The sequence below is a fragment of the Phycodurus eques genome, chromosome 14 (genome assembly GCF_024500275.1).
Source record: "Phycodurus eques isolate BA_2022a chromosome 14, UOR_Pequ_1.1, whole genome shotgun sequence".
Classification (NCBI taxonomy): Eukaryota; Metazoa; Chordata; class Actinopteri; order Syngnathiformes; family Syngnathidae; genus Phycodurus; species Phycodurus eques.
The window spans coordinates 23737757-23881935 of record NC_084538.1 but is presented as its reverse complement, the minus strand read 5'-3'; the positions used below and the strand labels follow the sequence as shown (position 1 = coordinate 23881935).

At 46.9% G+C, this 144179-nt stretch overlaps 1 protein-coding gene across 1 annotated transcript; it reads right to left on the bottom strand.

Moving 5' to 3' along the window:
* Nucleotides 1-23107: 23107 nt before the first annotated feature.
* On the bottom strand, nucleotides 23108-98726 carry LOC133413057 (P2X purinoceptor 3-like). The gene is made up of 12 exons (XM_061696944.1): nucleotides 98605-98726; nucleotides 80861-80996; nucleotides 80718-80789; nucleotides 70770-70839; nucleotides 70552-70645; nucleotides 61057-61134; nucleotides 60791-60932; nucleotides 51753-51889; nucleotides 51385-51478; nucleotides 51247-51312; nucleotides 44011-44088; nucleotides 23108-23239 (listed from the first exon to the last, which is right to left on the bottom strand). The coding sequence occupies exons 1-12, from the start codon at nucleotides 98724-98726 to the stop codon at nucleotides 23108-23110; spliced, it is 1221 nt and encodes a 406-aa protein (XP_061552928.1).
* Nucleotides 98727-144179: the final 45453 nt, after the last annotated feature.

Below are 144179 nucleotides of genomic sequence, written 5' to 3'. Positions count from 1 at the left end.
ATGACCATTGTGCAAAGGGTGCCGAGACTTCAAGGAGTGTATGCAGTTTAAAGTGACGAGTAGTGTGTTAATCTGGGACAATGTTGACTGTGCAAATGTTGCAGATACTCCTCAGTCAGTGTGCAAATGGAGCAGATGCTACTCCGGCATGAGTGGCCAGTATTGGTCAACAACATGTGAATGGATTGTAGATGCTTGGGCTAAGGAGTCTGATTGCACTGTTGTTCCAGCTTTCGTAAAAGCCGGCATCATTTCTGAGGAGCCGCACGGCAACGGGACTGACTCGAACCTGGCGTGTTTGATGGAGAACTTGCTCTGCTGTTCATTTCGGATACAGAACATAACGACTTTGATGGATTTGTGGATGAGGAATGATTAAAAAATAACATGAGTACATTGTTAAATACTTCAATAAAGTACAACCGAACTCAAGTTTTGCTCCCACTGCCTTTTTAAAAACATTGTTTTAGCGTGCGTGTATGCATGCTAGCGTATGTTTTAAGCTAGAGTATGTTTTACCATGCCTGCGCCCGATAATACGGTGCACCTTATGTATGTGTTAAATACACAAATAGACCCCGTAACTGAGACTGCGCCTTTTAATACGGTGTGCCCGTTGGTCGTGAAAATACGGTTATGTAAGCGCTACTGGTCTAAAGTCACTCAGCACCCTGGACTTTTTGATTTGGAAATTGGTATAATAATGGATGTTTTCCAAATTATGGATATTTGTCCACAAACCAAACACATTTGAAATAAATGTGTGAAAACGCCGCTAAGATGATCAGCACAGCGTCGCAGTGTGTGACCACAAATGGCATCAGGACCTACAGATTTCCTTATATTGACCTGTTTGAGCCACAAGGTATTACAAGATTGTGATAGTGTAATGTCTTTTAAAGGTACAAGTGTATTTTTTAAGTTTGCCACATCATCAAGAAAATCATCCTTCTCAAATCGAATTTTTTTTATTATTAAAAGTGATGTTAATGTTGTCTACTCCTGATCTTCATTAGTTGCTTCCCCTCATTTATGTTTTTGATTTATGGATGCCATCATTTTGATTCCCTGCCATGCAGCATGGAGATTCTCACTGCTGTACTGCAACTGTATTTTTTCTTTATACTTTAATTGAGCTTTCCTAATTTAATTTCTGTCTTCCTTAGCCATAGTTTTTTTTCTCATAAGGATCTCCTACAAAATATGGATGTTTATTTTTGTTGAGTACTGCTTTCAGTTCTTTTGTTACCCACGGCTTGTTATTTGGGTAAACAAATGACACACAATGTGATATAGGCAGAAATAGTCTCATTGATATCTTCTGTTGAATCATAAAAACAACCTCAGTCTGTGCACTCATGATTGGAGAGCTGAGATACTACACTCAGACCAACACTTTACAATTTCTCCCCAGGCTGTATGCGCCTGAACACGGGTTTGTACCCAAACGTGAGAAACACACTATTGTGATAGGACGTACCAAAGGAGGGTGCAGGCACGGATTTATACGTGCCACTCACTGATCCATAACACAAATCAAGCATGGAATTATTTGCTGTGGTGGCACAGGACACACATTGTTTATATGTTCTTAAGGTTTTGTTTAAATTACATTGGTTGAAGTCTTCAAGGATGAATCTCGAGGCATCAGGACAGATGGAGTCAAGACGGTGCGTGACGTCACCAATCAGCGGTGCCGCTGTGGAAGCACAAGCTCGCGGATGAATGTATACGACCGTGAAGAAAAGTTGCTGAAACTCTCGAGGTAAGTAAAAGGGTCTAAGGGAGATAGTCAGCAGTTTGATGTCCGCAGTACATATTGGTTCCCGTACGATGACAGTGTTGCAGTAATCTTTGATTCACATTGAAACACAAGCCACCTCCGCGACGCTTGTTGGTGATCTCAGGTGACCTGTCAAGCCAAAATGGGCTTCCAAATCCACTTAATGACAGCACTTCATCTCAATCCAAATCACCTAGCCATGTTTCGGTGAAAGCGGGGAGACAGGTTTGCGCTCCTTCTGTCGTAAATTTAGCCCAGGACTCCAGCTCATCTGGCTTGTTGCAGATAGACTGCAAGGTGGAAAGAAGGACCGTAGACAGTGTGGGAAGCTTGCGACGGTTGCTCAGGTCCATATGTTTGAGCCTTCTCTGTTTACCTCCTCGTCTTCCCCGTTTCCTTCGTTTTGTCCTCTTAATAATAATCGGGCAAAGTTCACTTGGTATATTTGGCTTCATGCCATGTGATGATTGTCGCAGAGAAAGCAAAAAACTCCCGACTGAAGGAAATTCTACCGGACCTGCTGCAAGGCTACTCCGGGTTTCCTGGCAGCATTCACATCCGGGGAAACTATACCAAAAAATATGACATAGAGCACAGTAAACTCCCACAAAGTTCCCATAATTGTTTACTACTGTCCTCAGCACAAAATACAAGGAAACAAATCAATCACTCACTCCTCATACACATTCAAACAACCTGGGAAGCTACACGAGTCGCACAAGCTGCGGAGCGTCCTCGTGGTGGAAATTGATGCATTAAAATTATCTTGAAGATGGGAATTCGAGGTCAGGCCTTCAAGCGAGCCATCAGGTCGCTGTCGGAAGCAGCGGAGTGGAGCAGACGGTGGATTTGAAACAAAAGGAAGGATTCCAACTCAATGAAACACTGAAGAAGGAGGGTGTCCACCTGATGACCCTGAAGAAGCCAAAATAATCTTTATTTGTCAAGTATGTCCAAAAAACACACAAGGAATTTGTCTCTGAGTACGAGTACGACAGCAGACAGTCAATTGACAGAGAACACTTTTGAGACATAAAGACATTGAGAAAAACAGTCACTGAGCAATAAAGGGTTGCTAGTTATCCGGTAATGCCGGTACAATTTTTTTTTTTTTTTTTTTGACAATTGTGCAAAAAGATGCAAAGTCCTCTAGCACTAAGAGCAGTTCGAATGACGAATCTTGCAATAGTCCGGTGCAATGACCATTGTGCAAAGGGCGCTGAGACTTCAAGGAGTGCATGCAGTTTAAAGTGACGAGTAGTGCGATAATCTGGGACAATGTTGATTGTGCAAATGCTGCAGATACTCCTCAGTCAGTGTGCAAATGGAGCAGATGCTACTCTGGCATGAGTGGCCAGTCTTGGTCAACAACAGATATGCAAATCGTGCAGCATGGCGAGACTCCTACACTGAGTGCACAAGTAGTATATAATTGGCCCGACAGAAATGTGACAACAAACTCAGACAAAAGAAATTGGCAGCATGTTGCAATGGAATTGGAATTTAGCTGTTTAAGAAGTTGATCGCAAGAGGGAAGAAGCTGTTGGAATGTCTGCTAGTCCTAGTTTTCATTGATCGGTAGCGCCTACCTGAGAGAAGGACTAGCCGGTGACTGGGATGTGGAGGGTTCGAGAGGATTTTGCACGCTCTTGTCTTAGTTCTGGCAGCATGCAAGTCCTCAAGTGTGGGTAGGGGGGTACTGAAAATCCTTTCAGCAGTTTTGATTGTCCGTTGCAGTCGGAGTTTGTCCTTTTTTGTAGCAGCACCAAACCAGACTGTGATGGAAGAACACAGGTCTGATTCGATGACCGCTGGGTAGAACTGCCTCAGCAGCTCCCGTGGCAGGCCGTGCTTTCTCAGAAGCCGCAGGAAGTACATCCTCTGCTGGGCCTTTTTGAGGACGGAGTTGATGTGGATTGCCCATTTCAGGTCCTGAGAGACTGTAATTCCCAGGAGCTTGAAGGTCTCGACGGTTGACACAAGGCAGCTGGACAACGTGAGGGGCAGCTGTGGCGAAGGATGGATCCCAACACCCTTAAACCTCTGATCCTAAAATCGCCTCTCCGCATTAATGAATAATATACAGTAATACTAGACTTGTTAGATGATACACAGGTGATGTGTGTTATCACACATCACCTGTGTATCCAGTTGCCGGTTGACACAAGGCAGCTGGACAACATGAGGGGCAGCTGTGGCGAAGGATGCCTCCTGAAGTCCACGATTATCTCTACAGTCCTGAGCGTGTTCAGCTCCAGGTTATGTCGGCCGCACCACAGCTTCAGCTACTCCACTTCCTGTCGATATGCAGACTTGTCACCTTCCTTGAGGAGGCCGATGACAGTGGTGTCATCTGCAAACTTCAGGAGTTTGACAGACGGGTGCGTTGAGGTGCAGTCGTTCGTGTAGAGAGAGAAGAGCAGCACAGAGAGGACACAACCTTGGGGTGCCCCAGTGCTGATGTTGCGTGTGGATGAGGTGGTCTCTCCCAGCCTTACCTGCTGTGTCCTGCCCGTCAGGAAGCTGTAAATCCACTGGCAAATGGCAGAGGTGTGATTGTGGTCGGTGGTGCGGCTGGGTGGGTGTGGGGTGTGAAAGTGTCCTTTTCAAATCTGCAGTAGAAGGTATTCAAGTCGTTGGCTAGTGTGCTATTGTTCTCATCTTGGGGGGGATCGTCGATTGTAATGCATGGCAGATTGATTTAGTCGTCAGCGCCAAATTGTTTTTCCAACTTTGCTGCATAGTTCCTCTTTGCAATGTTAATTTCTCTAGTCAGCAGGTTTCTAGCTCGATTATACAGGGCCCTCTTCCCGCTTTGATATGTGTCCTCCTTAGCTTGGCGAAGTTGCTTAAGTTTGGCTTGTTATTGAATGTGCGAAATGACTTTGTTGGGACACAAACCTCTTCACAGAAACTGATATAGGATGTGACAGTGTGCGTTATTTAGCGTAGTAAAGCTGTGGTCTAAAATGTTATTTTCCCTGGTGGGACAGTCAATGTGCTGCTTGTATTTAGGGAGTTCGTGGTCGAGCTTAGCTTTGTTAAAGTCCCCGAGAATAATGAGGGGTGAGTCCGGTTGGTTTTTTTTTTTCATTTACTTGTTCGGCGAGCATTAGCAGTGTTAGCTTGAGGCGGAATGTAGACACCAGTCAGAACGAATGATGCGAACTCGCAAAGCGAGTAAAATGGCTTACAGTTCAAAAACAGCGACTTCAAATGCAGGCTGCAGTGTGTGCTGAGCTCCGTGACGTCCGTACACCATTTTTTTTGTTGAAATAGAAGCATATCCCGCCGCCCTTGTTTTCCCTGATGATTCCATGTCGCGTTCTGCCCTGTGAAGATGGAAGCCGGGAAGCATGACGGCGCCATCAAGTACTGCGTCACAAAGCCAAGTCGCTGTAAAACCGACGCCTTTACTGGTCTTTATCAGAAGATGAAGCTCGTCAATTTTGTTGGGTAGGGAGCGTAGATTCGCGAGTTGGATGGACGCCAGTCTGTATCCTCTCTTGCATAGTTTCACCTGGATGCCGGCTCACTTCCCTCTGTGGCGTCGCCTCCACCTCCATGCGCCTAAGACCGCGGTCGCTGCTCTGGTGAGTAACTCAGGGAAAAAACTGAGCGGATGTCCAAAAGTTGGTGAAAGAATGTCAGGAGTAGCCTCCTTGATTCTTAGCAAGATGCAGGTGCAGATTGTAATGGACATGTTGGTGAAGGAAATAGGGGTGATGAAGAAGTATGGCATCCAGGAAAGGAACTTGGAGGGACAGATGGTGGTAGACTTTGCAAAAAGGATGCAAATGGCTGGAGTGGACACTTTTTTCCAGAAGAGGCAGGAACATAGGGTGACTGACAAGAGCGGAGGTAGAAGCACAAAGGTGGATTACATCTTGTGCAGACGATGTAATCTGAAGGAGGTTACCGACTGTAACGTAGTGGTAGGGGAGAGTGTGGCTAGACAGCATAGGATGGTGGTGTGTAAGATGACTCTGGTGGTGGGGAGGAAGATTAGGAAGCCAAAGGCAGAGCAGAGAACCATGTGGTGGAAGCTTAGTCAGGACAAGTGTTGTGCCGCCTTTCGGGAAAAGGTGATACAGGCTCTCGGTGGACCGGATGAGCTTCCAGAAGATGGGACCACTGCAGCCAAGATGATCAGAGAGGCAGGCAGGAGAGTACTTTGTGAGAAAGGAGAGAAGGAGACTTGGTGGTGGAGCCTCACAGTACAGGAAATCATACAAGGAAAAAGGCTCAGAAGAAGTGGGACACTGAGAGGACTGAGGTGAGGCGAAAGCAACACACTGAGATGCGACATACGGCAAAAGTAGAGGTGGCAAAGGCCAAACGAGGCATTTGATTACAAGTATGCCAGGTTGGATACTAAAGAAGGAGAAAAGGATCTATACAGGCTGTCCAGACAGAGGGATAGAGATGGGAAGGATGTGCAGTAGGTTTGGGTGATTAAGGATAGAGATGGAAATATTTTGACTGGTGCCAGTAGTGTGATGGAAGGAATACTTCGAGGAGTTGATGAATAAGGAAAATGAGAGTGAAGGAGGAGGAGAAGAGGCAAGTGTGGTGGACCAGGAAATGGCAATGATTAGTAAGGGGGAAGTTAGAAAGGCATTAAAGAGGATGAAAAATGGAAAGGCAGTTGGTCCTGATGACATTCCTGTGGAGGTATGGAAGCATCTAGAAGAGGTGGCTGTAGAGTTTTTGACAAGCTTGTTAAATAGAATTCTAGCCCGTGAGAAGATGCCTGAGGGATGGAGGAAAAGTGTGCTGGTGCCCAACAAAGGTGATGTGCAGAGCTGTGGGAACTATAGAGGACTAAAGCTGATGAGCCACACAATGAAGTTATGGGAAGGAGGGGTAGTGGAGGCTAGACTCAGGACAGAAGTGAGTATTTGCGAGCAACAGTATGGTTTAATGCCTAGAAAGAGTACCACAGATGCATTATTTGCTTTGAGGATGTTGATGGAAAAGTACAGAGAAGGTCAGAAGGAGCTTTGTGGATCGAGAGAAAGCCGATGACAGAGTACCCAGAGTGGAACTGTGGTACAGCATGCGGAGGTCTAGAGTGGCAGAGGAGTATGTTAGAATAATACAGGACATGTACGAGGGCAGCCGAACAGTGGTGAGGTGTGCTGTAGGTGTGACAGACGAATTTAAGGTGGAGGTGGGACTGCATCAGGGATCAGCCCTGAGCCCCTTCCTTTTTGCAGTGGTGATGGATAGGCTGACAGATGAGGTTAGACTGGAATCCCCATGGACCATGATGGTTGCAGATGAAAACCCTGAAACCAGGGAGCAGGTGGAGGAACAGTTAGAAAGATGGAGGCATGCATTGTAAAGCAGAGGAATGAAGATTAGCAGAAGTCAGACACAATATATGTGCATGAATGAGAGGGGTGGTGGGGGAAGCGTGAGGCTACAAGGAGAAGAGATAGCAAGGGTCGAGGACTTTAAATACTTGGGGTCAATCGTCCAGAGCAATGGTGAGTGTGGTCAGGAAGTGAAGAAACGGGTCCAAGCAGGTTGGAACGGGTGGAGGAAGGTGTCAGGTGAGTTATGTGACAGAAAAGTCTTTGCTAGGATGAAGGGCAAAGTTTATAAAACAGTGGTGAAGCCTGCCATGATGTACAGATTAGAGACAGTGGCACTGAAGAGACAACAGGAAGCAGAGCGAGAGGTGGCGGAAATGAAGATGTTGAGGTTCGCTCTCGCAGTGACCAGGTTGGATAAAATTAGCTGCTTATTTCAGCAAAGCAATGCCAAGCCACATTCTGCATGTGTTACAACAGCATGGCTTTGTCGTAAAAGTGTGAGTACTCGACTGGTCTTCCAGGAGTCCAGACCTGTCTCCCGATGAAAATGTGTGGCACATGATGAAGCGCAAAATATGAAAATAGAGACCCCAGACTGTTGACGAACTGATGTTGTACATCTAGCAAGAATGGGAAAGAATTCCACCTACAAAGTTTCAACAATTATTGTCGTCAGTTCTTCTTAAAAGCGGTAAATATGGCCCTTGTCCCAAGTTTTTTGAAAGGTATTGCAAGCATCAAATTCAAGATGAGGGAATATTTGCAAATAAACAACAAATTTGATCAGTTTGAACATTACACTGTTGTTCAGGAGAGATCGTTCAGTTATTTTGAAGTCTTAGTTGGTGTGAGTCATTTTTTGTTCTGTTTTATTTCTAAATCATTACTGTTTTGTTTCCTGTGTTGTCTTAGTTTTGTTTCAGGGCGGGGTGTGGTCTGTTGTGCTCAGCTCCTCACGCAGCTGTCTCCCATTACTCTTCACCCTCTGCGGTCTGACTTTGACTTATAGGGTATATTTCCATGCTACTGCATATATGTTGCCATTCCCCAACAAGCAGTTGGGATGAAAATGAGCACCTCCAAATCAAAGACCATAGTCCTCAGTTGGACAAGGGTGGATTGCCCTCTCCAGGTCAGGGACGAGATCCTGCCCCAAGTGGAGGAGTTCAGGTATTTTGGGTTCTTGTTCACGAGTGATTCAAGAATGGAACGGGAGTGCGATAGTTGGATCGGTGCAGCTTCTGCAGTGATGCGGACTTCGTATCGGTCCATAGTGGTGAAGAAGGAGCTAAGCTGAAAGGGGAAGCTCTCCATTTACCAGTCGATCTAGATTCCTACCATCACCTATAGTCACAAGCTGTGGGCCGTGACCGAAAGAACAGCATCCCAGATAGAAGGGGCCGAAATGAGTTTTCTCCGTAGGGTGTCCGGGCTCTCACTTAGAGATAGGGTGAGAAGCTTGGTCATCCGGGAGAGGCTCAGAGTAGAGCTGCTGGTCCTCCACACTGAGAAGAACCAGATGAGATGGCTCAGGCAGCTGATTAGGATGCCTCCTGCACGCCTCCCTGGTGAGCTGTTCCAGGCATGTCCCACCGGAAGAAGACCCCGGGCACAACCCAGGACACACTGGAGAGACTATGTCTCCTTGGTGGCCTGGGAAGACCTCAGGGTCCCCGGAGGGGGCTGAAGTCTGGGCTTCCCTGCTAAAGCTACTGCCCCCGCAACCTGACATCGGATACGCAGAAGGAAATGGATGGATATTGCTGACAGGCTATTACCCTATATACTAGCATTTCATTTTTCCATTGTTGCCACCAATTCAGTCCACGAGTTACTAGCTGCAGCTTTCCCCCAACAATCTCAAAATCATGAGCATTCATGTGTTCCTTGAATGGTGTTTTTTTAACATGAGGAATTAAAACAAAAACAGGACTTTTGTCCTTAATATGCAAACAAAAACACGCAACACAGTATGACAGGAACAATGGTGAAAAGACATTGATAACTTTGCATTCCAAGCAGCTCTGACTGACTATTTTACAAAAATAGCTAATCTATTCCTAAATTACAAAACAAAATAAATTCCATATAATCACAGCGTGATCGTACAGTGTTTTAACCAAAGCATTTTTATACAAATAATTTTCCTGATAATCTTCTTTTCCTCTCGGCTTGTCCCGTTAGGGGTCACCACAGCATGTCATCCTTTTCCACGTAAGCCTATCCCCTGCATCATCCTCTCTAACACCAACTGCCCTCATCCCTCACAACATCCATCAATCTTATCTTTGGTCTTCCTCTAGCTCTCTTGGCTGGCAGCTCCATCCTCATCACCCTTCTACTAATATAGTCACTGTCTCTCCTCTGGACGTGTCCAAACCATCGAAGTCTGCTCTCTCTAACTTTGTCTCCAAAACATCTAACCTTGGCCATCCCTCTGATGAGCACATTTCTAATTTTAGGGGTCTCTGTTGTTGTATTTTACGCTTCATAATGCGCCACACGTTTTCAATGGGAGACAGGCAGGCCAGTCTAGTACCCGCACTCTTTTACTACGAAGCTGTTGTAACACATGCAGAATGTGGTTTGGCATTGTCTTGCTGAAATAAGCAGGGGCAAAAAAGACCTTGCTTGGTTGGCAGCATATGTTTCTCCAAAACCTGCATGTACCTTTCAGCATTAATGGTGCCTTCAGAGATGTGTAAGTTACCCATGCCATTGACACTAACACAGCCCCATACCATCACAGATGCTGGCTTTTGAACTTTGCGTCCATAACAGTCCGACAGGTTCTTTTCCTCCTTGGCCCGGAGGACACGACGCCCACAATTTCCAAAAACAATTTGAAATGTGGACTCATCGGACAACAGAACACTTTTACATTTTGCATCAGTCCATGTTTGATGAGCAAGGGGCCCAGAGAAGCTGGCACCGTTTCTGCGTGTTGTTGATAAATGGCTTTTGTTTTGCATAGTAGAGTTTCAAGTTGCAGGTACGGCTTTAGCGCTGAACTCTATTTACTGACATTGGTTTTCTGAAGTGTTCCTGAGCCCATGTGGTGATATCCTTCACACATTGATGTCGGTTTTTGATGCAGTGCCGTCTGAGGGATCGAAGGTCACGTGCATTCAATGTTGGTTTTCGGCCTTGCCGCTTACATGCAGTGATTTCTCCAGATTCTATTAACCTTTTGATGATATTATGGACTGTAGATGATGAAATCCCTTGCAATTGTACGCTGAGGAACAATGTCCTTAAACTGTTCGACTATTTTCTCACGCACTTGTTCACAAAGAGGTGAACCTCGCCCCATCTTTGCTTGTGAATGACTGAGCAATTCAGGGAAGCTCCTTTTATGCCCAATCATGGCACCCACCTGTTCGTAATTAGCCTGTTCACCTGTGGGATGTTCCAAACAGGTGTTTGATGATCATTCCCCAACTTTCTCAGTCTTTTTTGCCACCTGTCCCAGCTTTTTTGGAATGTGTTGCAGCCATAAAATTCAAAGTTAATGATTATTTGCTAAAAACTAAAAAGTTTATCAGTTTGAACATTACATATATTGTCTTTGTAGTGTATTAAATTAAATAAAGGTTGAACATGATTTGAAAATCATTGTATTCTGTTTTTATTTATGTCTAACACAACGTCCCAACTTCATTGGAATTGGGCTTGTATAAAATAACCTCAACTTGGTACTCTCTTTACTCACAAGTCAAGCACATGGAATGTTTATACTTTAGTTTTGGCAACTCAACTGCTTATGATTCAAATCACATTTCATGCTGCTGGGAGTCAAATCAAGACAAACAATTCTCAAAATCTCACGATTGCGTCTGTAAAGTTGACACACTGACACAGACTTCAAGGCATGTGGAAAATTTCTGCAGTTCGTGAAATGTCAAAACAGACCTTTAACCTTGGTTAAACATCAAATGGGCGGCACGGTGGTCAACTGGTTAGAGCGTCTGCCTCATAGTTCAGAGGACCGGGGTTCAATCCCTGGCCCCGCCTGTGTGGAGTTTGCATGTTCTCCCCGTGACTGCGTGGGTTTTCTCCAGGCACTCCGGTTTCCTTCCACATCCCAAAAACATACATGGTAGGTTGATTGACTCTAAATTGCCCTTCAGTGTGAATGTGAGTGTGAATGGTTGCTTGTTTATATGTGCCCTGCGATTGGCTGGCACCCAGTTCAGGGTGTACCCCGCCTCCTTCCTGATGATAGCTGGGATAGGCTCCAGCACTCCCGTGACCCTTGTGAGGATAAGCGGCTCAGAAAATGGATGGATGGATAAACATCAAATGAGAGTCCGCCCGGTTCGCCTGTAGTTCCTCTCGTCACCAGCAGGTGTCGTATTGTCCAAACAATTGTTCCTTTTCACAGACGGTGGAAACATCTGGGCACCTTTGATGTTAATGTAGATGTTAATTAGTCTCGAGCCCACGAGGCGTCTTCCTTGGAGGCAGTCTCACAGCAGGGCAGCTTGGAAGGCTGCAGTTTATCAAACCGCGTGGAGCCACTGTGTCAACTCCGTTTGCGGGGAGCATGGTCAACTCCACGTCATTATTTTAATTTTTTTTTTTTAAACTGAAAAAAAAAAAACATTCAACCAGGTAAGGCAATTGATAATAGTCCCTACAGGATGCTGCACTGTACTTTACTACTGTACACTAATAAGTGTTATTAATTTTAATATAATGCATATTTTCACCAGTTTGCATAATTTCACAACATTGTTTATAAGTTTAAGTCTTGCACGTCATATAATGAATACCCTATCAACTCATTCAGCCAATTAGGGCGTCGCTATTTTTTCCACTGCCCCTGATTGGCTGGACTGTGCACTGTACAGTAGAAGCATATCACCCCGTCTTCTGTACAAGTACTTACTATATATATGTATATGTATATATATATATATATATATATATATATATATATATATATATATATATATATATATAATTACATTATACCTTACAGAATATTGGCTGGTTGGTGGAGGTGTGGTGTAGGTGTGTGTTCTCAGCTACCTTTTACGGTCATTCTATCTATGTATTGTAAGGACCCTGTCAAAAATTAAATGATGCTTCTCAATGGGTAAGCAATATAACTTAAAATTATGAAAGAAGAATTTCAAAATCGACTCACTATTTGATGACTAAAGCTAACCTTACAAAACCTTCATCTCCTAAAACCTGTTTTTCAATTAAATGTTACAAACGTGTAGATTGCTTTTCTCACTAAAATCATACAGTTGGTGTCCAGCACCACATACCTGTACATCCAGATGAAATTGCTCAAATAAAGACCAGCTTAGCAATAACAATTTGCCAGAAAGGGAGCAAACACATCCACATGCAGACAATCATAGATCGCCTCAGCATTCCCTTGTGTATTTTAAAAAACAGCGAAGTGAGTGTCCACTGGGCCAGATGGGGGAAAAACCAGCATCATTATTCAGACCATTACCTTAGCTAATTGAGACACTAAACCCACACACATACACAACTTTCATATTTCATATTACAAACTAATAGACAACACATCTGTGAATTAACACATTTCATGGTTGTATATGTATTTGTATGATAAATTTGATAATATACGTTTAAAGAGTTGGGCCAACAAACTGTTGGTGGGTCATTGCTCAAAAGCACCTCGGCATAGCTTGTAAGGAGATCAGGCGACCAGTGCAACTTCTGTAATCCTTCTTTTGAAAGTGCTGAGTGCAGCAATTGCCTCTCTAGGAGTCAATCCAGGAGTGATCGCAACTGCAATGTCATGGGTGTGTTCTGGTTGTTTTCTTCCCCCTGTCTCGTACACACCTCCTCCTGTGAGCATCTTCCCCACCTGTGCCTCGTTTACCCTAATTACCCCATGCATTTAACCTTGTGTCACATTCTTTCTGGTCGCCAGTTCGTTGTAACTTGTTGTCACATTCCACCATTCCTTGTCTCCACGTCACCGACTCACAATACGACTAGAGCCTGTTCCGATTATTGACCTTGCCTCTTTGCCTCACGTTTTTGGATAATGTTGCCTTTTCGGATTGCCTGCCTGTGTACCGACCTCTGCTCGTTTATTAAACCTCTCTTTTGTGAATCTGTCCATTTGTATTGGAGTCGTGCATTTTGGGTCCTGTCCTCTGTTACGTTCATGACAGAACGAACTCGCCATAACATGGACCCAGCAGACTCAGACCCAGTGCGCAAATCCCTTCAAGCGCAGGGTCAACGCCTCTCGAAGCAGGATGAGCAGCTTGCTGCCCTCCACCTTCATGTTAAGGGACTGTCAGAGCATCAGGACACTATGATGAGACAGGTGGCCTCACAGTTTTGAAGTTCGAAAGAATATGGTTCAGAAGAAGGAACCAGCTGGCACAACCACCCGATGCCGCCACTATACCGTTTCCTTGTTAAGCAGTCACCATGCAGCCACCTGCCACCTCCGCTGGTGTCTGCCCATAGCTCTCTCCACCGGAGAGGTTCTCTGGAGATTCAGGGAATATTATGCCGTTCATCACTCAGTGCAAACTCCACTTTGAGCTGCAGGCAGGCTGCCTTCCCCACCGAGAGGGGCAAAGATCGCTTTTGTCTGGTCATGCAGAGGTGTGGGCTACTGCTGAATGGAGCCGCAATTCTGCCATGTGTCATTCTTGGGCTTCTTTCGTAAGGACTCTGGAGCAAGTTTTTCATTATTCCACACCAGATCGTGAGGCAGCTCGCTCCCTTGTCACCTTACAACAAGGCAAGCGCAGGGTGTCAGATTACACGATTGAGTTTCTCATTCTAGCAGCTGAGAGTCAGTGGAACAACAGGGCACTACCCGATGCATTTTTTCAAGGACTATCCCCCGCCGTCAAGGATCGTTTGGTCCCACTAGACCTGCCGACCGACTTGAACACTCTCATCGCTCTCGCCATAAAGATCGACAAAAGGCTTTTGGATCGCGAGCTGGACGGAGATCGATGGAGGGATGCGTCACCACGCACTTGGAGGATGAGCCTCAATGACCAGCCAAATCAAGGCAGCTCCCCTGTTGCCAGTCTCAATCCACTGGCTAGCGTCACCACGGAGGGAACCCATGCAACTGGGCAGGTTCCATCTCTCCCCTGAGGAACGTCAACGCCGCTGAGGGAAGGGCGGTGCTTCTATTGTGGGCAGTTGGGGCATTCCGTGAGCAACTGTCACGTCAAGGTTGCCGGTGCCGGTAACAAGGGTACGAGAGCGGTGATTCTAAATTTCATTGTTCTTCCTAAAGTGACACTATGCTCTCCTGACCAAGAGATTCATACATGTTTATTGATTGACTCTGGTTCTGACGCAAATTTACTCAACTTCCTCCCCGGCAGACATATGCACCTTAGAACCTTTCAAGTAAGACGCCACTGCAACACTTATGCTGCAGACGACAGTTTTATGGGCAAGATCACTCACCGCACCCAAACACTCACATTGACATTTCCTGATTCTCACTCGGTACGCATTAGTCTTCATGTTTTTGACGCCATGAATTATGACCTTAAGGGGAAGAGTCATCCACTGGGCTCACACTAACCGTACCGTATGTCACCCAGGAATTGCCAAAATGCAATCTGTGGTTGAACAGCGCTTTGGGTGGCCTCATGTTAGGAGGGATGTTATCGATTTCGCCAATGCTTGCCAGGTATGTGCTGCTAACAAGCCCTCTCGTCAACGTCTTTCTGGGGAGTTGCGACTTCTGCCAATACCACAACGTCCTTGGTCAGACATTTCCGTAGACTTTGTGACAGGATTACCGGCCTCTAAAGGTAATACCACAATTCTCACAGTTGTTGACAGGTTCTCTAAGATGGCACACTTCATTGCACTTCCGAAACTCCCGTCAGCTAAAGACACTGCTGAGTTGATGATTAACCAGGTATTCAAGTTTCATGGTTTTCCCAAGAATGTGGCATCTGATAGGGGCTCCCAATTAATTTCACGATTTTGGAAGGAGATTTGCAGTCTCATAGGTGCTACCGAAAGTCTGTCAACTGGGTTTCATCCTGAAACTAACGGACAAACAGAGAGGCTGAACCAGGACCCGGAGACTGGGCTCCGATATCTCGCTTCACAGGAGCCACAATCCTGATCTCAGAAGCTGGTTTGGGTCGAGTTCTCTCACAATTCCCTCCCCTCTGCATCCACTGGTCTATTGCCTTTTCACGTTGTGCATGGTTACCAACCATCTCTGTTTCCTGCCATAGCCCCTGAGTCCACAGTTCCAGCAGTATTGACCTTGGTGATACGCTGCAGGAGGACCTGGGAGCAAGCCCGCCAGATGATGCTGTACCAGGGACGGTCCTACAAGACCGCAGCTGACCATAGGAGGACACCGGCCCCAAACTCCAAAGTGGGTCAGCGAGTTTGGCTCTCCACCAAGCATATTCCACTCCGGGTGGAGTCCCGGAAGCTCACTCCGAGGTTCGTTGGGCCCTTCCCCATCACAAAGATCATCAACCCTGTCACCGTGAAGCTTAGGCTCCCAAGGTCGATGCGGGTCCACCCTGCTTTTCACGCCAGCCTGCTCAAGCCCGCCCGGGAATCCCCTCTGGTCCCACCTTCCAGGCCCCCTCCTCCCCCCCGGTTCGTGGATGGGGGCCCTGTCTTCTCTGTGAGGCGGCTGTTGTCATCTCGTCGGAGAGGGAGGGGGTTTCAATATCTGGTGGACTGGGAGGGCTACGGCCTGAGGAACGTTCGTGGGTGCCGTCTGCGTTTATTGTGGATGACTCGCTCATTCGGGACTTCCACGTTGCGCATCCAGGGGCTCCGGGGCCGTCTGGGGCAGGCCGTTAAGGGGGGTACTGTCATGGGTGTGTGTTCGGGTTTTTGTCTTTCCCCTGTTTCACACACACCTGCTCCAGAGAGCATCTTCACCACCTGTGCCTCGTTCACCTTGCATTTAACCTCGTGTCTCATTCTTTGTCATCGCCAGTTCGTTGTACCTTGTCGTCACGTTCCAGCATTTCTTGTTTACACGTCAAAGACTCACAGTAAGACAAGACCCTGTTCGGATTATTGACCTTGCCTTTTTGCCTCATGTTTTTGGATATTGTTGCATTTTTTGGATTGCCTGCCTGTATACCGACCTCTGCCCGTATATTAAACCTCTCTTTTTTTAATCTGTCCCTTTGTTTTAGAGTCGTGCATTTTTGGTCCTATCCTTTGTTCCGTTCATGACAGTTCACTTTATTTCCCGTTTTGGCAAGGTGTTGCAACCGAGCCAATGTGTCTTTTTCGCAGTCCTGTTCATTTTGTGATGCCACAAGAATGTCACCCACGTAAGTCAAAATCTGACTTCCACCTGGAGGATCAAATGTCCCCAACCAAGTGTTGATTGCTTGGGAGGATATTGTGGGACTTTCACAATATCCTTGAGGTAATCGTGTATGTGTGTATATTTTGACTTCAGGATCCAAATTATTTAGCGTGTGGATCTGGCACTCTTGGTACTCTAGCAATCACTGCTGCATTTACTGTTTGCAATCATGAGCCATCCTCCATCCTACAGATGGGGGTGCTTTCTTGACTGGAAATATTGGTGTATTGCATGGTAATCTGAACATTCAGTTAACACTCCTGCTTTTAGCAAGCCATAAATTACTGGTCTTATACCTTGTTTAGCATCTTGCTTTAATGGATATTATTATTGTTATTTATTCATTTTTCTCAAGGACGATATTCGCCTTTGCCTCGAATTTCAACTGGCTCACAAGTTGTCATTAAGACAACATCAGAGCTGCTTTTTGTCCATCTGAAGATGGTATAGCTGCTTGCTAATTAGATTGCTGTCATTACTCTTCTATTTGTATGTCTGCAATGTGGTGTGCTGGCATCATTCTTATATGCCATCCTAGGTACATTCTCCACATCTGCAATGTTTTGCTCAAGTATGTTCTTTTCCCAGACCTTGGCTTCCAATCTGTAGCTCTTTGCCCTCGAGCTACCATAAGACTTAAATCTATCCATGTCTCATGTTTGCTTTTCATTAAAGGCACGTGTGAAATTGTAAAATTAGAAAACAGTCTGTTCTGCCTCATCACTGAAAGCGACTGCTACTACTGCACTAGTCTCATTCCAGTACAAATATAGCAATTGCACTGTTTGTGGCCCTAATTTTATTACTTCATGTTCGTATTTGTTGTCAGGACCAGGAGTCTCCTTGTATCTAAATGTGATATGCAAATTGTCTTTTGTCATTTCATCTTCAGGGTTCTTAACCTTATTCTCAGCACATCTAAGCAATTCATCCGCTGCCCACACAGGGGACGCATTCACCAAATCCAAAGTCCAATAAAAACGTGGAGTCACATGGCCCTCACTCACATATATATTGTTTTCTTTGCCCAATCTTTTTGCCATCATTCCATCTTTGAATGGGACAACTGCAATGTTTAACACTATCATTAAATCTCTGCCCAGTAAATTTACTGTGAACTGTGGGGCCACTACGAGGGGTGCTCTAACATGGTTTCCTGTTTCTGGATCATAGATAACTAGTGGTTTTGTCAAGGTGTCTATATTTATTGCTCCACTAGCAACTCTAACAATGCTGTTCTCTTTAGACATTGTGGTTTGTTTTGTTTTTGTTTTCTTTTTCTTTCTTTCTTATCACTATTCTACATGCTCCTGAATCACAAAAACATGTAACTTTGTCCAGCTACTTTTTCTAATTAGTTTATATCATTTTCTATTCGTATATTACTAACACAGTCATCTTTTACTATTAGTCTGTGTACAGAGTTATCTAGTCAAGACAATCTCTTGCCCAATGTCCTTCTTTGCCACAATTCCAGCAACCTTCTGCATTCAGTTTTGACTGATTCCAATTCTCTCTTGCACTATTTCAACTTTCTCTTCCTTTCTCACGACCACGGCCTTTGCCGCGTGCTCTACCTTTTCCCCTATTTCCAACATAATTTACTTCCTCGTCTCCTTCAGTACACCAGAATGTGTCTGTCTTCTTCACTCCATTCTTTTTCTTTTTATTTCGTACAACACTTTGAGCATGCCTAGCATGATTCATGAACTCATCCAAGCTTTGAGTGGCCAGGTTTACATCATGTTTTTTAAATCCACTCTTTTACTTCTTGTCTCATTCCATTTCAGTGATATGTGCTAACCAGTTGTTACAAATCATGGCACCACTCTTCTACATCTCTTTTGTAAGGTGTTAAGCTTTCTACTGCTTTCACACACTCTTCATTTAACCAAGGTCTGTAAACAAGAATGGTTCTGCCTTCTCTGCCTCCTTCACCTTCATATGCAGAATTTGTTACTTCGATCATGGGATACAGGTCCCCTTCAGTTAAATTTTGCAATTTGGGAGAGGAGTCTGGACTTAATCCTCCACCCATCATTCTGCTCCAATTGCCCACACCACCAATTTTACTTCATGTTTGTGTTAGAGGGGCTGGAAGAGGCGGATACAGGCTTATCACATTCTTGTTTACAGAAGCCAACATATGGTTCTCCTCCCCCACTGGGCCAGATAAGAGAGGACCAGAGGCCTCAGGTGCCCCTCCCTTGAGTCTGTGTCCCTGCTGCTTCTCATTGTCTTCATTCCTTATAAACAATTTTTGTTTAGCGTCTAACTGACCTTTTTTTCCCCGTTTTTGCGCTTCTACTGTCCAGCTAATAGCTGCTGCTATTTCTATAGCTAACTCCTCTTCAAAGTATTTATGTATTATTATTATTTTTTATTGTTTTCAATTCAATGGTTTTTGGTATTGTCAATTTTCCATTAAAATTATATTTCTTTTTCCACCCGAGCACATACTCAGTTGAGCTTTCACATTTTTGTTTCATATACTTTTCATCTCCTGTGATCTCATCGTCACTCTGATTCTTACAACAACAATTTCCCATTTTCTGGTAACTATGGCAATACTTGCAGCAAACAGAGTGAAAATCTCTCAACGGAGCAAGCTCAACCTTATCACGGGTTTCAATTGTTTTAGATTCACCTTTTGACTGCCAAAATATCAACGATTTGTCACCATTCACTTACTTCAACTCATCAGACAGCTTTAAATTAACACCGTTCAGTTTCCAGCTGTCCCGCTGCTTCAGCGTTTCGTGACTCGTTGCAGGCACTCACACAATCACTCAAACTCACATACAATATTGTATGAACCTAACACTGGACTTTAACCCTGTTTTTGTATTGAGTGCGAGACTAAAACTCCACTTTTCTAGGCAGGGACTTGAACCCTCCTTTAAGTTCCACACGCCCGAACAATACTTAACACGGGACTTTAACCCTGTTTTTGTATTGCATGCGAGCCTAAAGCTCCACTCTTCTGGGCAGGGACTTGAAACCCTCCTTTAAGTTCCAGGCACCCGAACAATACAACTGCAATCACGGCTTGCGTTGTCTCCCTGTCTTGATGGGCACTGTTAGTTCTGGATGCCGTCAATCCACGACCCTGGGGAGGAAGCTGGTGCAACCGGCCACGGAAAGTGGACTTCTTTTGCAGTTTTTGTCTGACTGTGCAGTCTTCAGTAGTCAACAACACCCGCACGATCGCAGATATATTGGCATCCGGCTCAAAGGACCAAGTTATATGTCAGAGTTAATCTGTAAATCTACAGATATTCTCAATATAGCATGGACCTCAAAGAGACGATAGAGACAAACATACAACCTGAGCCAGGACTTTTCTCTTGCGCAAGAGGAGAAAGCAGGCACTCTCTCAGCGAGCAGGACCCTTTCTGCCATCTGCTTCCCCTCTTGCCCTTTTATTAAACTTGGGTGGGTGGTTTCACATTTTATGACCTTTTCAGGATATGGTCTTTGAATGGTGGTGTGGGGGTTTATTGCCTTGTGGAATCTGCATTGTAGTACTTTTCCAAACTGCTCTTGTTCCCAGTGAGCAAGGGTGCTATCATCTTAATGCAGTTACATCAACAGTGTATTTTTTTGCAATAATATATAACATTTTTCCATCAGTATGATGCATTAAAACTACTCTGACAAGTACAATTTATCCAAAATGCTACTAATTATACCATGTGACACAATTTGTCCCTGTCTGACCTCACGAAGGAGCCATAGTTTCTGCTAAAACCTGACGGATTACTCTCACTGACCTTTAAGTCAACCCCATCTGTGTTTCCTGACCAGACATGTCAGAACATGTTTGTGCGTGACCCCTACCCCTCTCCTCCCAACCTCCCCTCTGCCTGACATTTGCCTGGGCATGTTCTTGGGGTGACCTCATACGACCCTTGCCCTAATTACACCACATGACACATGTCCCTGTCTGACCCCACGTGATCATTTGAAGCGCCAGATTTTATACCAAGTGAAACTTTTATAACCCTATTAAGTACTTGGTTTTATTGTTTTATAACCCTTTGAAGTGACGGGTGACTGCACATTATCGTTTGAAGTACCCGTTTTATTGTTTTATAACCCTTTAAAGTATCTGTTTTATTGTTTTATGACCACTGGGGAAAGCTGTAATGACATCACATGATCAAAACAAACCTCAACGTAAAAGCCATAAAACCTGTCAAAACATTACCTCTCAAGAGTTTGACGAAAGGTGTATTATATTGTTTTTTTGTTTTTTGTTTTTTGCATCAACCTGTTATTCTGGTAAATGCAAGTTGAACTTACACTTGGATGGATTGATGCATTTTCTTCCGTCATGGAATGCAAGGAGAAGGCGAATGTCAGCATATGGATGCTCTGAACGTGATTCTCTCAGGGGATTTCAGGTATGCAAATGTTCTTTTTACCTGCTCAGGCACTTTTTACATAAAAGCGCTTCCCACTTGAGCTTCTTGAGCTGTCTAGAGGGTTGGGCTATTCTGCAATAGCCAGATCCCAAGACTGGGCCTCCAAACAGCCTGTTCGTACCAGATTCTGCACGCTCTGACGTTCTTCAGTGGACTCATACCTCAAAACTCACCTGTCATCCTGGCATCACCCGCACCATTCAGTTAATCCGGCAGCATTTCTGGTGGCCCAGCCTTATTCAAGACAAGGCGAGTTCGTCCAAGCCTGCTCCGTCTGTGCCAGAGGGAAGTCTTCACACCTGCTCCCAGCTGGGCTGCTGCGTCCATTGCCTATCCGTAGTCGCCCTTGGTCCCATATTGCTCTGGACTTCGTTACTGGTCTACCTCCTTCTGAAGGTAACTGTCATTCTCATCATTGTCAATCGTTTTTCCAAATCTGTCCATTACATACCTCTCCCCAAGCTACCATCCGCCTTCGAAACTACTGACCTCCTTGTCCAGCATTTCTTTAGACTCCACGGTATTCCCATCGATATTGTCTCTGACAGAGGTCCTCTGGGATCCAGCCACTCTATATTCGTGTCACTAACCCTCCTAATGGGAAGTTACTGTATGCTCCCGAGATATAACAAATGGAAATTCCCCACACATTGTGGGCAAAGTGACAAAGATAAAAGACGACAAATTCCAGAAAAGGGCAATCCTGGTTAGGTTTTTGTTGAATGATGCACTGTAAATTTCTGACTCTTTCCACGAATTTATCGACAAAAGAACCGGGGAAAAAAACATACAACCATTCACACTCACATTCACACATTTTAGATTCTTGAATTATCTTACCATGAATGTTTTTAAAATATGGGAGGAAGCCCAAGTACCCAGAAAAAAAGTCATGCAAGCATAGGGAGAACATGCAAACAGAGTCACGATTCGACCCCAAGAACCTTTGACTGTGAGGCAGATATTCTAGCCACACACTTTATCGTGCGCAGAAAATGTACAATGGCATTCCAATTTTGTTCATTTTTAAATATTTGAACAATACATTGCTGTCTTAATTATTATTTGGTAACTTAGTTATTTTGAATGCACTGTGGTGAAGTAGCACATGCAGCTGCCTAATGCAGATGGTGCGACTTCGATTCCGGGCCAGTGCCCTTATGCCTCAAGCCTGGAAATAAAAGGGATGAGTGATATCAGGAAGGGCATCCGGGATAAACTGTTATCGCCTTGTCTTGTTATTACATGTACATAACAAATTGATGGATAACTAGCTTTGAAAGTAGAAGTCAAGAAAAAAGTTTGTAATTGTCCATCCATCCATTTTCTTCCGCTCAGCTGAGGCCGGGTTGCGGGGGCAGTAGCTTTAGCAGGGAAGCCCAGACTTCCCTCTCCCCAGTTCAATATCTCTCAAAAAGGTTTTTTAAATGTCGTGACAACTTTATTCAAAGTGAAGAAAGGTTGCAATTTTAGTACAGATTTTTACAAGAAGCATGAAGTAGAAGCATATGATTTGCTTTTGCAGCTGGATCTGACACCTGGGCATTGAGTTTGACAGGGAACATTACAGTACTACAGTAATAAGTAAAAGTACCGGTAAATTAAAAGTCAAAGTAAGATGCCCCACCCAAGCAACTGTCCCATTACAAATTATCCCACAATCCACCTTTTTGAATGATAGTTTGATTCTGAGCTGCTAATATATGTCAATATGAATGTTTTTACACTGTATATAAATGAAACGTGGTTTCCTTTGGAAAAGTAAATCTGTCAACACCAGCAATAGTTCAATTGAAAGCAGATCACCATTACCATTGAAACTGAATTCCCTTGCATTTGTTTCAATGTGCTTGCTCATTTAGCATTCAGTTGTTTTTCGTTAATCTGTGCTGCACGTAATCCAAGACCTAATCCATATGAAAAATCTCTTGAGATAACTGAATTGACACAATATAATTATTATATAATGACACAAAGGTCACAATGTATCTGTTGTTTAATACTGGAGTAACAATAATCATCATAACATATATATTCTATTACATGATAATACAGTAACTGTAAAGGATAAACATGTAATTCCATTATCAAAATCTAAAATAAGATTTGTTTTACCACCAATAATTCATATTCATGAAAATCAGACTAACTTTCACCATGCAAACATTTTTATATATTTTTAAAATACATTCTTAATTTTCATTTTAAAAACACACCACTGATTTGGGCCCTCTCACTGGTAGCTGTAATATTCAGTGGAATAAGATCCCAAATCACTGGACTTCATAAAGGCTTCATTGTTTTGATGTGACAGCTGGCTGCGATAAAGCCTGCTGTTTTGAGAATCCAGTGAGTTGTCCGACACCTGTAATATATGAGACACAGGTGAGTATGCAAAGTTAAGCAATTACAAAACTCAATATATCCATCCATCCATTCATCCATCCATCAATCTTTGAGATTTTTGGGTTTTATGAAAGGAACATGTAAAAAAATCCATCCATTTTCTTCGTCTTATCCGAGGTTGGGTTGCGGGGACAGTAATTTTAACACGGACGCCCAGACTTCCCTTTTCCCAGCCACTTTATCCAGCTCTCAAAGCATTCCGAGGCCAGCCAGGAGGCATAGTCTCTTCAGCGTGTCCTGGGTTGTCCCCGGGGTCTCCTCCCGGTGGAACGTGCCTGGAAAACACCTCACCAGGGAGGTGCTCAGGAGGCATCCTAATCAGATGCCCAAGCCACCTCATCTGCCTCCTATCAATGCGGAGGAGCATCGGCTCTACTCTGAGCCCCTCTCGGATGACCGAGGCTCTCACCCTATCTCTAAGGGAGAGCCTGGATACCCTACGGAGGAGAGCCCGCCCCAGACTCTGCTTCCTCATGGGAAGGTGTGTCGGTGGAATTGAAGAGGTCTTGGAAGTATTCTCCCCACCGATTCGGAATGTTCTGAGTCGAGGTCAGCAGCGCCCCATCCCCACTATTCACAGTGCTTATGGTGCACTGCTTCCCCCTCCTGAGACGCTGGATGGTGGACCAGAATTTACTCGAAGCCATCCGGAAGTCTTTCTTCATGGCCTCACCGAACCTTTTGCTTCAGCGACCATCAAAGCTGCATACCGCTTGGCCAGCCGGTACCCATCAGCTGCATCATGAGTCTCATGCCAAAAACGCCCCATAGGACTCCTACTAAAACTTGACGGCAATCCCTCACCATTGGTGTCCATCAACGGGTTCGGGGATTGCTGCCACGACAGGCACAAGACCACCTTACGGCCTCAGTTCCAGTCAGCCGCCTCAGCAATGGAGGCGCGGAACACGGTCCATTTGGACTCAATGTCCCCCGCATCCAACGGAACATGAGCAAAGTTCTGTCGGAGGTGGGAGTTGAAACTCCTTCTGACAAGGGATTCTGCAAGACGTTCCCAGGAGACCCTCACAATACGTTTGGGCCTGCCACGTCGGACCGGCATCTTCCCCCACCATCGGAGCCAACTCAGCACTAGGTGGTGATCAGTTGACAGCTCCGCCCTTCTCATCACCCGAGTGTCCAAGAGATGCAGCCGCAAGTCCGATGACACAACCATAAAGTCGATCATCGAAGTGCGACCTCGTGTGTCCTGGTGCCAAGTGCACGTGTGGACACCCTTATGCTTGAACATGGTGTTCGTTATGGACAATCTGTGATGAGCACAGGTGGGCCATTCCTCCCAATCATGCCCTTCCAGGTCTCACTGTCATTGCCAATGTGAGCATTGAAGTCCCCCAGCAGAACGCAACACCCCCTCCAAGGACTCCAAATAGGGTGGGCAGAGGGAGGCTACCCTTTTGTCCAATGGGGTGAACCCCAATGTACAGGCACCGAGCCGGGGGTCAATAAGTATACCCACACCTGCTCAGTGCCTTTCACCGTGGGCAACTCCAGAGTGGAAGAGAGTCCAACCCCTCTCAAGAGGACTGGTACCAGAGCCCAAGTCATGTGTGGAGGCGAACCCGACAAGTCGGAACTTTCCCACCTCACACACACCAGCTCAGGCTCCTTCCCTGCCAGAGAGGTGACATTCCACGTCCCTAGAAGCCAGCTTCTGTCGCCGGGGATCGGATCGCCAAGGTCCCTGCCTTTAACACGTCTACTATGTAGACTACTATGTGTACTATGTCTACTATGTCTACATAGTAGTCTACATACTCTACTATGTAGACGTGTTAAATGGTATTCTGACATTGAAAGTCAAAGAATTACCACGGAATCTATTTGGTTATTATTATTGAATGCATCTGTCATGTCGTAGGATCTCCGACACAGATTATTCTTACAATGCCTTTGAGGTTTTCTCTAACGTGTCACTAATTCTGGACATGCAGAGAAATCCTCCACCACCACGTCACGCTTCGGATTAGCTACCCGAATGAGTGACAAACTGATTCCGGTTCGGGGAATCAATCTTGAACACCTATCGCGTGACAAAACAATTTGGGAAGTCCCTGGGCACAAGTAAGTGTTTCAAACTGAGAATCCTTGTTGATCGCATTGAGCCGGGCTTCAAGATCTGAGCTGAAGTGATAGCTCTTTGTGTGTGTGGACACACGGGATCCGTGAGGTCACCATTTTGCTTTGTGTGTGTAAAAACACGCACCATCCATGAGGTCACCATTTTGCTTTGGGTGTGTGGAAACATGCTGCTTCCATAGGTCACCATTTTGTCATGTGTTTAAAACCATGAGGCGTCTGTCGGAGCCATCTTTGTTGGGGAAGATTCCACATAGTGACATTGCAAAATCGCCATTTTGGTTTTCTTCTTCGTGGCTTTGAACCGTGGTGCGTGTTTCAGTGCCGTCCGTGGGCGCCACCCGGTGGACGTTTGTGTCATTACGTGACATCCACAGGCCCACTCGAAGCCCGTTAGCCACCTAACTGTTACCTAACCGCTAGTAAGCTGCTAACGAACACATGCTAAGGCATCGTGTTCAATTGATAATTGTTACTGCTGAATTACTAAACGTGTTTACACTGCTGAGTGCTTTTCTGGTGGTTTAAGCTTCCTGTGTGCGCCTGGTTCCCATGGTTGCTCTGTTCCAGCCGCCTTTGTAACTGAGCGTCATGCGTTACCTAGCAACTGGCCCCCTCCCGCTAGCTCAGAGCTAGCTAGCATAATCGCAAAACTATTGCATTTACACACCACTGCAACCAATTGCTATTTATCGGCTTTAAAGCGTTCCAATTTTGCTCGTTTTATTTAAACGCCACCGCTACAGTTTTACGATTGAAGCTTTGTAACTTTTGATGTTCCGTCCGTTTGAGATTTATAACATAACGACAACAGCTTCTTCCCTCTTGCAATCAACTTCTTCAACACCTAACCTACAATTCCATTACAACATGCTGGCAATTTTTTGACTTGTGTTCGTTGTCACATTTCTGTGGGGTCAATGATACATTACTCGTGCACTCACTGTAGTAGTCTCGCCACGCTGCACTATTTGCAGATCTGTTGTTGACCAATACTGGCCACTCATGCCAGAGTAGCATCTGCTCCATTTGCACATTGATTGAGGAGTATCTGCAACATTTGAACGATCAACATTGTCCCAGATTAAGCGCACTACTCGTCACTTTAAACCGCATACACTCCTTGAAGTCTCGGCGCCCTTTGCACAATGGTCATTGCACCGGACTATTGCAATATTAGTCATTCGAACTGCTCTAGGTGCTAGATGACTCTGCATCTTTTTGCACAATTGTCAAAAAGAAAATATGTACCGGCATTACCAGATAACTAGCAACCCTTTACTGCTCAGTGACTGTTTATTTTATTTTTTTTATTTTTTTTAATGTCTTTATGTCTCAAAAGTGTTCTCTGTCTGTTGTCATACTAGACCAACTACCGGAGACAAATTCCTTGTGTGTTTTTGGACATACTTGACAAATTAAGATGATTCTGATTCTGATTACAAGTTACACCAGCGACGGACGTTATATTTTTAAGCTAACAGCACCATCTTCTGGTTACTTATGGTCCCTACACAGTTTAAATACAATTACTTAACAGATTCACACACGAGTGGAGTTATTGCTTAATTGCTTGTTTATTTTTAATCACTTCGGGGTTTTATTTTAATTTTTTTTTTGTATTTCTTTAATTTATATTTTCTAAAAATAAAAATGTTTTTTTCATTTTTTCTCCTCTGCCAAAGTCATCATTGTAAGTTGTACAAGCAATTAATTAATTCACATGCCTAACTTTATGTATCTTTAAATTCTTTACCAAAATTAAACAAATAAAATTTCTTTGACTTAACTGAAGTTCCAAATCTCAACTTTTAGTCCCCCAATAAGGCTTTACAAAACCTCTCCAGCATTTGGTCATTAACCCCACAGGGAGATGTCAAAGGTTCCTGCCACTTTGCCTGGCCCAGCTCCGGATTTGACAGCGCCAACTCGAGAGCCGGCCACGCCAGTTGCAGTTGACCTCTTGGACTCCCCCGTGTCTCTCCTTTGTCCTGGTGCCCCAACAGGTATGACCTTGAAAGGCTTAGACAAAGTTACGGCAATATTCAGAGATTCAAACCTAAACCTGACGGCTCCCATGATACGACAGCATACCTTAAAGACATAAAATTTGACCTTAAACGGTTCCCATTCGCTACCACTGATGATAAACTTTACCTTATCAACGTCACGTCTAGTCAAGAAGTGCGTACCCTAATTGAACAACAACCTGCACATGTATTGTCAGACTATCAGGCCATCTGCTAGGCTTTGTCCTGTGAATTTGAAGACCCGGAAGCCGTTACCGGCTTACCGGCCGCTCTTACTGTTAAACAAGGGAGCCTCGAAACGCCACAGGCATACTCCTGTCGCTTGTGTAAAGCTTATTTTGGGTTTCTAAATGAACCGAACATGGAAGAAGACATACATTTCGAAACACTGTTTGTTGAAAACCTGTACCCAAATGTTAAAGACCATTTGGGGGTGGCAGCATGCCCCTGCACACTGTCCAGCTCACAACTATGCGACTTGGCCGCTAAAGGCTTTGCTTTGCAGAAAAAGACCAACATGAAGCCATCGGATCACAATATTTTTGGTATGAGCTATCACAATAATGACTTGCGCCGAAACTTTGAGAGCTCGCCGGTGAAAATGGACTCCTGATCCTGTTCGCCCGAATGTGACAAACCCAAATCGTACAAACAAAAATCCATCTTGACAAACAGTCACCCACCATATCATGTGACTCACCAAATGACTCCGGCAACTTGCCAAGCAAAAGAGAAAAACCGCCATTTCTGCGTCTTCTGGGTAATCTCACCGTTAATGGCACGTCGGAGAAGTTTGACTTAACAACCACACTTGAACTTGCACGCCAAGATGACGCACTCGTCGACACCCCGGCCGACTTCACGATTATGTCCGAGGAAGTGTTCGACCAACTTCATGACAAGTTACAGCATGAGAATCGGACCCTCAACTTCCGACACTGCGTGGTGACGATACGGCCCTCCGCATTAAAAACACCCAACTGAACTGCGTGGTATCGTTACATTGGACAATTGGGCCGTATATGGTGGTCCACCCTGTCTTGGGGTCACGAAGTCAGTATCTCTGCTCATTGTACAACACCAACTAAGTCGTTTCATGCCATTGATTGACTATATGCGGCGCGGACATTCAGAAAAAAGTGTGACGGCCCTTGCCAGTGTCACCAAACACGAGAGAAATGCCCAGGGCTCCGCACTGAGCCTCCTTGGAGCACCGCCTCTACGCCAACCGCAGCCAAATGACAAGCTTACGAAAGGGGGGACTGCACCGGTGGTGCCGGAAATGTTCACCAGAAAGCGCTCCCGTGACACTGAACTTTCCCTAGTCCTTTTGAGACCACAGAAGCAGAATCAAAACAGAACAGACAAAGTAAAGTCAATGTATCAGTGTACCGACTGCGCTACCTGGTGGAACCACAGGGCATTACAGCGCAATCTGGTGGACCCACTGGGCATTACAGCACAATCTGGTGGAACCACTGGGCATTACAGCACAACATGGTGGAATCACTCGGCATTACAGGACAAGGTGAATGTAGTCATGATTTTGATATGATTTGGACGATTCTGTACCAATCTTTGGCGGGCTGGATTGAAATGCTCAATGGCCAGGATGTGGCCTGCGGGCCGTAGTTTGCCCACCACTGATTTAGGGTGAAATTCAATATCAGAGGTGTGGTCCCACGCTGGTCTTTTGGCAACTCCCTCAAAGTACAAAAGACCGTCTCCTCTTGTTTTCCTGCTTCGCCTAAGACCTTGCGCTCCGGGCCAAAGCCCCCTCCTCTCCTCACCACGCCACGAGGGGGTGAGCCACCCAGGCTCGGCCCGGTAAAACCCTTCCCAGCCGCCTCAATACTCGCTGGGTTACAGATACATTCTGCCCATCTCCCCTACTACGCTTTGGTGTGAGGGTTGAGTCACCAGCAAGTTTAACCAGGCAGGAAGACTCGCCTGCCGAATTTGATCTTTCCAACGTGAGTATAACTGATTACCAAGCTGATTACCAAGCAGAAATTAGTGCATAATAATTTTGGATAAAACCCCCATCTTTATCATCGCTCAATCCACATCCACTCATTTCACGCTCACATCCCGAGTTCAACCTTAATGCAGCCCTATGGGGGGCACAAGCCAGTGCAAACTGTAGGCCGGTCCCAAGCCCGGATAAATGCGTCAATGGTTGCGTCAGGAAGGCCACTGGCTTAAAACCTTGCCAAACAAATATGAGCTTTCATCCAAAGTATTCCATACCGGATCGGTCGTGGCCCAGGTTAACAACGACCGGCGCCGTTAACCTGCAGGGCACCGGTGGAAATTCCGCTACTGTGGGTCGAAGACGAAGAAGAGGTGGAAAGCGGGTTCTTTGGCAGAAAGAGAAGAGGAAAGCGCAGAGCCTAGAAATGAATGTGAGGAATCTCGGGAGTTGGTTCACATGATGATTAGGAGAAAGGTTGATATATTGTGTGTCCAGGTGGAAAGGCAGTGAGGCTAGAAGTTTAGGGGCAGAGTTAAAATTATTTTACCATGGTGTAGATGGGAAGAGAAATGGAGTCAGGTTATTTTAAAAGAAGAGTTGGCTATGAATGTCTTGGAGGTGAAAAGAGTATCAGATCGAGTGATGAGGCTGAAACTTGAAATTTAGGGTGTTATGTATAATGTGATTAGTGGCTATGCCCCACAGGTAGGATGTGACCTAGAGGTGAAAGAGAAAGTCTGGAAGGAGCTAGATGAAGTAGTTCTGAGCATCCCAGACAGAGAGAGAGTCATGATTGGTGCAGATTGTAATGGACATGTTGGTGTAGGAAAACAGGGGTGATGGTTAAGTACGGCATTCAGGAAAGGAACTTGGAGGGACAGATGGTGGTAGACTTTGCAAAAAGGATGCAAATGGCTGTCGTGAACACTTTTTTACAGAAGAGGCAGGAACATAGGGTGACCTACAAGAGCGGAGGTAGAAGCACGAAGGTGGATTACATCTTGTGCAGATGATGTAATCTGAAGGAGGTTACTGACTGTAACGTAGTGGTAGGGGAGAGTGTGGCTAGACAGCATAGGATGGTGGTGTGTAAGATGACTCTGGTGGTGGGGAGGAGGTTTAGGAAGACAAAGGCAGAGGAGAGAACCATATGATGGAAGTGGAGACAGGATGAGTGTTGTGCAGCTTTTCTGGAAGAGGTGAGACAGGCTCTCGGTGGACAGGAGGGGCTTCCAGAAGACTGGACCACTGCAGCCAAGGTGATCAGAGAGGCAGGCAGGAGAGGACTTGGTGAATCTTCTGGCAGGAAAGGAGAGAAGGAGACTTGGTGGTGGAACCACACAGTACAGGAAATCATACAAGGAAAAAGGTTAGCAAAGAAGAAGTGGGACACTAAGAGGACCGAGGAGAGGCGAAAGGAATACATTGAGATACGACACAGGGCAAAGGTAGAGGTGGCAAAGGCCAAACAAGAGGCACATGATGACATGTATGGCAGGTTGGACACTAAAGAAAGAAAAGGATCGATACAGGTTGGCCAGACAGAAGGATAGAGATGGGAAGGATGTGCAGCAGGTTAGGGTGATTAAGGATAGAGAGGGAACTATGTTGACTGGTGCCAGTAATGTGCTAGATAGATCGAAAGAATATTTCAAGGAGTTGATGAATGAGGAAAATGAGAGTGAAGGAGGAGGAGAAGAGGCAAGTGTGGTGGACCAGGAAATGGCAATGATTAGTAAGGGGGAAGTTAGAAAGGCATTAAAGAGGATGAAAAATGGAAAGGCTGTTGGTCGTGATGACATTCCTGTGGAGGTATGGAAGCATCTAGGAGAGGTGGCTGTGGAGTTTCTGACCTTCTTGTTCAATAGAATTCTAGCGCGTAAGAAGATGCCTGAGGAATGGAGGAAAAGTGTGCTGGTGCTCATTTTTAAGAACAAGGGTGATGTCCAGAGCTGTGGGAACTATAGAGGAATAAAGTTGATGAGCCACACAATGAAGTTATGGGAAGGAGGAGTAGTGGAGGCTGGACTCAGGACAGAAATCTGGAATCCCCGTGGACCATGATGTTTGCAGAAGGCATTGTGATCTGCAGTGAAAGCAGGGAGCAGGTGGAGGAACAGTTAGAAAAATGGAGGCATGCAGTGGAAATCAGAGGAATGAAGATTAGCCAAAGTAAAACAGAATATATGTGCATGAATGACAGGGGTGGTGGGGGAAGAGTGAAGGTACAGGGAGAAGAGATAACAAGGGTGGAGGACTTTAAATACTTTGGGCAGAGCAATGGTGAGTGTGGTCAGGAAGTGAAGGAACAGGTCCAAGCAGGTTGGGACGGGTGGAGGAAGGTGTCAGGTGTGTTATGTGACAGAAGAGTCACTGCGAGGATGAAGGGCAAAGTTTATAAAACAGTGGTGAGGCCAGCCATGATGTACGGATTAGAGACGGTGGCACTGAAGAGAAAACAGGAAGCAGAGCTGGAGGTGGCGGAAATGAAGATGTTGAGGTTCGCTCTCGGAGTGACCAGGTTGGATAAAATTAGAAATGAGATCATCAGAGGGACAGCCAAGGTTCGATGTTCTGGAGACAAAGTTAGAGAGAGCAGACTTCGATGGTTTGGACACGTTCAGAGGAGAAATAGTGAGTATATTGGTAGGGTCGTTGATGTTGAGGGGCGGACGGCTGAGCCTGACCCCGTTGGAGTGGGCCCTATGAGTGTGAATGCCGCCTTGACGGCGGAGGTACCCCTTGCTGAAATTCGTGGATCGGTGGTGGCGAAGGTAGAGGGAAAACGTACTATTATTGACAATGATGAAAGTAAGAATGACATGCAAATTATAGAACAGAATAGTATTATTGCCCCTCCTTGAGCCGTCACCTTGTCGTGGTGAAGGGGTTTGTGTGTCCCAGTGATCCTAGGAGCTAAGTTGTCTGGGGCTTTATGCCCCTGGCAGGGTCACCCATGACAAACAGGTCCTAGGTGAGGGACCAGACAAAGCACGGCTCAAAGACCCCTAATGATGACGACAAACAATGGACTTTGTTTTCCCTTGCCCGGACGCGGGTCACCGGGGCCCCCCACTGGAGCCAGGCCTGGTGGTGGGGCTCGAAAGCGAGCGCCTGGTGGCCGGGCCTGCACCCATGGGGCCCGGCTGGGCACAGCCCGAAAGGATAACGTGGGTCCCCCTTCCCATGGGCTCACCACCTGTGGGAGGGGCCATAGGGGTCAGGTGCAGTGTGAGCTGGGCGGTGGCCGAAGGCGGGGACCTTGGCGATCCGATCCCCGGCTACAGAAGCTGGCTCTAGGGACGTGGAATGTCACCTCTCTGGCAGGGAAGGAGCCCGAGCTGGTGTGTGAGGTCGAGAAATTCCGACTAGATATAGTCGGACTCGCCTCCACACACAGCTTGGGCTCTGGTACCAGTCCTCTTGAGAGGGGTTGGACTCTCTTCCACTCTGGAGTTGCCCACGGTGAGAGGCGCCGAGCAGGTGTGGGTATACCTATTGCACCCTGGCTCGGCACCTGTACGTTGGGGTTCACCCCGGTGGATTAGAGGGTAGCCTCCCTCCGCCTTCGGGTGGGGGGACGGGTCCTGACTGTTGTTTGTGCCTATGCACCAAACAGCAGTTCAGAGTACCCACCCTTTTTGGAGTCCTTGGAGGAGGTGCTGGAGAGCGCTCCCGCTGGGGACTCCATTGTTCTGTTGGGGGACTTCAATGATTACGTGGGCAATGACAGTGAGACCTGGAAGGGCGTGATTGGGAGGAACGGCCCCCCCCCCCCGATCAGAACCCGAGCGATGTTCTGTTATTGGACTTCTGTGCTCGTCATGGATTGTCCATAACGAACACCATGTTCAAGCATAAGGGTGTCCGCACGTGCACTTGGCACCAGGACACCCTAGGTCGATGATCGACTTTGTGGTCGTGTCATCGAACTTGCGGCCGCATGTCTTGGACACTCGGGTGAAGAGAGGGGCGGAGCTGTCAACTGATCACCACCTGGCTCTGATGGTGGGGGAAGATGCCGGTCCGACGTGGCAGGCCCAAACGTATTGTGAGGGTCTGCTGGGAACGTCTGGCAGAATCCCCTGTCAGAAGGAGTTTCAACTCCCACCTCCGACAGAACTTTGCTCATGTTCCGGGGGAGGCTGGGGACATCGAGTCCGAGTGGACCATGTTCCACGCCTCCATTGCTGAGGCGGGCAACCGGAGCTGTGGCCGTAAGGTGGTCGGTGCCTGTCGTGGCGGCAATCCCCGAACCCGTTGGTGCACACCAACGGTGAGGGATGCTGTCAAGCTGAAGAAGGAGTCCTATTGGGCCTTTTTGGCCTGTGGGACTCCTGAGGCAGCTGATGGGTACCGGCTGGCCAAGCGGAATGCAGCTCTGGTGGTCGCTGAAGCAAAAACTCGGGTATGGGAGGAGGTAGTTAAAAAGCTCCTCGGTGGCAGGGCCCCGGGGGTGGATGAGATTCGCCTGGAGTTCCTAAAGGCTCTGGATGTTGTGGGGCTGTCCTGGTTGACACGCCTCTGCAACATCGCATGGACATCGGGGATAGTGCCTCTGGATTGGCAGACTGGGGTGGTGGTCACCCTTTTTAAGAAGGGGGACCGGAGGGTGTGTTCCAACTACAGGGGGATCACACTGCTCAGCCTCCCTGGTAAGGTCTATTCAGGGGTGCTGGAGAGGAGGGTCCGTCGGGAAGTCGAATCTCAGATTCAGGAGGAGCAGTGTGGTTTTCGTCCTGGCCGTGGAACAGTGGACCAGCTCTACACCCTTGGCAGGGTCCTCGAGGGTGCATGGGAGTTCGCCCAACCAGTCTACATGTGTTTTGTGGACTTGGAGAAGACGTTCGACCGTGTCCCTCGGGGAGTCCTGTGGAGGGACAGGACTCCCCGAGGGACAAGGGCGTATGGGGTATCGAACCCCCTGATACGGGCTGTTCGGTCCCTGTACGACCGGAGTCAGAGTTTGGTCCGCATATCCGGCAGTAAGTCAGACTCGTTCCCGGTGAGGGTTGGACTCCGCCAAGGCTGCCCTTTGTCACCGATTCTGTTCATAATTTTTATGGACAGAATTTCTAGGCGCAGCCAAGGCATAGAGGGGGTCCGGTTTGGTGGCCTCATTATTGCTTCTCTGCTTTTTGCTCATGATGTGGTTCTGTTGGCTTCATCAAGCCGTGAGCTCCAACTCTCACTGGAGCAGTTCGCAGCCGAGTGTGAAGCGGCTGGGATGAGAATCAGCATCTCCAAATCTGAGACCATGGTCCTCAGTCGGAAAAGGGTGGCATGCCCTCTCCAGGTCGGGGATGAGATCCTGCCCCAAGTGGAGGAGTTCAAGTATCTTGGGGTCTTGTTCACGAGTGAGGGAAGAATGGAACGGGAGATCGACAGGCGGATCGGTGCAGCGTCTGCAGTGATGCGGACTTTGTATCGGTCCGTTGTGGTAAAGAAGGAGCTAAGCCGAAAGGCGAAGCTCTCAATTTACCGGTCGATCTTCGTTCCTACCCTCACCTATGGTCATAAGCTGTGGGTCGTGACCGAAAGAACAAGATCCCGGATACAAGCGGCCGAAATGAGTTTCCTCCGCAGGGTGTCCGGGCTCTCCCTTAGAGATAGGGTGAGAAGCTTGGTCATCCGGGAGGATCTCAGAGTAGAGCCGCTGCTCCTCCGCATTGAGAGGAGCCAGATGAGGTGGCTGGGGCATCTGATTCGGATGCCTCCCGGACACCTCCCTGATGAGGTGTTCCGGGTACGTCCCACCGGGAGGAGACCCCGGGGACGACCCAGGACACACTGGAGAGACTACGTCCTTCGGCTGGCCTGGGAACGCCTCGGGATCCCTCCGGAAGAGCTGGATGAAATGGCTGGGGAGAGGGAAGTCTGGGCGTCCCTGCTAAAGCTACTGCCCCCACGACCCGACCCGGATAGGCGGTAGAAAATGGATGGATGGATGGATGGAATAGTGTTATTGATCAGATGAAAATGGCACAGGCTTGTGATGTGAGACAGCAGCTGAAGGCTGCTGACAGGGTAAGCACTGATGATCTTAAGATAATAGAGCAGGTTTGGGATGGTGATGGTAGCCAGGCTATGGGGCTGGAGACTGATGTTGACTCAGATGGTGCTTCGATTGCTGACAGCGTTTCCCAGAGTAAGGATTTATACCCTTTGAAAGAATTAGATGAGTTTTTGGAGGATACATTCGGTAAAACGGTTGATGTTCAAGAATATTTTCCAGATGTTAGAAAGTTTGTGAAGACTGTGAGTACCCTACAGAAGGTGATAGGAACAGACTTGCTTGATGACAAGAAGAGATATCGCCTGAGGAAGCATGTGACTGCTGCTAGGAACATTTTAAGTGGTAAAAGACAGAAAGAATTTAGTTGATTATTAAATTAGAAATTGAACTACAACACTTGGGGTTTTCTCTGTTGTTGTCTTTGGCTGGTTGTTTTTTTCTCTCTTTTTATGAATATGGATTATTTACGGGTTTCATCTTTAAATATTAACATGGGTAGAAATGCACAGAAGAGGGCGCTAGTGTTAGAAGTCCTAAAACAAAAAAGAATCGATATCGCTGTGTTGCAAGAAACAGACAGTGATAATTTAAAAGAAACGGACTGGGAGCGATGTTGGGGCGGTCAGTACGTTCTCAGCCATGGCTCTAATCTTAGTGCAGGGGTCGCTATTTTATTTAGTCCCACTCTTCGTGTTAATGTTCTATCGATCACAGAAATAGTTGCAGTGGCATTGTAATGGTTGAGGCAGAAATCCAAGACATTATGTTTAAATTTGTGAATGTATCTGCACCAAATTGCGGGCGGGACCGTTTGAGTTTATTTCAAGTATTAAAGGAAATTTTGGACAGCTGTGATAAAGGAGAATGTGTTTTAGTTGGGGGGGACTGGAACTGTTGTGCCAATCCCACTTTAGATAGAATAGGACAAGGAGCTCCATACCCAGTCACCCTGTTTCTTGTCAAAGATGACCAAGGAGTTGGATTTAGCAGATGTGTGGAGGACAAAGTATCCGATCGACAGGAAATATACCCGAATGAAAGTTTTTGATGGCGTGGTTACTGCAACCAGATTAGACAGATTTTATATGTCTGTGGTTTTTAACACCAGGGCAATTGTCAAATTTCCCCCAGTTGGTTTTACAGATCATCATTTGGTATTATTGGAACTAATTTTGTCACACATGGACAAGCCGAAATCATGCTGTGGGGAAATGGAGGGAGCAGAGCGGAATCGTACTGTCCCTAAAAACTCCACAATTTAGGAACTTTAGCTCCTGTAGTGGAAAGCGGCTGTATGAGAGTTGTGTAAACGTGCTGAACAATGGATCGCTCACTGGAGTCAGTGAGTCGAGGTGGACAGAGGTGTTTGGTTTGGAATTTTCCCCAAAAGGAAGCTGGTGGGTCCTGTATGAAACTCATGTTGAAAACCGGATGGGTGACATCCAATGGAGGATTATACATGGAATAATAGCTACGAACAGATACAGAGCTCACTTTGACCCGCTGATCCGCTTTACTGTTTGAGAGGGTTGGTGGCAGCCAGTTTAAGGGTGGAGCACACCTTTTATACGGTTACCAATAATCTGAATGATTTTGTGGATAGGTGGGCTATTGGAAATATTTTTGCTCAGTAGGTGAATATGGATCACTGGTGTTGAATTTTTAATTTTCTTTTTATTTATTTGTGTACATTTTCATTTTTTTGTTGTTGTTTTAATTATGTTTCTGGTAATATCTTTTCATGGTTTTTAAAGTAAAAAGGTGTGCTAAATAAAGTTTCTTGAAAGTAAAAAAAAAAAAAAGAAAGTCGTCTTCTTCTTCTAAAATATTCCAAGCTGATGATTTGAGATGAACATAAATTCAAGGAAACAGTTGGTTTCATTCAAAGTCTCATTAGATGGTAACTGAAAACAGTTATAAGTGTAAAAATCCAAAACATGATAACAATGAAATTTTATTCCAAAAGAAAAAAGGAATGTTTGAGTGATCAGGTTGAGCATTCCTCTGATGATCATCTTCTTCTTCAAAATTTGTATTGAGATTAGGTGTGGGTTGAGAAGAGAGAGGTCAAGGGCTCTGTCCCTGAGGTCATGGCAAAACTCTTCTATTTTGGCCTATTCTCTGTCAAAGACTTTCCAAGCTGTCGTTTTAGAAGCAGCCTCTCTAATCATCCTGCGTCTTACACAAAGATAGAATCAGAGCATCTGCTGAACCTCAGTTGCTGACCGATGGGTGAACAAGAGCGCTAAAATCCAAAGTTTTCGGTTTATATAGGACAGCCGTACCAGGTGCTTTGGGACAAACCTCTTGGCTTCACTTTGGCCAATAAGAGCAGGGAAAATAATTCTTTAGACCACTGCTACACTACGGTAAAAAACGCATACCGTGCTATACCTCGTGCAGCCCTGGGCTCGTCTGATCACTGCTTAATTCACTTAATACCGACGTACAGGCAAGAACTTAAATGTGCGAAGCCTACAGTGAAAACAGTCAAAAAGTGGAACAATGAAGCCAAGATGGAACTTCAAAGGTGTTTAGACTGCACAGACTGGAGTGTCTTTGAAAATTCAGCTGGCAGCCTGGATGAATATACGGACACTGTCACATCCTATATCAGTTTCTGGGAAGAGGTTTGTGTACCAACAAAATCAACAACAACAAGCCGTGGTTCACTGCTAAACTTAAGCAGCTTCGCCAAGCTAAGGAGGACGCATATCAGAGCGGGGACAGGGCCCTGTATAACCGAGCTAGAAACCAGCTTACTAAAGAAATTAACATTGCAAAGAGGAACTATGCAGCAAAGTTGGAAAAACAGTTTAGCGCAAACGACTCTGAATCAGTCTGGCATGCATTCCAATCGCTGACTAATTACAAGCGACGATCCCCCCAAGCTGAGAACAATAGCACACTAGCCAACGACTTGAATACCTTCTACTGCAGATTTGAAAAGGACAGTTTCACACCACACACGCACCCGCGACCACAACCACACCTCTGACTTCTGCGTTAACCATCCATGAAGAGGATGTGAGACGCATCTTCAAACAACAAAAGATTAACAAAGCGGCAGGCCCGGACCATGTGTCCCCATCCTGCCTCAAATTCTGCGCGGACCAGCTCGCTCCAGTCTTCACTCAGATCTTCAACAGATCTTTGGAAATGTGCGAAGTTTCATCCTGTTTCAAACACTCCACCATCATTCCAGTCCCCAAGAAACCTGCAATCTCTGGTCTGAATGACTACAGGCCTGTCGCTTTGACATCTGTGGTCATGAAGTCCTTTGAACGTCTCGTGCTGGACCACCTCAGGAGTGTCACAGGTCACCTGCTGGACCCCCTGCAGTTTGCCTACCAAGCGAACAGGTCTGCGGATGATGCAGTCAACATGGGACTGCACTTCATCCTAGAACACCTCGACAGTGCAGGGACCTACGCGAGGATCCTGTTCGTGGACTTCAGCTCAGCGTTCAACACCATCATCCCTGAACTCCTTTCAACCAAGCTTCTCCAGCTCAGCGTCTCACCTGCCATCTGCCAGTGGATTTACAGCTTTCTGTCGGGCAGGACACAGCAGGTCAGGCTGGGGGAGGCCACCTCATCCACACGCAGCATCAGCACTGGGGCGCCCCAAGGATGTGTCCTCTCTCCGCTGCTCTTCTCTCTCTACACGAACGACTGCACCTCAGCGAACCCGACTGTCAAGCTCCTGAAGTTTGCAGATGACACCAAATTCGGCCTCATCGGCCTCATCAAGGACGGTGACGAGTCTGCATATCGACAGGAAGCGGAGCGGCTGGAGCTGTGGTGCGGCCGACACAACCTGGAGCTGAACACGCTCAAGACTGTAGAGATGATCGTGGACTTCAGGAGGCATCCTTCGCCACAGCTGCCCCTCACGTTGTCCAGCTGCCTTGTGTCAACCGTCGAGACCTTCAAGTTCCTGGGAATTACAATCTCTCAGGACCTGAAGTGGGCGACCAACATCAACTCCGTCCTCAAAAAGGCCCAGAAGAGGGTGTACTTCCTGCGGCTTCTGAGAAAGCACGGCCTTCCACCGGAGCTGCTGAGACAGTTCTACACAGCGGTCATCGAATCAGTCCTGTGTTCTTCCATCACACTCTGGTTTGGTGCTGCTACAAAAAAGGACAAACTCCGACTTCAATGGACAATCAAAACTGCTGAAAGGATTGTCGGTACCCCCCTACCCACCATTGAGGACTTGTACGCTGCCAGAACTAAGACAAGGGCGTGCAAAATCCTCTCGGACCCTCCGCACCCCGGTCACCAGCTCTTCCAGCTCCTTCCCTCAGGTAGGCGCTACCGATCAATGCAAACTAGAACTAGTAGACATTCCAACAGCTTCTTCCCTCTTGCGATCAACTTCTTAAACACCTAACCTATAATTCCATTACAATAAACTGGCAATTTTTTGACTTGAGTTCGTTGTCACATTTCTGTGGGGCCAATTATGTATTACTCGTGCACTCACTGTAGTTGTCTCGCCATGCTGCGCTATTTGCATATACTGGCCACTCATGCCAGAGTAGCATCTGCTCCATTTGCACACTGATTGAGGAGTATCTGTAACATTTGCACAACCAACATTGTCCCAGATGATCGCACTACTCGTCACTTTAAACCGCATACACTCATTGAAGTCTCAGCGCCCTTTGTACAATGGTCATTGCACCGGACTATTGCAATATTAGTCATTCAAACTGCTCTATGTGCTAGAGGACTCTGCATCTTTCTGCACAATTGTTTTTTGTCAATGTTTTTATGTCTCTAAAGTGTTCTGTAAATTGACTGTCTGTTGTACTAGAGCGGCTCCAACTACCGGAGACAAATTCCTTGTGTGTTTTGGACATACTTGGCAAATAAAGATGATTCTGATTCTGAAGAGCATTACAGAGCCAACCTGGGGTGGCCCACTCTAATTTCCCCAAAAGGTATTATTTAACAACGCTTAAAAACAATTGGTTCATCCCCGTTTTATGTCTTTAAAAAGTAATAACAGCAATGCCCAGAGACAAGGGTTACTGTGAAGGCTACACCTCTCATGCAAGTGGGAATAGAAGTTACACAACAGTTATTTCCCCAAGTGGGCTGAGATTTCCCACCATCGACACTTCACTTCCCTGTGCCCTTACTACATTTTATTCATCAAAGAGCCTTTTTTTGACTATATAAAAGTGTCCCTCCTTTTAGTTTAAGAATGATAGGCACAGTGTTCACCATGCGAGGAGGTTTAAAGTTGCGAGAACAAAACTGAACAGTCGAAGAAGAAAAGGTTGAAAGCGGGTTCTTCGGCAGAAAGAGAAGAGTAAATCACAGAGCCTAGAACTGAATGTCGGGACTTTGAATGTTGGGACTATGACAGGAAAATCTCGGGAGTTGGTTGACATGATGATTCGGAGAAAGGTTAATATATTGTGTTTCTAGGAGACCAGGTGGAAAGGTAGTAAAGCTAGAGGTTTAGGAGCAGGGTTGAAATTGTTTTACCATGGTGTAGATGGGAAGAGAAATGGAGTTGGGGTTATTTTAAAAGATGAGTTGGCTAAAAATGTCTTGGAGGTGAAAAGAGTATCAGATCGACCGATGAGGCTGAAACTTGAAATTGAGGGTGTTATGTATAATTTGATTAGTGGCTATGCCACACAGGTAGGATGTGACCTAGAGGTGAGAGACAAATTCTGGAAGGAACTTGACGAAGTAGTTCTGAGCATCTCAGACAGAGAGAGAGTCGTGATTGGTGCAAATTGTAATGGACATGTTGGTGAAGGAAATAGGGGTGATGAAGAAGTGTTGGGTAAGTACGCCATCCAGGAAAGAAACCTGGAAGGACAGATGGTGGTAGACTTTGCAAAAAGGATGCAAATGGATGTAGTGAACACTTTTTTCCAGAAGAGGCAGGAACATAGGGTGACCTACAAGAGCATGCAGGTGGATTGCATCTCGTGCAGACGATGTAATCTGAAGGAGGTTACCGACTGTAAGGTTGTGGTAGGGGAGAGTGTGGCAAGGCAGCATAGGATGGTGGTGTGTAAAATGACTCTGGTGGTGGGGAGGAAGATTAGGAAGACAAAGGCTGAGCAGAGAACCATGTTGTGAAAGCTGAGGCAGGACGAGTGTTGTGCAGCTTTTCGGGAAGAAGTGAGACAGGCTCTCGGTGGACAGGAGGAGCTTCCAGAAGACTGGACCACTGCAGCCAAGGTGATCAGAGAGGCAGGAAGGAGAGTACTTGGTGTATCTTCTGGCAGGAAAGGAGAGAAGGAGACTTGGTGGTGGAACCTCACAGTACAGGAAATCATACAAGGAAAAAGGTTAGCTAAGAAGAAGTGGGACACTGAGAGGACCTAGGAGAGGCGAAAGGAATACATTGAGATACGACACAGGGCAAAGGTAGAGGTGGCAAAGGCCAAACAAGAGGCATATGATGACATGTATGGCAGGTTGGACAATAAAGAAAGAAAAGGATCTATACAGGTTGGCCAGAGAGCGGGATAGAGATGGGAAGGATGTGCAGCAGGTTAGGGTGATTAAGGATAGAGATGGAAATATGTTGACTGGTGCCAGTAGTGTGCTAGATAGATGGAAAGAATACTTCGAGGAGTTGATGAATGAGGAAAATGAGAGAGAAGGAGAGCAGTAAGACGGAATACATGCGCATTAATGAGAAGGGTGGAGGGAAAAGAGTGAGGCTCAAGGAAGAAGAGATAGAGAGGGTGGAGGACTTTAAATACTTGAGGTCAACAGTCCAGAGCAATGCTGAGTGTGGTCAGGAAGTGAAGAAATGAGTCCAAGCAGGTTGAAACGGGTGGAGGAAGGTGTCTGGTGGGTTATGTGACAGAAGAGTCTCTGCTAGGATCAAGGGCAAAGTTTATAAAACAGTGGCGATGTCAGTACGTAATAGAGACAGTGGCACGGAAAAGACAAAAGGAAGCATAGCTGGAGGTGGCGGAAATTAAGATGTTGAGGTTTGCTCTCGGAGTGACCAGGTTGGATGAAATTAGAAATGAGCTCATCAGAGGGACAGCCAAGGTTTGATGTTTTGGAGACAAAGTTAGAGAGAGCAGACTTCGATGGTTTGGACAGGTCCAGAGGAGAAATATTTAGTATATTAGTTGAAGGATGATGAGGATGGAGCTGCCAGGCAAGAGAGCGAGACCAAAGAGAAGTTTGATGGATGTCGTGAGGGAAGACATGAGGGCAGTTGGTGTTCGAGAGGAGGATGCAGGAGATAGGCTTACATGGAAAAGGATGGCGTGCTGTGGCGACCCCTAAAGGGACAAGCCGAAAGGAAAAGAAGAAGAAGGCACAGTGTTCACCATGTTGGCAGACATAACAAGTTACCAACATAGAATATGACTCTTTTACTCCTATTCTTGAAAGGTTGTTTCGGCTATTACCCAAATAATAACAGGTCTTGACGGTCATACAAAGACAGTCAAACTTCCCTCGGTCAGTACCAAGTGCAAAAGATCATTAGAGAGGGAGCAGCCTCAACGAAGCGTGGTTAGAGTTTCACCCGGCATCTGCTCAGATTACTCAGTCGAGGTGCGGCCTAACGTGAGCGGGGCCAACGCTTCATAAGCAGCTGTAAGAACCTAGGCGAATCTCTCTCGACACTGGCTTAATCAAGCTCCCGTCGCCTTTTACGTGGCACTGTGTAGTATGGAGGGACAACGGGGCGCTTTACCCCTTTAAAGGGAGAGCCAGTCAGGACTCCCTTAGTGCCTAAGGTGTAGGGGAGCCTGGGTTAAGTGAGATCTGACAGTTTTGGGGACATCTCTCGCAACTTTAAACCTCCTCACATCCGCTTAGATGCATCAAACAGATGCACGTTTATAGGGAAATAGGGTGCAATTTATGCAGATTGGAGCTCATGGGCACAAGTTCATCATTTAGAATGAATTCTGATTCACCGACATATGCACGGTGGTGAGAAGAAAATTGGCCAGTGCACACATCAAGCATCCGATGGTTATTTTGCGTAAATGCTGAACTTGTGAGCAGAATAAAAATATTTCTATTAATCTTTTAGGGAATAGGTCTGTTGTCATGTCATTTGTTGCCTGTCATTGACATAAATGTGAGTCTATTCCCTGTGCTCCAAGTGTCTTGGTTTTTGTTTTGGATTTATAATAATCAATTTGACCCTAGCTGTCAGCACCCTTGTTTGCTTATTTAATGAACATCGAGTCTTGCCTGCTTCTGTGCGCTTGTGTCTACCTGCCTTTACCTCCCCTCCACCACAACAAACACTTGACAGCTGTATGAAAGGTCAAATGTCCAAGAGTTCCAGATCCCTTTTGACTCAACTACAGGTTGAATTAGGTTTAAAATAAATATTGATAAAGTGAGGAAAAAAACAGAAGCTTGAGGATTTTATCTTTATGTGAGCTAAGGTGCGCTTGTGTGTGTGGGCTTGGTGATTGTAACTCGAACCCTGTACTGTATATTGGTGATTGTTGGTGATTGTAACTCGAACCCTGTCCTGTATATAACCAATTTTAAAAGATAACTGACCATAATACACAAATTTCATATACTGGCGTCTCAAGCTCCCGGACCAGCATCTACAACAATCCAAAAAGTGATTAATTTTACCTCTTCAAATTTCTTGGCCTTGTACAGCTCTGCTCCCTTCAGAAAGTTCAGCAGTATGATGTCACAAAGCACAGTACCCTAAATGATAGTAAAAATACAAAATTAGGAAACAATTACAACTTGAGCAAGACATTTGAGCAGATGCCACTAATTGGGGAACCGAAGTCCCCAAGTCGTTGCTTCAATTTGGTGAATCTTTGATGAATTCATAAACACACGAGATAAAAGACCTGGCATAAAATTAACTGTGTGACAGTATTTTAATTATGACAAATTCTGAGTTACTGAATCGTTTAATTGTTGGCATTGAATTGTCTCCCTGATGTTACGTCACATTCGTGCAGAAACTAGTCCGATTGAATTGTACTAATTAACTGATATCATTCAACACTACAGGTGTCAAACTCATGGCCTGGGGGCTAGATCGGACCCACCGCATAATTTTATGTTGCCCACGAAAGATAATCATGGAAAACAACTTCCATGATTTTTGGTAAAATCTGTACCAAAATTTCTAATGATCATATACAATAAATGATAACTTTGAGATATTGCAAGCATTTTGTCTTTATACCAAACACCTTTAAACAGTAACTTGAACAATAGGATCAAACTACGAACCATGATTTCTGATTTCAAAACCAGTTATCCATCAATTTGTTTGTTGTGTATATTTGATAATTTGATCAGACGATGAAACATTTATCTTAGTGATGCACTGAAATTTCAGCCACCGAAATGTTTCGGCCGAAAATAGCCCAAAAGCAAGTGCATCTTCAGTTTCAGACCGAACGACTTTTGTCACAGAAAACAAAACGGCCGAAACAGGATGTTGTTATGACGCAAGCCAAAACAGCGGCTAGTGTACGGCCATGTACAGTGTATTTAAAAAAATAATAATAAAATAAAAATTAATACAACGGTGTGTCCACATTGAACAGTTGCCCAATGCACCCCTATGGGGGGCACAAGCCAGTGCAAACCTAGGCCAGTTCCAAGCCCAGATAAATGCAGAGGGGTTGCGTCAGGAAGGGCATCCGGCTTAAAAATTTGCTAAACAAATATGAGTGTTCATCCAAAGAATTTCATACCGGATCAGCCGTGGCCCGGGTTAACAATGTCCGCACCGGCGCCATTAACCTACAGGGCGCCGGTAGAGATTTCGCGACTGTGGCTCGAAGACGAAGGATAGGTGGAAAGCTGGTTCTTCGGCAGAAAGAGAAGAGGAATGCACAGAGTCTTGAACTGAATGTGGGGACTTTGAATGTTGGTACTATGACTGGAAAATATCGGGAGTTGGTTGACATGATGATCAGGAGAAAGGTTGATATATTGTGTGTCCAGGAGACCAGGTGGAAAGTCAGTAAGGCTAGAAGTTTAGGGGCAGGATTTAAATTATTTTACCATGGTGTAGATGGGAAGAGAAATTGAGTCGGGATTATTTTAAAAGAATAGTTCGCTAAGAATGTCTTGGAGGTGAAAAGAGTATCAGATCGAGGGATGAGGCTGAAACTTGAAATTGAGGGTGTTATGTATATTGTGATTAGTGGCTATGCCCCACAGGTAGGATGTGACCTAGAGGAGAAAGAGAAAGTCTGGAAGGAGCTAGACCAGACATGCCCAAAGTCCGGCCCCCGGGCCAAATCTGGCCCGTGTTCATATTTCCACTGGCCCGAAGCCTCTGTCACAAAACCAATAATATGTGGCCCGGCAGTGCAAAATATACGCGCAATTTTATATTTCACCACAGGATGGCAGTAAACTTGTGGCTGAACTCTCGCGGGGCCGTTTTGCGCATGATCTGTTTTTTGCCCATTTCTAAAATGGCAACCGGAAGTAAGAAAAGGAAAGTTGATAGCGAGGGCCGACGTTTCCAGGGCAAATGGAAGTCTGAATATTTTTTCACTGAGTTTCGAAACAACTGCGTCTCCCTAATTTGCCAAAAGACTGTGGCTGTGTTCAATCTCTGCAAGAAATAATGACCCGTTTTCCAGCGCACAATACCAGTGTGTAAATGAGCAGGTATGCCGCAAACATCTCATCTCTGACTGAGGAGTTTCAACAGCGTTTCAGGGATTTTTCAACTATTGAAAAGGAGATCACGCTTTTTTCTTCTCCCGTTTCCGTGGATCTCAGTGACGTTCCAGCCCACCTGCAGCTGGAGCTCATTGAGCTGCAGTGTGACACAGAGTGTCGCAGCCGGTACCAATGACTCCCTCTTGTCAACTTTTACCAGCAGCTGGATAAAGACAGGTTCCAAGAGATTCGTACATTTGACAAGAAAATGTTGAGCTTGTTTGGCTCGACATAATTGTGCGAGAAGACATTCTCAGTCATGAACATGAATAAGAACCGCGTGAGGACAAGACGAAGTGACTCCCACCTGCGTGACATCTTGCGCATTAAAACCACCGTTTTTGAGCCAGACCTGACCCATTGACTGCAGTCGAGATCTCAGTATAACCCTTCACATGAATGCAAACGTGTTGTTTGTTGGTTCTGATGAATAAAGTTTGAGTTTGAGTCAAATTTCATAAAAATACTTTAGTTTGCATTTCATTCATTTTTATTTTAACCTTCATTTACCCATGTCAGGCAGTTATAAGATCTACCTAGCAGCAGACAGCATAGTAAAACAAAGTAAAATAAAAATACAAAAACGCATTCCCCTCGTCGGTAGCATGTAAAATTAATGCTGGCCCGCATGACAATTTTTTTACGGCAATGTGGCCCCTGAGCCAAAAAGTTTGGGCACCCCTGAGCTAGACGAAGTAGTTCTGAGCATCCCAGACAGCGAGAGAGTCGTGATTGGTGCAGATTTTAATGGAAATGTTGGCGAAGGAAACAGGAGGGATGAAGAAGTAATGCGTAAGTATGGCATCCAGTAAAGAAACTTGGAGGGACAGATGGTGGTAGACTTTGTAAAAAGGATGCAAATGGCTGTAGTGAACACTTTTTTCCAGAAGAAGCAGGAACATAAAGTGACCTACAAGAGTGGAGGTAGAAGCACATCTTTTACATCTTGTGCAGACGATGTAATCTGAAGGAAGTTACTGACTGTAGTGGTCGGGGAGAGTGTGACTCGACAGTATAAGATGGTGGTGTGTAAGATGACTCTGGTGGTGGGGAGGAAGATTAAGAAGACAAAGGCAGAGCAGAGAACCATGTGGTGGAAGCTGAGAAAGGAAGAGCTTTTTGGGGAGAGGTGAGACAGGCTCCTGGTGGACAGGAGGAGCTTCCAGACGGAAACAGGGGTGATGAAGAACTGAGGAGAGAAACACGCAGGAGAGTACTTGGTGTATCTTCTGGAAGAAGCTACCTATGAGCCACAGCTAACGCGACTAAATATAATGCCGAGCTGCGGAGCTGAATGTTCGTTTCACGACCAGTGTAAACACAGCAGGAGGAATACTTGTTTCACGCTATCCCTACAAGCTACAGCTAAAGCTGGTAAATATGATGCTAAGCCGGTTCATTTCAATGCATCACTAATTTATGTGGTTTGAGAGTCACAACAGCCTTCTGTGAAAAAGCGCAACAAAAATTAGTTCGACACCCTGAGCCCTGGCTTAGCACATAGTTATTATGATGTCACATAGCTACAATATGTTGTGAAATAGCATTTCACTAAATGCAGAGGAATGTCAAAAATGAACCACAATATAGTGGGGGTGAAAGGACTGGCCTTACGACAAACAGTAACGTTAGAGTCTGTGGCTGTAGATCAAGAGGAAGGACATCAACTAGTCTGTGAGTTAACTGGTGAGGGATAAAAACCAAGGGGGTCACACCTGGGATGCCACTGTGTCGCTGATGAGCCCTCGGGATGTGTTATGGGCATAAATCAACAGATGGATCAATGGATTCGCCCACCTGATGTCTCCAAGAGGTGGGACCAAGTCATTGCTTTGCAAGTCACAAGGAAGTTTCAAGTCTTTGCCCTCAAGTCCCATTTCAAGTCCCAAGTCGAGACAGCCAAGTCCCAAGTCAAGTCTCAAGTCGAGACATGCGGGTCCTGAGTCAAGTTGCAAGTCCTTTTGAACAACAAACAACAAAATATATTTTAATATATATATTTTTATATTTAATTAATTTGTAAAGCGGCTGAAATAAGTATTTAACATCACCATTTTCCTCATTAAATATATTTCCAAAGGTGCTATTGACATGAAAATGTCACCAGATGTTGGTATTAACCCAAGCAATCCATATATACAAAGAAAGGAGAACAAATAAACTCAGAAATTAAGTTGTGTGTAATATTGTGAAATGACACAGGGAAAAAGTATTGAACACGCCAACTGGTATTTATTTCTTTGTAAAAAAAAAAAAAAAAAAAAAAAAAAAAAGACTTTGGAATGACAGCTTCAAGACGCCTCCTGTATGGAGAAACTAGTTGCATGCATTGCTCTGGTGTCATTTTGGCCCATTCCTCCACACAAAGCAGTCTTCAAATCTTGAAGGTTCCGTGGGGCTTCTTTTATGGACCTTGAGTTTCAGCTCTTTCCATAGACTTTTGATTGGATTCAAGTCAGGTGATTGGCTGAGCCATTCTAGCAGCTTTTCTTTTTTTCTTTGAAACCAACTGAGAGTTTCCTTGGCAGTATGTTTTGGATCCTTATCCTGCTGAAATGTCCACCCTCGTTTCATTTTAATCATCCTCGTAGATGGCAGCAGATTTTTGTCAAGAATGTCTTTTTGCCTATTCATCCTTCCTTTAATAATGTGTAGTTAACCAGTACCATTTGCTGAAAGCAGGCCCACACCATTGTAGCGTATACTGGTTTTGGATAAAAACATAATTCATTTTGGACAAAGAATACGCCGGAAGTGAACGCCTGTGTTACTTCCGGTTTAGTTTGATTTACGTTTTAACGTTATAATCAAAGACCCCTTATGATGATGACAAACGATGGGGTTGATTTTCCCTTGCCCGGACGCGGGTCACCGGGGCCCCCCTCTGGAGCCAGGCCTGGTGGTGGGGCTCGAAGGCGAGCGCCTGGTGGCTGGGCCTGCATCGATGGGGCCCGGCCGGGCACAGCCCGAAAGGATAACGTGGGTCCCCTTTCCCATGGGCTCACTACCTGTGGGAGGGGCCATTGGGGTCGGGTGCAGTGTGAGCTGGGCGGTGGCCGAAGGTGGGGACCTTGGCGATCCGATCCCCGGCTGCAGACGCTGGCTCTAGGGACATGGAATGTCACCTCTCTGGCAGGGAAGGAGCCCGAGCTGGTGTGTGAGGTCGAGAAGTTCCGACTAGATATAGTCGGACTCGCCTCCACACACAGCTTGGGCTCTGGTACCAGTCCTCTCAAGAGGGGTTGGACTCTCTTCCACTCTGGAGTTGCCCACGGTGAGAGGTGCCGAACAGGTGTGGGTATACTTATTGCCCCCCGGCTCGGCGCCTGTACGTTGGGGTTCACCCCGTTGGACGAGAGGGTAGCCTCCCTCCGCCTTTGGGTGGGGGGACGGGTCCTGACTGTTGTTTGGTGCATAGGCACAAACAACAGTTCAGAGTACCCACCCTTTTTGGAGTCCTTGGAGGGGGTGCTGGAGAGCGCTCCCGCTGGGGATTCCATCGTTCTGCTGGGGGACTTCAATGCTCACCTGGGCAATGACAGTGAGACATGGAAGGGCGTGATTGGGAGGAATGGCCCCCCTGATCAGAGCTCGAGCGGTGTTCTGTTATTGGACTTTTGTGCTCATCACGGATTGTCGGGTGAAGAGAGGGGCGGAGCTGTCAACTGATAGTGTGGGAAGATCCCGGTCCGACGTGACAGGCCCAAACATATTGTGAGGGTCTGCTGGGGACGTCTGGCAGAATCCCCTGTCAGAAGTAGTTTAAACTCCCACCTCCGACAGAACATTCCGGGGGAGGCGGGGGACATCGGGTCCGAGTGGACCATGTTCCACGCCTCCATTGCTGAGGCGGCCGACCGGAGCCTGACCATATTCCATTGTTCAGCAGTCATCAGCAGCCCCCCCCCACCGCCGCCCTCACCCATGCTGTGCCAGTCATTGAGGAGACTTGTTAGGTTAGGTTTCCTATCTTTTGTGAAAGCAAACTGGCTGGTTGAGGTTAAGGAGGCAGGAATGCAACAGTTTATCAGTTCTTGTGGTTGTCATGACAACCGGGACATCAGGTGTCGTCACTACATATCGTTCTTTTCTCCAGCTGGAGCAGCTCGGTGGTGATACGGATGGCGACTTCATGAAAGATGGCACACGTTGGCAGGTGAACACAACAATGCAGTTACAAGAGTACAACATTAGTGCATACCATCCCCCTTTATGGCTATAACAGTTGTCCATGACAGCTTCTTACTCAAGGTGTGTGTCTATATTTGAATATAGACATCAATGTACTGTAGGTGTATCTATGTTGTGAGATCAAATTTCAAATTTGAAAGGAAAAAGCTAACACTCACATTAACAAAGAATATTTGTACCGTTCTCCAAAACAGGAAAAAAGTAGCAAGAGAAAAGAAGAAAAGAAAAAAGGTATCAAAAAAACTAAGTCAGCCCAACTCCTTCCAAGCAAAACAGAGGGAGTCTAAAAAAAAGAGAAAAATAAACTATTTGGGGTGACTTACTCAAATAGTCAACAAAATGAAGAGGTGAAATGCAGGGGATCTAGTCTAGACAGAGGAGAGAAACTTTAGCCTAGGTATAAGAGGAAGTGAGGAGGTCCGGGACACAGGTCAGGCGGAGCGTGGAGTGTGGCAGTGGTGTACCTCCTCCACTGTTTGAGCTGGATCATTTTCGGGTTCAGCCATTTCTTTCCTATGGAAGAGCTTGGGGCGAGCATTGGAGTGCTGTTCTAAGCAGTGCCACAGCTTCTGGGTCTTTTGGTAGAGCAGGTAGGCTATGCCGAAAATCATGCAGTGGCCAAGGATGGTTAGGGGCACTAAGTTAAGGTCTGGAGCGTATAGCATTATAGCGTATAATATTGTGGTACAGTTTGACCTCATAAATAATCAGTAAATCCCCCAGCATTATGTTGTCTATTTATTTTCCTGTAGTACAACAGTAAATGACATAAATAGTCATAGAAAGAGAAGCTATGATTTTGGTTTCAAAGTGTTTTGGTCTTTTCAAGTCAATGGGTTGAAGTCCAAGTGAAGTCATGAGTCATTGCTGTTCAAGTCAAGTTGCAAGTCTTGTAACATATTGTCGAGTCTAAAGTCATCCAATTCATGATTCGAGTCTGACTTGAGTCATGTGACACGCAACACTCACCACACCAATTGAAGTGAAGGCTGCTACCATGTTGATAAGTGTGGGAATCATGTTGAACTTTCCTGCCTAAAATGGAAAACACAATTCTAAATTTGATAATGAAAAAACTTTTAACAACAAAGTGTATATAGTACTCACATTTCCATTGACGAGCACATCAAACCTTATTGCATAGGCTTTCACCAATGTACGGTAGTCGGTCCCATTTTCCATCTTATAATATTTGGCAAATCTCCAACAAAGAAAACCAAACATTGTAGTTATGTAAAGCAAAGTAGACCTCATTAATTTGTGTGTGACTAGCTGATGCTTTGAACATTTATTTTTTTCATTTTTACTCATTTTATTCAATATAACATTCCATGCTAGCTATATGAAGGAAGAGTTCTAAGGATATTTTAACTTGTGATGTATAAACGCTTTTGACAAAGCTTAGTGGATATGTTTCATTCGGTCAATAAACTTTGACTAAAATAAAACATTTACCCGACCTTGGATCTAAATACCTGAAATTGTAACCAGGTGAGACAGTGTTCTTCTGTGACATCGCATCCAGTCGAGTGAATGAGTATGAAGGGTTGCACTGGTCGTCTGATTTGTCCAAATCACACATCCAGCCAATCTTTATTCCTATCACACCCCCCTAACAAGGAGGCACATTGAGAGGTGATTCATATACTGTATGTTCCACCGGATGCTAATCCATACAGAATGGCTAGCCAGATCAGCGACTGTGTAGTGTGAACACCAACATCTACAAAACAAACCTAATGTTCCCATGCTGGTTCTGGGATATCAGTGGACTGGATAGGGACCTGCCAGGCTTCCAACAGTATGTTACGTGTGGTACGAAGAAGAGTAACACACTGGACAAATAATATGGCAACATACACTGTAGAAAGCACATACAGCCCAAAGAACACCACTCGGTACCTCTCACTTTAAGTCAGTCCACATTCTTCTCATGTACAAGAGTTTTTTTTGTTTTGTTTTTTGGGTTAGTTGAGCAGGGCACGGTGGACGACTGGTTAGAGCGTCTGCCTCACGGTTCTGAGGACCGGGGTTCAATCCGCGGCCCCGTCTGTGTGGAGTTTGCATGTTCTCCCCATGCCGGCGTGGGTTTTCTCCGGGCACTCCAGTTTCCTCCCACATCCCAAAAACATGTGTGGTAGGTTAATTGACAACTCTAAATTGCCCGTAGGTGTGACTGTGAGTGCGAATGGTTGTTTGTTTGTATGTGCCCTGCGATTGGCTGGCAACCACTTCAGGGTGTACCCCGCCTCCTGCCCGATAATAGCTGGGATAGGCTCCAGCACGCCCGCGACCCTAGTGAGGAGAAGCGACTTGGAAAATAGATGGATGGGTTAGTTGACCAAATAAGTAAAAAAGGCTACACCTATGCTCTCCAGGGATGCAACAGATGAGTTAAAAAGACATTTTGCAGACATCGACACAGTCACAGAATCATAAACAGCTTGCACTGTATTTCATTCTGGGGGATGTAATTATACCACAAAAAGCTAAAAAAATATCCAAACAATAAGCGGAGCGGGAGCAAAGGTCATCGGGAGTGGGCGGGAGCGGTAACTATGATAACAAAGTCACTGGGAATGGACGGGAGTGAAACCATGATGCAGTTATATTTTATTTTTAATCAGATCGTTTTTTTTTTCATTTTATTTTATTTTAACATTTCCCATCAGCATTGAGCTCAACATTGCTAAACTAAGGGATTAATAAGGCTTTTATTAATAAACTGTTTTGTTTTTTGATCTTTACGGTAATTCAATGTGTGACTAAGGCAGAGGTGTACTACATACATTATACAGAGGAAGAAAAACTAAGCAAGATTGACTGGGACTAAAGCGAGGGGGATCCTGTAAATGTTTTGCTCAGGATTGGAATCAATCTCTATGGGAATGGGAGGAAGCGGGATTTTTTTTCCCCAACAACTGTGGGAGGGGCCATAGGGGTTGGGTGCAGTGCGAGCTAAGCGGTGGTCGAAGGCAGGGACTTTGGCGATCCGATCCCCGGCTACAGAAACTGGCTCTAGGGATGTGGAATGTCACCTCTCTGGCAGGGAAGGAGCCCGAGCTGGTGTGTGAGGTTGAGAAGTTCCGACGAGATATAGTCGGACTCTCCTCCACACACAGCTTGGGATCTGGTACCAGTCCTATTGAGAGGGGTTGGACTCTCTTCCACTCCCCGGCTACAGAAACTGGCTCTAGGGATGTGGAATGTCACCTCTCTGGCAGGGAAGGAGCCCGAGCTGGTGTGTGAGGTCGAGAAGTTCCGACGAGATATAGTCGGACTCGCCTCCACACACTGCTAGGGATCTGGTACCAGTCCTCTTGAGAGGGGTTGGACTCTCTTCCACTCTGGAGTTGCCCACGATGGGAGGCGCCGAGCAGGTGTGGGTATACTTATTGCACCCCGGCTCAGCGCCTGTACGTTGGGGTTCACCCCGGTGGACGAGAGGGTAGCCTCCCTCCGCCTTCGGGTGGGGGAACTGGTCCTGACTGTTGTTTGTGCCTATACACCAAAAAGCAGTTCAGACTACCCACCCTTTTTGGAGTCCTTGGAGGGGGTGCTGGAGAGCACTCCCGCTGGAGATTCCATCGTTCTGCTGGGGGACTACAATGCTCATGTCGTCAATGACAGTGAGACCTGGAAGGGCATGATTGGAAGGAACGGCACCCCCGATCAGAACCCGAGTGGTGTTCTGTTATTAGACTTCTGTGCTCACCATGGATTGTCCATAACGAACACCATGTTCAAGCATGAGGGTGTCCACACGTGCACTAGGCACCAGGACACCCTAGGTCGCAGTTCGATGATCGACTTTGTGGTCGGTTGGACACTCGGGTGAAGAGAGGGGCGGAGCTGTCAACTGATCACCACCTTGTGCTGAGTTGGCTCTGATGGTGGGGGAAGATGCCGGTCCAACGTGGTAGGCCCAAACGTATTGTGAGGGCCTGCTGGGAACGTCTTGCAGAATACCCTGTCAGAAGGAGTTTCAACTCCCACCTCCGACAGAACTTTGCTCATGTTCCGGGGGAGGCGGGGGACATCGAGTTCAAGTGGACCATGTCCCGTACCTCCATTGCCGAGGCGGCCGACCGGAGCTGTGGCCGTAAGGTGCTCGGTGCCTGTCGTGGCGGCAATCCCCGAATCCGTTGGTGGACACCAACGGTGAGGGATGCCGTCAAGGTGAAGAAGGAGTCCTATCGGGCCTTTTGGGGCTGTGGGACTCCTGAGGCAGCTGATGGGTACTGGCTGGCCAAGCGGAATACAGCTTTGGTGGTCGCTGAAGCAAAACCTCGGGTATGGGAGGAGTTCGGTGAGACCATGGCGAAAGACTTCCGGAAGGCTTCGAGGAAATTCTGGTCCACCATCCGGCGTCTCAGGAGGGGGAAGCAGTGCACCATCAACACTGTATAGTAGGGATGGGGCGCTGCTGACCTCGACTCGGGACGTTGTGAGTCGGTGGGGAGAATACTTCGAAGATCTCCTCTATTCCACCGACACGCCTTCCCATGAGGAAGCAGAGTCTGGGGTCTTGAGCTGGGCTCTCCTATCTCAAGGGTTGAGGTCACAGAGGTGGTTAAACAGCTCCTCGGTGGCAAGGCCCTGGGGGTGGATGAGATTGGCCCGGAGTTCCTAAAGGCTCTGGATGTTTTGGGGCTGTCCTGGTTGACATCCCTCTGCAACATCGCGTGGATATCGGGGACAGTGCCTCTGGATTGGCAGACTGGCATGGTGGGCCCCCTTTTTAAAAAGGGGGACCATAGGGTGTGTTCCAACTACAGGGGGGTCACACTCCTCAGCCTCCCTGGTAAGGTCTATTCAGGGGTACTGGAGAGGAGGGTCCGTCGGGAAGCCGAATCTCAGATCCAGGAGGAGCAGTGTGATTTTTGTCCTGGCCGTGGAACATTGGACCAGCTCAACACCCTCGGCAGGGTCCTCGAGGGTGCATGAGACTTCGCCCAACCAGTCTACATGTATTTTGTGGAATTGGGGAAGGCGTTCGACCGTGTCCCTCGGGGAGTCTTGTGCGGGGTGCTTCGGGAGTATGTGGTACCAAACCCCTTGATGCGGGCTGTTCGGTCCCTGTACGACCGGAGTCATAGTTTGGTCCGCATATCCGGCAGTAAGTCGGACTCGTTCCTGGTGAGGGTTAGAGGCTGCCCTTTGTCATCAATTCTGTTCATAACTTTTATGGACAGAATTTCAAGGCACAGCCGAGGCATAGAGGGGGTCTGGTATGGTAACCTCAGTATTGCATCTCTGCTTTTTGCAGATGATATGGTTCTGTTGGCTTCATCAAGCCGTGATCGCCAACTCTCACTGGAGCAGTTTGCAGCCGAGTGTGAAGCGACTGGGATGAGAATCAGCACCTCCAAATCTGAGACCCCAGGGTCCTCAATCGGAAAAGGGTGGTGTGCCCTCTCCAGGTCAGGGATGAGATCCTGCCCCAAGTGGAGGAGTTCAAGTATCTTGGGGTCTTGTTCACAAGTGAGGGAAGAATGGAACTGGAGATCAACAGGGGGATCGGTGCAGCGTCTGCAGTGATGCAGACTTTGTATCGGTCCATTGTGGTAAAGAGGGAGCTAAGCCAAAAGGCCAAGCTCTCAATTTACCAGTCTATCTATGTTCCTACACTCACCTATGGTCATGAGCTGTGGGTTGTGACTGAAAGAACAAGATCACGGGTACAAGTGGCCGAAATGAGTTTCCTCCGCAGTTGTGTCCGGGCTCTCCTTTAGAGATAGGGTGAGAAGCTCAGTCATCTGGGAGGATCTCAGAGTAGAGCTGCTGCTCCTCCACATCGAGAGGAGCCAGATGAGGTGGTTGGGGAATCTGATTCGGATGCCTCCCGGACATCTCCCTGATGAGATGTTCCGGGAACGTCCCACCGGGAGGAGACGACCCAGGACACGCTGGAGAGACTACATATTTTGAGACTACTGCCCCCGCGACGCGACCTTGGATAAGCGGTAGAAAACAGATGGATGGATGGCATATTTTTGAGTCCAGAAAAATGTGGTTGAATAAGTCTCATTCATTGAATAACGTTTCTGTTTTAACTAATTTTGGTGGTCATAATGGCCCTCTGAGGGAAACCCTACCAACAAAGTGGCCCGTGACAAAAATTAGTTTGATACCCCTGCCTTTGCGTATCTGCACTAGGTAACACATTATTTCTTTATCCATCCATCCATTTTCTGAGCCCCTTCTCCTCGCTAGGGTCGCGGGCGTGCTGGAGCCTATCCCAGCTGTCATCAGGCAGGAGGCGGGGTACACCCTCAACTGGTTGCCAGTAAATCGAAGGGCACATAGAAACAAACAACCATTCGCACTCACATCCACACCTACGGGCAATTTAGAATCTCCAATTAATGCATGTTTTTGGGATGTGGGAGGAAACCGGAGTGCCCGGAGAAAACCCACGCATGCACGGGGAGAACATGCAAACTCCACACAGGCAACCCGGGTCCTCAGAACTGTGAGGCTGACGCTCTAACCAGTCAGCCACCGTGCCGCTATTTCTTTATCATTGTGGGAGTTTTATTTTTCAAAAATATAAGATTTTGCATTCTGTAGGTCAGGTTTTAAGTATTGTTGATATCCAATTTTACATTTAAAGACAGGAAAATAATTACACGAATACACACATTCAATTGTTTAGTATAATAACTACACACATTACACAACCATTTGGGTGCTTTATCCTATAATTTATTGGTTTAGATTGGTTGCACCACCTGAGGAATATTGGTTGTACCACTTGGCAACAATTAGTTATTACATGAAATATAAAAAGAAAATGCATTTTCATTTCAAACTGTAACATGATGGTGTTTTATGCATCAGTCTCTATTTATCCATCCATCCATTTTCTGTACCGCTTATCGTCACTAGTGTCACAGGCGTGCTGGCGCCTATCTCAGCTGACTACGGGTTAGAGGCAGGGTACGCCCTGCACTGGTCACCAGCCAATCGCAAGGCCCACATTGACAAACAACCATTCACTCTCACATTCACACCTATGGGTAATTTAGTGTCATGGGGCTGTGTTAGGGTTGTTGTCTTCCCCCTGTCTCGTCCACACCTGCTCCTGAGAGCATCTTCCCCACCTGTGCCTCATTTACCGTAATTACCGAGTGCATTTAACCTCCTGTCTCATTCTTTCTGGGCGCCAGTTCGTTGTACCTTGTTGTCACGTTCCAGCATTCCTTGTTTCCACGTCACCAACTCATAGTAAGACTAGACCCTGTTCGGATGATTGACCTTGCCTCTTTGCCTCACGTTTTTTGGATAAGGTTGCCTTTCCGGATTGCCTGCCTGTGTACTGACCTCTGCTCTTTTATTAAACCTCTCTTTTTTGAAACTGTCCATTTGTATAGGAGTCGTGCATTTTGGGTCATGTCCTCTGTTCCGTTCATGACAGAACGAACTGGCCATAACATGGACCCAGCAGACTCAGACCCGGTGCGCAAAGCCCTTCCAGCGCAGGGTCAATGCATATCAAAGCAGGATGAGCAGCTTGCTGCCCTCCACCTTCATCTAAAGGGACTGTCAGAGCATCAGGACACTATAATGAGACAGGTGGCCTCACAGTTTGAAGTTCAAATGAATATGGTTCAGAAGAAGGAACCAGCTGGCACACCACCCAATGCTGCCACTGTACCATCGTTTCCATGTGAAGCAGTCACCATGCCGCCACCTCCCACATCTGCTGCTGTCTGACCACAGCTCTCTCGACTGGAGAGTCTGGGAATATTAAGCCGTTTATCACTCAGTACGAACTCCACTTGGAGCCGCCGGCAGCTGTCTTCCCCACCGAGCGGGCAAAGATTGCTTTTGTCATTTCCCACCTGACTGGTCGTGCGGAGGCGTGGGCTACTGCTGAATGGAGCCGCAATGCCGCTGCGTGTCTTCTTTCGTAAAGACTATGGAGCATGTTTTTCAGTATTCCACACCAGATCGTGAGGCAGCTCGCTCTCTTGTCACCTTACAACAAGGCAAGCGCAGGGTGTCAGATTACGCGATTGAGTTTCACATTCTAGTAGCTGAGAGTCAGTGGAACAACAGGGCACTACTCGATGCATTTTTTCAAGGACTATCCCCCGCCGTCAAAGATCGTTTGGTCCCACTAGACCTGCCGACTGACTTGGACACTCTCATCACTCTCGCCGTAAAGATCGACAAAAGGCTTTTGGATCGCGAGCTGGATGGAGATCGGCTGAGGGATGCGTCACCGCGCACCTGGAGGACGAGCCTCGGTGACCAGCCAAACCAAGGCAGATCCCATGTTGCTGGTCTCAATCCACTGGCTAGCGTCACCACGGATGAACCCATGCAACTGGGCAGGTTCCGTCTCTCCCCTGAGGAATGTCAACGCTGGCTGAGGGTAGGCCGGTGCTTCTACTGCGGTCAGTTGGGTCATTCCGTGAGCAACTGTCACGTCAAGGTTGCCGGTACCGGTAACAAGCTTACGACAGCGGTGAGTCTAAATTTTATTAAGGAAGACCCTACCAGGGTTGTTCCTAAAGTGACATTATGCTCTCCAGATCAAGAGATTCATACATCTGTATTGATTGACTCTGGTTCTGACGCAAATTTACTCAACTCCATCCTCGTTAGACATATGCACCTTAGAACCTTTCAAGTAAAACGCCACCGCAAGACCTATGCTGCAGACGGCAGTTTTATGGGCAAGATCACTCACCGCACCCGAACACTCACATTGACATTTCCTGATTCTCTTTTGGAACGCATTAGTTTTCATGTTTTTGACGCTATGAATTATGACCTTATTTTAGGGAACCCTTGGTTGAAATTACACACCCCCATGTTGACTGGTCCTCTGGGCATGTTATGTCATGGGGCAGCAATTGCGCCCAGAACTGTTTCAAGCCTCCATGTAATGTTCAGGGATATGTTTCTCATGAAATTCCAAAGACCCCATCTGGGGATCCTGACTTATTTCAAGTGCCCACCTGTTACCATCACATTAAAGACGTTTTTTCCAGAGCCAAATCCCTTCCACCTCACAGACCTTGTGACTGTGCAGTTGACTTGCTGCCTGGAACCATACCTCCACAGGGGAGGTTGTTCTCTCTTTCAGGGCCGGAACACAAGGCGATGAAGGAATATGTGGAAGAATCACTGGCAGCTGCGATCATTCGCCCATCTTCATCCCCTGCGGGACAGGATTTTTCTTTATGGACAAAAAGGACAAGACTCTGCGAGCCTGTATCGATTACCGGGTCTCAACGAGATAACTGTGAAAAACAGGTACCTTCTTCCTCTCATCTCCACTGCCTTTGAGTTCCTGGAGGGAGCCAAGGTTTTCACCAAACTGGACTTCAGAAATGCGTATCATCTCATCAGGATGACAGAGGGGGATGAATGGAAAACAGCATTCAACATACCAACAGGACATTATGGGTATTTGGTAATGCCTTTTGGACTCACTAATGCTCCAGCTGTTTTCCAAAACCTTGTCAATGATGTCTTGCATGACATGTTGAATGTGTATTTTTTTGTCTATTTGGACGTTATTTTGATATTCTCCTCGGATGAGGAGACTCACATTATTCATGTCCGCTCTGTGATGCAGCACTTACTGCAGAATGAACTTTGTGTCAAGGTGAGAAATGTGAGTTCTACAAGGCGTCCGTTTCTTTTCAGGGTTTCGTGCTGGCTCAAGGTGAAGTCAAAATGGACCCTTGCAAAGTCGATGCAGTGATTAATTGGCCCACTCCCACGTCACGCAAGGATGAAGAAAGGTTCTTAGGGTTCGCAAATTTCTACAGAAAATTCATTAGAAATTTCAGTTCTATAGCCTCGCCTTTGCATGCTTACCTCGCTACACAGACCCTTTGTGTGGAACCCAGTTTGTCAGTCAGCTTTACAGAAACTAAAATCGAGCTTTACCTCCACTCCCATCCTCACTTTGCCAGATCCCAAACAGCGGTTTGTGGTCGAAGTTGATGCGTCTGATGCCGGAATAGGAGTAGTGCTCTCCTAGAAAAGTTTTAATTATGAACTATGAACTGAACTAGGTAATTTTTGCAACGGTGAACTGCATTTTGAAGTAGTTGGTTAGGGTTAGGGTTACGATGTGGAGGAGCAGCAGCTCTACTCTGAACTTTCCCAACACTGCAGTTAGGTTCATCTACAACTTCTTAATAAGGCACTTTAAATATTTAAGCATGAGTAGTTATGTTAAAAAATATGACATTCAGATGTTTTCAAAGGTTATTTTTGAACAATACATGTACAGGTAACTTTATTGGTCCGAACTTCTGTAAAAGTGGGTCGCAAGACTCGCGACTTAGCAACAACAGAAAAATTCAGGTCCCAGGGTGACAACAGTTGAGAACCACTGGTTTAAGAGGAAACTGTTAATGGTATATTGACAGTCATCATCCACACATACTGTATGGCTTAGCTGTAATACAAATTGTGTGAACAATTTTAACACCTAACTTTAAAAGGCAGAGTCATTGGGAAAAGCATTGGATCTGCACTTTACCTTGTCTGCAAGTTTGGTGAAGTTCTGCTGTGCATAGCGGACTACATCTCCCACTTTGAAGATGGGGCAATAAGTATTGTTGACCATGTCAAAGTTACATTTATTGATGTACTCGTCGGTGATGTTGGGGAGGAAGTTGCCTCTGTAGACAAAGAGAAATCCCCATATATTGTATCACATCATACACCATATACAGTATCATAATAAATACAAAATATAATTCAGATAATAATTTAAGCATTTCTTGTTGAATCTCATCAACTTACTTTGTGTAATTGAAGGTTGGAAATCGAATGCTGTTTTTGATGAAAATCGTGAAATTTTCCACTTCGATCATTGGTGTGCTGACAGAAAGGGAGGAAAATAAAATTAGTAAAAAGTGATTTGAAGAATGTTTAGAAACTCACAGTTTGACTCCCACTGAGGGAACAATAAATTGACACTAGTTGTTAGAGAGAAGTTAGTCTGCTTCTTGACACTGTCGCACCTTGACAGCAACAATTTCTTCCATGTTAAAAGGGGAATATAATTAGTCATTCTTTCTAATTGCATGTCTGTGTATTGGTTTGTATAAACAATGCAATTCAGCTGGAGGGACAACTAATTGTTCCTGACTATCTTCCTTACTGATGATGATGCACATCTGTAAGACCCTGCCGATATGTACAGTTTTGCTTCGAGATACGAGTGACAGGAATTATGAGATTTTAAAGATACGAGCGGTCGATTGACCGAGTTTTTGCTTTAGTGTGGGAGCCCAAACTTGAGAAACGAGTGCTGTATGGTGGCCGAAGGCTCCATTTACTTGACAACAAGTTGCTTTAAGTCGTAAATATTCTTCAAAAAAGAGGATTCAAGCTATACATTACCACTACCAGTTGGGTTTACTAAAACAAAGATAATGACACGTGTTTTTGAAACAACCACAGCCTCCATCAAGCATATGATGACAAACACCACAGCCTCAAGGGTTAACAATTAACAACTCAAAAATGAAATACAATAATGCCAGCCGGATGTTTAAAACAATTTGAAGGTGTGGACAAGAGATTACCGGAGATGATACGGAGCTACGTCTGCAGAAGACGCGAAACATTGATGTGGCGGATTCACTTGAAAGTAGATTGATCGGCACGCAGAACCTTATTAAGGAAGAACGGAATGTCATGGGAGATGCAAATGTAACTGTGTGAGTACACCGTGCTGTAGTATTGAGTGCAAGGTTTTTTTTCTTCAAAGATATGGAAAACAAACGTTTTGGGCACGTTTCTGCTCGCTGACGAGAGCTTTCCTGCTCATGATAGGGTGGGGGTCGGGGGTCACACAAGTGTGGGAGAAAGAGAGAGAGAGAGAGAGAGAGCACTTAAAGGGACAGGCATGCAAACTTCCTTGTGTGTGTGCGTGTTTGCATGTGTGAGACTTGGCCTGATCACACTTCATGAAACCAGTTAATATCTTTAAATTATCATCTAATATATTATTGATGACTATCTACGTTTTCTTTCGGCTTGTCCAGTTAGGGGTCGCCAAAGCGTGTCATCCTTTTCCATGTAAGCCTATCTCCTGCATCCTCCTCTCGAACACCAACTGCCCACAGATCTTCCTTGACGAGATCCATCGAAATTCTCTTTGGTCTTCGCTCTCTTGCCTGGCAGCTTCATCCTCATCATCCTTTTACAAATATCTCTCCTGTGGATGTGACCAAACCATCGAAACCTGCTCTCTCTAACTTTGTATCCAAAACATCGAACCTTGGCTGTCCTTCTGATGAGCTCATTTCTAATCCTATCCAGCCTGGTCACGCCGAGAGAGAACCTCAACATCTTCATTTCCGCCACCTCCAGCTCTGCTGCCTGTTGTCTCTTCAGTGCCACAGTCTCTAATCCATACATCATGGCTGGCCTCACCACTGTCTTATGAAACTTGCCCTTCATCCTAGCAGAGACTCTTCTGTCACAAAACACAACTGACACATACCTCCACTTGTTCCAACCTGCTGGGACCCTTTTCATCACTTCCTTACCACACTCACCGTTGCTCTGGACTGTTGACCCCAAGTATTTGAAGTCGTCCACCCTTGCTATCTCTTCTCCCTGGAGCCCCACGCTTCCCTCTCCACCCCTCTCATTCATGCACATATGAATGACTTTCTTATGGAAGTCATATCCAGACTTCCGCATGCAGTACCACAGTTACTCTCTGGGTACTATGTCATTGGCTTTCTCTAGATCTACAAAGACACAATGTAGCTCCTTCTGACCTTCTCTGTACTTTTACATCAACATCCTCAAGCCAAATAAATGCATCTGTGGTACTCTTTCTAGGCATGAAACCACAATGTTCCTCGCAAATACTCACATCTGTCCTGAGTCTAGCCTCCACTACTCTTTACCATAACTTCATTGTGTGGCTCATCAACTTGATTCCTCTATAGTTCCCACAAAAAAAACAGGTCATATTCATCGTCACGTCCCTTGCGGCCAAAAAAAAATCCAGGCTCCCCATGAGCCGGGAGCGCTGTGGTGAGCCACACCACTATTTCCTACAACTCTCCCTCCTGTATGACCATCCATGTTTGCATCCTAGGTTCCACTCACCACACATCCATAGTAGCCCTAATAGATTCCAGTGCAGACGATAATTTTATTCACGAAGGTATACCACATCAGATCCAACTCCCTCTCCAACCACTCTAGTCTCCCAAAAAGGTCAGAGCCAAACATCCCACCAAACATCGCCTCTCACCTTGCTTATTTCTAGCAATCAGTACGAAAATATTTCTCTTTTCATTATCCCTTCCCCTGAGACCCCATTAGTCCTTGGAATTTCTTGGCTTAAACAACATAACCCTCACTGCCATTCATTTTGCCTGCTCGCTGCTATACTGCCCTCTGGAAACCCACTACCATCTGCCACGCCCGTTGACCTCTCCCGAGGCCCCGAAGAGTATCATGATCTCTCTCCGGTGTTCAGTAAAAAGACCTGGCCAATCTCCTCCCGGGAGCCCCTCTTCCCTCCAGCCGTCTCTTCAATCTCTCCCGCCTGGAAAAAAAAGGCGATGGATGACTACATCCGTGATTCCCTGTCTTCTGGAGTCATTCTATGCCACAATCCGCACTACTCAGCCACTATATTAATCAAAACAGTTTTGGGCAGTCTGAGTGCCAAGCATCAAACAGAGTTGATAGGAGAGCAAATAATCCGCGACATTGCATATCGGTGGTCCCCAGAAAGGTGCAGTGGGAAATAGGCAAATTTGGGCATCTGGAAAGAGAAGGCAACGCCGAGGAGCTAAGATTTAATTATCGGATAAACAAAAGAGTAAAACCAGGTGTGACGGCTGGAAAAATACTTATGTACATAAAAGCTAGGGCGGATAAAGAACCCAAATTTCCTGTCTCTCTCACAAACAAATCTAAACAAGCAGTTATTTTACATCTTGGCGAATTACTCTACGAATTACTTGTTCGAGGCCGAAACATTGAGTGATCAGCTCAAGCTTTTTGTCTTTTGGTTTTATTGAAGTCTTAGTCCAAGTTTACTTCTTAAAACTTTGAGTGTTAAATACAAATTTAAGTCCATCATCTGACCACCATCTTCTGAGGGGAGTGGCCCAAGGTCCAGGAGCACAGACGGAGGTCGAGACTGCGACTCACCAGAAGGCGTCACCCAATTCCGGAGGGGATAATTTGAGACACAAAAATAGAGTAGCAACTGATTTGGTTTCATATATACCAAATATTACTTCTATTAGTTTATACAATCTTCACATGCTTTATTGTTGCATGTTGTGACTACTAGCTGTTTTCCAGCCATGCTGTGCATCCTAGTTGTTCCCAGCCATGTGTCATGAGCCACCCTGCAGTACCATAGTTGGAGCCTTGGTGGCGCCTTGCGCCAGCTTGCCCTCTCTCTCTCTTTCCCTCTCTCTCTTTCCAGCACCTTCCTCAGCCGCGCACCTGTCACCAATCAGCCCTTGTTACCACCTGCATAAAAACCTGCCAGATCCCGGAAACTCTTGCATGAGTATTACAGCTTCTCCAGCGGTACAACGGCTTCCCTGTCTCCACATAAGTGACACAATTCCTCGTCTCTTTTCTGACTTCCGTGTCTCTCCTTGTCCTCAATGTTTCCTCCGTGTTCATCGCCAAGTGAATTCCTCCCGCCACGCCGTCAAGCCATCCGCCGGCCCTCGTCACCACCTGCCATGCATTCCCTGCTTCAACTACCCGCCAGCGCACCTCAAGGGCCATCTACATTTCCCCTTTTCAATAAACTGTTCATCAAAACCTCTCAGCCTCCGCCTGCTCTTGGGTCCAGTCTCCATTCCGACGTGACAGAATACTCTGCCCATAAATGGACCCAGAAACACCACAGGCCCTGAAACGTGCACTCACCCTCCAAGGCGCCCACATAGAGTGACAAGACAAAGCTCTTCAGGAAATCATTGAATCCTCACACTCCCTGACGCAACAAGTCTCCCTCGTTTCTTCAAAAATGCAAACTGACAACCCACCCATAAGTACTCCTTCCGAGCCTGCAGGCTCCGAGCCACTCCGCCTCCCGTACAGAGAACCTCATGTCCCTCCGCCCGAGCCCTACCCCGGGGACCTAGGTGCATGTAGCCAGTTTTTACTTAATTGCTCACTAGTTTTCAACCTCCAACCGTACAGTTATCCCACCGAACAATCTAAGGTCGCATTTGTCACTAACCTCCTCCGCAGTAAAGCAGCTAAATGGTCCACCTCGTTATGGCACAACGGCTCCCCAGTCATTTGATTCCTTTTCCCCCGAACTGAAAAAAGTCTTTGATCACCCCGTTAGGGCAGAGAAGCCACTTGCCGCCTCCTGAGGTTCACTCAGGGATCTAGTTCCGTAGCATCTTATTCTATCGAATTCAGGATACTTCCGGGTGAATGCGGGTGGGATGACGTTGCTCTTAGGGGCTGTCAGAGCAGTTAAAGGACGAGCTCGCTGCCCGGGATGAATCCTTCTCTCTCTCGATCTTATAGAACTCGCCATTCGCCTTGACAACAGACTGCGGGAAATAGCTCGAGAGAGAGAGGGGGGTTAGAGTGCGTAAGGTCACTTCCCCCGTGAGCACCATGATGTTAGCATCTCACCCGCCTTCTGCACCTCTTATTGCCCCTTTGTCACCACCTACTGCACCAGATGAGCCCATGCAAATTGGTAATACATGACTAGATCCCCAGGAATGTCAACGTCACGTCAACCAGTGGCTGTGCATTTATTGCGGTCAATCAGGTCACTTCCTTTCCACGTGCCCTCTGCAACCAAAAGACCAGGCTCACCACGATCCGAGAGCACCGTGGTGAGCCACACCAGCATTTACTCTAGCGCTCCCTCCCGTCTGACCGTTCCTGCTTGCATTCTATGTTCCACTCACAACACACCCATTGTAGCCCTTATAGACTCCTGTGCAGATGATAACTTTGTTCACGAAGGTATAGCACATCAGCTCCAACTCTCTCACCAACCACTCCCATCTCCCAAGAAAGTCACAGCCCTGAATAACCGACTTAGCTCACCTGTCACAACCAAACAGTGCTGTTCACCTTGCTGATTTCTGGAAATCACCATGAGAACAGCTCTCTTTTTGTCATCCCTTCCCCAGAAACCCCATTAATTAGTCCTCGGAATTCCCTGGCTCAAAAAACATAACCCCGCCATAGACTGGACGTACTTATCCATCACTGGGTGGAGCCTTCACTGCCATTGTCCGCTGATTCTCTGACTCATCCAATCGCTCCGGCCCCTGCTACAGACAGCCGGGGGCCCTCCCTCGCCAGAAGTGTCACAGGGCCCGACAAAACTCCAACCTTTGGGCCAGAACCCACCTTCAGGTGGCGCCGTGCGACCTCCTCATGGGTGGCGGCCCCACAAGTCACAGCTTACCTTTTTGACTCACACCTGACTCTTCCTCTACCGAGCGCCGCTCCAGGTATAACTCTAATATAAGATTTAGACAAAGTTGCGCGCAACCTTCCGAGGTTTGCACCTAAGCCAAACAGGTCACACGACACAACCGCATACCTTAGAGACCTCGAATTTCACTTAAATGATTCCCTTCCGCTACTACTGACGACAGATTGTACCTTATTAAAGTTACGTCTAGCCGAGAAGTAAGTAGCATAATTGAACGACAACCAGCTCATGTGCCGGCCGATTACCCGGGCCTCTGCCAAGCATTGTCTCAAGACTTTGATGATCCAGAGGCCGCAACCGGCTTATCTGCAGCCCTCACAGTTAAACGGGAGACTTGAGACACCCCAAGCTTATTACTGCCGGTTGCGTAAAGCGTACTTTGGAAATTTAAATGGACCGAATATGTAAGAGGACAAAAATTTCAAAAAACTCTTTGTCGAAAACCTAAATCCGAACACCAGCTGGGAGTAGCAGCGTGCCTGCACACACTGTCCAGTGCCCAACTGCGTGAACTGGCCACCAAGGGTTTCACAAAACAAAAACACCCTCCCTCTAAAACACAAGACTCTGGAGTCTTCTTCACAAACGAACCACCGCAGATGGAATTAGAGGGAGCTACGTGCAGCACGCATGCGACTGACACACAACATTCTGGCGATGTTAAACCTGACAATCAAAAGAAGTCGTTTAATCCAAAAACCAATCTCGGCCCACGTACAACAATGATCCGCGTAACCACGCCAATCCAATGATAAATCAAAATAATGGAATGACCGCAACTCTATTTTGCGCCACACTTACATGTCGAAACAGGTTACACGCAACAACCAGCCTAAATCTGACTCGTCTAACCGAGACCCGAAAACAACTAGTGACAACCGTGAAAAAGGCTCCCAAACTAACAGCTCCCAAAGGGAACGTAGTGCCGTGGCAGAAGAATTACTTGAGGTGCAGCCTGTCCACAAACAAAAAGCGGGACCCACCAGTAGGACCAGACCTGACCAGAGCCACAGAGGACACGATAGGTCAACCAGGCAACCTCCGTTGTTCCCCTAATGACCTGCCAAGTGCCTCTGTAACCCCGGTCAACTCCACAACAACCTCACCTCGCCATAACTTTAGCGGACCACTTGGTGACGACCAATCCCTAGACCCCTCTCGTGCTGTCCTAATCGTCCGACTCGACCCAGGCGAGGCTCCTGACTCGCATGACATTACGCTACTGAATAACTTTCTGCCATTTCGACAGCTTTTGGGTGAACTAACCGCTAAAGGTACTTCTCGGAAGTTCTATTTAACCATTACGCTCGAGCATGAACTTGTCTGTGAAGCTCTGATTGACCCCGAGGCAGACAACACTGTTATGTCCCACGCTGTGTTTAATCAACTTCTGACATTGCTACAAGCCAGTGGCCGTGACCTTCAGCTGCAATGCTGCGCACTATCTGTGCATTTTCAGTGACTAACGCTGAGCTAAACACCTTAACTATGCTCCACTGGACAATTAGCCCCATGACGTTAGTCCATCCGGTCAACATGTTTCCAATTGAATCTGTCCCCTTGCTCACCGGCCAAGACCTGCTCTACCGCTTCGAGCCAGTAATTGATTACAAAAATCTTCAGCTGTTGGCGCTGGTGGAACAGGCATTACCACCACCAACATGGGAACTGTTCTCAGATGGGTGCCTGGTGTTGGACCAGACCTGTCAGGCCGCCCATCTTCAAGTGATGACACCCTCACTGATGACACCGCCGAGTCCTCTGTGCCATTTTAATCCCCCCTGCCCACCCTTAGCATGAAACGAATGATGGTCAACACACGGAGACCGGACCGGTCAAGCAGGTCCAACCTCCGTGACAGCCTCCTTGTTATGCCAAAGACTACACCAAGTCCGCCAATGCAGATGCTCGACCGGGACACCGGTGAAACCGAATGCGCAGCGCTGCCGCAAACCAAAAACATCCATCCATTTTCTACCGCTTATCCGGGTCAGGTCGCGGGGGCAGTAGCTTTAGCAGGGACGCCCAGACTTCTCTCTCCCCAGCCACTTCATCCAGCTGACATAGTCTCTCCAGCGTGTCCTGGGTCGTCCCTTAGTACTATTGAGACACAACCTCGGGGCTTCCAGTCCGAGATCCCCACCACAGCATAGCTAACGAAGTAAGCAATTCCTGGTCGCTAAACAACACGCTGACAGAAACCCTTTTTGTTCTCAACGCTTGCAGTGCAACCCTTAACCAAAATAGGCAGATCATAACCACTCTGTTGTCGCTGCCCCTAACAGATTATGCTCACACACAGACTGCTAACAGGTTGATGAATGACAGGCTATGTGAAATTGCTCCCTCCATAGACAACTTAGCAATGGGTAGAATTCCTCCATACTTGGTACCCCTGAGCTTAGTCGAAAGCATCCTTTCTAAAGCTCGAGCAAACTCCATTAGCCCTATCCAAGCTCACTTTCCTTTTTCTCTCGGGAGTTCCACTGTCTTGTATGTCAACCTTGTGTTCTGATAAATAGCCTTCCTTGTTACTCTCCCAATTATCGACTCCCGCAACATCTATCGCCTAAAAGACGTAATTAATATTGGCATCTGGCAGTGCGACACTTATGTCCGAGTCAGTACTCCTGCGGTCGTCGCCTATCATGATAGTAATCCTAAACTGTATCTGGCGCCAAATTTTCACGTGCATCCTCACAAAAGACATCCATTACCTGTGTCCCAGTAAGCCGTTCATCCGAGATGTAGCGGATGGGATTTGTGGCCTAAAGCGCATGAAGGATGGGTTGCGGTGTTGACCAGAAGCTACAACTCGCTACCAGGTTTAAATTAACGAGAACTAGAACCCCAGCTCTATGCATTGCCGGTACATGCTCATTCCACCCTGTTCCCTTGTAGATTCCCATGTTACAACTCATTAAATTTTCTTTTAAAATTCACTACCTGTATCATTTGTGTGTCTTTGGGTTCGACAAACAACCTCTGGTTACCTCTTATCTAATTCATGTAGCAACCTTCAAATTACGAGACTGATAAAAGGTTTGTCGTCACTTTGTCCTGAAGTTTTATACATCTAAAAGGTGACGTGGTGCTCCTTTACGAGACAAATTAGTTTGATTTTCACATTAAAGCGTAAATCGGACTAACCCGGAAGTGAACGCAGGCGTTTACCGATCTTTTCCAGATTAATTAAATGTTTATTTAACCCCCATATACGCTACAAGGGTCTATTGGGAAATCAAATTTCAGATTCAGGAGGAGCAGTGTAGCTTTCTACCTGGCCGTCGAACTGTGGACAAGCTCTAACAGCCCTCAACAGAGTCCTAGAGGGTCCTTAGGTGTGTTTTGTTCACAGCAGCATGGAGATAGCATTCAACCATGTCTCTTGAGGAGTCCTGTGGGGGATGCTTTGGCGGTATGGGCTACAGGACCCTGTGATACAGGCTATTTGGTCCCTGTACAGCTAGTATCAGAATTTTCTCAGCATTACTGACTGTAAGTTGGATTTGTTTCTGGTGATGAATGGACTCGCTCAAGGCTTCTCTTTGTCACAGATTCTGTAGCTTTATGGACGGAAATTCTAGGTGCAGCTGAGGTGTGGAAGGTTCCGATTTGGTGAGCTCAGTATTGTGTCTCTGCTTTTTATTGTGATTATGTTGGTTTCATGACAATCTTAAACAGTCAGAAAAGGGTGCCCTCTCCAGGCTAGGATGAGATCCAGCCCCAAGTGGAGGAGTTCAAGTATCTGTGTCTTGTTCCCGAGTGCGCGAAGAATTCAAACACTGTACATACTGTAAGTCACAGGATCTTACGTTTTTATGGTATCAATCTCAGCAGGACACCACCCTTTAATTTCACAGGTCTTGATAGTGGCTTTGAAAGCAACACATCTTCCTGTAAGAATTCCTGAGCAGCAAAAGAATAAACAGTTGTTCAATTTAGTTTTGTACACTTTCATTTGCATGTAAAGTATAGACGACTTGTGAGATTGAGCTTTTACTAGACTCGTACAAAGAGACCATTAACTCACCATAACTTCCTGGCTTGTTAACAAACCGTGTGCAGTTGCTGTCATGGGTACAAATATATTTATCCTCACTCTAAAAAAAACACACAATTCCCCAAAATTATTAAAGCTGTATAAATTAACAATATATCAATGCAGATAAATGTTTGACTCAGGTTTGAACGTTTCTGTATGGCGTTACCATGTAAGGGTTCATTGTAGTTCTTTATAAATAATTTTAATTTTAAAAAATATACATGCATTACATTTTTTTTTTTTTTTTTTTCCCACAGTCTAAATTGAAATGCTGCTGGTTTTGCTTCTATGATTTCTTTGGGCCCGGCAAAGTAGAGACTGGTTAGCATATCTGCCAGACAGTTCTGGGTACGGGGTTCAAATCCCAGCCCCGCCTGTGTGGAGTTTGCATGTTCTCCCCGTGCCTGGGTGAGTTTTCTCCGGGAACTCCGGTTTCCTCCCACATCCCAAAAACATGCGTGGTAGGTTGATTGAAGACTCAAAATTGCCCATTGGTGTACATGTGAGTGTGAATGGTTGTTTGTTTCTATGTGCCCTGCAATTGGCTGGCGACCGGTTCAGGGTGTACCCTGCCTCCTGCCCGAAGATAGCTGGGATAGGCTCCAGCAGCCCACTACCCTAGTGAGGATAAGCGGTAAGGACAATGGATGGATGGATGGATTTCTTTGGGTTACAGCAAATGTTTTTTAGACATCCATGTCACATTGTATTTTTCCCCTTTAACTTTGTAGCAAAAATGTGACAAGATGAATGTTTTTCCGCTAAAAAAGATTCAAAGCCATCAAGCACCCTTCATGTTTAGTGTAACTAATATGTGTAGAAAAGCAACACAATGAATCCAATACAAAGGCAAAGTGGAGGAAGCAAGGTCAATAACCCAGTGGTGTGCCTTATAGTAGAAGTGAAGATGTGCAAAATATGAGGTGGGTAGATCCATATACAGAGAAAGGACAAGAAAAGAAAGTACAGGGAGATAACATCGATTAAAAATTGGCCACAAATGTTTTTTCTAAACCCCTGAGGGCTAGATTGTGATCATGCACCCCCTACTACTCTCTACCACCACAGAAGAGTGTATCCAGCCATTCACTTTCTTCTTCTTATCCGGGGTCGGGTCGCGGAAGCTGCAGCTTAAGCAGGGCAACACAGATTTCCCTCTCCCCAGCCACTTGGTCCAGCTCGGGGAGCTCCCGAGGCATTCCCAAGCCAGCTAGGAGATATAGTCCCTCCAGCGTGTTCTGGGCCATCCCTGAGGCCTCCTCCCAGTGAGACATGGCCAGAACACCTCATCAGGGAGGTCTCCAGAGGGAATCTTAACCAGATGCCAAAGCCACCTCATCTCTCTCCTCTCAATTTGGAGTAGTGGCTCTACTTGGAGTCCCTCTTGGATGACTGCAGTTCTTACCCTATCTCTAAGGGAGAGCGCAGACACCCTACAGAGGAAACTCATTTTGGCTGATTGTATCCACGATTTTGTTCTTTCGGTCACGTCCCACAGCTCATGACCATACAGGTAGGTGAAGGTAGGAATGTAGATCGATTGGTAAATGGAGAGCTTATGACCATAGAGAGTTACAAATTTCAATAAATTAGATCAAAAACCATCCATCCATCCATTTTCTATACCGCTTATCCTCACTAGGGTCGCGGGCATGCTGGAGCCTATCCCAGCTATCTTCAGGCGAGAGGCGGGGCACACCCTGAACTGGTCACCAGCCAATCGCAGGGCACATATAAACAAATAAACAAAACAAACTAATTTAGATCAAAAACCAAAGTATAATACCAATCATGAATAATTATTAATTAAAATAATGCTGGAAACACAGTAGCAGTTGCAGCGTACATGCCATGGAAAAATGACACCCTCACCCCAGTCTCCGGCGAGACTCACTCATCCCGCCGAGATAGACAACCACGGCGTGGTGAGACACAACTTCACATACAGACGCGAAGTAAATTACTAGCCATGATCATCAGAAGCAAGACACAGACATTTGCTTTGGCATGCTGACGCAAAGTGAATTACCAGCACCTGGAGCATCAAAGCGGAAACCAAAGATACCGATTTTGCACTAGAACACTAAATTAATTAACTACCACTACCAGCCAGCCCGGGGGATTTCACCAGCAAAGGCACCTCCACCCTGCTGGGTAATGCGCCACTTGGCCAGTAAAGCTGGGAGTTTGAACAGGGCAACAGCAACACCCACAGGCGATGGAACGGCACTACAGACGCGGGTTCAGGAAACACAGTCTGTACGGGACTTGGCTGGGAGTTAATATTTTAAGAACTTTACATGAACGCCACTCGTGACTGTATTTCTGAAAACTTGAACGTCTGATTTAGAATCTGTTGACAACTGAACCAGATGAAATGTTTCACTCCATACCACCCAAATGCCACATTGAAAATAATAGTGGTCTCAACAATCACATAACATTTTAAACATTCGGTAGAGGAATTAAAGAGGATGGGCGTGGGACAATGCAAACCGGGAAAATTCCGAACGAATCTTCTTCCTTTCCCCCCAAATCCACCTGTTCCCGGTGCGGACCGGGCCGGCCTAACACTCGGAAGCTTGACCCACCTGCCTCAAACAGTCCAACATTGCGGTCCACTAAAAGTACACATTAGTGCATATTTGGGTTTAAATTAACGAGAACAGGAATCCCCAGCTATATGCATTCAGTACAGCCTCATTCTACCAATCTCATAGACTTGCCTCCCCACACAGCTTGGGCTCTGGTACAAGTCCTCTCGAGAGGGGTTGGACTCTCTTCCACTCTGGAGTTGCCCACGGTGAGAGGTGCCGAGCAGGTGTGGGAATACTGATTGCCCACTGGCTCGGCGCCGGTACATTGGGGTTCACCCCGATGGACGGGAGGGTAGCCTCCCTCCACCTTCGGATGGGGGGGACGGGTCCTGACTGTTGTTTGTGCCTATGCACAAAACAGCAGTTCAGAGTACCCACCCTTTTTGGAGTCCTTGGAGGGGGTGCTGGAGAGCGTTCCCGCTGGGGATTCTATCGTTCTGCTGGGGGACTTCAATGCTCACGAGGGCAATGACAGTGAGACCTGGAAGTGCGTGATTGGAAGGAATGGCCCCCCCGATCAGAACCGGAGCGGTGTTCTGTTATTGGACTTCTTTGCTCGTCACGGATTGTCCATAACGAACACCATGTTCAAGCATAAGGGTGTCCACACATGCATTTGGCACCAGGATACCCTAAGTCACAGTTCGATGAACGACTTTGTGGTCGGTTGGACACTCGGGTGAAGAGAGAGGCGGAGCTGTCAACTGATCACAACTTGGTGTTGAGTTGGCTCTGATGGTTGGGGAAGATGCCGGTCTGACGTGGCAGGCCTAAACGTATTGTGAGGGTCTGCTGGAAACGTCTGGCAGAATCCCCTGTCAGAAGAGGTTTCAACTCCCACCTCCGACAGAGCGGGGGAGGCGGGGGACATCGAGTTCGAGTGGACCATGATCCGTGCCTCCATTGCTGAGGCGGCCGACCGGAACTGTGGCCGTAAGGTGGTCTGTGCCTGTCGTGGCGGCAATCCCCGAACCCGTTGGTGAACACCAACGGTGAGGGATGCCGTCAAGGTGAAGAAGGAGCCCTATCGGGCCTTTTTGGCCTGTAGGACTCCTGAAGCAGCTGATGGGCACCGGCTGGCCAAGCAGAATGCAGCTTTGGTGGTCACTGAAGCAAAAACTCGGGTATGGGAGGAGTTCAGTGAGGCCATGGAGAAAGACTTCCGGACAGCTTTGCAAAAATTCTGGTCCACCATCCGGCGTCTCAGGAGGGGGGAGCAGTGCACCATCAACCCTGTGTATAGTGGGGATGGGGCGCTGCTGACCGCGACTCGGGACGTTGTGAGCGGGTGGGGAGAATACTTCGAAGACCTCCTCAATTCCACCGACACGCCTTCGCATGAGGAAGCAGAGTCTGGGTTCTCTGAGACGGGCTCTCCTATCTCTGGGGTTGAGGTCACCGAGGTGGTTAAAAAGCTCCTCGATGGCAAGGCCCCAGGGGTGGATGAGATTCGCCCAGAGTCTGGATGTTGTGGGGCTGTCCTGGTCGACTCTGCAACATCGCATGGACATCGGGGACAGTGCCTCTGGATTGGCAGACTGGGGTGGTGGTAACCCTTTCTATGAAGGGGGACCGGAGGGTGTGTTCCAACTACAGAGGGATCACACTCCTCAGCCTCCCTGGTAAGGTCTATTCAGGGGTGCTGGAGAGGAGCGTCCGTCGGGAAGTCAAATCCCAGATTCAGGAGTAGCAGTGTGGTTTTCATCCTGGCCGTGGAACAGTGGACCAGCTCTACACCCTCGGCAGGGTCCTTGAGGGTGCATTGGAGTTCGCCCAACCAGTCTACATGTGCTTTGTGGACTTGGAGAAGGCGTTCAACCATATCCCTCGGGGGTCCTGTGGGGGATGCTTCGGGAGTGTGGGGTACCGAATCCCCTGATACGGGCTGATCGGTCGCTGTACGACCGGAGTCAGTTTGGTCCGCATATCCGGCAGTAAGTCGGAATTGTTTCCAGTGAGGGTTGGACTCAGCCAAGGCTGCCCTTTGTCACCAATTCTGTTCATAACCTTTATGGACAGAATTTCAAGGCGCAGCCGAGGCGTAGAGGGGGTCTGGTTTGGTGGCCTAAGTAATAAATCTCTGCTTTTTGCAGATTATGTGGTTCTGTTGGCTTCATCAAGCCGTGATCTCCAACTCTCACTGGAGCAGTTCGCAGCTGAGTGTGAAGCGGCTGGTATGAGAATCAGCACCTCCAAATCTGAGACCATGGTCTTCAGTCGGAAAAGGGTGGCGTGCCCTCTCCAGGTCGGGGATGAGATCCTGCCTCAAGTGGAGGAGTTCAAGTATCTTGGGGTCTTGTTCACGAGTGAGGGAAGAATGGAACGGGACATCGACAGGCGGATCGGTGCAGAGTCTGCAGTGATCGTTCCGTTGTGGTAAAGAACGAGCTAAGCCGAAATGCAAAGCTCTCAATTTACCGGTCGATCTATGTTCCTACCCTCACCTATGGTCACGAGCTTTGACCGTATCCCGGATACAAGCGGCCAAAATTAGTTTCCTCCGCAGGGTGTCCTGGCTCATCCTGAGAGATAGGGTGAGAACCTCGGTCATCCGGGAGGATCTCAGAGTATAGCCGCTGCTTTTCCACATCAAGAGGAGTCAGATGAAGTGGCTGGGGCATCTGATTCGAATGCCTCCCAGACGCCTCCCCGGTGAGGTGTTCCAAGGACATCCCACCGGGAGGAGACCCTGAGGACGACCCAGGACACGCTGGAGAGACTACGTCTTTCGGCTGGCCTTAGAACACCTCGGGATCCCCCCGGGAGAGCTGGATGAAGTGGCTGGGGAGAGGGAAGTCTGGGCGTCCCTGCTAAAGCTACTGCCCGCGCGACCTCGGATAAGCGGCAGAAAATTTATGGATGGATGGATGGATGAATTGTCTTGTCTTTTATGAACAGTACTTTGTTACAGCTGCGGTTTTTGTTAAAGTGTTATATTGATCGTTGAGTTACAATAGTCATAGTTTTATACTGCTGTTCTCAAGCCTTTTTGTGTCAGGTTTTTTTTTGTCTCTTTTTATATTTTTTCTCCGTCTGACTGCATTTTCCAATACATATCCATCACAATATAATTTACTACAAAGCGAGTATACCAAACTGCCTGCTCCACGGAAAAATTATTCCTGTATAAAAAGGTATCTGTGATTGCCTGGCAACCAGTTCAGGGTGTATCCTGCCTCTCGCCCAAAGTCAGCTGGGATAGCCTGCAACACACCCGTGACCTTAATGAGGATAAATGGTAAAGCGAATGGATGGATGGAAACATCCTTATCTCAAACATCCTATGGGTTTCTGTACTCGGATTTGCTATCTTGCCATATTCCAGCTTTCCAATTGTGAGCATGTTAGGATTTTTATAATACTGATTTCAAATTGTACCCATCCAAAGGTCATGATGTAAAATCCTTATTGGGCGGCCATCACGGTTGTGCTACTCATGTTGCATCTTGCTGTATGTTCACATATCAACTGTTACCATATCATCAATTCTCATTTGGTAATGGACCACAGGGCATGATGTCAAATCTTAATCGGTATTGTAGTTTCTTCGGTTCTTTTGTTGATAAGCTCGAGGAACGAGTCAAAGATCACACCAAGAAATAAGTCAAATTTTGTATCAATCAAATAATCAGAATCGTATAACCAAGTTTGTACACCATGCTGGAATTCAGCCAACCAGTCTGCCTTTTCAATGGATGAACAACTTGTCCTAGAGTTCTGTCCCCTTTTAACTGTTACCTCAAATTGCCATGTTTGGTACAAAGTGTGGGGAGCTTCCAGTTATCTTTTGAAGGTGATATAAAGTTTCACGGTGTGAAAAGTCTGGGGGTGACCAAGGGAGTTTATTGCAGGGAAGATAACATGTAAATCTGATAAGGATGTGGGGGTGTGATGCATGAAAGCTCCCAGCAGGGTGGATACTGATCCAGCAGAGACCAGATGTCGAGGAAGACAATGGCTGCGGGGAGCCACTGTAAACATGAGATGCAAGACTGTGGGATGGGGTCTGGAGACGGAGTCTGGAGCCAGCGGAAAATGGCCATCATTCTGCAGAGCAATGATGACGTCAGAATCAGAATCAGAATCAGAATCATCTTTATTTGCCAAGTATGTCCAAAACACACAAGGAATTTGTCTCCGGTAGTTGGAGTCGCTCTACTACAAGAGACAGTCAATTTACAGAACACTTTGGAGACATAAAGACATTGACAAAAAACAATTGTGCAAAAAGATGCAGAGTCCTCTAGCACTTAGAGCAGTTAGAATGACTAATATTGCAATAGTCCGGTGCAATAACCATTGTGCAAAGGGCGCTGAGACTTCAAGGAGTGTATGCGGTTTAAAGTGACGAGTAGTGCGATAATCTGGGACAATGTTGGTCGTGCAAATGTTACGGATACTCCTCAATCAGTGTGCAAATGGAGCAGATGCTACTCTGGCATGAGTGGCCAGTATATGCAAATAGTGCAGCATGGCAAGACAACTACAGTGAGCGCACGAGTAATACATAATTGGCCCCACAGAAATGTGACAATGAACTCAAGTCAAAAAATTGCCAGCATGTTAGGTGTTAGGTGTTTAAGAAGTTGATCGCAAGAGGGAAGAAGCTGTTGGAATGTCTACTAGTTCTAGTTTGCATTGATCGGTAGCGCCTACCTGAGGGAAGGAGCTGGAAGAGCTGGTGACCGGGGTGCGGAGGGTCCGAGAGGATTTTGCACGCCCTTGTCTTAGTTCTGGCAGCGTACAAGTCCTCAATGGTGGGTAGGGGGGGTACCGATAATCCTTTCAGCAGTTTTTATTGTCCGTTGCAGTCGGAGTTTGTCCTTTTTTGTAGCAGCACCAAACCAGACTGTGATGGAAGAACACAGGACTGATTCGATGACCGCTGTGTAGAACTGTCTCAGCAGCTCGGGTGGCAGGCCGTGCTTTCTCAGAAGCCGCAGGAAGTACATCCGCTGCTGGGCCTTTTTGAGGACGGAGTTGATGTTGGTCGCCCACTTCAGGTGCTGAGAGATTGTAATTCCCAGGAACTTGAAGGTCTCGACGGTTGACACAAGGCAGCTGGACAACGCGAGGGGCAGCTGTGGCGAAGGATGCCTCCTGAAGTCCACGATCATCTCTACAGTCTTGAGCGTGTTCAGCTCCAGGTTGTGTCGGCCCGACCACAGCTCCAGCCGCTCCACTTCCTGTCGATATGCAGACTCGTCACCGTCCTTGATGAGGCCAATGACAGTGGTGTCATCTGCAAACTTCAGGAGTTTGACAGTCAGGTTCGCTGAGGTGCAGTCATTCGTGTAGCGAGAGAAGAGCAGCGGAGAGAGGACACAACCTTGGGGCGTCCCAGTGCTGATGCTGCATGTGGATGAGGTGGCCTCCCCCAGCCTGACCTGCTGTGTCCTGCCCGTCAGAAAGCTGTAAATCCACTGGCAGATGGCAGGTGAGACGCTGAGCTGGAGAAGCTTCGGATGAAAAGAGTTCAGGGATGATGGTGTTGAACGCTGAGCTGGAGTCCACGAAGAGGATCCTCGCGTAGGTCCCTGCACTGTCGAGGTGTTCTAGGATGAAGTGCAGTCCCATGTTGACTGCATCATCCGCAGACCTGTTTGCTTGGTAGGAAAACTGCAAGGGATCCAGCAGGGGACCTGTGACACTCTCGAGGTGGTCCAGCACGAGACGTTCATAGGACTTCATGACCACAGATGTCAAAGCGACAGGCCTGTAGTCATTCAGACCCGAGATTGCAAGTTTCTTGGGGACTGGAATGATGGTGGAGCGTTTGAAACAGGATGGAACTTTGCACAGTTCCAGAGATCTATTGAAGATCTGAGTGAAGACTGGAGCGAGCTGGTCCGCGCAGACTTTGAGGCAGGATGGGGACACATGGTCCGGGCCTGCCGCTTTGTTAATCTTTTGTTGTTTGAAGATGCGTCTCACATCCTGTTCATGGATGGTTAACGCAGAAGTCAGGTGTGTGATTGTGTTCGCGGGTGCGGCCGGCCGGGTGGGTGTGTGGTGTGAAAGTGTCCTTTTCAAATCTGCAGTAGAAGATATGCAAGTCGTTGGCTAGTGTGCTATTGTTCTCAGCTTGGGGGGGATCGTCGCTTGTTATTGGTCAGCAATTGGAATGCAGGCCAGACTGATTCAGAGTCGTTTGCGCTAAACTGTTTTTCCAACTTTGCTGCATAGTTCCTCTTTGCAATGTTAATTTCTTTCGTCAGCTGGTTTCTAGCTCGATTATACAAGGCCCTGTCCCCGCTCTGATATGCGTCCTCCTTAGCTTGGCGAAGCTGCTTAAGTTTAGCAGTGAACCACGGCTTGTTGTTGTTGAATGTGCGAAATTATTTTGTTGGTACACAAACCTCTTCACAGAAACTGATATAGGATGTGAGAGTGTCCGTATATTCATCCAGGCTGCCAGCTGAATTTTCAAAGACACTCCAGTCTGTGCAGTCGAAACAGCTTTGAAGTTCCATCTTGGCTTCATTGGTCCACGTTTTCACTGTTTTCACTGTAGGCTTTCGCGCATTTAAGTTCTTGCCTGTACATCGGTATTATGTGAATTAAGCAGTGATCAGACCAGCCCAGGGCTGCACGAGGTATAGCACGGTATGCGTTTTTTACTGTAGTGTAGCAGTGGTCTAAAGTATTATTTTCCCTGGTAGGACAGTCGATGTGCTGCTTGTATTTAGGGAGTTCGTGGTTGAGTTTAGCTTTGTTAAAGTCCCCAGGAATAATGAGGGGTGAGTCCGGGTGGTTTTTTTCAATTTCGTTGACTTGTTCGGCGAGCGTTAGCGGTGCGGCGTTCGTGTTAGCTTGAGGCGGTATGTAGGCTCCAGCCAGGATGAATGATGCGAACTCACATGGCCAGCAGATGGGACCATGGACCAATCAGACGACAGCGATTCCATACTTTCTCTTTCAAACATTGTATAAGTCGGGGGCAAGAACAGATAGCTTTGTTCAGTCTGCGCTGTCTCTGCTCAGGCTAGGATAAGCGTAGCTGCTGACCCAGAGCTCTGTAAAATGTATAGACTCCTCTGTCAGGAATATATTGGTTGACTTTTAACACGTTGTTATAATTCTAGTTCTTCCACGAAAACGAACATGCATGAAACCTCGAGAGTAATAGGTGATTATAAAATTAAGGTTCCTTCGCTTTATAACATCAACCCTGATTACAAAAACAGATCATGACCTAATCCGTCAAGGAGTGTGTGTGGGTGCCCTGCTCGACACATTTTGATTGGTGCAAAGGGTGAAAAACTGTTGCTTGAAGCATGATTAAATAGTGCTCAATCAATGTTGTTTTTTTGCAATCATGATATTGACAGGGGCTGACCTCTGGACAGTGGCCTTGGACTTGGTTTTCCGTTGTGATCAATTTGGTAATGATGCAGAAGACAGAAGCTCCCTAAACAAATAAACAAGAACATCACCAACGTATAGTATGCCACAGAATGTCAGCAATATAATTTTTCATACCTGTGTTGGAGTGACATAGTCTGCAACATCCATGACTTTGTCATTGTGGACTCCAAAACCTTTTACTTTTGTCATCACTGAAGATTCAATTGCTGTGTCCCTCACTTGGTAAGCCTTTTCATAAACAAATACCCACCTGAAATGCAATGTGAAAAAAAATGAAAGCGTGAAACAGTGTAGGTCACATCGCTTACGTGGTTTGAGATGAGTGATTGGTAGGTGACTGACTTCTTCAGTCTAACTTGTAAATATAACATTAGGTATGTTAGACGCTGCTTGAAATCAGCCTGTTTTTCGGGGTCAATACTTTCTTATGTAAATGAGCCACTGAAAATTTGTCCCCCTCAACTGCAGTTCGTGCCAACACGAGCATGACTTTCATTACCATGACGACTCAGGCGGCTCATGGGATTGACCAAATCCGTCAAAAACAAGACTGGACAGTGACATAAACTGGCGCCAAATTGTCACCCAGCTTGACATAACGTCACTATGCAATGCAACACAATAGAATAGAATAGAACTTTATTGTCACGGGAACAATGAAAATCAGTAAAGCCAGTGGTGGGTGGTGAATTTCGGATGTGGGGCTTCACTCAGCAGCGAAATCTTGACCTCGCACCCCACCCCAACAAGACCCCCCCCCCCCCCCCCCCCCCCACACACACACACCACCCCATTGACGAATGAGAAAGTTTGCACAGCACCAAAGACCCCAGTTCACTGATGCACTTGGATGGGGAAAACTTACATTCGAAAATTGTGTCTGGTGGCCACAGAGGCTGGTGACCAAAACAGTTCATGACAAACCCAGTTTATCTTCCATTACAACATTCAACTGTGTCGCGAGCCTACTGGGCTAATTGATTATGCTGCCATTGTTTAAAATTCTTTAACACCGCGCCAGACGCAGGTGTTACACTGGCATTATTAGAGGGGCAGTGCCCAGTAGACTTGCAACACTGCTATCGGAATCCATTTCAAAGGCAGCTAATTAGGCGAAAACCAATCTTCACACTTTCAGCCTGACACGGTCATGACCCCTTGGCCGGAGGCCCCCCTCTGGAGCCAGGCCTGGAGGTGGGGCTCGAAGGTGAGCACCCAGTGGCCAGGCCTGCACCCATGGAGCCCGGCCAGGCAGACCCCGAAAGGTTAACGTGGGCCCCCCTTGCCCTGGGCTAACCACCTGTGGTAGGGGCCATAGGGGTCGGGTGCAATGTGAGCTGGGCGTTGGCCGAAGGCAGGGACCTTGGCGATCCAATCCCCGGCTACAGAAGCTAGCTCTAGGGATGTGGAATGTCACCTCTCCGGCAGGGAAGGAGCCTGACCTGGTGTGTGAGTTTGAGAAGTTTCAGCAAGATATAGTCAGGCTCACATCCACACACGGGTTGGACTCTGGTACCAGTCCTCTTGACAGGGGTTGTACTCTCTTCCACTCTGGATTTGCCCACGGTGAGCTGCGCCGAGCAGGTGTGGGTATACTTATTGCCCCCCGGCTCGGTGTACATTGGGGTTCCCCCCAGGTGGACGTGAGGGTAGCCTCCCTCCGTCTTTGGGTGGGGGGGAGTCCTGACTGCTGTTTGTGCCTAGACACCAAACAGAAGTTGGAGTGGGTGCTTGGACTTCTGTGCTCCTCATGGATTATCCTTAACAAACACCATGTTCAAGCATAAGGGTGTCCATACATGCACTTGGCACCAGGACACCCTAGGTCGCAGTTCAATGATCGACTTTGTGGTCATGTTATCGGACTTGCGGCCGCATGTCTTGGAGACTATGGTGAAGAGAGGGGTGAAGCTGTCAACTGATCACCACCTGGTGGTGAGTTGGCTCCGATGGTGGGGGAAGATGCCAGTCCGACCTGGCAGGCCCAAACGTATTGGGAGGGTCTGCTGGGAACGTCTGGCAGAATCCCCTGTCAGAAGGAGTTTCAACTCCCACCTCCGGCAGAACTTCACCCACGTCCTAGGGGATGGGGGTGGACATTGAGTCTGAGTGGACCATGTTCCACGCCTCCTTTGCTGACGCAGCCGACTAGAGCTGCGGCCGTAAGGTGGTCGGTGCCTGTCGTGGCGGCAATCCCCGAACCTGTTGATGGACACCAGTGGTGAGGGATGCCGTCAAGCTGAGGAAGGACTCCTATCGGGCCTTTTTGGCCTGTGGGACTCTTGAGGCAGCTGATGGGTACCGGGTGGCCAAGCGGAATGGAGCTTTGATGGTCGCTGAGGCAAAAACTTGGGCATGGGAGAAGTTCGGTAAGGCCATGGAGAACGACTTCCAGATGGCTTCGAGGAAACTCTGGTCCACCATCCGGCATCTCAGGAGGGGGAAGCAGTGCACCAGCAACACTGTGTATTGTGGGGATGGACCACTGTTGACCTCGACTCAGGATGTTCTGAGTCAGTGGGGAGACACTCCTCAGCCTACCTGGTAAGGTCTACTCAGGGGTGCCGGAGAGAAGGGTCCGTCGGGAAGTTGAATCTCAGATTCAGGAGGAGCAGTGTGGTTTTCGTCCTGGCTGTGGAACAGTGAACCAGCTCTACACCTGGAGTCCTGTAGGGGGGTGCTTCGGGAGTATGGGTTACCGAACCCCCTGATATGGGCTGTTCGGTCCCCGTATGCCCAGTGTCAGAGTTTCTTCCGCACAGTAAGTCGGACTCGTTTCCAGTCAGGGTTGGACTCCGCCAAGGCTGCCCTATTTTTTTCAACAATTCTGTTTTGTTCTTTTATGGACAGAATTTATAGGCGCGGACGACCCAGGACACGCCGGAGAAACTATGTCTCCCGGCTGACCCGGGAACGCCTCGGGATGCCCCCAGAAGAGCTGGATGAAGTGGCTAGGGAGAGGGAAGTGTGGGCTTCCCAGCTAAAGCTACTGCCCCCGTGACCTGAACTCGGATAAGCGGAGGAAAATGGATGGATGGATAGGTGTGAACTCAAATAGTAAACAAAAAGAAGAGGTGAAAGGCAGGGTTCTAGTCTCGACACAGGAGAGAAACCTAAGCCTAAGTATAAGAGGAAGCGAGGAGGTGCGAGACACAGGTCGGGCGGAGGGGGGGGGCCTCCTCCACCACAGTTTGAGTTGGGTCAATTTCGGGTTCAGCTTTTCCTTTCCTACGGAAGACCTCAGGCAAGCATTGGAATGCTGTTCTAAGCAGTGCTTGCAGCTTCTGGGTCTTTTGGTCGAGCAGGTTTTCTTCAAGCTGAAAATGAGGTGGTGACCAAGGATGGTTTGGGCCACTAAGTTAAAGTCTGTAGCGGACTGGGAATACGCAAACAGGGGTTCTGGTGTCTTAACGTTGGTCATGTCAATTTCCTGAGTTCCTTCAAGTTTAATTTGTTCAGGCATTTTGGGGTCAAATTCAAATTTGTGCTATTTGAAAAACAGGAATCACAATTTGGCTGTTGTAACTGCGTGGTACTGAGTGACATCCTCAATATGCAAAATGGCATCTTTGAGGGCGTCGCTGATTGAGCGAGCGAAAATGAAGGTTTTTCCTCGGAACTCAGGATTGACATGCAGAGCTGTGGACCTTGTAAGAAAAAACCTGTGGTGGGCCGGACTAGTGGGGCCTGTCAGGGCCGTACTGAATAATTTTAATGAAGCTGAGGGATCCCAAATGTGGGAGAATTTTATCTATTGCTTAGTTGTCTCAAAGAGGAGCAATTTCATATAGCCTGTTGTTAATCAACATGTTATCAATCTGTGTGTGAGCGTATTCAGTTCAGACCACCGACAGTAGTTTGCTTATGCTCTGTCTAGTTGAGTTTAAAGCTACACAGCAAACATTGAGAACTAAAATGGCTATCCTGAGCGTGTTGCTCAGTGACCAGGAATTGGTGACTTCGTTAGCCATGTGTTGTCGTGTGGTGGGGATTTTGGACTGGAATTCCCGAAGTCGTCTCTCAATAGAAGTAAGGTTACAAGGGTCACCGGTGGGGGCACTGTGGATGCGTTTTATTTCGGTCGTTTTGTTATCGGTTTGCGGCGGAGCAGCGCGTTCGGTTTTGTTGGTGCCTTGGTTGAGCATCTGCGTTGGTGGCCTTAGTGTAGTTCTTGGCGTAGCGAGGATGCTGTCACGGAAGTTAGGCCTGCTTGACCGTTCCGGTCTCACTATGTTGACCATCCTTCGTTTCGTGCATGGTGCATCGTGGGCGGATGCTTGTGTGACCCCCCCTTTTGCGACGTGGGGCCAAAAATGGCTGTGAAGTGCGCTTCACGGAGGCACAATAACAAAAGCCCACAATAATGCAATAATGAGTTGCCACCACACCGAGGAGAGACAAAAGTTAAGCTTGCGCACCGCGCAGGAAGGAAGGATTGAAAGAGTGGCCGCCACAGAAAGATCAAATGAAAAGCAGGCAACGTCGACATCACGAACAACATAGAGGAGAAGAGAAAAGCTGGGACCCAGCACAGGAGGGAACGTCCATCACAAGCGGGTACTCCAGGTGTTATAGACGAGTCAAGTCTAAGGTGATGCCTGAGAAACGAAAGGGTGGGCGGGCTGGCTAAAATGGCACCGAGGTGCACTATGCAAAGTAAGGTTGGGACGCCAACGAAGATGGGTGAGTCAAGTTTGAGGTCTCTGAGGAGAGGCGAAACCCACATTTGCTGTTGCAGCAATAAATCTGTACAAGTAATGAAAGAAGCAAACTGACTTAGCGACCACTGAAGAAGCGGCCCAACTAAGTAGCAAAGACACAATTAAGGTTACCGTGACATCTGAATAAGTGGACCAATGCTTTGGGACGACCCGCAATATGTGACTCAGAGGGCGCAATTCTGCTTCTCGCCACAAAGTCTTGTGGTCCCAAAATGTTGAGGGAAGAGCCAGTGTCATGAGAGCGACCACTGGTGAATATTGTCGGCATGACCGGTGTGGACCCCCCTTTTGTAGAGATGTCATCTGGCTGCGGTTTTGGTAGAGGCAGCGCATCAAGGAGGCTTGATGCGCTGCCAGGGCGTAGCACTGGGTGGTTTTCTGGTGCTTTTGACATTCGCAGGGCTCTCCGGACCTGTGACCAAATCTCGCGCCTAGTATAGTCAATCAATGGCATGAAACGACTTAGCAGATCTTGTCCAATAAGCAAAGGTACTGACTTGACAGGTGACACAAACACAGGATGAATTATGGAACATGACACAATTATCCAATGTAATGACACAAGCGAGTTTAATTGGCTGTTCGCTAAGGCAAAGGGGTGAATTGTTATTTCACAGTGTTGGAGGTTAAGTGTCCGAGTCTCCTCCTGTAATTTGTCACAGAGTAAGTCAAACACGTCCTCGGACATGACTGTGATGTCTGCTGCAGTGTCCACGAGTCCGTCATATTGGAACGTACGTTCAAGTGTGGTTGTCAAGTAAAATTGTTCGACGTTATTAACTGTTAGATTTCCCAGAAGATGGCGAAATGGCTTCTTGTGTCTTTTGTTTGTCAAGTTGCTGGAGTAATTTGGTGACTGTTAATGTTTATTTGACGCAATGGGTCGCCTGTGCCCTTCGGGCTTGTCGCACTCGGGCGAACAGGACCGGGAGTCCGTTTTTGCCGGCAAATGTTCAAAGTTTTGGTGCGAGACATTGTGTTGGCAGCTCACACCAAAAATATTGTGATCCGATAGCTTTGTGTTGGTCCTTTTCTGCATAGCGAAGCCTTAACTGTGTGTGATGGTCAAGTCAATTCAATTTGTGAAAGCAATTTGGAATTTAGTCAATTCAGAGAACTTTTATTTTATTTTGATAAAAAGTTAAATATACTTTAACTTTTTACTTTAAAATTAGGCATGTGAATTAATTAATTGCTTGTATGGCTTACAATGATGTTGGCTATGGGAGAGAAGAAAAGGCAAAACAAAACAAAAATTCCACAAAACAATTATTTTTTGGGGGGGGAAAGAAAAATGTAAAATTTAAAAATTAAACCAAAAAAAAAAATCAAATCAAATTTAAAAGAAAGCCCAAAGTGATTCAAAATAACCAAGCAGTTAATTAATTAACTCCACTTGTGAGTGAATCAGTTAAGTACTCATATTTAAGCTATTAACGTGTTGCAGTTATCTCATGTTACATGGTGTAGGGAACGTTTGCGGACGGAAGGTGGCATTATCGTTTAGCGATGGAGTTTTTAAGCAAAACGAGCGAAAACAGAAACGTTTAAATTAATAAACGCAATCGATCGCGGGTAGACGTGGGTATACTAGCTATGCTAGCGGGGCTAGCGGTTGCTAGGTAACGTGGAATGCTCGGCTATAAGGCGGAGCCATGGAGTTTGGCACACAGTGGGAGTTTAAACTAGCAGAAAAGCAGTCGGCGGTGCTACAGACAAAAACACGTATATTACTTCAAAAGTAACGACCAACGATTGAACATGGAGCCTTAGCAGGTTACATAATGACACAAACATCCATGGGGTGGCGCCCGAGGACTGGACTGCAGCAAGCACAATTCACAGCCACAAAGAAGCAAGCACAAGGGGCGACCTCACAATGACCCCCCCCCCCCCCCCCCCGCCCCCCTCCAACAAGCTGCGTAATGGCCTGAATGTCCACGAGGGGGCACTCGAGCACAATACGAAGCATACACAATGGTTCCACGCCACGAAGAAGGAAACGACAAAATGGCGTCCTTATAGGAGCCGCGAAACATACAAAACAAAACAGACGCCACGTGTTTTAACACATACAAAAGGTTAACACTCTAGTTTGGAGCTCATTTCAAACACACGACAGGGATTTTCGGCGTGGAATACGTTCATTCATGACTAATCGGTTCCCGAATCTTCTATTTGCGCGGCGGAGCTCAAAATAAATTCCCCAAAACCGAAATTGTTTTTTTTTTCTGCTTGGGTAGCTAATCCAAGAAGTGACGTGGGGCTGGATGATTATCTGCACGTTCAGGTCTTCGTGGCACATCAGGGAAAACCTCAAAGGCCTTTTAACAAATAAGTCGTATCGCAAACCCTACCACACAACAAATGCATACAATCCACAAAACAACGGATATCCAATTAACATGATAATACAACAAATTGATTCCAGTTTTACTGAGAAGGCTAATCTTAGTTTCTCAACTTCAGAAGTGCTCGGAACTCTGTGTCGCAATGGTACCGAAGCGGCGCTCACACATAGATAACGCCTGAAAGGGCCATAACATGCCCCATCCAAAATGGCGGATACTGGCTAGATTTTATTGAAAATATCGTGAATGTTTGTGTTTTGAGTCACACCAGGCACTAATATGTAGCATATATTGGTTTTGGATAAAAACGTAATCAATTTTGGGCAAAGAGTACGCCGGAGGTAAACGCCCAGTTTACTTCTGGGTTCGATTTACGTTTAACATTATAATCAACCTATCTTTGTCTCAAAAAGGGGCACCGCGTCTCTTCTTATGTGTAAATTTTAGGAAAAGTGATGAAAAACCTCAATCTGTCTCTGTTATCTAGAAGGCTGCTACATTTATGAAATACGAGTTCTTGATTGCAGCGGCTTCACTATGAAACTCAAAGCACAACAAGAAGTGGAATTTTATAGAAAATTTTATTCTATCTAAGAAACAATGGGGAAACAATGCAGGGGGTCCTAACTGTCAGGATTCAAGTTGAAAGTTGGACCCAGATGCAGAGAGGACAGGGAGGTGAGTTTGTGAATAAAGGTTTATTGCAGCTTGGAAACGAACAAAAGAACTCTGAGAACTAAATCCGGGATTAGCAGGGTTCCAACGAGGACTGCTCTGGCAGGGTAGGAGTCCGTGTTGTCGGTGGACCACAAGAGGTGAGCACTGGTTTGCAGGGAGGAAGGGCAGATGGCAGACTGGGGACAAAGACGAAGAATCAGAATCATCTTTATTTGCCAAGTATGTCCAAAAACACACAAGGAATTTGTCTCTGGTAGTTGGAGCCGCTCTCGTACAGTTCAAAAACAGCGACTCACACACACACACACACACACACACACACACACACACGGGCTGGACTCAGGGTGTTGAAACAGCAGCCTTGACACTAACTCCATAAAGGACATACAAATAATGGTAGTAGAAAGAAACTAGGCATAGGAAAAGGGGTTGAGGACATCATGTGTGGTTGGAATAAAAATGTGCGCGTGGAATGAGTTGAGATATAGCGAGAGAACAAAGTTGGGATTTGTGTGAAGATAGTATTTTCCCCAGAATTATAATGCACTAATCTTGTACATTCTGGCAATGATTGCAGTGCTGTACTTACGACCGTGTATAGGTTCATCCTGGAGTGGTCTTTCTCAGTTGTCTCGGGAGAAACGGAGGCAGGTTTCGTTGAAGAAAAAGGATGCACAAAAACAGGCGGAAAAAGATAAAAAGAAAGTTGTTGTCCTGTTGGGATCCACTCGTAACTTTCTTGCCGATTGAACTTGTGGTGCGCCCCGCTTTTGCTCTCAATTGCATCCGTGACCGGTACAGAATGCCAGTATTTGCTTACTGAGGCTACGCCAACAGATCACGGCTGGGAAAATGGATCAAAGCCAAATGGCCGGGTTCTTTCCTCGGGCAGCGCCACCGTCTTGGTCCGGCAGTGCTGGCAACAAAGGCCAAAGGAAGGGGAGGGGTTGGCCGAGGTAGTCCCTCAGCGGAATGGTGGTTAGCCAGGAAGAGCCAAGAAGCAAAGACACATGACAAGAGAAGAGGGGGGAGTCAAAGGTTAAATACCCATGATGTGTGTCTAAGGGACGGAGAAACTGGAGAAGACCACACCCATCAGCTTGAATTCGACCTACAGTTTAACCCATAAAGATGGGTGTAAAGATCATATATTAATCTAAAATATTCCCAACTTTTGACTCTTACTCATAGATCAAGCAATATAGAATGATGGTCTAAACTTTAGTCTTGGCAAATCAACTGATTATTGTTCAATACAACATTTCGTACTGTTTGGATTCAAAAATCAGCTGAACCTGTAAACACAATGACACAGACATCAAGGCATACATTTGGAATATTTCTGCAAAGTTCATAAAATATCAAAACAGACATTTATCTTCGGCCTGGCTCAGATGTTTTTTGTAAGATAAGAAGAAGAATCATCTTTTATTGTCATGAACATGCATACATGCACACGAAATTTGTTCTCTGCATTTTACCCATCACAGTGAACACATACACGTTAGTGGAACACACTGGAGTAGGGGGCAGCTGAAGCGCCCGGGGAGCATTTCGGGGTATCAGTGTCTTGCTCAAGGACACCACAGCCGTGAGTCTGGGGGATGTTGGCGGATGGTCCAGTCGGGGTCTTGAACCGAGGTCCCCCACGGACTTAACCATTAACCATTGGGCCATTCCGCATGTAACGTCCAGTTCTAGGTAATATCACTGTCATATTTTGTCACATCATGACTGTCCTCTGTCAAGTAGCATATATTGGTGTGAAATAAAATTTCATTAATTTGTAAAGAGGTTGTAGGATTACGCTTACATTCACCTTCATCACCGGAGGTCCGATTCGAGTGAAACGGCGCAAATGTTACAACTAACACTGTTTAGTTAGTATAAAAATGGGGCACCGTGTTGTTGATTATCTTACTGCAGGAAAAAACGACGAAAAACCTCGTGGATCAATCTTTTTCTGAAAGCATTTCCATTGTTATATATAGAATTAGTTCTTGATTGCAAAGCCCAATATCTTGACTCAAACACACACAGAACACAATAGGATGTTTAATATAGAGAAAACTTAATGTAAACTACAGGGAATTTGGGAACAGATGCAAAGGGACTTTACTACAAAATCAAAAGAAAGCAGACGTAAGACGACAGGACAGTGAGTGGCTGAACTCATGAGATGAGCGTAAATGAATTGGAGTATGTGGTTGTGGATAATGTTGGGACTCGTGTGAGATCACTAACGTAACCTTAACCTTATTATGCACCAATTCGTATTTGATAATCCTATCCTAGAACACCTCGACAGTGCAGGGACCTACGCGAGGATCCTGTTCGTGGACTTCAGCTCAGCGTTCAACACCATCATCCCTGAACTCCTTTCAACCAAGCTTCTCCAGCTCAGCGTCTCACCTGCCATCTGCCAGTGGATTTACAGCTTTCTGACGGGCAGGACACAGCAGGTCAGGCTGGGGGAGGCCACCTCATCCACACGCAGCATCAGCACTGGGGCGCCCCAAGGTTGTGTCCTCTCTCCGCTGCTCTTCTCTCTCTACACGAACGACTGCACCTCAGCGAACCCGACTGTCAAGCTCCTGAAGTTTGCAGATGACACCACTGTCATCGGCCTCATCAAGGACGGTGACGAGTCTGCATATCGACAGGAAGCGGAGCGGCTGGAGCTGTAGTGCGGGCGACACAACCTGGAGCTGAACACGCTCAAGACGGTGGAGATGATCGTGGACTTCAGGAGGCATCCTTCGCCACAGCTGCCCCTCACGTTGTCCAGCTGCCTTGTGTCAACCGTCGAGACCTTCAAGTTCCTGGGAATTACAATCTCTCAGGACCTGAAGTGGGCGAACAACATCAACTCCGTCCTCAAAAAGGCCCAGCAGAGGATGTACTTCCTGCGGCTTCTGAGAAAGCACGGCCTGCCACCGGGCTGCTGAGACAGTTCTACACAGCGGTCATCGAATCGGTCCTGTGTTCTTCCATCACAGTCTGGTTTGGTGCTGCCACAAAAAAGGACAAACTCCGACTGCAACGGACAATCAAAACTGCTGAAAGGATTGTCGGTACCCCCCTACCCACCATTGAGGACTTGCACGCTGCCAGAACTAAGACAAGGGCGTGCAAAATCCTCTCGGACCGTCTGCACCCCGGTCACCAGCTCTTCCAGCTCCTTCCCTCAGGTAGGCGCTACCGATCAACGCAAACTAGAACTAGTAGACATTCCAACAGCTTCTTCCCTCTTGCGATCAACTTCTTAAACACCTAACCTATAATTCCATTACAACAAGCTGGCAATTTTTTGACTTGAGTTCGTTGTCACATTTCTGTGGGTTCAATTATGTATTACTTGTGCACTCACTGTAGTTGTCTCGCCATGCTGCACTATTTGCATATAATGGCCACTCATGCCAGAGTAGCATCTGCTCCATTAGCACACTGATTGAGGAGTATCTGTAACATTTGCACAACCGACATTGTCCCAGATGATCGCACTACTCGTCACTTTAAACCGCATACACTCCTTGAAGTCTCAGCGCCCTTTGCACAATGGTCATTGCACTGGATTATTGCAATATTAGTCGTTCGAACTGCTCTAAGTGCTAGAGGACTCTGCATCTTTTTGCACAATTGTTTTTTGTCAATGTCTTTATGTCCCCAAAGTGTTCTGTAAATTGACTGTTTGTTGTACTAGAGCGGCTCCAACTACCGGAGACAAATTCCTTGTGTGTTTTGGACATACTTGGCAAATAAAGATGATTCTGATTCTGATTCTGATAATAATCACTGCAATGTTTTACTCCCGATCATAGATCACATGGTCCGGGGATGGTCTTTTCTCAGTTGTCTCGGGACAAAAGGAGGTCTGTTTAGTTGAGGAAGATGCACAAAAAGAAAAAAACAAAAGAGGATGACAAAAGGAAAGTTATTGTTCATGCGGGTGCGCTCGTAACTTTTTCTGCCATTTGGACTTGTTGGCGGCCACGCTCTTGCGCTAGACTGTAAGCGTAACTTGTTGGAATGTCAGAAGTGTCTCTCCTGGGCCACCGCAAAAAGTCCCGGTTAGAAAAAAGCACAGAAGCAGCATCGCCAGCTTCTCGTCGGACAGAACCTTCGGACTTCACACGCCGCATGGTGACAAACAAAGGCAAAGGGGGTAGGGTGGGATTGGTGCGAGCCAAAAGGAGAGGGGAGTGCAGGAGCTGAGCAGGAGGCGAGAGAGCGAGCAGAAGGAACGTCGAGGCTTTTGTACTACTGAGGCGGAGAAGGAGACCACGCCCATCGACTCTGGTTTCCATGATAAATTTCATTCTATATGCCTGAGTCACCCCTGTAGCATGGGTTGAAGCTCAGCACATTTTCAAATAAACGATTCCCAACTTTGAAACTGTCTCACACAGAGATCAAGCATATAAAATGATTGCTTCAACTTTCGTCCTGGCAAATAAACTACTGATCTGGGAAGATGGAGACACACAGAGGCAGGGTTTAAAACCTTTGTAATCAGGTATGGGCCTACAAACCTCAGTGCCCGTTTTTGGATCCCACCCAAAGAGGTTGCTCCTGGGTGCACAACCAAACTTTCTACGCGGGTCTGTGGTCTGGGGCAGGGTCTCACTGTCTGCCACACACTTCATTCGGGCTGTGCTGCGCGTGAGGGTTTTCTGTCCCGCTTTCCAGATCCGGTGACAATGGTGAATGACAGCAAGGGCCGAAGGAACCTCCACCTCTATTTCCCCTCCTGCAACAGCGTGTAGCCATTGGCGTACTGGAAAGGAGTGAGCTCCGTCACTGAGGTAGGAAGAGAGTTGTTGGCAAACTCCACCCAGGAAAGAGGGTAACTCCATGAGGCTGGGTTGTGGGACACCAAGCAGCGTAGACAAGTCTAGTTCTTGATTAAGCCTCTTTGTCTGTCCATTGGTTTGAGGATGGTATCCTGAGGAGAGGCTCAAGGAAGATACAATGAGAGAACGGAACTCTTTCCAGAAGCAGGTGTGAACTGTTGGCCCCGGTCCTACACTAGGTGCCTGATGCTCACCATTATCCTGCATAACCACAGATTCTATTTGCCAAGCCACCATTCCAAACACACCGTTCAGTGGTTCAGACTCCTTGGCATTAGCTGTGTGGGGAAACATCCTGGACAAGGCATCAGTTAGCATCCTTTGACCCAGGTTGATAGGACAGCGTGACATTACAAATCAGTTAAAGAACAGAGTCCACCTAGCTTGATGAGCACTCAGTCTTACGTGACAAATAGGCACATGGGTGGAGCTTGCTATCATTGGCAGAGCGTTGGGACAGGACGGTCCTTGAATCCTTGTTGGAGGCATCCCGGTCTGTGATGAATTGCTGATGTGGATCAGGGACGGCTAGGATTGAGGCATCAGTATACAATCTCTTCAGTAGTTGAAAAGCCAAATCAGCCTATATTATAGCAGAGGTTAAGGCATGCAGAGGTTAATGTATGTTGAGGTGCGGCCACAGAGATAGAATCTCTGGTAAAACATCTATAAAAGTTTGCAAACCCCAAAAATTGTTGTTTGTTTCTTGCAACTGTCGGCTAATTAGCCATCACACTGACCTTTGCCGGGTCCATCTTTATGTGGTCCTGTTCAATGTTGAACGTCAGGAGCGAGACAGTCGTGACGTGAAAGTTGCAATTTTCAGCCTTCACAACCAGCTGGTTGTGTAAACGGGCATTTCTATACTTTCACAATACTCATATGCTGGACGTGTGTCTTCTTATCATTTAAATAAAAAATTATATCCAAATACATAAAAGCAAAAACATTCGAAAGAGCCCTCAGCTGATCTTTGTCTAGACCGTGAAATACAGCTGGAGTGTGAGTCCAAAAGGCATAACTAGGTACTCATAATGGCCTGGAAGGGTGTAATACCTCATCTTCCGTTCATTCTCATTCCAAATTCTGACCAGGTGGTCAGCGTTATGCAAGTCAAACTTGGTGAAGATGTTAACACCTTGCAACAAAGAGTCCAAAAGCTTCATTCACAAGTGGGAGGGGGTACCGTTCTTTATGGTGATGTCATTTAATGGGCTGTAGTCGATGCAGGGACAAAGTGTTCCGCCTTTTTTCTTGGTAAAGAAAAATTCTGCTCCAATTGGAGTAGAAGAGGGTCACATTAGCCCCGCCTTTTTGTAAAACACAATGTATTTGTTCATGGCTTTTCTTTCTGGTTCTGATATAGGGTAGCGCAGTCCTTTGGAATGGGCACCCTGCATTCCAGCTCAATAGCACAATCGTAGGGCCTGTGTAGAGGAACAGAGGTGGCTTGGGCCCTGTTAAACACTTCACTCCCCAATCTAGGTCTAAGGGAACGTCCAGAGGAGCAGGTTAATCCTTAAAGGACCTATGTGGTCATCATGGTTCATATTTGACCAACAAATTGTCTTTATGTATTGTTTTGTTCAAGAAAATGAAACTGGCAGTCATTTCCAATAATGATCATTTTTGGAGCAAGGGTTAAATAATCAATTGCATTTGGAATGCCCCTTTTTCATCTACATCGACATGCCCCCATGTCTTGGAGTGACGTAGATTGCAGAAGCGGATAACAAATTCAATGCATTCAAGTCATTATTTTATATGTTATCGCAGTTGAGTGGAATCCCCCCACCTGGAAAATGACAACATTTTGGGGGAAAAACACATAAAAAAACTACTGGCGACATTGCATAGCAGGTGTAGACGAAGGAATGTCCATCCATCCATCCATTTCCTGAGCTGCTTATCCTCACAAGGGTCGCGGGAGTGCTGTAGCCAATCCCAGCTATCATCAGGCAGGAGGTGGGGTACACCCTGAACTGGTTGCCAGCCAATTGCAGGGCACAAACAACCATTCGCACTCACATTCGTACATACAAGCAATTTAGAGTCTTCAATTAACCTACCATGCATGGTTTTGGGATGTGGGAGGAAACCCCGTGCCCGGGGAGAACATGCAAACTCCACACAGGCGGGGTCGGGGATTGAACCCCAGACCTCAGAACTGTGAGGCAGACGCTCTAACCAGTCGCTCACCGTGCCGCCACGAAGGAATGTACTATAATATAAAGTGGAAATGTTAAGTAGTGATGGGCACGGCAGTTCTTTTGAGTGTATTGAATCATTTGAATCAGTTCATTAAACAGATTCGATCAAAAGATTCGTTCACCGAATCGTTCAGTTCTTTTTCATAAAATCATTAAAGTGCTGCTTCATTCAGTTAATGATCCATCCCTGAGGTTCACGTTCACCGAAGGACTATGTGTTGTTGTTGTCATGTATTGTAAACTATTAAAGGCGGGGAGATTATTTAAAAAAAAAAAAAAAAAAACGGTTAAATTATCACCTAACTCTCTCTCTCTCAGCAAGCTCTTGAACACTCGGTTTCGGTTGTGAGTCCTGAACATAAACGTGCAGCGAGCTCAGCTACCGACCATCCTTCCGCGTCCCCTGACGTCCAGCTAGGCTCTCGCTAACCGGCGTGACTTTTCTGCATTCCACTGTGGTGGACAGCGTCGCTGACACCAGCCCCCGCCAACCGGTCTTTCTGCTCACTCACCTTACTGTTATTGTCATCTGATTAGTAGAAAGCGTCTTTGAGTGTCTTGAGAAGCGCTATATAAGTTAAATATTATTATTATTATTATTATTAAATAAAAAGCTTTAATAATCACATTAGAGAAACAGCGGGAATTATATGTATGTGTACGTATATACATTTATTATTAATTTACATTTGTTTTAAATATGTGTGCTTGTTTTCATGTGCTTGACTTACTAAAAAATTAGCCGTTAGCTTGAAGGTGCAAATTTAAGCTATCCCCGTGAGGACGTCAGGACTTGCGGTTAAAATCACTCATGAGTATGTTCACTGTGTAGTACGTGTCACTCATCGTACTAGTACATCGCTCCTTAGCGGATAACAAACTAAGAAGTTCAACGAACGAATTACTCATGTCTAACGGATCGCGAACGATAAGTTCAACGAACGAATCACTCTTCAGTTCCTCAGTACACCAGTTCACGAAAGGAATCACTCAGTTCACTGAAGTCACTCCCCTGAACGAATCACTCTTCAGTTCCTCAGTACACCAGTACACTGAACGAAACACTCAGTTCACTTAAATCCCTCCCCCGCCTGCATGGTGCTGCCTGTCGCTCATTGGTCATTCGCCGAAGTGAGTGACAACGCTGGCAAATCGCAAATCACATGGCAGTACATTTAATGAAGTCCCGCTCCCGCCTGCACGCTGGCTGCTCATTGGTCATTCGCCGAAGATTCAGAAGTGAGTGACAGAATGCTTCAACAGTTCCGTTTCAGCTCCCTGCCTACTCGCTCGCCTCACGGCGGCGGGTGGCAGCCAAGCTAAAAGAACGAATCATTTCATAAAATGATTTGTGTCAGTCCCTTCACTAAAAAGATGCGTTCTTCTGAACGAAATGTTCACGAATGAAACAACACTAGTATTAAATCATATCTTATATATCGTAGCTGTCGAGTGGAATCACCTCACCTCCAAAATGACAACTTTTCAGGAAATACAAAAAAAAGGACAGCTTTCTTGAGTTTCCAAACACACACGCTGTACGCCTTATATTGCTGTCATATATGCTTGCGCAAGTATATGAACGAAAACTAGCACCCCAAAATTATGATCCATCGACAATCACCAATTCAATATGCTGAAAAATTGCTAATTTATTAGGGTGTCATCATTGAAATTATACAAACACGATGAGCAAGTGCCACATCCTTGCAAGCCTCATGCAAAAGATCATCTATGAAGAGGTAATGTTTTGGTCCATAAAATCTTAACCAGCCAGATCATGGGGGGGTTGGGCCACAACCGGCGCAGGACTCGTGTGGGTGACAGTCAACAGAACTGAGGTTCTGGCTCCAGTCTGGCTCAACACCTGTTGGAGTTGGTTTGACAACAGACTCGCTGTGTGACTGATGCCTGGAACTCACACTGTTGGCTCTGAAGGTCACTGACTACATGGTTAATGGCAGACAGCTGCTCCTTGATGCCACAACACGGTCTTGAGTGCTTCTGGATCCCTGGGTCCATCATGGTCAGATCGTACTGACAAGAAGCCAAAAACCATAATTCACAAGTTTAAAAAAAATATTTATTGAATACTCAACAGGGATCTGTAAAGTACAAACCAAAATTCATTGCAATACAGGAAACAAACAGTCACACACACATCCATACACGAATGGGCAGCTGCTGCCATGCAAGGTGCTCCCAGGGCCACTTATATTCAGTGTCTTGCCCAAGAACACATGGACACCAGACACATGGACAACCGAGGACCCTCCTTCGCGCTACATGACAACTATGAAACACAGGACTAAAAGCTGAGAGTAAACGATGAGACATGACAGATGCCACTGCTGCTGTGGAAGCTCTCTACGAACCATGGCTTGTGTTTAAGATGTTATGACAAAAATGTCAGGAAAAGAGGAGAACTTTGAAATTTATTTGGGATTAATCAGAGCCACTTTAAATGTGGGAGGTGTGTCCTGACTCCCACTTAACATGAATTGGAATGTGATTGCTTAATTCTGAACAAAGCCGCATCCCCATTTATAAGAGGGTGTGTGGACTTGCAACCAACCTTGTTATTGCAGTTGTTTATTTTTACTTCCCCTCTCTAAAAAAAAAATTCAATTGAGTTGTATAGGCTGTAGGCCACATTAATAGTGTCATTTTTGTATTATTAACAGTGTCATTTTTGTATATAACAGCAACCTGGCATTGGAAAAGGTATGTGTGTGTGTGTGTGCGTATGTAGGCTTTATATCCACTATAGTTTCCCTTTAGCTCCTTTCTTAATTGTATTATTGACTGTGCTGGGTGTGTTAATAGAAATACTGCAAATAAGTTAAATATATACTACCGTTTTTCTAAGTTGTATGAATAATTTTGGAGATGGGTGCCCTTTTTGGGCTTAAGCACCTGCCTGCAAAAAATATGTATGCACTTAACTGGCTATTGTTTAAAGATTCTGTCATCTTTAGCCTCAATGCTTGAAATATAATTGCAAGGTATTTAACAAGTTTTGTTTGGCAATAGAAATCTACTCACCCGATGAAATAAGTGAAGATGAGGAGTTGGACGGCTCGGTTGATGATGCCGATTGTCCAGCTCTTGACTACCACTGACTTTGTGGTTTCATAGGTGAAGAAGTCAGTTATGCAAGACCACATGTTCGTCCTATGTGTAAGTAAGTATGAACACAATGTGAAACAAAAACATAACAATAAAGTCAAGCAAATGTTCAACAGTGTTTAAATTAATAATGAAGCTTCAGCTGATTTCCAACTGTTGCAGCATGCAGAAATCCCTTTAGCAATTAGAGCTTTTGGTCCCAACATTTTGTTTGAAAAAAACCCCATGATTTTTAGGTCTGATCATTGACAGCAGCAGTGAGATCCAAAAATAGAAGAGCTGTAAGACTTTGTAACTCCACACTGTTAATTTCCAATGAGAATAAAATATTACCAGAACAAAGTAAAATCCAGCTGAGGTTTTTGTCCTACTCTCTTTGCTTTGATGCTCCAATATCCAAGCCAAAGAAAGCAGTTCCCTCTCTCTCCAATAATCCATCCTCACCCACTTTGGTACACATTGTGTTTCTGCTATCTTTTTTGGTAACATGATTTCATGGCCCCAACACGCATGTGCACGCACATGCGCGCGCGCACACACACATGCGCGCGCGCACACACACACACACACACACACATTGTCTCTCAGCTCTTCAGTGAGGAGCTTGTGGATTTCATGCAAGTTTAAAATCCCAAAATCCACTTTGACTGGTTTTACTTTTTAATCTATCACTTTTTTTTTGTGACGAGAAGCAGGTAGTGACTAAAGGTACTATAGTTGCAAAGCAACCTAATTATTTTTCAATAAATAGTTGTCAAAATAACCTGGAGCTAGTGTAGGAATTGTAACATGCAACAAATTGAGTGTGAATGCTGCGAAATGCTGCCAATGAGCTGAACTTTAAAAAAAATAATAATAATAATGAATAATAATGAGGTGGCACGGTTGTCGACTGGTTAGAGCGTCAGCCTCACAATTCTGAGGACTGGGGTTCAACCCTCGGCCCCGCCTGTGTGGAGTTTGCATGTTCTCCTCGTGCCTGCGTGGGTTTTCTCCGAGCACTCTGGTTTCCTTCCCACATCCCAAAAACATGCATGGTAGGTTAATTGACAACTCTAAATTGCCCATAGGTGTGAATGTGAGTGCGAATGATTGTTTGTTTGTATGTGCCCTGCGATTGGCTGGCAACCCGTTCATGGTGTACCCCGCCTCCTACCCGATGATAGCTGGGATAGGCTCCAACACGCCCGCGACCCAAGTGAGGACCAACGGCTCAGAAAATTGATGGATGGATGGATGCTCATCTTGACAATGAAATCTGGTTTTACATCAAACTTGATTTGATCTAACCCTATTTTCCCAGAGGCAGCAACGACAAAGCAGGATGAAGGGAGGATTGTCTCGGGTTCTGCAGGGCTGGAGGGGGGTGAGTATATGCGGGACAGGGCGTCAGGCTTGCTGTTGCGGGTTACAGGTCGGAAGGAGAGGCTGAAATTGAATCGGGTTAGGAAGAGGGCCCAGCGAGCTTAAGGCATTTGGTGGAATTGAGGTAGGAAAGGTTCTTTTGATCAGTCCAGATGATAAACGATAAAGCGGCAGTAGAATCCGAGGAAACGTTGGAGTTCTTTCCGGGTGGTGGGAATGGCGAGAGTGGTTGGAAAGGGAGTTTCAGCTGATGTGCTATACCTTCGTGAATTAAATTGTCATCTGCACTGGAATCTATAAGGACTTTGGCCTCAAGGGACAAGTTACAATGAAATGACTTGTTTTACCACAGTAAATGCACAGCCACTGGATGACACGACGCTGACGTTCTTGGGGATCTCATCGTGTGTTACCAATTTTCATGGGCTCATCAGGTGCAGTGGGGGGTGACGAAGTGGTGCAGAAGGTGGGTGAGATGTTGACGGCGTGGTACTCACGGTGGGAGTGAACTTATGCGTTCGATTCCCCCTCTCTTATACTCTCTCTCGTGGTCTGTTATCCAGACAAATGGCGAGTGCTATCAGAGCCTCGAGAGAGGAGGGCTCGTCCCGGGCAGTAAACTCATCTTTATGTTGCTCAGAAAGTCCGTTTAGAAAAATCCCCTTAAGCGCAGCATCATCCCACCCACATTCACCCGCAAGTATCCTGAATTCAATGCAATACGCAGCTATGGAACTAGCGTCCTGAGTGAGTGTAAGGAGGCGGCGGGTGGCTTCTCTGCCCTGAACGGAGTGATCGAATACTTTTTTAAATTCAGCGGAAAATTAATCAAATGACTGGAGTACTGGGGAGGAGTTGTGCCATAATGGCAGTGGGCCATTTGGTTGCTTTGCTGCGGAGGAAGTTAGTGACAAACGCCACCTTGGATTGTTCGGTGGGATAACTGTACGGTTGAAGGTTGTAAACTAGGGAGCATTTGAGGAGAAATTGGCTACATGCACCTACGTCCCCAGAGTAGGGCTCGGGCGGAAGGACATGATGTTCTTTGTACGGGAGCGGGGTGGCTCGGAGGCTGTGGGCTTGTAAGTAGTACTTACTGGGGAGTAGTCAGATTGCATCTTTGAAGAAAGGAGGGAGACTTGTTGCGTGAGGGAGTGTAAAGATTCCATGATTTCTTGAAGAGTTTTTTTCTTGTTGCCCTATGTGGGTGCCTTGGAGGATGAGTGCATGTTTTAGTGCCTCCGGGGTTGCTGGGTCCATTTGTGGCCAGAGTATTCTGTCACGAATGGATGGAGGCTGGACACAAGAGCAGGCGGAGGCTGAGAGGTTGTGATGAACGGTTTATTGAAAAAAATTAAATGTAAATCGTCCTCGAGGTCTGCTGGCAGGTAGTTGAGGCATAGAATGCGTGGCAGGCAGTGACACTGACGGGCAGCTGGCTCGGTGGTGTGGGTGCAAGGAACACTGAGGACAAGGAGAGACACGGAGGTCAGAAAGGACACAAGGAATTGAGTCGGCTTACTTGGAGACTGAGGAGCTGTGGTATCGCTGGATAAGCTTACAATACTCTGGCAAGGTTTTCCGGGTTCAAGCACGCTGAAAAGCAGGTGGTAACAGGTGACAGGTGTGGCCGAGGAATGTGCTGGAAAGAGAGAGTATTTTACTCTCTGATTTACCAACGGGTCAATGAAAAAGGCAAGAAAAATGGTCGCAATCTCCCACAGAATGCGTGAAGAACAATTTATTTTCCTTTTTCCACCTCTTTTTGTTTTATTTTTGTGCATCCTTTTTCTTCAACCAAAACTGCCTCCGTGCCTCCCGAGACAGACCATTCAAAAGACCCACGGTTCTACGGTCATCAGTAGGACACCGCAATTGTTGCCAGAATGTGCAAAATTAGTGCTTTATCATTTTGGGGAAAATCTCAGCTTCACACAAGTTCCAACTTTGTACGAGCTCAACTTGCTGCAACTCATTTCACGCTCACCTTTTAATATTTAGCCCAACAACACACGGTGTCTGAGCTTTACCTTTAGTGTTATTTTCTTTTTTTTAGTTAGACCCCTCTGTGCGTTTCCCTATAGATCCCTCGTAGATTTCATTACATATTCTACAAAATTCCACTCCTTGTGTATTGTGTGTGTTTTGAGTTTAATAATGAAACCTTTGTAATCTCCAACCCCAATTCCAATGAAGTGTGTTTAACATAAATAAAAACAGAATACAATGATTTGCAAATCATGTTCATGTATATTTAATTGAATGCACTACAAAGACAAGATATTTAAAGTTCAAACTGATCAACTTTATTCCATCCATCTACCGCTTATCTGAGGTCGAATCATGGGGGCAGTAGCTTTAGCAGGGATGCCCAGACTTCTCTCTCCCCAGCCACTTCATCCAGCTCTTCTGGGGAGATCCCGAGGCGTTCCCAGGCCAGCCGAAGGAGGTCGTCTTGATATCTCCATGGTGTGCCCTCTCCAGGTCGTGGATACCAAGATGGCGCCTACCAGTGTGGTCGCCTCGGTTACGCGCGCTCTAGTATTGTTTTTGTGTTTTTCGTTCGTCTTTGGAGACATTACACGACTCACTTACACAAGGGGAGACTTGCTAACCATCAAGGAGGCTACTTCTGACTTTTTTCACCAACTTTCGCAAATCCGCTCAGTTTTTTCCCCGAGTTACTCACCGGTCCGTGGTCTTCAGCGCATGGAGGCGGAGGCAACGCCACAGAGGGAAGCGAGCCGGCATCCAGGTGAAACTCTGCAAAAGGGGATACAGATTAGCGTTCCCGTCGATCCACCTCGCGAATGTACGCTCCCTACCCAACAAAATGGACGAGCTTCATCTTCTGATAAAGACCAGTAAAGACTTCGGACGTTCCGCCGCCATGTTCTTTACAGAGACCTGGCTTTGTGACGCTGTACCCTATGACGCCGTCATGCTTCCCGGCTTCCATGTTCACTGAACAGACCGTGACATGGAATCATCGGGGAAAACAAAAGGCGGCGGGATATGCTTCTACATCAACGGAAAATGGTGTACGGACGTCACGGAGCTCAGCACACACTGCAGCCCACATTTGGAATTGCTGTTTTTGAACTGTAAGCCGTTCTACTTGTCGCGTGAGTTCGCATCATTCATTCTGGCTGGCGCGTACATCCCGCCTCAAGCTAACACGAACGCCGCACTGCTAATGCTCGCCGAACAAGTCAACGAAATTGAAAAAAAACACCAAGACTCACCCCTCATTATTCTCGGGGACTTTAACAAAGCTAAACTCAACCACGAACTCCCTAAATAAAAGCAGCACATCGACTGTCCAACCAGGGAAAATAACATTTTAGACCACTGCTATACTACGCTAAAAAACGCATACCGTGCTATACCCCGTGCCACCCTGGGCTCGTCTGATCACTGCTTAATTCACTTAATACTGACATCCAGGAAAGAACTTAAATGCGCGAAGCCTACAGTGAAAAGATAGAACTTCAAAGCTCTTTAGACTGCACAGACTGGGGTGTCTTTGAGAATTCATCTGGAAGCCTGGATGAATATACGGACACTGTCACATCCTTGATCTGTGAAGGTGTGTGTGTACCAACAAAGTCATTTCACACATTCAACAACAACAAGACGTGGTTCACTGTCAAACTTAAGCAGCTTCGCCAAGCTAAGGAGGACGCATGTAAGAGCGGGGACAGGGCCCTGTATAATCGAGCTAGAAAACAGCTGACTAAAGAAATTAACATTGCAAAGAGGAACTATGCAGCAAAGTTGAAAAACAGTTTAGTGCTAACGACTCTAAATCAGTCCGACATGCATTCCAATCGCTGACCAATTACAAGCGACGATCCCCCCAAGCTGAGAACAATAGCACACGAGCCAACAACTTGAATACCTTCTCCTGCAGATTTGAAAAGGACAGTTTCACACCCCACACCCAGCCAGCCGCACCACCGACCACTGTCACTCCACTGACTTCTGCGTTAACCATCCGCATCTTCAAACAACAAAAGACCAGACCATGTGTCCCCATCCTGCCTCAAAGTCTGCGCGGACCAGCTCGCGCCAGTCTTCACTCAGATCTTCAATAGATCTCTGGAACTGTGCGAAGTACCATTCTGTTTCAAACACTCCACCATCATTCCAGTCCCCAAGAAACCTGCAATCTCGGGTCTAAACGACTACAGGCCTGTCGCCTTGACATCTGTGGTAATGAAGTCCTTTGAACGTCTCGTGCTGGACCACCTCAAGAGCGTCACAGGTCCCCTGCTGGACCCCCTGCAGTTTGCCTACCGAGCGAACAGGTCTGCGGATGATGCAGTCAACATGGGACTGCACTTCATTTTAGAACACCTCGACAGTACAGGGACCTACGCGAGGATCCTGTTCGTGGACTTCAGCTCAGCGTTCAATACCGTCATCCTGAACTCCTTTCCTCCAAGTCAGTGTCTCGCCTGCCATCTGCCAGTGGATTTATAGCTTTCTGATGGGCAGGACACAGCAGGTCAGGCTGACTTGAGTTTGTTGTCACATTTCTGTGGGGCCAATTATACATTAACCCGTGCACACTCACTGTAGTAGTCTCGCCACGCTGCACTATTTGCATATCTGTTGTCGACGAATACTGGCCACTCATGCCAGAATAGCAACTGTCCCATTTGCACACTGATTGAGGATACTCATCTGCAACATTTGCACAATCAACATTGTCCCAGATTATCGCACGACTTGTCACTTTAAACCGCATACTGTCATGGGTGTGTGTTCCGGTTTTTGTCTTCCCCGTTTCACACACACCTTCTCGAGAGCATCTTCACCACCTGTGCCTCGTTCACCCTAATTACCCTGTGCATTTCACCTCGTGTCTCATTCTCTCTCGTCGCCAGTTCGTTGTAACTTGTCGTCGCGTTCCAGCATTCCTTGTTTCCACGTCACAGACTCACAGTAAGATTAGACCCTGTTCTGATTATCGACCTCGCCTCTTTGCCTCATGTTTTTGGATACTGTTGCCTTTTTTGGATTGCCTGCCTGTGTACCGACCTATGCCCGTATATTAAACCTCTCTTTTTTGAAACAGTCCATTTGTTTTGGAGTCGTGCATTTTTGGGTCCTATCCTCTGTTCCGTTCATGACACATACATTCCTTGAAGTCTCGGCGCCCTTTGCACCGGACAATTGCAACATTAGTCATTCGAACTGCTCTAAGTGCGAGAGGACTCTGCATCTTTTTGGACAATTGTCAAAAAAATAATAAAAAATGTGCCGGCATTACCAGATAACTATTAACCCTTTATTGCTCATTGCCTGTTTTTTTTTGTCAATGTCTTTATGTCTCAAAGGTGTTCTCTGTCAATTGACTGTCTGTTGTTGTACTAGAGCGGCTCCAACTACCGGAGACAAATTCCCTGTGTGTTTTTTGGACATACTTGGCAAATAAAGATGATTCTGATGAGATCCTGCCCCAAGTGGAGGAGTTGAAGTATCTCGGGGTCTTTTTCACAAGTGAGGGAAGAATGGAATGGGAGATTGACTGGTGGATCGGTGCAGCGTCTGCAGTGATGCGGACTTTGTATCGATCCGTTGTGGTAAAGAAGGAGTTAAGCCGAAAGGTGACGCTCTCAATTTTCCGGTTGATCTATGTTCCTACCGTCACCTAGGGTCACGAGCTGTGGGTTGTGACGGAAAGAACAAGATCCCGGATACAAGCGGCCGAAATGAGTTTCCTCCGCAGGGCGTCCGGGCTCTCCATCAGAGATAGGGTGAGAAGCTCGGTCATCCAGGAGGATCTTAGAGTCGCTTCTCCTCCACATTGAGAGGAGCCATATGAGGTGGCTTATTTGGAGCTGTTCTGGGCATGTCCACCGGGAGGAGACTTCAGGGACGACCCGGGACATGATGGAAAGACTATGTCTTTTGGCTGGCCAGGTAACGCCTCGGGATCCCCCCGAAAGAGCTGGATTAAGTGGCTGGGGAGAGGGAAGTCTGGGCGTCCCTGCTAAAGCTATTCTCCCCGCGACCCGACTTCGGATAAGCGGTGGAAAATTGATGGATGGACAACGTCCCAACTTCATTGTAATTGGGTTTGTAGAATTCATATTTCCTAAATGTAGCAAACCTCCGATTATGAGATTTATCAGAGATTTTTTGTCACTTTTCCCCAATTGTACACATACAGAATAGATATAAGGTTCCCTTTACGAGACAAAAGTAGTTTGATTGTGATGTTAAAACATAAATAGAATCGTTCACCTTCGATGAATTTATTCCTTAAATTATAATTTATCCAACACCAATATATGCTACACATACAACATCAAATTGATAACATTTAGTGTTTTACAACACTCCATCATGAAAAAGTCATGCTAGCAATGGAGCAGGTGTGGCTCACAGCGGCTTGTTTACCACGCGCGTTCGTACGGTCTTGTGCACGTTCGGGTTAGTGAGGGACGTGGCTTTGTTCAGACTCAGGGGGTGTGAAGTGAGGCTAAATTAAAATCTTGCTAGCAATTTTATTATTGCAAACTCCCCTTTTTACATTAAAGAATCCAAAAGGCTATAACAGCAATTACTGTCTATAAGTACTGTAATATAAATATTTAATATACTGTACCCTGGCTGTTTTCCCCTTGCCTTGTATGGATTTAAAAAGGCCGACCATCAGTATCAGAACCAGAATCCTCTGTGCTTGCCAAGTATGTCAAAAACACGCAAGGAATTTGTCTCCGGTAGTTGGAGTTGCGATAGTACGACAATAATCAACAAGTAAACGACAAAGAACTTCTTATTTTCCCTTCAGATAACAGACATGGTTCCTGTAAATACAAAATGAGGTGTATCCATTTTGCAATGCTTTATGGGTTGACTGAAACTGACATTTGATCGTATGAAATCTGAGAGGAGAGGTTGCCAACACAATGTAATTTGTAGACATTACTATCTGAAGATGATCTCCCAATCTAATTATACAGCCATTAACTGAAGAAAGATGAGTCGTGGCATCAACTTTTTCCATCCATCCATAAATTTTCTGTACTGCTTATCCTCACTAGGTTTGCGGGTGTGCTGGAGCCTATCTCAGCTATCTTTGGGTGAGAGGCAGGGTACACCCTGAACCGGTCGCCAGCCAATTGCAGGGCACATATAAACAAACAACCATTAAAAATGAACTTAAATGATTTTAGCAAATGGCTTCAATATAACCAAATGTGAAAAGGTTAGGGTTAGGGTAGGGGAATGAACTCCTGACCTACAAGGGTTAGGTGAGGGGAACCGAGCCCTCCCTCTCCCGGACACAGGGACGTAATCCCACTTCCAGGATCGGGAGGGGGGTGCACTGTCCTTCCCCCAACGCTCCTCTCTGTCCTCCCGTTCCCGTTCCTGGTGACGCGCCTGTTGGCGTCGTCGTCCATAGTGGACTTGGGTCCACTCTCCATTCCACATTTTTGTGTTTTTAATTTGTGTGTATATTTATCTTTTATCCAGTAATATGTATTTATTTATTTATTAATTGTGGTGGATTCACTTTTGCTATATAAATAATAATGGTTGTTTTCAATTGTGCTATTTATTTGGTAAGATCTGTATTGATGATATATTTTTATATATAATTCCAAAAAAAACCTCAAAAAAAATATTTTAATCAACCCAAAAAAACTCAAAAAATGTCCAAATCTGAAATAGGCTGTGACTTCCGGTCCAATTCTGTGTGCCTAGACAACGTTTCGGCTCCTTGAGCCTTCCTCAGGTCTAATGGCACACTGTCACAGCGCAGCAGGTTCGCGATATTCGCACTCCGGTGAACCAACTCGAATTGAGCCAAACTGAGTGCACATCCTTATATAACCTCTGCTGTCATTGGATTTACTTTTCTTTTTACACCACTAACATTTAGTGTTTCAATGTAGAAATTAACCCCATAATGGCCAAATGTTTTGTAATGTCCATATAAATCAATGTATATCCAACAGAAGGATGTCCTAACTTGACATACCAATGTTTTTATTATAACACTTGATATATCATCCCTTCCTGTTTTCACTCCTCCCCAGGATCCACGAGGCCACAAAGACCCACAAGCTGGTGGAGCAGGAGGTGGCACACACTGTCAACGCCAGCGCCACGGTGCTGACCGAGGCCAAGCTGTCCAGCCCTGAGGTAGGGACACCAGGTGTAGACAGATGGGTCCAGACGGGACTGCAGATGGCCAATTGGACTCACTCAATGCACATTTGTACATGAGATGTGCGGGGACGCTGTTACGTGTCAACCCCAAACCATCCCAGAGTGCATTAATGCGAAGTACCCGTGATACAGCTTTTGCAGCGCGGTGTGTTGTGTGAATTTCATACCATTTTTGTACCATATTCTGATGTTCGCGGATAAAGAGTGCAGGGCTCGACTACTTTACTGTAGTCCAGAGAACATGTGGCCTGACATGTCATGGACTTTGATGTTGTCATGAACGGAACAGAGGATAGGACCCAAAAATGCACGACTCCAAACCAAATGGACAGTTTCCAAAAAGAGAGGTTTAATAGACGGGCATAGGTCGGTACACAGGCAGGCAATCCAAGAAAGGCAACAGTATCCAAAAACATAAGGCAAAGAGGCGAGGTCGATAATCGGAAGAGGGTCAAGTCTTACTGTGACTCTGTGACGTGAAAGCAAGGAATGCTGGAACGCGACGACAAGGTACAACGAACTGGCGACTAGAAAGAATGAGACACGAGGTTAAATGCACAGGGTAATTAGGGTGAACGTGACACAGGTGGTGAAGATGCTCACAGGATCAGGTGTGTGTGAAACGGGGGGAAGACAAAAACCGGAACACACACCCATGACAGATGTAGCACGAACCCCAAATGTTTGACTTTATTTCCCAAAATTACATGTTTTGTAGGTTTTGGATAAATCACTCAAACCAGTGTTGTTAATTTTCAGTTTTGGAGCACAGCCGTGGAAATTGTCAACAGCAGCAAAGTTCTCCAGGCAGAGACAACCATGCTTCTGGATGGAAAACATCTGGTAACCTCTCTCGCTATGAGCTGCTGCCACCTTTTGGCCATCTGATCTCTCATGCACCCTTCTTCTCATCCTTCTCAGTCCCTGAGGAAAAGGGGCTCCGCTTAACCCTGAACAGCCTGAGTGCTGAGCTCCACAAACTGGATGACATCCACTGGATCTGTCCACAAATCCACTGTGCTGAGGAGGTAAGGATTGCGAAAAAACCTGGCGTGCGTGCTTGTGTGCGTTGTGCCACGTGTGATTGTGTGTGCATCCAGGGGTTGGTGCGTCCCAGTAGTAAAAGCAGCATAAAGCTTAAGATCATGCCAAGGTGAAGTGGGAGAAGGAAAAGCTCCACAAGCAGAAGTCAAACAGCTCGCTCTCAGGTTGGAACAGCCGATAAAACACACCCAAAGTCATTTCGCAGACAAATCGGAATTTGGACTGTTGTTTTGAGCAGGTTACTTTGCTTCCCTCAAGTGGCCTGGTGAGGTAAAATTTGCAGCTGCATAGCCAGCGACTTGAAGCTGCTTTCACACAGCATTGCTTTTCCCCCCCCTTTCCATATTGTCCAGCAATATATTCTCCTTTCCTTTTTGAGAGCCTCACCCACCGAAATAGCTCGTCGTGTTAGGTCGTCGTCATGTTACAATTTAGTCAATAAAGGCCTACTACTGGAGCGAAACGGAATGCTTTGACGCCAGCCATTCGGCCGCACGACCTCCGAAAGGCTTTGAAGAGACCTCCTCTGAAAGGTGGATTCACAACGATCGAGTGTGTCGAACGTCACCTCACGAGCTCAGACTTAAGGGTTCAAAACTTCTGCCGAAATCACATAGGTCGTCATGTTACAATTTAGTCAATAAAGGCCGACTACTGGAGCGAAAGTGAATGCTTTGACGGTCGCCGCTCGGCCCCACAACCGTCCAGAGACTTGGGGGAGACCTCCCCTGAAAGGTGGATTCCCAACGATCGAGTGTGTTGAACGTCAGCCCACAAGTTCAAACTTAAGGGTTCAAAGGTTCTGCCGAAATCACATAGGTCGTCATGTTAAAATTTAGTCAATAAAAGCCTACTACTGGAGCGAAACGGAATGCTTTGACTCTAGACATTCGGCCGCACGACCTCCGAAAAGCTATGAAGAGACCTCTTCTGAAAGGTAGTTTCACAACGATCGAGTGTGTCGAACGTCAGCCCACGAGCTCAAACGTAAGGGTTCAAAATTTCTGGCGAAATCACATAGGTCATCATGTTACAATTTAGTCAATAAAGGCCAACTACTGGAGCGAAACTGAATGCTTTGACGCTCGCCGTTCGGCCCCACGACCTCCGAGAGGCTTGGAAGAGGCCTCCCCTGAAAGCTGGATTCCCACCGATCGTTTGTTTCAAATCTTAGGCCAGAAGCTCAAAAGTAAGCGCGGAAAAGTCCTGCCAAAATCACATAGGTCGTCATGTTACAATTTTAGTCAATAAAGGCCTACGACTGGAGCGAAACAGAGTGCGTTGACGCTCGCCGTTCTGCCCCACGACCTCCGAGAGGCTTGGAAGAGCCCTCCCTTGAAAGCTGGATTCCCAAGGATTGTCTGTGGGAATTCCTAGCCCGCTAAACTGAAATTAGGCGACCTAAAGACGTGCCGAAGTCATACAGGTCGTCATGGTACTGGAGAGAAACTGAGAGCTTTGACGGTCGCCGCTCGGCCCCACAACCGTCCAGAGACTTGGGGGAGACCTCCCCTGAAAGGTGGATTCACAACGATCGAGTGTGTCGAACGTCAGCCCACTAGTTCAAACTTAAGGGTTCAAAAGTTCTGCCGAAATCACATAGGTCGTCATGTTACAATTTAGTCAATAAAGGCCTACTACTGGAGCGAAACTGAATGCTTTGACGCTTGGAACAGGCCCCCCTTGAAAGCTGGATTCCCACCGATCATGTTTCAAATCTTAGCCCACTAGCTCAAAAGTAAGCGCTAAAATGTCCTGAAAAAAATCACATAGGTCGTCATGTTACAATTTAGTCAATAAAGGCCAACTACTGGAGCGAAACTGAATGCTTTGACGCTCGCCGTTCGGCCCCACGACCTCCGAGAGGCTTGGAAGAGGCCTCCCCTGAAAGCTGGATTTCCAAGGATTGTCTGTGTGAATTCCTAGCCCAACTACTTGAGCGAAACCGAAAGCTTTGACGCTCGCCGTTCGGCCCCACGACCTCCGAGAGGCTTGGAAGAGGCCTCCCCTGAAAGCTGGATTCCCACCAATCATTTGATTCAAATCTTAGCCCACTAGCTCAAAAGTAAGCGCTAAAAGGTCCTGCCAAAATCACATAGGTCGTCATGTTACAATTTAGTCAATAAAGGCCTACAACTGGAGCGAAACAGAATGCTTTGACGCTCGGCGTTCGGCCCCACGACCTCCGAGAGGCTTGGAAGAGCCCTCCCTTGAAAGGTGGATTCCCAAGGATTGTCTGTGTGAATTCCTCGCCCGCGAGGCTGAAATTAAGCGACCTAAAGTCGTGCCGAAGTCAAATCGGTCGTCATGGTACGAGAGCGAAACTGAGTGCTTTAACGCTCGCCGCTTTGCCCCACAGCCGTCCAGAGACTTGGGGGAGGCCTCCCCTGAAATATGGATTCCCACCAATCGTTTGTTTCAATTCTTAGCCCTCTAGCTCAAAAGTAAGCGCTAAAAAGTCCTGCCAAAATCACATATGTCGTCATGTTACAATTTAGTCAATAAAAGCCTACTACTGGAGCGAAACCGAAAGCTTTGATGCTCGCCCTTTGGCCCCACGACCTCCGAGAGGCTTGGAAGCAGCCTCCGCTGAAAGCTGGATTTCCACCGATCGTGTGTTTCAAATCTTAGCCTACTAGCTCAAAAGTAAGCGCTAAAAAGTCCTGCCAAAATCACATAGGTCGTCATGTTACAATTTATTCAATAAAGGCCTACAACTGGAGCGAAACCGAGTTCTTTGACGCTCGCCGTTCGGCCCCACAACCTTCGAGAGGCTTGGAAGAGGCCTCCCCTGTAAACTGGATTCCCACCGATCGTTTGTTTCAAATCTTAGACCACGAGCTCAAAAGTAAGCGCTAAAATGTCCTGCCAAAATCACATAGGTCGTCATGTTACAATTTAGTCAATAAAGGCCTACTACTGGAGCGAAACCGAGAGCTTTGACGCTCGCCCTTCGGCCCCACGACCTCCGAGAGGCTTGGAAGCTGCCTCCCCTGAAAGCTGGATTCCCACCGATCGTGTGTTTAAAATCTTAGCCCACTATCTCAAAAGTAAGCGCTAAAAAGCCCTGCCAAAATCACATAGGTCGTCATGTTACAATTTTAGTCAATAAAGGCCTACGACTGGAGCGAAACAGAGTGCGTTGACGCTCGCCGTTCGGCCCCACGACCTCCGAGAGGCTTGGAAGAGCCCTCCCTTGAAAGCTGGATTCCCAAGGATTGTCTGTGTGAATTCCTAGCCCGCTAAACTGAAATTAGGCGACCTAAAGACGTGCCGAAGTCATACAGGTCGTCATGGTACTGGAGAGAAACTGAGTGCTTTGACGGTCGCCGCTCGGCCCCACAACCGTCCAGAGACTTGGGGGAGACCTCCCCTGAAAGGTGGATTCACAACGATCGAGTGTGTCGAACGTCAGCCCACTAGTTCAAACTTAAGGGTTCAAAAGTTCTGCCGAAATCACATAGGTCGTCATGTTACAATTTAGTCAATAAAGGCCTACTACTGGAGCGAAACTGAATGCTTTGACGCTTGGAACAGGCCCCCCTTGAAAGCTGGATTCCCACCGATCATGTTTCAAATCTTAGCCCACTAGCTCAAAAGTAAGCGCTAAAATGTCCTGCCAAAATCACATAGGTCGTCATGTTACAATTTAGTCAATAAAGGCCAACTACTGGAGCGAAACTGAATGCTTTGACGCTCGCCGTTCGGCCCCACGACCTCCGAGAGGCTTGGAAGAGGCCTCCCCTGAAAGCTGGATTTCCAAGGATTGTCTGTGTGAATTCCTAGCCCAACTACTTGAGCGAAACCGAAAGCTTTGACGCTCGCCGTTCGGCCCCACGACCTCCGAGAGGCTTGGAAGAGGCCTCCCCTGAAAGCTGGATTCCCACCAATCATTTGATTCAAATCTTAGCCCACTAGCTCAAAAGTAAGCGCTAAAAGGTCCTGCCAAAATCACATAGGTCGTCATGTTACAATTTAGTCAATAAAGGCCTACAACTGGAGCGAAACAGAATGCTTTGACGCTCGGCGTTCGGCCCCACGACCTCCGAGAGGCTTGGAAGAGCCCTCCCTTGAAAGGTGGATTCCCAAGGATTGTCTGTGTGAATTCCTCGCCCGCGAGGCTGAAATTAAGCGACCTAAAGTCGTGCCGAAGTCAAATCGGTCGTCATGGTACGAGAGCGAAACTGAGTGCTTTAACGCTCGCCGCTTTGCCCCACAGCCGTCCAGAGACTTGGGGGAGGCCTCCCCTGAAATATGGATTCCCACCAATCGTTTGTTTCAATTCTTAGCCCTCTAGCTCAAAAGTAAGCGCTAAAAAGTCCTGCCAAAATCACATATGTCGTCATGTTACAATTTAGTCAATAAAAGCCTACTACTGGAGCGAAACCGAAAGCTTTGATGCTCGCCCTTTGGCCCCACGACCTCCGAGAGGCTTGGAAGCAGCCTCCGCTGAAAGCTGGATTTCCACCGATCGTGTGTTTCAAATCTTAGCCTACTAGCTCAAAAGTAAGCGCTAAAAAGTCCTGCCAAAATCACATAGGTCGTCATGTTACAATTTATTCAATAAAGGCCTACAACTGGAGCGAAACCGAGTTCTTTGACGCTCGCCGTTCGGCCCCACAACCTTCGAGAGGCTTGGAAGAGGCCTCCCCTGTAAACTGGATTCCCACCGATCGTTTGTTTCAAATCTTAGACCACGAGCTCAAAAGTAAGCGCTAAAATGTCCTGCCAAAATCACATAGGTCGTCATGTTACAATTTAGTCAATAAAGGCCTACTACTGGAGCGAAACCGAGAGCTTTGACGCTCGCCCTTCGGCCCCACGACCTCCGAGGTCGTCATGGTACTGGAGAGAAAACTGAGTGCTTTGACGGTCGCCGCTCGGCCCCACAACCGTCCAGAGACTTGGGGGAGACCTCCCCTGAAAGGTGGATTCACAACGATCGAGTGTGTCGAACGTCAGCCCACTAGTTCAAACTTAAGGGTTCAAAAGTTCTGCCGAAATCACATAGGTCGTCATGTTACAATTTAGTCAATAAAGGCCTACTACTGGAGCGAAACTGAATGCTTTGACGCTTGGAACAGGCCCCCCTTGAAAGCTGGATTCCCACCGATCATGTTTCAAATCTTAGCCCACTAGCTCAAAAGTAAGCGCTAAAATGTCCTGCCAAAATCACATAGGTCGTCATGTTACAATTTAGTCAATAAAGGCCAACTACTGGAGCGAAACTGAATGCTTTGACGCTCGCCGTTCGGCCCCACGACCTCCGAGAGGCTTGGAAGAGGCCTCCCCTGAAAGCTGGATTTCCAAGGATTGTCTGTGTGAATTCCTAGCCCAACTACTTGAGCGAAACCGAAAGCTTTGACGCTCGCCGTTCGGCCCCACGACCTCCGAGAGGCTTGGAAGAGGCCTCCCCTGAAAGCTGGATTCAAAAGGATTGTCTGTGTGAATTCCTAGCCCGCTAGGCTGAAATTAAGCGACCTAAAGTCGTGCCGAAGTCAAATCGGTCGTCATGGTACGAGAGCGAAACTGAGTGCTTTAACGCTCGCCGCTCGGCCCCACAGCCGTCCAGAGACTCGGGGGAGGCCACCCCTGAAAGCTGGATTCCCACCAATCGTTTGATTCAAATCTTAGCCCACTAGCTCAAAACTAAGTGCTAAAATGTCCTGCCAAAATCACATCGGTCGTCATGTTACAATTTAGTCAATAAAGGCCTACTAATGGAGCAAAACCGAGTGCTTTGACGCTCGCCGTTCGGCCCCACGACCTCCGAGAGGCTTGGAAGAGGCCTCCCCTGAATGCTGGATTCCCAAGGATTGTCTGTGGGAATTCCTAGCCCGCTAGGCTGAAATTAAGCGACCTAAAGTCGTGCCGAAGTCAAATCGGTCGTCATGGTACTAGAGCAAAACTGAGTGCTTTGACGCTCGGCGTTCGGCCCCACGACCTCCGAGAGGCTTGGAAGAGCCCTCCCTTGAAAGCTGGATTCCCAAGGATTGTCTGTGTGAATTCCGAGCCCGCGAGGCTGAAATTAAGCGACCTAAAGTCGTGCCGAAGTCAAATCGGTCGTCATGGTACGAGAGCGAAACTGAGTGCTTTAACGCTCGCCGCTTTGCCCCACAGCCGTCCAGAAACTCGGGGGAGGCCTCCCCTGAAAGCTGGATTACCACCGATAGTTCGTTTCGAATGTTAGCCCACTAGCTCAAAATTAAGCGCTAAAAAGTCCTGCCAAAATCACATATGTCGTCACGTTACAATTTAGTCAATAAAGGCCTACAACTGGAGCGAAACCGAGTGCTTTGACGCTCGCTGTTCGGCCCCACAACCTTCGAGAGGCTTGGAAGAGGCCTCCCCTGAAAGCTGAATTCCCAAGGATTGTCTTTGTGAATTCCTAGCCCGCTAGGCTGAAATTAAGCGACCTAAAGTCGTGCCGATGTCATATAGGTCGTCATGGTACTGAAGTGAAACTGAGTGCTTTTACGCTCGCCGCTCGGCCCCACAACCGTCCAGAGACTCGGGGGAGGCTTCCCCTGAAATCTGGATTCCCACCGATCATGTGTTTCAAATCTTAGCCTACTAGCTCAAAAGGAAGCACTAAAAAGTCCTGCCAAAATCACATAAGTCGTCATGTTACAATTTAGACAATAAAGGCCTACGACTGGAGCGAAACCGATTGCTTTGACGCTCGCCGTTCGGCCCCACGACCACAGAGAGGCTTGGAAGAGGCCTCCCTTGAAAGATGGATTGCCAAGGATTGTCTGTAGGAATTCCTAGCCCGTGAGGCTGAAATTAAGCGACCTAAAGTCGTGCCGAAGTCAAATCGATCATCATGGTACTAGAGCGAAACTGAGTGCTTTAACGCTCGCCGCTCGGCCCAACAGCCGTCCAGAGAATCGGGGGAGGCCTCCCCTGAAAGCTGGATTCCCACCGATTGTTTGTTTAAATCTTTAGCCCTCTAGCTCAAACGTAAGCGCTAAAACGTCCTGCCAAAATCACATCGGTCGTCATGTTACAATTTAGTCAATAAAGGCCTACTAATGGAGCGAAACAGAGTGCTTTGACGCTCGCCGTTTTGCCCCACGACCTCCGAGAGGCTTGGAATTAGCCTCCCGTGAAAGCTGGATTCCCACCGATCGTGTGTTTCAAATCTTAGCCCACTAGCTCAAAAGTAAGCGCTAAAAACTCCTGCCAAAATCACATAGGTCGTCCTGTTACAATTTAGTCAATAAAGGCCTACAACTGGAGCAAAACCGAGTGCTTTGACGCTCGCCGTTCGGCCCCACAATCTCCGAGAGGCTTGGAAGAGGCCTCCCCTAAAAGCTGGATTCCCACCGATCGTTTGTTTCAAATCTTAGCCCACTAGCTCAAAAGTAAGCGCTAAAAGGTCCTGCCAAAATCACATAGGTCGTCATGTTACAATTTAGTCAATGAAGGCCTACGACTGGAGCGAAACCGAGAGCTTTGACTCCGAGAGGCTTGGAAGAGGCCTCCCTTGAAAGCTGGATTTCCATGGATTGTGTGTGTAAATTCCTAGCCCGCTCGGCTGAAATTAAGCGACCTAAAATCGTGCTGAAGTCAAATCGGTCGTCATGGTATTCGAGCGAAACTGTCGTGTGTGTGTGTTTGTGTGCGTGTGCGTGTTCCAGGTTTTGTCTTCCTCTCTCTCGTTTCTCACACACCTGCTCCTGTGAGCATCTTCACCACCTGTGCCTCGTTCAGACCTAATTACCGATTGTATTTAACCTCGTGTCTCATTCCCACTCGTTGCCAGTTCGTTGTACCTTGTCGTCACGTTCCAGCATTCCTTGTCACAGACTCACAGTAAGACTTTGACCCTGTTCCGATTATCGACCTTGCCTCTTTGCCTCATGTTCTTGGATACTGTTGCCCTTCTTGGATTGCCTGCCCGTGTACCGACCTATGCCCGTCTATTAAACCTCTCTTTTTGGAAACTGTCCATTTGTTTTGGAGTCTTGCATTTTTGGGTCCTAGCCTCTGTTCCGTTCATGACAGAACGAACTGGCCATAACATGGACCCAGCAGACTCAGACCCGGTGCGCAAAGCCCTTCAAGCGCAGGGTCAACGCCTCTCGAAGCAGGATGAGCAGCTTGCTGCCCTCCACCTTCATCTAGAGGGACTGTCAAGGCATCAGGACAATATGATGAGACAGGTGGCCTCACAGTTTGAACTTCTTATGAAAATTATCCAAGAAAAGGAACCAGTTGGCACCACACCCAATACCGCCACGGTATTTCCATGTGAAACAGTCAATATGCAGCCACCTGCCACCTCCGCTGCTGTCTGCCCACAGCTCTCTCGACCGGAGAGGTTCTCTGGAAATTCTGGGAACATTAAGCCGTTCATCACGCAGTGCGAACTCCACTTTGAGCTCCAGGCAGCAGCCTTCCCCACCGAGCGGGCAAAGATCGCTTTCGTCATTTCCCACCTGACTGGTCGTGCGGAGGCGTGGGCTACTGCTGAATGGAGCCGCAATTCCGCCACGTGTCATTCATGGGCTTTTTTCGTAAAGACTATGGAGCAAATTTTTCAATTTTCCACTCCTGATCGTGAGGCAGCTCGCTCCCTTGTCACCTTACGACAAGGCATGCGCAGGGTGTCAGATTACGCGATTGAGTTTCGCATTCTAGCAGCTGAGAGTCATTGGAATAATCGGGCGCTACTCGATGCCTTTTTTCAAGGACTATCCCCCGCCGTCAAGGATCATTTAGTGCTGCTAGACCTGCCGACCGACTTGGACACTCTCATCGCTCTCGCCGTAAAAATCGACAAGAGGCTTTTGGATCGCGAGCTGGATGGAGATCGGCGGAAGGCTGCGTCACCGCGCACTTTGAGGACAAGCCTCGGTGACCAGCCAAACCAAGGCAGATCCCCTGGTTCCGGTCTCAACCCACTGGCTAACGTCCCCACAGAGGAACCCATGCAACTGGGCAGGTTCCGTCTCTCCCCTGAGGAACGTCAACGCCGGCTGAGGGAAGGGCGGTGCTTCTACTGCGGTCAGTTGGGTCATTCCGTGAGCAACTGTCACGTCAAAGTTGCCGGTGCCGGTAGCAAGGGCACGGGAGAGGTGAGTCTGAATTTGATGAAGGAAGACCCTACACGGGTTCTTCCTAAAGTGACACTATGCTCTCCTGATCAAGAAATTCATACACCTGTATTAATTGACTCTGGTTCTGACGCAAACTTACTCAACTACATCCTCGTTAAACGTATGCACTTTAGAACCTTTGAAATAAAACGCCACCGCAACACCTATGCTGCAGACGGCAGTTTTATGGGCAAAATCACTCACCGCACTCAAACACTCATATTGACATTTCCCGATTCTCACTCGGAACGCATTAGTTTTCATGTTTTTGACGCCATGAATCAGGACCTTATCTTAGGGAACCCATGGTTGAGATTACATAACCCCCACATTGACTGGTCCTCTGGGCAGGTTATGTCATGGGGCAGCAATTGCGCCCGGAACTGTTTCAAGCCGCCATGTGATGTTCAGGGTCATGTTTCTAAGGACAATCCACAGACCCCATCTGGGGATCCGGATTTATCTCAAGTGCCCACCTGTTACCAGGATATTAAAGACGTTTTTTCCAAGTCCAAGGCCAAATTCCTTCCACCCCACAGACCTTATGACTGTGCTATTGACTTGCTGCCTGGAACCACACCCCCACGAGGCAGGTTGTTCTCTCTTTCAGGGCCGGAACACAAGGCCATGAAGGAGTATGTGGAGGAATCACTGGCAGCCGGGATCATTCGCCCATCTTCATCCCCTGCGGGAGCAGGATTTTTCTTTGTGGACAAGAAAGACAAGACCCTGCGACCCTGTATCGATTACCAGGGTCTCAACAAGATCACGGTAAAAAACAGGTACCCTCTTCCTCTCATCTCCACCACCTTTGAGTTCCTGGAGGGAGCCAAGGTTTTCACCAAACTGGATTTAAGAAATGCATATCATCTAGTCAGAATAAGGGAGGGGGATGAATGGAAAACAGCATTTAACACACCAACAGGACATTGTGAATATTTGGTAATGCCTTTTGGGCTTACTAACGCTCCAGCTGTTTTCCAGAACCTCGTCAATGATGTCCTGCGTGACATGCTGAATGTTTATGTTTTTGTTTATTTGGATGATATTTTGATTTTCTCCCCGGATGAGGAGACTCACATTATTCATGTCCGCTCTGTTTTGCAGCAGTTGCTGCAGAACCAACTATATGTTAAGGCTGAGAAATGTGAGTTCCACAAGGCGTCAGTTTCTTTTCTGGGTTTTGTCCTGGCTCAAGGTGAAGTCAAAATGGACCCTTGCAAAGTCGATGCAGTAATTAATTGGCCTACTCCCACGTCACGCAAAGATGTACAAAGGTTCTTAGGGTTTGCAAACTTCTACAGAAAATTCATCAGGAATTTCAGTTCTATAGCCTCTCCTTTGCATGATCTTACCTCGCCACACAAACCTTTTGCATGGAACCCGCTTTGTCAGGCAGCGTTTCAAAAACTTAAGTCGAGCTTTACCTCCGCTCCCATCCTTACTTTGCCAGATCTCCAACAGCAGTTTGTGGTAGAAGTCGATGCGTCTGATGCCGGAATAGGAGCAGTGCTCTCCCAGAAATCTCTCAAGGATGATAAATTACATCCTTGTGCTTTTCTCTCCAAAAAACTGACACCAGCTGAGAAAAATTATGACATTGGTGACCGTGAACTGCTGGCAGTCAAGGTGGCCTTGATGGAGTGGAGGCACTGGCTAGAGGGGGCACAGACTCCATTTTTAGTATGGACAGATCACAAGAACCTTGAGTATATTAAGACTGCTAAAAGATTAAATGCGAGGCAGGCTAGATGGGCTCTGTTCTTTACTAGATTTAATTTCACGCTATCCTACCGACCCGGTTCTAAAAATGGTAAGTCAGATGCTTTGTCACGCATTTTCTCCGAAGAGAATTCTTTGTCCGACCCAAAGACTATTTTGCCCAAGTCATGTTTTATTTCCGCTTTTGTTCGGGACATTGAAACGGCGGTTAAAGGGGCTCTGAAAGACACTCCTAGCCCTGACGATTGCCCTGAAAACAGGCTTTATGTGGTTCCGACCTTAAGGGGAAGAGTCATCCACTGGGCTCACACGAACCGCACTGTATGTCACCCAGGCATTGCCAAGAGTCAATCAGTGGTCGAACAGCGCTTTTGGTGGCCTAATGTTAGGAGGGATGTTATTGATTATGTCAATGCTTGCCAGGTATGTGCTGCCAACAAGCCCTCTCATCAACATCCTTCTGGGGAGTTGCGACCCCTGCCAATACCACAACGTCCTTGGTCAGACATTTCCGTAGACTTTGTGACAGGATTACCGGCCTCTAAAGGAAATACCACCATTCTTACAGTTGTTGACAGGTTCTCTAAGATGGCACACTTCATTGCACTCCCAAAACTCCCCTCAGCTAAAGATACTGCAGAGTTAAAGGTCAATCACGTATTCAAATTCCACGGTTTCCCTAAGAATGTGGTGTCTGATAGGGGTCCCCAATTCATTTCACAATTTTGGAAGGAGTTTTGCAATCTCATAGGTGCTACCGTCAGTCTGTCATCTGGGTTTCATCCTGAAACCAACGGCCAAACCGAGAGGCTGAACCAGGACCTGGAGACGGGGCTCCGATGTCTCGCTTCACAGGATCCGCGATCCTGGTCTCAGAAATTGGTTTGGGTCGAATTCTCCCACAATTCCCTCCCCTCTGCATCTACTAGTCTATCGCCTTTTCACGTTGTGCATGGTTACCAACCATCTCTGTTTCCTGCCATAGCCCCTGAGTCCACAGTTCCAGCGGCATTAACCTTGGTGAGACGCTGCAGGAGGACCTGGGAGCGAGCCCGACAGATGCTGCTGCGCCAGGGACGGTCCTACAAAGCCGCTGCTGACCGTCGGAGGACACCGGCCCCGAACTACAAAGTGGGTCAGCGAGTTTGGCTCTCGACCAAACATATTCCACTCCGGGTGGAGTCCAAGAAGCTCGCTCCCAGGTTCGTTGGGCCCTTCCCAATCACAAAGATCATCAACCCTGTCACCGTGAAGCTGAGTCTCCCAAGGTCGATGCGGGTCCACCCTGCTTTTCATGTCAGCCTACTCAAACCAGCCCGGGAGTCCCCTCTGGTTCCGCCTTCCAGGCCCCCTCCTCCCCCCCGGTTTGTGGATGGGGGCCCGGTCTTCGCTGTGAAGCGGCTGTTGTCGTCTCGTCGGAGGGGGAGGGGGTTTCAATATCTGGTGGACTGGGAGGGCTATGGGCCTGAGGAACGTTCATGGGTACCGTCTGCGTTTATCATGGATGATTCGCTCATTCGGGACTTCCACGTTGCGCATCCAGGGGCCCCAGGGCCGTCTGGGGCCGGCCGTTAAGGGGGGGGTACTGTCATGTGTGCGTGTGTGTGTGTGTCTGTGTCTCTGTGTGTGTTCCAGGTTTTGTCTTCCTCTTCCTCGTTTCTCACACACCTGCTCCTGTGAGCATCTTCACCACCTGTGCCTCGTTCAGACCTAATTACTGATTGTATTTAACCTCGTGTCTCATTCCCACTCGTTGCCAGTTCGTTGTACCTTGTCGTCACGTTCCAGCATTCCTTGTCACAGACTCACAGTAAGACTTTGACCCTGTTCCGATTATCGACCTTGCCTCTTTGCCTCATGTTCTTGGATACTGTTGCCCTTCTTGGATTGCCTGCCCGTGTACCGACCTATGCCCGTCTATTAAACCTCTCTTTTTGGAAACTGTCCATTTATTTTGGAGTCTTGCATTTTTGGGTCCTAGCCTCTGTTCCGTTCATGACAGAAACTGAGTGCTTTCACGCTCGCCGCACGGCCCCGCAGCCGTCCAGAGACCTCCCCTGAAAGCTGGATTCCCACCAATCGTTTGTTTCAAATCTTAGCCCACTAGCTCAAAAGTAAGCGGTAAAAAGTCCTGCCAAAATCACATAGGTCGTCCTATTACAATTTAGTCAATAAAGGCCTACGACTGGAGCGAAACCGAGTGGTTTGACGCTCGCCGTTTGGCCCCACGACCTCCGAGAGGCTTGGAAGAGGCCTCCCCTGAAAGCTGGATTCCCAAGGATTGTATGTGTGAATTCCGAGCCCGCTAGGCTGAAATTAGGCGACCTAAAGTCGTCCCGAAGTCATACAGGTTGTCATGGTACTGGAACGAAACTGAGTGCTTTAACGCTCGCCGCTCGGCCCCACAGCCGTCCAGAGACTCGGGGTAGGCCTCCCCTGAAAGCTGGATTCTCACCGATCGGTTGTTTCAAATCTTAGCCCACTACCTCAAAAGTAAGCACTAAAAAGTCCTGCCAAAATGACATAGGTCGTCATGTAACAATTTAGTCAATAAAGGCCTACGACTGGAGCGAAAACGAATGCTTTGAGGCTCGCCGTTCGACCCCACAACCTCAGAGAGGCTTGGAAGTGGCCTCCCCTGGAAGCTGGATTCCCACCGATCGTTTGTTTCAAATCTTAGCCCACTAGCTCAAAAGTAAGCGCTAAAAAGTCCTGCCAAAATCACAGAGGTCTTCATGTTACAATTTAGTCAATAAAGGCCTACGACTGGAGCGAAACAGAGTGCTTTGAGGCTCGCCGTTCGGCCCCACAGCATTCCAGAGACTCGGGGGAGGCCTCCCCTGAAAGCTGGATTCCCACCAATCGTTTGTTTCAAATCTTAGCCCACTAGCTCAAACGTAAGTGCTAAAAAGTCCTGCCAAAATCACATAGGTCGTCATGTTACAATTTAGTCAATAAAGGCCAACTACTGGAGCGAAACCGAGAGCTTTGACGCGTGCCGCTCGGCCCCACGACCTCCGAGAGGCTTGGAAGAGGCCTCCCCTGAAAGCTGGATTCCCACGATTGTTTTTTTTAAAATCTTAGCCCACTAGCTCAAAAGTAACCGCTAAAAAGTCCTGCCAAAATCACATAGGTCGTCATGTTAAAATTTAGTCAATAAAGGCCTACGACTGGAGCGAAACCGAGTGCTTTGACGCTCGCCGTTCGGCCCCACATCCTCGGAGAGGCCTCCCCTGAAAGCTGCATTCCCACCGATCATTTGTTTCAAATATTTGTCCACTAGCTCAAAAGTAAGCGCGAAAAAGTCCTTTCAAAATCACATAGGTCGTCATGTTACAATTTAGTCAATAAAGGCCTTTGACTGGAGCGAAACTGACTGCTTTGACGCTCGCCGTTCGGCCCCAAGGCATCCGAGAGGCTTGGAAGAGGCCTCCCCTGAAAGCTGGATTCCCAAGGATTGTCTGTGTGAATTCCTAGCCCGCTAAACTGAAATTAGGCAACCTAAAGACGTGCCGAAGTCATACAGGCCGTCATGGTACTGGAGAGAAACTGAGTGCTTTAAAGCTCGCCGCTCGGCCCCACAGCATTCCAGAGACTCGGGGGAGGCCTCCCCTGAAAGCTGGATTCCCACCGATTGGTTGTTTCAAATCTTAGCCCACAAGCTCAAAAGTAAGCGCTAAAAAGTCCTGCCAAAATCACATAGGTCGTCATGTTAAAATTTAGTCAATAAAGGCCAACTACTGGAGCGAAACCGAGTGCTTTGACGCTCGCCGCTCGGCCCCACAACCGTCCAGAGACTCGGGGGAGGCCTCCCCTGAAAGCTGGATTCCCACCGATCATTTGTTTCAAATCTTAGCCTACTAGCTCAAAGGAAAGCACTAAAAGGTCCTGCCAAAATCACATAGGTCGTCATGTTACAATTTAGTCAATAAAGGCCTACGACTGGAGCGAAACCGATTGCTTTGACGCTCGCCGTTCGGCCCCACGACCACAGAGATGCTTGGAAGAGGCCTCCCTTGAAAGCTGGATTCCCAAGGATTGTCTGTATGAATTCCTAGCCCGCGAGGCTGAAATTAAGCGACCTAAAGTCGTGCCGAAGTCAAATCGGTCGTCATGGTACGAGAGCGAAACTGAGTGCTTTAACGCTCGCCGCTTTGCCCCACAGCCGTCCAGAGACTCGGGGGAGGCCTCCCCTGAAATATGGATTCCCACCGATCGTTTGTTTCAATTCTTAGCCCTCTAGCTCAAAAGTAAGCACTAAAAAGTCCTGCCAAAATCACATATGTCGTCATGTTACAATTTAGACAATAAAAGCCTACTACTGGAGCGAAACCGAAAGCTTTGATGCTCGCCCTTTGGCCCCACGACCTCCGAGATGCTTGGAAGCAGCCTCCGCTGAAAGCTGGATTCCCACCGATCGTGTGTTTCAAATCTTAGCCCACTAGCTCAAAAGTAAGCGCTAAAAAGTCCTGCCAAAATCACATAGGTCGTCATGTTACAATTTAGTCAATAAAGGCCTACAACTGGAGCGAAACCGAGTTCTTTGACGCTCGCCGTTCGGCCCCACAACCTTCGAGGGGCTTGGAAGAGGCCTCCCCTGTAAGCTGGATTCCCACCGATCGTTTGTTTCAAATCTTAGCCCACGAGCTCAAAAGTAAGCGCTAAAATGTCCTGCCAAAATCACATAGGTCGTCATGTTACAATTTAGTCAATAAAGGCCAACTACTGGAGCGAAACCGAGAGCTTTGACGCTCGCCCTTCGGCCCCACGACCTCCGAGAGGCTTGGAAGCTGCCTCCCCTGAAAGCTGGATTCGCACCGATCGTGTGTTTCAAATCTTAGCCCACTAGCTCAAACGTAAGCGCTAAAAAGTCCTGCCAAAATCACATAGGTCGTCATGTTACAATTTAGTCAATAAAGGCCTACTAATGGAGCGAAACAGAGTGCTTTGACGCTCGCCGTTCGGCCCCACGACCTCCGAGAGGCTTGGAAGAGGCCACCCCTGAAAGCTGGATTCCCAAGGATTGTCTGTGTGAATTCCTAGCCCGCTAGGCTGAAATTAAGCGACCTAAAGTCGTGCCGAAGTCAAATCGGTCGTCATGGTACAAGAGCGAAACTGAGTGCTTTAACGCTCGCCGCTCGGCCCCACAGCCGTCCAGAGACTCGGGGGAGGCCTCCCCTGAAAGCTGGATTCCCACCAATCGTTTGATTCAAATCTTAGCCCACTAGCTCAAAAGTAAGTGCTAAAATGTCCTGCCAAAATCACATAGGTCGTCATGTTACAATTTAGTCAATAAAGGCCTACTAATGGAGCGAAACAGAGTGCTTTGACGCTCGCCGTTTTGCCCCACGACCTCCGAGAGGCTTGGAAGTAGCCTCCCCTGAAAGCTGGATTCCCACCGATCGTGTGTTTCAAATCTTAGCCCACTAGCTCAAAAGTATGCAGTAAAAAGTCCTGCCAAAATCACATAGGTCGTCCTATTACAATTTAGTCAATAAAGGCCGACGACTGGAGCGAAACCGAGTGGTTTGACGCTCGCCGTTTGGCCCCACGACCTCCGAGAGGCTTGGAAGAGGCCTCCCCTGAAAGCTGGATTCCCAAGGATTGTCTGTGTGAATTCCGAGCCCGCTAGGCTGAAATTAGGCGACCTAAAGTCGTCCCGAAGTCATACAAGTTGTCATGGTACTGGAGCGAAACAGAGTGCTTTAACGCGCGCCGCTCGGCCCCACAGCCGTCCAGAGACTCGGGGTAGGCCTCCCCTGAAAGCTGGATTCCCACCGATCGGTTGTTTCAAATCTTAGCCCACTAGCTCAAAAGTAAGCACTAAAAAGTCCTGCCAAAATGACATAGGTCGTCATGTTACAATTTAGTCAATAAAGGCCTACGACTGGAGCGAAAACGAATGCTTTGAGGCTCGCCGTTCGACCCCACAACCTCAGAGAGGCTTGGAAGTGGCCTCCCCTGAAAGCTGGATTCCCACCGATCGTTTGTTTCAAATCTTAGCCCACTAGCTCAAAAGTAAGCGCTAAAAGGTCCTGCCAAAATCACAGAGGTCTTCATGTTACAATTTAGTCAATAAAGGCCTACGACTGGAGCGAAAACGAATGCTTTGAGGCTCGCCGTTCGACCCCACAACCTCAGAGAGGCTTGGAAGTGGCCTCCCCTGAAAGCTGGATTCCCACCGATCGTTTGTTTCAAATCTTAGCCCACTAGCTCAAAAGTAAGCGCTAAAAGGTCCTGCCAAAATCACAGAGGTCTTCATGTTACAATTTAGTCAATAAAGGCCAACGACTGGAGCGAAACAGAGTGCTTTGAGGCTCGCCGTTCGGCCCCACAACCTCGGAGAAGCCCCCCCTGAAAGCTGGATTCACAAGGATTGTCTTTGTGAATTCCTAGCCCGCTAGGCTGAAATTAAGCGACCTAAAGTCGTGCCGAAGTCATATAGGTCGTCATGGTCCTGGAGCGAAACTGAGTGCTTTAACGCTCGGCCCCACGACCTCCGAGAGGCTTGGAAGAGGCCTCCCCTGAAAGCTGGATTCCCACCGATCGTTTGATTCAAATCTTAGCCCACTAGCTCAAAAGTAAGTGCTAAAATATCCTGCCAAAGTCACATAGGTCGTCATGTTACAATTTAGTCAATAAAGGCCAACTACTGGAGCGAAACCGAGAGCTTTGACGCTCGCCGTTCGGCCCCACAACTGAAGGTGAGTTCTGGCCCAAAGGTTGGAGATGTTTTGTAGGGTTATGTGACACTTCTGGCGAGGGAGCACCCCAGGCTGTCTGTCGCAGGGGCCGGAGCGATGGGATGAGTCAGCGAGTCGGCGGACAGCTGTCGAGCTAATTGTAGTTCACGCCTGACATGGGCTGATGCATCCTCTTGGTCTCGGAGCTGTTGTTGGCACCGGGACTACTCCATCTCCAGGACTGCCACCTTGTCTTGAGCTCATAGGACCGGTCCAACTCTTTGGCGCCCGGGATGTCACCGGACGCCTGACGCAGCAGAAGAGTTCCTTGCTGATGTTCGGCCCATAATTCAAGCACTTGATCATTCGATGGTTGGTCGGCTAATTCTAACAATTCAGCTTTTAAGTTGGCAATCTAGGCATTAGCGTCCTGTAGCTGTTTTTGTTGAACTCCGGAAGTTAGTTCACTCGAGATAAGGGCTTGGGTTGGTTTATCATCGTCATAGTTTAACTCGCCGCTGTCTTTAGACGCCTCAGCTGCAGCAGTGAGGTCGGCTATCCGAGCCTCTGCATCATTGCGTTGTATTTCAACAACAAGGAAGCAAGCTTCAGCCAAGTTTAAACGTGGTGGTGTCTTTCAATTGAGCAGTTAACAGGACTTGTTTGTGCTGTTCAGCTTCCAGTCTGCGCTTCACCATTGCGTCCTCTCGGTCGCTCCATTTGAGTTGGGACACCAAGTTCAGCACCATGCAACCAAACGTTCAAGCGAGATTTTTATCTTTTAAGGTTTTGTGCTCGGCGTTACACATAAGTTTTGCGATGTTATCATTGAGGATTTCAAGGCCAGCATTTTTGACAGACTCTGCATAGCCCGGTACAAGGTCCCTAGTTAAATTACTGAGGAGTTCTTCCAGAGTGTCAAGATTGTCGTATTGACTGGGACAATACAAATCATGTGACTATTACACAGTGCATAGCGTACCTCCTCGTCTGCTACCCAGAGATGTACTTGGCCAGGGGTTGTAGTCGGATGGGGTCACCAATAGCCGTGCTTTCCTCTTGGGAACTCTAAACAACAAAGGATACACAGAATAAAATCACCTGACATTTCCTGTACTACAATGTGAAGCATTGATATTTTTAAAGCTTCTATAAAAGATAGCTGTTGCTAAATAAGCGGATAATCAATCAAATGTAACGTACATGCTGAAAACCTTTTAACTATAATTTCACGACAAGGACAAGATGAGAGATGACAGAAAAGAGCAGGTCAGTATGTGGGAAATAAGCAAGGCAGTGCTACTGAAGAGTGGTGTGGTGGGATGCCCTTTTCAGAATCAGAATCAGAATCAGAATCATCTTTATTTGCCAAGTATGTCCAAAACACACAAGGAATTTGTCTCCGGTAGTTGGAGCCGCTCTAGTACAACAAACAGTCAATTTACAGAACACTTTGGGGACATAAAGACATTGACAAAAAACAATTGTGCAAAAAGATGCAGAGTCCTCTAGCACTTAGAGCAGTTCGAACGACTAATATTGCAATAGTCCGGTGCAATGACCATTGTGCAAAGGGCGCTGAGACTTCAAGGAGTGTATGCGGTTTAAAGTGACGAGTAGTGCGATCATCTGGGACAATGTCGGTTGTGCAAATGTTACAGATACTACTCAATCAGTGTGCAAATGGAGCAGATGCTACTCTGGCATGAGTGGCCAGTATATGCAAATAGTGCAGCATGGCGAGACAACTACAGTGAGTGCACAAGTAATACATAATACATAATTGGCCCCACAGAAATGTGACAACGAACTCAAGTCAAAAAATTGCCAGCTTGTTGTAATGGAATTATAGGTTAGGTGTTTAAGAAGTTGATCGCAAGAGGGAAGAAGCTGTTGGAATGTCTACTAGTTCTAGTTTGCGTTGATCGGTAGCGCCTACCTGAGGGAAGGAGCTGGAAGAGCTGGTGACCGGGGTGCAGACGGTCCAAGAGGATTTTGCACGCCCTTGTCTTAGTTCTGGCAGCGTGCAAGTCCTCAATGGTGGGTAGGGGGGTACCGACAATCCTTTCAGCAGTTTTGATTGTCCGTTGCAGTCGGAGTTTGTCCTTTTTTGTAGCAGCACCAAACCAGACTGTGATGGAAGAACACAGGACCGATTCGATGACCGCTGTGTAGAACTGTCTCAGCAGCTCCGGTGGCAGGCCGTGCTTTCTCAGAAGCCGCAGGAAGTACATCCTCTGCTGGGCCTTTTTGAGGACGGAGTTGATGTTGTTCGCCCACTTCAGGTCCTGAGAGATTGTAATTCCCAGGAACTTGAAGGTCTCGACGGTTGACACAAGGCAGCTGGACAACGTGAGGGGCAGCTGTGGCGAAGGATGCCTCCTGAAGTCCACGATCATCTCTACCGTCTTGAGCGTGTTCAGCTCCAGGTTGTGTCGCCCGCACCACAGCTCCAGCCGCTCCGCTTCCTGTCGATATGCAGACTCGTCACCGTCCTTGATGAGGCCGATGACAGTGGTGTCATCTGCAAACTTCAGGAGCTTGACAGTCGGGTTTGCTGAGGTGCAGTCGTTCGTGTAGAGAGAGAAGAGCAGCGGAGAGAGGACACAACCTTGGGGCGCCCCAGTGCTGATGCTGCGTGTGGATGAGGTGGCCTCCCCCAGTCTGACCTGCTGTGTCCTGCCCGTCAGAAAGCTGTAAATCCACTGGCAGATGGCAGGTGAGACGCTGAGCTGGAGAAGCTTGGTTGAAAGGAGTTCAGGGATGATGGTGTTGAACGCTGAGCTGAAGTCCACGAACAGGATCCTCGCATAGGTCCCTGCACTGTCGAGGTGTTCTAGGATGAAGTGCAGTCCCATGTTGACTGCATCATCCGCAGACCTGTTCGCTTGGTAGGCAAACTGCAGGGGGTCCAGCAGGGGACCTGTGACACTCTTGAGGTGGTCCAGCACGAGACGTTCAAAGGACTTCATGACCACAGATGTCAAAGCGACAGGCCTGTAGTCATTCAGACTAGAGATTGCAGGTTTCTTGGGGACTGGAATGATGGTGGAGCGTTTGAAGCAGGATGGAACTTCGCACATTTCCAAAGATCTGTTAAAGATCTGAGTGAAGACTGGAGCGAGCTGGTCCGCGCAGACTTTAAGGCAGGATGGGGACACATGGTCCGGTCCTGTCGCTTTGTTACTCTTCTGTTGTTTGAAGATGCGTCTCACATCCTGTTCATGGATGGTTAACGCAGAAGTCAGAGGTGTGGTTGTGGTCGCGGGTGCGGCCGGGTGGGTGTGTGGAGTTAAACTGTCCTTTTCAAATCTGCAATAGAAAGTATTCAAGTCGTTGGCTAGTGTGCTATTGTTCTCAGCTTGGGGGGATCGTCGCTTGTAATTAGTCAGCGATTGGAATGCATGCCAGACTGATTTCGAGTCGTTCGCGCTAAACTGTTTTTCCAACTTTGCTGCATAGATCCTCTTTGCAATGTTAATTTCTTTAGTAAGCTGGTTTCTAGCTCGATTATACAGGGCCCTGTCCCCGCTCTGATATGCATCTTCCTTAGCTTGGCGAAGCTGCTTAAGTTTAGCAGTGAACCACGGCTTGTTGTTGTTGAATGTCCGAAATGATTTTGTTGGTACACAAACCTCTTCACAGAAACTGATATAGGATGTGACAGTGTCCGTATATTCATCCAGGCTGCCAGCTGAATTTTCAAAGACACTCCAGTCTGTGCAGTCTAAACAGCTTTGAAGTTCCATCTTTGCTTCATTGGTCCACTTTTTGACTGTTTTCACTGTAGGCTTCGCACATTTAAGTTCTTGCTTGTACGTCGGTATTAAGTGAATTAAGCAGTGATCAGACGAGCCCAGGGCTGCACGAGGTATAGCACGGTATGCGTTTTTTACCGTAGTGTAGCAGTGGTCTAAAGTATTATTTTCCCTGGTAGGACAGTCGATGTGCTGCTTGTATTTAGGGAGTTCGTGGTTGAGTTTAGCTTTGTTAAAGTCCCCGAGAATAATGAGGGGTGAGTCAGGGTGTTTTTTTTCAATTTCGTTGACTTGTTCGGCGAGCGTTAGCAATGCGGCGTTCGTGTTAGCTTGCGGTGTGATATAGACTCCAGCCAGTATAAACGATGCAAACTCACGTGGCGCGTAAAATGGTTTACAGTTCAGAAACAGCGACTCCAAATGCGGGCTGCAGTGTGTGCTGAGCACCGTGACGTCCGTACACCATTTTTCGTTTATATGGAGGCATATCCCGCCGCCCTTCGTTTTTCCCGATGATTCCATGTCGCGGTCCGCTCGATGAATGTTGAAGCCGGGAAGCGTGACGGCGCCATCGGGTACAGCGTCGCAAAGCCAGGTCTCCGTGAAGCACATGGCCGCGGAACGTCCGAAGTCTTTACTGGTCTTTAACAGAAGATGAAGCTCGTCCATTTTGTTGGGTAGGGAGCGTACATTCGCGAGGTGGATCGACGGGAACGCCAATCTGTGTCCTCTCTTGCGGAGTTTCACCTGAATTCCGGCTCGTTTTCCTCTGTGGCGCCGCTTCCGCATCCATGCGCCGAAAACCGCGGACGCCGCTCCGGTGAGTAACTCGGGGAAAAAACTGAGCGGATTTTCGAAAGTTGGTGACAGAAAGTCCGGAGTAGCCTCCTTGATGGTTAGCAGGTCTCCCCTTGTGTAAGTGAGTCGTGTAAGGTCTCCAAAGACGGACGAAAAACACAAAAACAATACTAGAGAGCGCGTTACCGAGGCGGCCACACTGGTAGGCGCCATCTTACATGATCTTTTAGTGTCTAAACACCTATGAGTTGATGTCTTAATATAACCTGTGTTATTGTTAGTTGTCCCCGCATAAGCAATTTAAACTTATAGCGTGTCTATGGAACTGATTAGTGAATGAACACCACATTACATGCATGTTAGTCAACTGGTGTACGGAATTGCTGCCCAACCGAAGCGCCCCGACCAGTCCCAAAGGGAGGGGCACGGGTACAGGAACACTACCACCCACGGACAGCTGCCCACCACCAAATTGTGGCCAAAAGAAGCGGAAGAATGGGCGCGGGGGGCCTCACCCGATCGAGGAGAGAATCGTTGCGATCATGGGTGACGCTGCTCTCTCAGGGGTGATGGGAGGAAAATATCAGTGGTTCATTAAATACACTGGTTAACAAATGAATTCTCAGTACAAATTTTGCCGGGCATGAATTGTTCTTCAGTGCTAATTATTCATGTCTCTGGTGTGCAGATTTATGAGAACAACTCATCTCCCCACAGCCCCAGAACCATAGGCAGGGGGCACGCAGGCCCCAGGAGTCAAGTCAAGAGAAATGTGAAGACCCACCACTCTAGGGTTACAAGGTCCCCGAATGGCAAGCATTACCAATGTACCGTGATCATGTGTGAACCGGTGTCATGCATTAAAATTTGGGAGACTGGCAGGGGTTGGGCGAGACAGTCATGGGGCAATGACGACCCGCAACCGTCACCCCCACCCGGGACAACCAGCTCCCCAAAGAATGTGCAAATTATGTGGTGCATTAAAAGTACGCGAGGGAAATGCATGGCGGGCCTGAGAGCAGGACCCGGCCCGGCGTATGCCCCGTCATGCCTAATGCCAGCCCCCCAGGGGACCCTGAATGAAATGTGAATGTGCCCAATGTGTGAATGTGGTGGCCGGGCCTGCACCCATGGGCATAGCCCAAAAGGGTCATGTGGCTCCCCTTTCCCATGGGTTCACCACCTGTAGGAGGGGACATAAGGGTAGGGTGCAATGTGAGCTGGGCGGTGGCTGAAGGTGGGGACCTTGGCGATCCGATCCCTAACCACAGAAGGTGGTTCTAGGGATGTGAAATGTTGCCTCTCTGGCAGGGAAGGAGCCTGAGCTGGTGAGTGAGGTTGAGAAGTTCCGACTAGATATAGTAGGGCTTGCCTCTACACACAGCTTAGGCTTTGGTACCAGTCCTCTTGAGAGGGGTTGAACTCTCTTCCACTCTGGAGTGGCCCACGATGAGAGGTGCCAAGCAGGTGGGGGTATACTTATTGCCCCTCGGCTCGGCATCTATACATTGGGGTTCACCGGGTGTGTACGCCTTCGGGTGGGGGAACGGGTCATGACTATTGTTTGTGCCTATGCACCAAACAGCAGTCCAGCGTTCCCACCCTTTTTGGAGTGCTGGAGAGCACTCCCGATGGGGACTCCATCATTCTGCTGGGGGACTTCAATGCTCACGTGGGCAATGACAGAAAGACCTGGAAGGGCGTGATTGTGAAGAACGGCCCCCCTCTGAGCAGAACCCGAGCGGTGTTCTGTTACTAGAGTTCTGTGCTCATCACGGATTGTCCATAACAAACACCATGTCCAAGCATAAGGGTGTCCATACGTGCAACTTGGCACAAGGACGATGAGCGACTTCTTGGTTGTGTCATTGGACTTGCGGCTGCATGTCTTGGACACTCGGGTGAAGGGAGGGGCGGAGCTGTCAACTGCTCACCACCTGGTGAGCAGTTGGCTCCGATGGTGGGGGAAGATGCCGGTCAAACCTGGCAGGCCCAAAGGTATTGTGAGGGTCTGCGTAGAACGTCGGGCAGAATCCCCCCTGCCAGAAGGAGTTTCAACTCCTACCTACGGCAGAACTTCACCCACGTCCCGGGGGACATTGAGTCTATGACAAGAAATTATTTGGTCACATTACATTGCATTTACATTACATTTCTCTGTGACATTATTTCCCAGGCAAACAGAATCAAGCTTCAAGGTTCACCATTTTAATGAAAGGTGACCAACGTTTCTTCGTTATTCATTTGCTTTTTATGTCAGGCAGAGATATTTTCTAGTGTTATATACGGTGGCCTGGAAGTGCAAAACAATATAACAAATTGTGAAACATTTACATTTCAGAAAACAAATTAACAAAAACCGAAACAGAACACACATTAACAAAAGCAGAAGCAGTTTTACAAAAGACGAAACCAATTACAATTGAGACAACCCGGAAAGGGAATGTCCAACATTATTAGGAATCCAGCGCATTTTCCTGTAAGGACACACCCTGCTCCAATATTACTGGCTCCAGGGCACGCGCCGCTGATTGGCTGCTGCATCCCTGTAGAACAAGCTCTACTCCTTCTGGACGGTAAAAGAAGTATGTGACTTATTTAGTGTGCCGGCGTTAATATAATTGCCATCAACCCTTAAAGCCTGTCGAAAACTACAACGTGATCGAACCTGACTGGACTGAACCATCGCATAAAAATAAGAGTTGCAGATGCACCCCTGCACATTGAGCAATTGTGTACATGGACGCCCTGGTGTTTGATGCGGTATATACAATATATTGTACTTGATCACATTTCTTAAACCATAAAAAGATTGATTGAGAGTTCAGGAAGATGTAGTTTGTAAAGAGAGAGGATGCTGGTGAGAATGAAAGGGAAAGTTTGGATATTTGAAAGGAAGCTGCCGGCTCCATTAATGCTAACAACTAATCCTAAACTGCCTTAACCCCAACCCTAGTCCTAAACCTAACCATAACAAACATCTGTTTTTTTTATTATATTTGGGATGAACATCTCGTTACATCTGCGTAGCCTACCCTTCCCACAATGCAGGAACGACTCATGTTGAAGTGAGGCGGGTCATGCCGAGAAAGGGCGTGGGATTTCTATGAATGTCTGTGAAATGGGATGTTCCCTTTACGGCTTGTCTCAATTGTAATTTGTTTTTTTCTTTTGTAAAAGTGTATCTGCTTTTGTTAATTTGTTTTTTGAAATGTAAAAGTGTTTCAACTTTTAATTTGTTTTCTGAAATGTAAAAGTGTTTCAGGTTTTGTTAATTGGTTTTCTGATGTAGCGGACATTTTGCCCACAACCTGAGGCGTCACAGTGACTCCCCCTCGCGGCTTGATGAACTGCATTCTTCCAAGCGACCCTGCTGGGAGACAGCCACAAGACGACGTCTACTGGACCCTAAATTAATTAGCAGGTCCCCTCCAAATCTTGATTTACAGTCTTCAAAGAGTCCTTTCTTCGTTTGAACTGGTAGCAAGCCAAAAAGTGCACTCCTCTCTCCAGGAGACCAAACGTGCACGCAAGGCGCCACCCACTGCCGTTTGAGAGTACTGCAACCCGTGGACCTCCATTCCGTTGTTTGTTAACCAAGGATAAATGTCTGTTTTTATATTTTATGAACTCTGGCGAATTATTCCAAACGTATACCTTGATGTCTGTGTCAAATGTGTCAACCTTACAAACGCCGCTGCGAGATTTTGAGAACTGTGTCTTGATTTGACTCCAAGCAGCAGGAAATGTGATTTGAACCACAGGCAGTTGATTTGCCAAGACTAAAGTATAAACAGTCAGTCTGATATGCTTGACCTCTGAGTAAAGAGAGTACCTAGTTGGGGTTATTTTATATTAATAAGAATTTTGAACCCATTTTATGGGTCAAAATTGTAGACAAGATTCAAGCTGATGGTTGTGATCTTCTCCAAGTTTCTACATCCCTCTTACCCCCACCCCCTTCCCCCCGGGTATTTAACTCTTGACTCCTGCCTTCTGTGTTCTCTTTTTTCTCTCTCTTTGTTTTTCTCTCTTCGTGTCATGGCTGGCTGATCTCGCCAGCCACGGGCTGCCCTCGGCCACCCCTCCCCCCTGCCATTTCTTTGTCTGGGCACACGGCTCGGTAACTGCAGGCCTTGGGGATGGAAATCTGGCTCCCTAGCCTCCGTGGACCGCCACAGCTGAGCCTCCTGAACTGTGCCTGCTGAGCTACCCAGATACGCTCCCAGCCAAACGTGAGTTTACTGAACGTGCAAGTGGATCCTGGACCCAAGGCGGGGAGAGACACGGTCATATTCTCCCAAGGAGTAGACACCAAGTGTTTTCCAGACTGTACAATATTAGTGCCTAATAATTTCGGGGAAATTACTAGCTCCAGACAAAATCTCAACTTCGTCCTCTGTCTCGCTCCCGTCCGCACTGGACGCATTAAACGCTCACATTTTCAACTTTAGGTCAAGAACACGATGTTCTATTTCCCTTTTTGTACGCCCATTTTCTTTCACCATTATTAGTGTTATTCTATTTCTTTAGTTAGACCCCTTTGTGAGTTTCCTTCGAACGAAGGAATTAATATATTAAATATTCTATAAATTTCCAGTCTTGGCTGTTTTGTGTGTGTTCGGAGTTTAATAATGAACCTCTGTTGTCTAGGACTAACAATTTTATAAAATCTAGCACCCTTCAGATTATGACACTGATAAAAAGGTTTCTCGTCACTTTCCCTAACTTTTATACACAAAAAGTGACATGGTCCCCCTTTACGAGACATAAGTTTGATTTGAACGATTAAAGCATAAATCAGACTAACCCGGAAGTTTTTGCTAATGTGCTTGCTGAAATGTAAAAGTCTTTTGGCTTCTGTTTATTTGTCTTCTGAAATGTAAAAGTATTTCACAATTTGTTATATTGTTTTGCACTTCCAGGCCACCGTAATTATATAGTGAGGTGGATTTTTTTCACCTGTGGTTCCGAGTCGGAGGTCACTGAACTCCGGCTTCCATTCGGCAGGAATGAATGAAGACTTCGAGACATTTGGCGTTTGGGCTAATAATTTATTGAACAAGCCTTAGTGTCATATCAGCTGCTTACATAGCCAGAACAATGAAAATGCCCCCGAAAAACCTCTGGATCTCAGTTTATCAAGGTTTAATTCTCTGGGCGTGGAATTAGCCCCTCACTGAATGAATAATGTGAGTCTCCTCATCCGGGGAGAATATCAAAATCTCATCCACCTAGACAAAAACAAACATTCAACACATCACGCAGGACATCATTGACAAAGTTTTGGAAAACAGCTGGAGCGTTAGTAAGTCCAAAAGGCATTACCAAATACTCAATGTCCCGTTGGTGTGTTGAATGCCGTTTTCCATTCATCCCCCTCCCTTAACCTGACTAGATACACATTTCTTAAATCCAGTTTGGTGAAAATCTTGGCTCCCTCCAGGAACTCAAAGGCGGTGGAGATGAGGAAGAGGGTACCTGTTTTTTACAGTTATCTCGCTGAGACCCCGGTAAATCAATACAGGGTCGCAGGGTCTTGTCCTTTTTGTCCATAAAGAAAAATCCCTCTCCTGCAGGGGATGAAGATGGGCGAATGATCCCGGCTGCCAGGGATTCTTCCACGTACTCCATGGCCTTGTGTTCCAGCCCTGAAAGAGAGAACAACCTCCCTCGTGGGGGTGTGGTTCCAGGCAGCAAGTCAACAGCACAGTCATAAGGTCTGTGGGGTGGAAGGGATTTGGCCTTGGACTTGGAGAAAACTTCTTTAATATCCTGGTAACAGGTGGGCACATAAGATAAATCAGGATCCCCAGATGGGGTCTGTGGATTGTCCTTAGAAACATAGCCCTGAACATCACATGGCGGCTTGAAACAGTTTCGGGCGCAATTGCTGCCCCATGACATAACCTTCCCAGAGGACCAGTCAATGTGGGGGTTATGTAATTTCAACCATGGGTTCCCTAAGATAAAGTCATGATTCATGGCATCAAAAACATGAAAACTAATGCGTTCCGAGTGAGAATCAGGAAATGTCAATGTGAGTGTTTGAGTGCGGTGAGTGATCTTGCCCATAAAACTGCCGTCTGCAGCATAGGTGTTGCAGTGGAGTTTTATTTGAAAGGTTCTAAGGTGCATACGTCTAACGATGAGGGAGTTAAGTAAGTTAGCGTCAGAACCAGAGTCAATTAATACAGGTGTATGAATTTCTTGATCAGGAGAGCATAATGTCACTTTAGGAAGAACCCGTGTAGGGTCTTCCTTAATGAAATTCAGACTCACCTCTCCCGTGCTCCTGCTACCGGCACCAGCAACTTTGACGTTCGGTACACAGGCAGGCAATCCAAGAAAGGCAACAGTATCCAAAAACATGAGGCAAAGAGGCGAGGTCAATAATCGGAACAGGGTCAAGGCTTACTGTGAGTATGTGACGTGGAAACAAGGAACGCTGGACCGCGACAAGAGGGAATGAGATACGAGGTTAAATACCAGGGGTAATTAGGGTGAACGAGGCACAGGTGGTGAAGATGCTCACAGGAGCAGGTGTGTGTGAAACAGGGGGAAGACAAAAACCGGAACACACACCCATGACACTTTCACGTGACATGAATACATTATTTTTTCATAAGCGATGTAGGTGGTCAATTCCACTTTGTTCCTGCAGTAAAGGGGTATTGGCTGTCTAGCTAAGTAATGGTGGTTGAAGTTGGGTGCGTCAAGTCCCCCTTCTGCTTTCCCTTTCTGATGTGTAGCTAGGCTGATTCTATTTTTCTTATTTTTAGAGTAAAATGTTTAAATGGCAGAGTCTAGCATTTGGAACCACTTGAATGTGGGTTTGAATGGGCTCATTGAAAATAAATAGTTAATTTGTGGTAACATTTTACTGTACCTATATATATAAGTAAGATAGGTAGGCTGTTCCAAGGTTTTAAATAATCAAATTCAAGGTACGCGATCTAAATTTAACACTCTGAGTTTTGCTGAGGTATTTTATTTTTATATTTTCTAATGTTATATACTTATACCTTCAATACTACAAAGTTAGAACAACAATCCTAAAAAGATGAACACATGAATACTTCAGAACTACCCGTTTAAGTTAAAAAAAAATAGAACTACTCCCACAAAACAAAAAAACTCTTTTCAAAAGTATACAAATGAATCTAAAGTACTAATTCGATACACTTACCAATCGCAAAATTGGAAAAAGACCTCTCAGTGTCTACTGAAAATGATTTCTGTGCACAAATCTGTGGAAATACATTCTCAATGACCAAAAAAATAATAATTTACAGCTAATCCAGTTCAAAGTACTCCATAGATCACGTTTCACAATATAGTATGCATAAAATGGGCTATTCAAAATCAAGGGGCTTCCCCTCCTTTTCTCTGTGGTCTGCCAGCCAGTCGCAGGATTCTAACCTCTTACTTCACAAACTTTGCACATTTTTAGTACTCACACCGTACATACTCCACACATTGGGTTCACGCATCTCATTCAGCATCCCCTGAGAGATTGGCACTAGGCATGATGAGGCAGGTGCTGGCATATCAACTGGTTTCCCGTCTAGTCACCCCCAACCCCTTTCTCCGCTCTGCCGGTGCTCCAGTTTTAATCCATCATACACCCGTCTGTGGGGGGAGGGCAGTTTCGGGCTGGGGGGGGGGGACACTCGGCCAGGTGTCCCGGCACTCTGGCCTGCTCTCTGGCCTGCCATGAGTTTCCACCACTGATTTTTAATGCACCACACACATTTGCACATCCTTGGGGAGCTGGCTGGCCTCGGTGGGGGTGACGGTTACTAGTGATGGGCACGGTAGTTCTTTTGAGTGCACTGTATCATTCGAATCGTTTTTTTAAAAGATTCGTTCAAAATATTCATTCACCGAATCGTTCAGTTCCATTTCACAAAAGAATTTAACTACTTCCTCAGTCAGTTAATGATCCATCCCTGAGGTTCACATTCACTCAGCACGTTCAGGACTACGTGTTGTTGTTGTTACGTATTGTAAACTAGGAAAGGCGGGGAGATTTAAAAAAAAAAAAAAAAAAAAACAAGATCAATGATGGCGGCACGGTGGCCAACTGGTTAGAGCGTCAGCCTCACAGTTCTGAGGACCCGGGTTCAATCCCCGGCCCCGCCTGTGTGGAGTTTGCATGTTCTCCCTGTGCCTGCCTGGGTACACCCTGAACTAGTTGCCAGCCAATCGCAGGGCACATAGAAACAAACAACCATTCGCACTCACAGTCACGCCTACGGGCAATTTAGAGTCTCCAATTAATGCATGGTTTTTTTTGGGATGTGGGAGGAAACCGGAGTGCCCGGAGAAAACCCATGCAGGCACGGGGAGAACATGCAATCTCTACACAGGCGGGGCCGGGGATTGAACCCGGGTCCTCAGAACTGTGAGGTTGACGCTCTAACAATTATTATTAATTTACATTTATTTTAAATATGTGTGCTTGTTTTCATGTGCTTAACAGACTCAATATTACCCGTTAGCTTGAAGAAACGGCTGCTAGTGAAAGCTATCCCCAAGAGGAGTTCGGGACTTGCGGTTAAAATAGCTCATGAGTATGTTCACTGCATAATGCCATTCCTTGCGCAAACGAATCACTCATTGTAACTAGTACATCGCTTAGCGGATCACAAACTAAGAAGTTCAACGAATCGTGAATGATAAGTTCAATGAACTAATCAGTGCTTCAGTACACTAGTTCACTTAAGTCCCTCTCCTGAACGAATCACTCGTTAGTTCTTCAGTACACCAGTTCACTGAACGAATCACTCTTCAGTTCTTCAGTACACCGAACGAATCACTCAGTTCACTTAAGTTCCTCCCCCGCCTGCCTGACGCTGGCTGCTCATTGGTCATTCGCCGAAGTGATTGACAACACTATCCATCCATCCATTTTCTGAGCCGCTTCTCCTCACGAGGGTCGCGGGTGTGCTGGAGCCTATCCCAGCTATCATTGGGCAGGAGGCGGGGTACACCCTGAACTGGTTGCCCTGCCAATCGCAGGGCACACATAAATAAACAACCATTCGCACTCACATTCACACCTATGGGCAATTTAGAGTTGTCAATTAACCTAGCATGCATGTTTTTGGGATGTGGGAGGAAACCGGAGTGCCCGGAGAAAACCCACGCAGGCACGGGGAAAACATGCAAACTCCACACAGGCGGGGCCGGGGATTGAACCCTGGTTTTCAGAACTGTGAGGCAGACGCTCTAACCAGTCATCCACCGTGCCGCTGACAACGCTAGCGAATCGTAAATTACATGGCAGTACGTTTAATTAAGTCCCTCCCCTGCCTGCACGCTGCCTGCTCATTGGTCATTCGCCAAAGATTCAGAAGTGAGTGACAGATTGCTTCAGCAGTTCTGTTTCTGCTCACAGCCAATTCACGACGGCAGGTAGCGGCTAAGCTATAAGAACAAATAATTTCATAAACTGATTCTGTTCAGTTCGTTCACTAAAAAGATTTGTTCTTCTGAAAGACACGTTCGCGAACGAAACAACACTAACGGTTACGGGTCATTATTGCCCTGTGACCGTCTTGCCTCACCCCCAACAGTCTCTCCAATTTAATGCACTACACCCCACTAAACAAAATCACAGTACAGGGATAATGGTTGCCAGTTGGGGACCTGGTAACCATAGTAATAGGGTGGGTTTTCACATTTCTCTTGGCTTAACTTCTGGGGCCTGGGTCCCGCCCCCCTCGGTTGTCGGGCCGCGGAGAGATGGGGGTCCGCCCCCCTCATCCCCCTTTGGGTCCCGCCTTCCTGTCCCCTTTCTTGGCGCACTCACCCGTTCTTGCTCACGATGGGTGATTTTTTGGGTGGTACCTGACTCCTGCTTTGGGCCCTGTTGGTGGCTGGGGCCCCCATGCTCTCCAGGGGTGGTGGGTGCAATGGTGGTGGTGGGGCCCGCTGGGTGGGGGTGTGTGGGTGGGTCGTGGGTTTGGCGGTGGTCCAGTGCCTGTGCCCCTCCCTTTGGGACTGGTCGGGGTGCTTCGGTTGGGCTCAGGACCTTCCTGGGTCCTGGGGGGTCAGTGGTGTCACTCTGGCTGGGTCCCCTGCTGGACAGGCTCCCTTGTGGTTGGAGGGGGCCGGGCACACCCTTCCTCAATGTGCCGGCTCAGCAACTCTGTACACCTGTTGACTAACATGCCTGTTATATGGTGTTCATTCAGTAATAAGTTCGCTAGACATGCTATAGGCTTTAATTGCTTGTGCTGGGACCACAAATAACAACACTTATACTATGTTATAGTAACATATCAACTCACAGGTTCTTTCATGTGTTTAGACACTAAAAAAGAATCCCACCGCACCACCTGTCAGTGGTGCAGTGGGATTCTTTTCTGTCCCTTCTCATCTTGTTCTCTTGTTTAGTTATTGCATTCCCTCACTGGGTGCCCCCCCCCTCCCCCCAATCCACAAATAATAATGACAGGGTTTGGCTGTTGCAATGTTACTTGTGTGCAAATATCTAGACTGCCACTCTGTGTCTGTCCGCTAAAACCCTTTTGTTTCCAGCTGCGTTTTCAATAAACAGAATAATTGAACATTGAAAAATAAGGCTAGGTAGTATTTCAAACTCCCTTGTTGCACAAGCTAAACAGTTCACAAAGGAATACAGATAAATCATTCCGCAAGGCCATGCAGCTGAATGGACAGGTAAAAAACAAAAAAACAAACAATATTGTTTTTTTAGCGATTGCAGTATTGGTTGAGCATGTTTATTTGGAGGATCTGTACCTTTTAAATCACCGAACAGACAAAGATGAGGACAAATTGGAATCCTAGTCTAGTCTAGTTTAGTTCGGACAGAGACTCGGAGAAAGAGGGAGTGAGGCTACATTCAAATCTTGCTAGCATTTTGAATATGACATGCTTAACCTTGAATAAAAGTTGATTGTAATGCTTTGCAATAAAAGAAACGGGAAAACAGAAACTTAGTTGTTCATATAATTTCAACTAAGATTTTACGTGTTGGGCCACTTTTTTCCGTGAGAAGAGATGTTTAATTGGTTTTCGAATTATGAGGGGATCCTTGGAAAAATATCTTCGCTGTTGAACAGACATGCTCTCGCCCGATGGCACCATGACCCCCAAACCCTGGACTGAGCTGCATCACTGTCTCCGCTCCCTCGCCGAGACAGACGGCCACGGGGATGCCTGATTTATCTCACACGGATGCTAAATGAATTACCAGCGAGTCCGAAGGAGCTCATCAAAGCTGAGACACGGACAGCTGGTTTATCACTCGGATGCTATATTAATTAACTTCCACCCCAGCCAGCCTGAAGAGTCTCACCAACAAAGACTTCTTTTTCCCGCTGTTTTCAGTGACATTTGTTCCTCCTCACTGGGACAATGGATGGAGCACTATCGACACCCACAGGTAGTGGAAAAATACTGTAAACCCGGATTAACTAATCACAATCTTCACTGGACTTGAATGTTGTATAGTATTTTAAGAACTTTGCAAAGTAGGAAGGCTCTCTAATCCTGTTAGGGACTTTTAGTACAGTTTTAAATAAATCTCAAAGCTTGTAATAGAACTTTAACCAACATTTAACCACATTTAACATTTAATATAATTTGCATTTATTAATCTGGAATGTGTTTTAGATATCAGGGAGAGCATCTGCATATTTTATTGTAATGATGATATAATCATTATTTGGTATGAATGAACAAAACACTTGAATGACCATAAAGACTTTTCTGAAATTTTATTGCTGTCATGGGAAACAGTGCCAGTGCTTCAGTCCGTGCTCTTTCGAGGTTGCTATGGCTTCAGTTGTCCACCAGATGTCACAATCACTGAAGCCTTGAAGCTTTGAAGCATTTTTGGCACAATTGTTCGGGAAGAACTCAGTGTTTCATGAGGCTTCACTTGCCTACCACTACCTCACACAACACAAATGCCACATTGCAAATATTAGTGTTCTCAACAACCACATACAACTGAAACATTCATTACAGGGATTAAAGAGAATGTGCGCGTGACAATGCAAGGCTGGAGAATGTCTTGTTATCTTATATCCATCCATCCATCCATTTTCGGAGCCGCTTCCCCTCACTAGGGTCGCGGGAGTGCTGGAGCCTATCCCAGCTATCAGGAGGCGGGGTACACCCTGAACTGGTTGCCAGCCAATCGCAGGGCACATACAAACAAACAAAGAACCATTCGCACTCACATTCACACCTACGGGCAATTTAGAGTTGTCAATTAACCTACCATGCATGTTTTTGGGATGGGGGAGGAAACCGGAGTGCCCAGAGAAAACCCACGCAGGCACAGGGAGAACATGCAAACTCCACACAGGCGGGACCGGGGATTGATCCCTGGTCCTCAGAACAGAATCTATAATCTTAAAGTCTAAATTACTCTTCAGCCATGTCTCTTGAACACATACTACTTCCGGAGAACTCGGTAGATTTGTTACAAATGTATTAAATTCTTGTCCATTTTCCAATAAACTTCTTGCATTCCATTGTACTAGTAATACCATTTAATCTTATTATCCTGGGTTTGAGATCTCTTTGGCCTGAGTACAAAGGTGATCTCTCACCTCTTCCCATGTTAACTATTCAATATTAAGATGATTTTCTGCTGCTTTAACTATTATTTGTATTCTTTCCATTTTCGAGCTTATTCCCATTGGTGCATTTATAACACCTGCAATGAATGTTATATGTCTCTTCTGGTTTATTTTGCTGTTTCACCCTTCTTTCCACTGTCTTTTCCTCACTCTGCTTAGTTACCACCCTGACAGCCTCTGCATATGTTATTTTGTTTTTCACCC

Bases quoted from the DNA above. Each gene is read 5' to 3' on its own strand.
- LOC133413057 (XM_061696944.1), bottom strand. From the start codon at position 98,726: ATGTGGTCTTGCATAACTGACTTCTTCACCTATGAAACCACAAAGTCA. The intron at 80,790-80,860 runs GTATGAAAAATT...TTATTTGTTTAG, and splicing joins ACTATGTCACTCCAACACAG to GGAGCTTCTGTCTTCTGCAT. The intron at 70,840-80,717 runs GTCAGCCCCTGT...TGTTTTTTTTAG, and splicing joins TCCAAGGCCACTGTCCAGAG to AGTGAGGATAAATATATTTG.